Here is a 144,179-nt window from a genome sequence, read left to right as displayed (position 1 = left end):
TTTCATAATTGCATAACTGTACATTCATAACGGCATAACTATACATTCATAACGGCATAACTGTACATTCATAATCCAAAAAATAAATAACGCCGTTAACGGCAAAACGCGCGCGATTTTTTTTTTTTTTTTAAACTAAATGATGCGTTTTTTTTTTTTTTTTTTTTTTTTTTTTTTTTGAAAAACGACGTCGTTTTGGGCCCGTGTCCACAATTCACTGTGGACACGGGTCCAGGGCATAATTTGCCATTGTTTTACTTGCTGGCATGTTTCTTGTTTTAACGTATATAGATATATACCTCCTTTGTTATATTTATTATTCATTAGTCAAATAAATTATTCATTCGTTAATTTTTTTATAATATTTTTTTATTATTTTTAAATTTAATTTTTTGGTGTTTAATAGTATTTTTAATATAGTTTTTAAATATATAAATTTTATGTTTTAATTGTGAACTTAGTACTATGAAAAATCAAATTGTAATAACACCAGTTAAGTTGCATTAACTGAATTAAACATATAAAATAAAACGGATAAAGTATTATTTAATGAAAGTGTATCTGTAAATAAAATAACATTTGATGCACTGCTATTCTTTAATAGTTATATTTATTGATATAGCTAAATGGGCAATACTTTATTTCTAAAAGCTACTGACTCTATTACATTATAGTATCTGTTCATCTATACTTTCTCAATCTGTTGAAGCATAAAGAGTCAACACCGCATTCACTGATGCTCGATCTCATGACCTCCTATATGGGAGAGTCACTACATGCCATATATGCAATACTTTTAATAAAAATATAAATTTTTTAAGAATTAATAAAGATTACATTTTTACTATTTTTAATTATATCATATGGTCAAGTTTGCAAAAATCGCTAGGTGTTCGATCTTCAAGCTCCTAGCGCCTAGGCATCGATTTTTAAAAAATAATTTTTAATTTTTTTAAAAATTTTATAAAAATATTTGATAATTATAAATTATTTACTACTTTAATAGTTAATACTAAAATATTAAATATTAACCTAAAAAACCAACTAGAATTGTAACTTGTATAAAGAATTAAATATTTAAAGAATCAAAACACAATTCCACAAAGTCACAACTCACAAATTAAAGTATCAATAATAATAGAGTATTTGATTTTGATTTTTTTTATATATATACATTTTATGAGTTTGCGACTGATTTGAATGATTTAGGAATATTTTGTTAAACATGACGTCGTTTTGAGCAAAATAACTCATTTTAAAAAAAATAAAACAATAACTAATCGTCAGCTTTCTAGGCTACCTAGACAACCGCCTAGTCTGCCACGACCTAATCGCCTAAGCCGTCTAGGGTACCTAGGCGACCAACTACATAAATTACCGATTTCGGTGATTTTTTAAATAATCGGCCGCTGCCTTGTGCCTAATTAAAGTTTAGACATAATTTTTACAACATTGCATAGAAGAATAAAAAAATAGTAATTTCTTTTAAAATTGTCCACCTATTTTCAATTTCTCATGGTGGCAGTGCGGCACCAAATTTATTTAAAATAATACTCCGTATTTAATACTGTATCAAAAGCTGCGACGGGGAACATGGTACTATGTGATACATCGAATAATTCGTGCCGCACGCCTGATTCAAATTTGCTGGGTTTGAATCATAAAAATAATAAAATAGTCTCAAATACATACATATATATATATATATATATATATATATATATATATATATATATATATATATATATATCACATTAGATATGCATCGCAATAATACATCACAACATGTTCAGAAATGCATTTCACTTGATACATTTCTGAACACGTTGTGATACATTTATGCATACATAACGGTGGATGATCGAATGTCCTATTTTGTAGTGTGGATTTTACTACATTTTTAAACACGTTGTGATGCATTTATGTATATCTAATGGTGCAATTTGCATAGTCGTATGAGAAGGCATGTCCGTGTATATAAGTGAGTAAATTTATACGGTGCAGGCAGGGACATATTTCTACCATGCACACTACGGGATGCAACGGTCGGCGGGGCTGTACGGGTCGTTGATAGTTGAGGTGGCGAATGGAGAGAAAGAAGCATTCCAATATGACGAAGAGTTTAATTTGTTGCTGAGTGATTGGTGGCACGTGAGCTCTCACGAGCAGGAAGTTGATCTCAATTCTAAGCCATTTCGTTGGGTTGGTGAACCCCAGGTAATTATTTTTACATGCTAAAATTTATATCTTTGATCGTATAAAAGTGAATTACGTGGCGAAAATTGTCGTTTCGCCCACTTGGATCGAGATGGACCATAGACGTGGACCTTGAAGGACTGAGACTGGTTTTACGGCATCCTCAATAGTGTGAGGATTTTGAGGAGGTTTTACATGTGTGATTAGGAAAAAGAAAATGAGAGAGAATAGAAAAAGAAAAAAGACAGAAAAAAATTAAATTAAATTAAAAAAAAAGGCTTAACGCGCCCGCTGGGCGTGTGCATATTTTGCATAACGCGCAGTTTCTGCGTAAATAAAAAAGAAAGGGGACTCACATTTATGACAAAATTTCTATTCTTGCATGGACACTCTCTCCTCTCTCTTCTCTCCTCCACCTTACCATTTTTTTCTTAAAATTTGTGCACAAACCCTTATTGGGGTTGTTCTTATATAGGACAATTCGATCAGTTATGATTCTTTGAAATTCTATACTAGGGTACAAACGAGTTAAACTACCATGAACTATTGTCAATTTATTTGATCAGATCGGTCAAATTTTAATTCGAATCAACTTCAAGTTGACTCGTTAAGGAATCAAGTCTGGTTTAAATTTAAATTTTTTTTTAACTTGTGACTAGTCATATATATAAATTTTGAACTTGAATCTAAACTCACGATAGTCTAGGTTTGAGTCTGCTTTGCCGGCCTTTTTTTGACCTTTATTAGAAAGACCTTTATTGAAAAGTTATATTTTAATTAGTGTGAGTAATTATTTTAATCAGTTTATCAAAAAAATATATATATATATAGTTAACTTATCTTGATGAAGTTGACAAGATACCCACCTATTTGTGCCTCCTTATTTACATTATAAAGTATGATTCAATATAATGTAGCATTAGCTGCCAAAGGAATACAATATTATTCATTTTAAAATTAAAATTGAATATTTTATGTACTATATAAACTTTAATTTACTGCAATGCAAATTTTTTGTCTCATTTTTTCTTCCTTTATTTTTATTGCTATATATTACTCGGATCATGTCTTTTAAGTAAGAAATGCATTTTATGGCATACACATGCAATTGCAGAGCTTGTTAATGAATGGAAGAGGTCAATACAACTGTTCCCTAGCAGCGTCATTTAGCACATCACCATCCACTCCGTGCAGTTTAAGAGGGGGTGAACAGTATGCCCCTCAAATTCTAAAAGTGCGCCCCAACAAAACTTATAGGCTGCGCCTTGCCAGTACCACATCCTTGGCTTCTCTCAACTTGGCCATTGGGGTAACAAATCATTTCTTCTCCTTCTGTATCTCTCCCTATATAGCTATTATATTTCTTTTCTTTTTGGATCTCTCCCTATATATAGACATTACGTTCCTTACTTTTTGTAATTATACGTAGGAATGGTAACAAGGCGGTGTGGAAACAAGAAATATACTCCATATTTCTATTCCTGTGATCTTGCCTTGCTCTCAATTGAGAATTTTTTTTTTTTTTTTTTTTTTTTCATTCCGTCTCTGTGGGGAATTTTCAGGGACATTCCACCATAGTCAACTTTATAGTCAAATTATTAATTTAATATATATTTTTTTAATATTGAAGTAAAAAGATATAAATATTAAATCCTTTCCTTCTTGTTTTCAAAAAAAAAAAATCCTTAATTTCCTTCAAAAAAATATATATATAAATATTGAATCCTTATTTTAAACTACCAAATTCAAGGTCTTTTAATTTTTTTTTTTATATATAATTTCATCAAATATATATATATATATATATATATATATATATATATGTGTGTGTGTGTACTATGGATGGAGACCGGGTAAGGCGTGTAGGAGTACTCCTATCCTCAGCCTCCATTGCCGTTTCTTGAACTTTGATCCCGGTTTCCATCCTGGCAGGTCCAAAGTGAAATTACCATCCCTAACTATATAGAGTTAATACCCAAAATCGTCCTCGACTATAGTGGTTTTTCTCAATTTCGTCCTAAACGACTTTGGTGACCTAATATCGTCCCAGACTTTTGTGTTTCGCTCAATTTAGTCCTCCATTTGTTATTCCGTCAAATTGGTGTTAAATAAAGGGACAATTCAGTAATGTCAATATTGATCTCTCTTTACTTTCAACTTGTGAAGTGTGAAATTCCTCTTTCTTGTACGAATTACACCCAGAATTACTCCCGGACCTGCAAATCAAATTTTATATTCGCAGTTTTAAGAGTAATTCCGGGAGTAATTCGTAAAAAAAAAAAAAAAAAAAAAAGAGATTTCGCAGTTCACATGTCTATGAGTAAAGAGATGCCAATATTAAAATTACTGAATTGTCTATTTATTTAACACCAAATGGACAGAATAACAAATGAGGGACTAAATTGAGCAAAAACACAAAAGTCTGGGACTAAATTGAGTGAAACACAAAAGTCTGGGACGATATTAGGTCACCAAAGTCGTTTAGGACGAAATTGAGAAAAACCACTATAGTCGAGGACGATTTTGGGTATTAACTCTAACTATATATATCTTTTAAGTTGTAGGGTAAATCTTATTAAGATAAAACGTCTTGATTAGCTATTAATTAAACAATCAACCACAAAGAATTTGTCTTATTTTCTATTTTTTAAAAAAAAAAAAAATTTGAAATACTCATGATTCTTTACAAATTAGTATTTATTTTATACTTTTTCAAATATTTTTCCTTTTTAAAACAGTTAAGTGGAGCTATAGATGGATGATAGGTTTTAAACAATTATTAACAAAGTAGTTAGTGCATATGATAAAAAACATGGGGAATGGGGTTTCATCATATTGAATGAGAAGTTGTAGTGATGGAAATCAATTGGTCACCACTCACCATAAAAAAAGACAATATAATTATTAGTGCCATTATAGTGCCAACCACTTAGCACAATGGACTAATATTAATCCATTTGTCTGCATAATATTTGGGGGAACTTGAATGCTCCAATGATTCTCCATCCCCACCAATTAAGTATCCATATCTTTGCGTGTTATATTACCTTCCTCCCATCCCCCATTTTTTTTTCTTTTTAATTTCCAATAAACTAAAATACATGGCAAATTATGCATTGGAAACGTGTTCACCATGCGCATGGTGAATAAAGGGGTAGGTTCATAATTTCTATGCTGTAGATTTATAATTTTATTTTTCATTTGTTGTTAACGATGTTTCTCTCTTCACAATCGCATTATTTCGTCTTCGCAGTACAGATATTATGAATCTACAGTACAGAAATTATTAATCTACAGTATAAAATTATGAATCTATAGTATAGAAATTATGAATCTAGAAATTATGAATCTACAGTATAGAAATTATGAATCTAGAAATTATGAGTCTATAGTATAGATGTTATCAATCTACAGTATAGAAATTATGAATCTATAGCTTAGAAATTATGGATTATCCCGTGTTCACCATGCACATGGTGAACACGGTTCCATAGCATAACTATTGAAAATACATGTCCTAGGCCCGCCCGGTGAAGCATATAATATTTAAACAAAAATGTGTAATTCAACTATAAGTTTAAACATTTTAGTTGGAATGGAATATATATTTCAATTTGGTATTAAAGTTAATCTAATAATCGGTCACATAAAGTTGTAATTGAAATTGGGGTTTGATTGGTTACGTTGATTGTACTTGTACAGGGCCACAAGATGGTGGTAGTTGAAGCAGATGGAAATTACGTTGAGCCATTTTCAGTGAGTGATATGGACATATATTCCGGTGAGAGCTATTCAGTGCTGTTTACTACCGACCAAAATCCATCAAACAATTACTGGATTTCAGTTAGCGTACGAGGAAGACAACCTAAAACTCCCCAAGGCCTAACCATACTCAACTACCTTCCCAACTCAGCTTCAAAGCTCCCAACTTCACCGCCTCCGGTTTCACCACCGTGGAATGACTACAACCACAGCAAGGCATTCTCCGCCAGAATCCTCGCCCTGGGCGGCGGCGGCGCCACCCGGCCGCCGCGGGGACACGACCGCCGGCTGCACCTCCTCAACACCCAGAATCTCATCGACGGGTACACCAAATGGGCGATCAACAACGTCTCGCTGGCCCTGCCGCCCACCCCGTACTTAGGGTCGATCAAACTGGGGGTGAGAAACGCGTTTGATCGCCGGCCGCCGCCGGAGAAGTTCTCCGAGACGTACGACGTGATGCGGGCGGCGTTGAACCCCAACACCACCGCCGGCAACGGGGTTTACACGTTCCGGTTCAACTCCACCGTGGACGTCATTCTGCAGAACGCCAACGCGCTGGCGGCCAACGTGAGCGAGATCCACCCGTGGCACCTCCACGGCCACGATTTCTGGGTGCTGGGCTACGGAGAAGGGAGGTTCAGGGAGGAAGACGCCGGAAAGTTCAACCTGGAGAATCCGCCGCTGAGGAACACCGCCGTGGTTTTCCCTTATGGATGGACTGCGTTGAGGTTTGTGGCTGATAACCCTGGGGTTTGGGCATTCCATTGCCACATTGAACCGCACTTGCATATGGGCATGGGAGTGGTTTTTGCTGAAGGAGTTCACCTTGTCAACAATATTCCTACAAAGGCTCTCTCTTGTGGTTTGACTGCCAAAATGTTCATGAAAAACAAGCCTTAGCTTAGGTTAAATTAAAATACCAAGCATGGTATGATCGATATATATATAATTGAGAATTGGCCAAATGAGGCTCGAATTATTCGAGAACATTTTGTTAATGTATTCTCAAACTTAACTTGAAAATTAAAAGTTCTAAATTAACATCTAAATTTAAAGAATAATGCAATTAATGCTTTTAGCATGCCGGTGTAAAATAACTTGTTAAGTTGGTATTCAAGACTTCAATATCTTCTTCATTTAGAAAATAATTTTTAAAAGTTCTCCAAATTTTTAGAAAATTAAAAAATATTTTTAATTTTCAAAATAGAAAATTGTGTAAGTAAATATGTTTTATATTTTCTATTTTCAAATTCTCTCCTATTAGTAAATGGGCCCCAAATATCCCGGCCTCTCGTTTTATACAGTCTTTTGATTTTAGTAAAATCCTATTTACTTCTACATATACTCATATACCACTCACAAATTTTCCACTCCATAATGGGCAATTTAATAGGTTTGTTTTTCTAATTTTTTCTTTTTATTTTTTTGAAGCAAAAACCAGATGAATGAATTAACTTAAAACCGTCAAAAATTCTGGAACAACATCAGTCCACTATGAGTGAAAAAACTGAGCCCCATTCTCGTTGGCAAGGGCGTGAGCATCACAGTTACTATTTCGACTAGTATAATGGATCTCGCAGTCAACAATTAAAACAACAAGAGATAGACAATCTTGGATTATGGAACCCACGTATGAACGATCAATGCTGGAACTCGACATATTAGAACAAAGACTAAGAAAATCGGTTACCACTCTAACATGTGCTAAATTATGCTCTTTAGTCCATGTGAGTGCATCTCGAACTGCCATTGCTTTCGCAATTAAAGGATCTAGAATGCATCGAACGGACCATATTTTGCCACTTTGAAGACACCTTGGGTAGACCTCACAATAAAGTCGTATGTAGCTATATTCTCCTCTTGGCGAGATGCCTGCGTCCACCTTGCACAGCCATTGGATATCGTTGCGAAGCTGATAATCTTGCTGGCCTTCGATTGGATAACGGACAGAAGTGTTGCATTGGAGCGCATGAGAAGTCCATGCTAGCCACATGAAGCGACACGTTTTCTAGACCACTGCTGGCATTGGAACATAGCCATCCCACACTAAGGGTGTGTTTGGTTGGTGAGTTTTGCCCATAAGAATGAGTATGAAAGTGATTGTTGTTGTTTGGTTTATAGGTTTTTAAAATTTTACTGTGGGTTTCGAATACCCATCAATTGAAAAACTCATACCCAAATAAAATAAGGGTTTCATTCCTTTATTCATTCTCAAGTACTACTATTAGTATCCATTCTCATTCCACCCTACTACCAAACATGTCAAATATTTTCATAAAAATCCATTACCATTACCAAGTATTTGATACTCATTCCGATTCCGATTCCTATGTGCGAACCAAACACACTCTAAATGATTTCTGGCCAGCCATAAAGCGTGAAGAACTCATGCTTTCCTAGCTGTCATGGTATTATCTTCATCTATCAATAGTCGTTCAATCCGTGGCACAAGATCCTCACCTTCCACCTCTGGCATCGCAAGAGAAGGTAGTGCCCACAGTTGTTGAGCAAGAGGGCAATCACGCCATATATGTGTGGTAGTTTCCTCCCCTTCTCCACATACAGGGCAATTCACTGGTAGATCAACTCTTCTTTGTCTTAAAGTAATAATTGTAGGGAAGATTCCCCTAAAGGATCTACAAATAAGGTTTTTCCATTTGGGGGAGGTTTTTCCTTGAATTTTCCAAAGTTTATTCCATAGTGGTGAGCTTGATAATGGGGAGTTTAGGAGCCTTTGTAACCATCTTTAACCGTATAGTTGCCTCTAATATCCCCAAACCAATACCATGAATCCTCCATATTTGAATTTATAGGAGTTTGCATGATAAAGTCCATGTCTCTATCAACGAAGAGTTGAGGCACCAGTTCTGTGTTCCATTCCCCTATGTCTTGGTTCAAAAGGTATGCCACTTTATTCACAATAACTTGCGGTTCAGGGCTAGTTTGAATTAATGGGTTGTCATGTGCAAGGAGCCAGGGGTATTTCAAATGCATGTATTCATGTAATGCGCCTACATCCACTCCTGATAAGACTCTGAGCTGCCTACCCAGAAAATTTCTTGATTTATGGAAATTGAGTGCCTACCCAGAAAATTTCTCGTACTCTTGAAGGCATTTCTTAATCTCTGTTGCTTCCGGCAGATTAGCCTTAAAAATAGAAGACTGTCATTCGCAAACCTAGTTAACCATTCGAAAGGACTACTCGGGATATTCTTTGAGCTAAACAGTTTGAAACTTTAAATAATGAGTGAATGTGTCCAAGGCAAAGTGAGTTCTAGGAGCACATCCCAAGAAAGATATTTCCTTAAAAACCTTGACATTTTGTGCAGAACAAAAAGATATGTTCAGTGCAATTAAGTCTTTAACTTATGGAAAATCTAACACGCTCACCTACTCTCCAGATTACCCGCCGGTCTCTACAAGCTGGTCCATAGTCATTTGAAATTGGTTTTCCGTCCCACGAACCTTTTTCACTCGTTTATAAATACCCTCTTCCACAACTGAAGAATGTGCTGGTCACTTTGAAATTACCAAATGCTAAAAGCTTTCAAGTGTTCTTATCTAGCGACCAATGATTGAGAAAGAGAGACAAGCTACAACGACAATATCCAAATTACAAGAGACTTGAGCTGCTTTCACAAGAGACGATCAAGATCATCAAGCCAAGCTCTCTTTATGGAAGAAAGAAGAAATTATTTTCTTCCAACTATATTCTCTACGTGGTAGAAGTAGAAAGAGGCGGAATAAACTTATTGAGGAGTTGAAAAATCTGGTGGAGTTCACGGCTGGCTTTGTGTTCAAAGCGTAAACGTCCAATTTTTTGTACTAAGTGTTTAGTGCAATTCTCCTAAGTGCTGAAGGATAAGAGTGGAGTAGGTTGGGTTTAACCGAACCAATATAAAACTCTCTTTTTCTCTATCTTTAATTATTTCCTGCCTTCATTGCATATATCCATATATAACTAAACCTAAAATTGTATAACACTAAAATTATTGGGGCAAACCAACTTTAAAAAGGGTTAATTAATTTTCTGGTGTGCATACTCTCAAGACGTTAAAGTTTCCTCTCGAGTACTTTAACGATTCATAAAAGTTTTCAAAATCTATACAAGTCTATTCACCCCCTCTAGACTTGTACCCTAACCCTCACCGGGACCAACAAGTGGTATCAGAGCAATTACCTTGAACGGTAAACACTCTGTGTATACTATCTAGTGATCTCCTTTGAAAATTAAACCTATTTTCTCTTCCACGTATTATTTCCTAATAATATGGATCATTATATTTCCAAAAATCTTCTATTCAACTTAAATAAATTTGATGATTGGAAGGTGCGTATGCAGGCGCACCTCTTGGTACTTCACGATGAAATGTGAGAGGGCGTGACGGAATTTATGACGGTAAATGCTCACACAACAGCCTAAGGATTGGAATCACCCGAGTATGTGCCGAAGCCGAAACATGCATCGACGTAAGAAGACCGTACAAGGAGCAACTTGGACAACATTGCGAAGGATATTCTCTTTAAGACGGTCGACAAGACGTTATTTCCAAGAGTAAGGAAATGCAAATCTGTCAAGGAGATTTGGAACATTCTCGTGTAGATTAGAGATGGAGATGAACAGGAAAACGAGAACAAGCTCACCATAGTTATGAAGAAGTTTGAGGACTTCTGAATGGTTAATGGTGAAAGCATAACCGAGATGGAGACTCGGTTCATGAAACTTCTCAGTGAGGTTGCGGATCTAGGTAATGAGTTATCCTAGAAATATATCAGCCTCAAAATCCTCCAAGCACTACCCAAGTCATGGGAGATGAAGTTCATAGCCATGCGTAACCATCGCGATTTCAAGGCAATCCAAACTTCTCAAATCTTCAATGATTTAAAGGTCTATGAGTTCGAGAGGGAACCCAAGGAAGATGAAGCGGAACCAAGGACAGTAGCATTGGTTGCTGATCAACAACCATCCACATCATCCAGGTCAAATTCTATGTTTGTCAAGAAGTTCAAACGCTTCACTAGGAATAACAATATTCAAGGAACATCATCTACGCCATCTTTCTCAAATTGGAGACACTCTGAGAGGTCAAGTTCCTCGAAGAGTAAGGAAATCAAGGAGTTGCAAACACTTTGCTACAACTGCAAGATGCCGAGACATTACAAAGCAAAAAAGCCCTTATCCGGTTGTGAGAAAACATCAAGACTAACCGAGAAGTACCGACAACAACAACTCTAGAAGTGCTCTTAGAGAGACAAGTGGTAAAAGCTCACACAACTACTCGAATAGTCATTTGAAAGGTGACAGAAGGAGGAAAGCGCTCATAACCAAGTAGTCAACCGAGAAGGTGACTAACGAATCATGTTTCTCTAGTTCATGTTCAGAAAGAGAAAGCTTAGGAGATGTGAAGGGACTCAACTGCTTATTCAGTCAACAGGAATCAGACAAAGAACTGTGCTTAATGGCTAAGGATAAAGAGGTAAACTCTCAATCCTCTTCTACCCAATGTGAATATGATTCTAGCTAGTTGCGATGAAGATCCTACGGATTCAGTCTTTAAAATGATGAAGGACTTCAAAAATATTAATAGCACTCAATCTAAGCTGAAAGAATATAATGCTCGATAAAGTGAGGAAAATCTATGTTTTAGAGGTTCCCGTTAGGACTATGTATTTCCGGAAGAAAAGAGAAAGTAAGAAGTTTTGAGAAAAGAAAGAAACGGTCACAGATGACCGACAATTTATTCTAGAAGTAACTTGGTAGAATAATCCCGAGTTGCTAGGTTCGATACTACCCGCTAGGCTTGCAATCCTAGTTAGGGGGTGTGCACACTGAAGGTATGATACCTGATTCCACATAGATTAAGAACCACGAGCACTGGTTCTATGGGCGAGATGAGTATTAGGCTGGCCAGATTGCCAAGCCTGGATAGGTCTATTCACGATTCGTGAAGCTCCTACCTCCCCCATGAGTTCAGGAAGAAAGCAAGAAAGAAAGAAAGAAGAAAAAAGCGAGTCAAGTGACTCAACAGAGATCCTCCACAGAAAAGTATTTCTTTTTAAATAAAGAGCGAGAGTATAAGTATACATATAGCATCATATCCTTAATTATAGTTTATATCATGACATAGCATATGTCCTATCTTGATTATATGAGAAGTAAAGTGTCATTCACTGTTTGAGTATTAACATGAAAACATGATCTTATCTGATAGTATCAGTTCATTCTAATATCTATCTTTAAATTATCAGTATGATTGTAAGAAATGCATAGTAGCCTTATAGAAGATTTGTATCTATTTTCAGTACATGTATGTGCACAAGTATTTGTTATGAGTTAATACCTGTTGATATGAAAATATAGGTTGTTGAGCATATAGAAGTATATAAGTATATCTATTGAGATCTTTTGACTGAGTGTCTTGATTGCTTATGTTTATACTTGAGAATGTGTATGAGTGCAAAACGTTTTCCAACCTATATCTATAGTATGTTACAGGGTTGAGTAGCTTTATACTTAGCATTATATGCTAACAGGTTTATTTTCCTATGTGTTTTATAACCCCTTTCAGGTGGACCCAGTGCATGATGAGAGAGCGCATCGTATAGTAGTGTGTAGCTCTAGTGTTCATGTTTGAGGCTAGATTAGTTTCCCTATTATATTAGACAGTTCAGTAATTTTGGTTGTAGCTAGACTACAGTTATCTTTTGATGGTGCATAGACACTGGAGATTGCTTCCCCTTTTGATGTTTTATGAGCTTAGACTCCAGTATTCACTAGTACAAAAATAGCTTTCGGAGTCTCCCATAGAACACTTTCCAAGTCACCTGTACAGGTGACTCGGAATCCAGTGACTATGAAAGTCCTTTGCTTTCCGAGACACCCGTCCGGGGTGTCGCGGAAAGCAGAAAAATATTTTTTTATTTTGTTTTATATAGACTTTTCGAGTCACCTGCTCGGTTGCAGGTGTCCCCGAAAGTTTTTAATTTTTTTTATTAATTTATTTCCCACGACACCCACTCATAAGTGGGTGTCGCGGAAAATTATTTTATTTCTTTTTATAATTTCTTTCAGCCGGAAAGTTACCATTACACATATATATATATATATATATATATATATATATATATATATATATATATATATATATATCACACACACACACACACTCATATACGGAAGAAAAATACAAGTATACAATGTCTAACAATTTACACAAACTATATACACCAACAGTACATATAAGAAATTAAAAAAAAAAACACAATACACAAGAAATTAAAGAAAGAAACAAAATAATACAATACAAAAAAATGAAAAACAGTACACCAACAGTCTTCCAAACATGAAATATAGCCAGAAATACATATAGATTGAAATGTATACAAAAATGAAATATTTGACCAGAAATACATATTTTTTTTGAAAGCTGGCCAGAAATACATATAAAAATGAAATGCAACATCAGGAAATAAAATAAAAATCAATAAAATAAAATTATTACCGTGAAAATAAATAAAATGCAGATCTGTCTTCTTTGTAAGTCGGTCTCCTCCGTCTTCTTCGTAGGCCGGTCGCCACCATTGGAACCCAGCCATCTTCCGTCGTCTCTCTTCACAGCAGAACCAAGATCGTATCTCTCTGCCGCCAAATCTGAGCTCTCGGCCACCGTCGGAACCAGCCACCCTCCGTCGTCTCTCTTCACCGCAACACTAAGATCGGATCTCTCTGTCGCCAGATCTGAGCTTTCGATCACCGGATCTGAACTCTCGGCCACCGTCGGAACTAGGTCTCTCTTTACGTCTCCCTTTACCTTAGAAATAGGTTTTGAGCATAAAGCATCGAACTACCGCTGAGTCATTAAATATATAGAAGAGCGAAAGAAGAGAGAAAAAGAAGGGCGAAAGAAGAGAGAAAAAGAAGAGAGAAAGAGAAGAGAGAAAGAAGAAGAGAAAGAACTGGCGGATGAATAAAGAAGAGAGATAACTGGCGGAGGAAAAAAAAAAAGAAGTGGGGAGGAACTGGCGGAGGAAAATTAAAAAAGAAGGGGAGAGAATATAAGTTCCACCATTATATTATTATTATAAGTGGAAAGAAAATTATTATAATAATATATAAGTGGGACCCGCTAAAAGAAAATTGTTATTGGGGGTAATTGTTGAGTGGGAATCCGGGGCTCCGGTCTAAGCGGGTGCCTCGGATTCCAATATGATTATAATAATAATATTATATCCGCGGCTTCGGTCGAGGTGGGTGCCGCGGATTCAAATATTATTATTATAATAATATTATTTCCACGACACAGTTTCCCAGCGGGTGCCGCGGATTAACATATTATTATTATTATTATTATTATAATATTTCCGAGGCACTACTTTGTAATTGGTGCCTCGGAAAGTTCTCCCTTTTTCTATATAAGACACCTTCACCTTGAAGGTGTAGTGAAAAATACTACTTATATTTCCAATTCTGTAGTAGTGATTAGCAGTTTTTGTTAGCCTGTGCAGTTACTCATGAGTGGGTAGCTGTGGCGGTAACATTTCTGCTCAGTTTATGTTTTGGATTCTATCCTAGTTTATATAAATCCTTTGACTTTATTCTATTTAGAATGTTTAATTTATGGGCTCTAGAGTTTAGAAAAAGGCGGTGTTAGAGGAAGAGATTTGAGGTGAAAGATAAAGAAGAGATGAGAGAAATGAAGAGATTTGAGGATAAAGTGAAAATGGGGGTTGATGAGGAGGATATGGGTGTAGAATTTTCATTTTGCATAAGATATGTGTGTTTATTTGGTTTGAATTAAAAAATTTTGTTTCTTTCTGGTATTCTGATTTTTTTTTTTTCATTTTCCGGTAAAATTGAATTCTTAGTAAAATGAAACTCATAGATAATATGATACTGCATTTTTTATTTGTAATTGGGTTTTGCTGTGAGGTAAGATATTATGTTGCAGGGATTATCTGCTGTAATTTTGGGTGGCAGAAGGCATGGCTTCATTTTACTTTTGCATAATGCCATGTTTTCAACAAGATTTCAAGTGCAGTTGCTCTTTAACCAATGTCTTCAGTGGAACATGGATCATATTCTACAGATTGTGCATTTGTAAAAGTGGATAGGCGTTGTGTAGTAGTGAACATTCTAATCTGGAACTATGGAAGTGCTTTCCCACTCTGGTGTACATTATGTTGGAGAATCTGATTGCACTCAAGAGGATGTGGGAACGAGGCTCGTGCATGGTGAAGAGCCAAATTGTGTGAAACTCACAGCAGAAGTTCAAACCGCATATCTGAAAGTTGATGGGATGGTAATTAATGTAACACCCCGTGTTACGACCTCTAACCCGAACTAATTATTTAATTGCTTACCTTAAAAAGAGAATTAAAATCCATTAATTAACTAGGAAGGGTCCACCATAGACCATGGACCCTTATCCCTAAAACCAACCCCCTAATCCTATAAGAAATAGAACTAGCCAAACCCATACCATTCAAACCCTAATTAGGACTCTTAGATATATAAATAGGGACATAGGAGGCACCTAGAAGACACACCACAATAACTTTCACCACACAAGAACTCCCAAGAATTTCCATAGGAGAAATCAAGAAGAAGAGATCTTAAAGAAAGACCCTTTATAGCCAAGGGTTCTAATTAAGGCTAAGAGGTAACCCATGTCTCAACAAAACCTACTTTCTTTGCTATAATCTTCTTCTTTGGCTTCTTCTCTATTGCTTGAGTCTTGGTAAAAATCTTTTATGATGATGATATGATCTTGATAATTGATAAGATGATTTTATGTGTTGATCTTGATAATCTTGATGATTGTGTGATGTTCTTGATAAATCTTGATGCTCTTGATTTTAAAGATAAAACTATAATTTTGATGATTTGAATATAATTAGAGCCCTAGGTTAAAATTGGGGATTTCGTATTATACTATTCTTGGTATATTTGGGTGGAAATTCGCATGTTCGGGTGTTGATTCTGTTTAGAAGTCACGTTAGGATGTGTCCAATATGATTCTTGGTTTTGATCCGTTATTTGACTACGTGGTGTCGTCGTTTGCGTTTGAAAGTGTCTAAACATGGTTTCGGTTCCACAAAGGATCCCGGGACCCAAGTATTGAAAAAGAGTCAGTGGGGGGTAGGTGGTGGTAGGGGGACCCGCCACCTACCCGCTGCCCGAATTGGCCTCGCCGGCAGCGGGCAGATGTCCCGGAGATACGCCGCCGGCGGGTGGTCCTCCACTTTCCGGCCACTCGCTGGATTTTTCCCACCTTGGGATTTTGGCTTCCCCGTTTGATGTTCCCCGACCCTAGTTGTGTCCCGACGGACTCCGTTCATCGTGCCTAAGTCTAGTTTGATATTTCGGGTGCCGTTCGTAGGATAAAAGAGTCTTGTGTATTGCATGCTAGTTAAATTGGTACCCCGTTGAACTAGGCGAAAGATGCATGAACCCTTAAGATATTTCCTAGTACGTGGATGACTACACATAGGTTTCTTTATACGTTTTCTCCCCTTTCCCAATGTGTTAATGTGAATTGCATGTGCTTGCTACGTGATATGTGTGCATGACTCTTGGCTGCGGTCAAGTCGGTTCTCATAAGCTGCAGTCCACCGACTGAGCTCGTCAGCGGTGTGTAGGGCTGCAGTTCACCAAGTGGGCCTCGTGTGCGGTAGTCCACCGACTGAACGCGTCAGCGGTGTGTAGGGCTACAGGCCACGAGGAAGGCCATAGCCCACCGACTGAGCTCGTCAGTGGTGTGTAGGGCTATGGTCGGCTGCGATCCACCGACTGAGCTTGACAGTGGTGTGTAGGGTCGTAGTCCCCAAAGATCATAGTCCACTGACTGAATCCCTCAGCGGTGTGTAGGGCTATGATCGACTATGACCCACCGACTGAGCTCGCCAGTGGTGTGTAGGATCGTAGTCCCTAAAAGAGGATCACAGTCCACCGACTGAATGCGTCAGCGGTGTGTAGGACTTGGGTCCGCCGTTGAATTCATCAACGGTCTATACAATTGGCTGCGGTCAATTCCTTCATGCTGCGGTATGACGTAGGGTGCTGCGGGGCCGTGTTAGTGCTATATGCGCTAACCCTCATGTTTGGGGCATGCGATTGGTCCCGTGGCGCCACCGAAGTATGCTTGTGTGACAAAGATATGGATTGAATGATGATGTGAATGACATAAAAGTAAACTGTGACCTTAGATGCATATACGAATATGATGTTGTCTCTATATATTTGATTATCATTGTTGAATGTGCTTATCCCTATCTATCGAGTCTATTCCCGGTTTTAAAGCTAGAGTCTCCTAAGAATATATCTTCCTGCTTCAAAATGATTTTCCTATATCTATGTATATATATTTACCTATAATATATTTTAACGTGTTAGAGTGGGTTACCAGCATTATTCGCTGAACAGATTATTTGGCTTTTAGGGACAGATGAGTAGACTCCGGAGCGCGCTAGAGATCCGAAGCGTAGATAGTTAGTTTTTCTTTCGGCCTGCGTGCCATGATGATGTATTGACATTGCTATATTTAGTCAGTATAGCCTGTGCATCTGAGTTCTCCAACTCAGATGTGGCATAGCACCCCGAACACTCATGCTTAGTAATGCTCCGTTTTGGGATTTAATGAAGAATTACCTTTATTATATAAGTTTTAAAAGTTTTGAAAATCTGGGGTGTTACAATTAATGTGGAAGGGACTCAGAAGGAAACACAAGATGGAGTTTAATGGACCGTTGAGGTCATGCAGACTTCTGAAGAGCACTTTACTGCGAATGCATATCATGAATTTGAGGAGGATGGCCCAAAGTTGTCATCTGATTCCCATGATTCCGAAAATGAAAACACAGAGGTACATGCTCATGTTGTTGGTCCTGGGCTGGCCGTAGAAAGCTCTAAGAAGTGGACCATAGCACACGAGGCCCATGTGGACCGCAGCGTAAGAAGTGAATCACTGACCGCAGCCAAGAAAATGAACCGCAGCTCATAAGTAACCAATTTGACCGCAGCCAACTTCTGAACCGCAGCTCAGGAACACCCAATTTGATCGCAACCAAATTGGGGTATCATGCATCACATAACACATAGTAGCACGTATTATCACATTGGGAAGGGGGAGACGAATAAATAAAATTACGTGTGATCATTCATATACTAAGAATAGACCTAAGGGGTTCATGCATCTTCCACCTAGGCCAACGGGTTACCGATTCAACTAGCATGCAATTTCTAAGACTCTCATATCCTACGAATGGCACCCGAAACATCAAACTAGACTCATACACGACAAACGGGGTCCGTTGGGACACCACGGGGATTGGGAAACATCAAACGGGGAAGCCAAAGACCCGAAGTGGGCAACAAACCAGCGGGTAGCCGGTGGGTGGAGGCCCACCCACCGGCGACAACTCTCCGGGCAGGGGTGCCCGGCGGGCAGTCGCCTGCCCGCCGGCTGCCCGCTGCCGGCGGTGTTCTTTGGGGCAGCGGGTTCCCCTACCCCTACCTACCCCCACTGACTCATTATTAAAATAAACGTCCCAGGGTCCTCCGTGGAACTCGAAACCATACTTAGACACTTTTAAATGCAAATAACGACACCACGTAGGCAATTAATGGATCAAAAGAGAGAACCACATAAAACTCATCCTATTGTGACTTCTATCATAAACAACACCCGAACATGCGAATTCCCACCCAAATATATATTGATAACATCACAATACAAATTCCCAATCCAACCTAGGGCTCTAATCCCTTCCAAATCATCAAAATCATATTTTATCTTTATCATCAAGACACATCAAGATTTATCAAGAATCATCACATAAATATCAAGAACCTTTTTTTAACATCAAGATCATCAAGATCACACATAAAATCATCACATCAATCACCAAGATTATATCACGATTTAACATAAAGGAATTCATCAAGACACAAGCATATAGAGGGAGTCAAAGGAGGAGATTATAACAAGGAAAATAGGTTTTGTTGAGACATGGGTTACCTCTTAGCCTTAATTAATTTCCTTGGCTATGAAGGGTCTTTCTTTAAGATTTCTTCTTTCTCGATTTCTTCTATGGGAATTCTTGGGAATTCTTGTGTGGTGAAAGTTATTGTGGTGTGAGTTCTAGGTGCCTGTCCCTATTTATATATCTAAGAGTCCCAATTAGGGTCTAAGTGGTATGGATTTGCTAATTCTATTTCCTATAGGACTAAGGGATTGGGTTTAGGGATAAGGGCCCATGAACTATGGTGGACCCCCTTTTAGCTAATTAATGGATTTTAATTCCCTTTTTAGGGTGAGTAATTAATTAATTAATTAATTTGGTTTAGGGGTCGTAACACGGGGTGTTACACTCTCCCCCCCCCCCCCCCCCCTTACAAGAGGCTTCGTCCTCGAAGCCGGTGCGTGGATCCATTCTTTTACCCCTGGACGTCACGTACTTTGGCATCCTGATTAGGAAATGTGGCCCCACGTGTTGTCTTTGCTGGGGTAGATTGAATTTCTGGTGGAGTGGTGATTGGAAAGTTCGGGTCTACCTTGGTTTCCTGTTCCTGAGTTGGATGCCCCGCGAGTGCCCAATATGGTCTCGATTGCTGCCACCCTCTGATCTAAAGCGCGTGTTGCGTGGATTAGGGACGAGAACCCTTCATCCATGATTTGGTTCTGCCGGGTGAGCTGTGCGAGGATGCGCTCATTGATGGATTCTTCATTTTGGCCCCTTGGGTTTCCCCTTGCTTGTGCGGGCGCCGGTGGGTTAGGCTCGCTATCCTCCTCTTGTTCCTCATTTCCCTCAAGTCCCCCACATTCTTGCATTGCCCGTTTAAGCTTTTTGTTGGAGATATCCAGTTGATCAACCAATTCCCTTCGTTCTTCTTCGGGTTTAAGGCAAATCTCCTCGAGGGTGATGTATTGTCCCCCTTCGATGTAGTAGATGTCATTGCGGCGGAGGTTCTGGGCATTGAAAATCATGCCGCTTACGGGTTTGATTTCTGTGTAGCTCAGGTCCACTCCCTTTTCTCCATGATCCAACTTAGGATCATCCCGTAAGGTAGACTAAGTCGGTTGCTAGTCTTGCAAAACTCCATGTGTTTCAACATAAGGGCCGGTAGATTGAACTTGATTTTGTGCTTTTGGAAGTAGGCAAAAGTACACTCCAAACTTCCCACATCCTTGCTTTTGTTGTTCGTGGGCAACAAGTTATCAGCCACAATCATGACTAGTATCTCTTGTTTAGCTGTTAGCCATTTCCTGTTTGGCCGGGTGGCCGAGGTGAAGCCTTCTTCCTTTCCTAGTAGGTACCTGAGGTAGTCCATATACCCCGTGCCTTGGGTACCGATCCATCCCTTCCGGTCGTAATCCGACACACCTGTGGTGGTCAGTTTTAGGAGTTTGGCCAAGCGGCCTTCGGAGAGTACTATCTTCTTGCCCCGAACTTTAGCGGTGGTTTCCACTTTATCACCCCGTTTGACGGCCACTAAATGGTGATAGAACTCCTTCACTAATTCGGGGTACGTATCCCCTTTGATGGTGAGATACGTATCCAAGAGTCCTTGAAATTTAAGAATATCGACCAACTCTGGAGAGAATTGGTCGGGTTTGAGGGCTTTACCTCCGATTACCGTGTAATCGGCGTCGTTCCAATCCGGGGTTCGGATACCAACGGGCTTTTTCGGCATTGTGAGGTCTCCCTAGGCGGTGGCGTTTCTCCCTTTGGTGATGGCCCTTTTCCGGCGAGTTTCCGGCGAAGCTCTAGCGAGACTCAGGCGAGGTTCCGGCGGCACGGTTTTCTCGACAGCAACAAGGGGTGACGGTGTGGCTTGGCCTTGGCGATGGCTCGGTGAGGTAGCTATGGTCCTGGGAGGAGCTGGGGCTACAGCGATGTGCGTTGGCAGCGGGAGGCGTTCGGGCGAGCGACAGGCGGTGGTGGCGTTGCGGGCTGCTTCCGGGGCGGCGACGGTGGGGCGTCGCCTGGGTGGCCGTCGGTGGTGGCTGGCGGGATGGTTGTGGTGGTGTTGGGTGGTGTTGGTCGGCGAAGAGGCGAGAGGGAGAGGGAGAGAGTGTGTGTGGAAGAAGAAGAAGGGTTTTTGATTTGGGGATTTTGTGGGTTTTAGGGATTTGTAGGGATTAAGAAGGGAGTGTTCCCTTTCAATTTCAAGAAACACTCATAGCTTAGTGGTTAAGGACTTGGTCTTATAAATGGAAGGTTAAAGGTTTAATTCTCATTGGTAACATTAGTTTTCTTTATTGTGTACTCCTTGGCTTTTTTCCTTCTTTTGTCTTCTAGTGGTAGAAGATTTGGTTGGTCATTCTTGTTGTTGATGCGGGTTTTTGGGGTATTCTAGTCCCTTTTTCTTTATGCTAAATTATTCGGGGGAAAATCCATTGATTTTTCGTCGAACGATTCTGGTTTCACTGGGCGATTTCCTCTTGAAAACGAAATTGAGCAATGTAGATGATGTAAATTCAAGATAATGGCATAGATTGAACATATTACCATCTAATTTCATTTTCCACTCATCAATTTCATCTTTCAATGACAATTTTCACCAAACCAAAATGCATTTCACATTACATAACTAGGGTTTCTAGTCAAGAATCATTTCAACAAAGTATCATGTAATAATCAAAATCTCAACCATAGAAATGTTCCTTAGAACTCATAGAAGCATTTGATAACATGATAGATGCAAATAATCCAACAAAAATCATTGTATCATGAAAGATTTTTAGAGAGAGAAAGCTTGATAAAGATGATAACAATGGAGGTTGTAGAGAGTTACCTTTGTGATGAGCTGTCTTTGATGTTTTGTCCCGGATATTTCTCGTGGATCCCTATTCCATGTTAGTTCTCAGAAAAATTTATTCAAAATTTAAAAATTGCAGATTAATAAGAAAATGAATGAAAATAAAATAAAAGTTTGGCTTTGGACTTGCTTTTCGCTTTCACGGCTTTCTTCTTGGTATCTTCCTTTGTAGTCATACCAAATTTGGCTTCCTCATTATCAACGCGCAAGGTGAGCTTGCCCGTTCCAACGTTAATTATCATGCGATAGGTGGCAAAAAATGGTCTTCCAAAAATCAGTGGTACATCCTCACTGTCTTTGCCTACATCCAGTACTACAAAATCTACAGGAATCACAAAATTCTTAATCCTTACCAACACGTCATCTGCAATACCTTTAGGATACCGAATGGATCTATCGACAAGACGGACGGTCATGTGGGTCGGAGTCAGTGCAGGCATAATCAGCTTATCAAACACACAAGATGGCATTACATTGACAAAAGCTCCTAAATCAGCAAGTGCATTCTCGAAAATAAGATCTTTCACAGAGCAAGGCACTACGAATGCACCAGGGTCACTGTGACACCCCGTAAATTTAACCCCTAATTGTGATTAACTGAGGAATTAATTCTAGCTTTCCTTTGATAATTTCCTTCTAAATCCTGAAATTTAATAGTCGAGGGACTAGAATTTGACTAGCCTCCTTAGTGAACCAAGTGTACCTTTTGCCTTATGCTTTGTACCTCAACTCTTTTGTCTTCCTAACTTTAGTAAGGGTAAAGTTGACCTTTCACACATGTTTGATGCTCAAGTTTCCCTAGCAAGACATTTCATTCATTTCCCATGCTAGCTAAGTCTTAAACCCTCCACCTTCTCTCTAAAAGAAACCTTAGCTTTCTCTCCAAGCTAGAAGAAGGGTTCTCTATCCTTGCAAAGTTCCACCTAAAGATTCCACCTTTCTACCTCCCTAGCATAGGAAAGGGTAAGATCTTAAGTTGTTTAGTATTTTTAGTTAGCTTTAAGGTATCTTTATCTTATTTTGGTGTTTTCTATGTGGTTTAGTTGTGTAAGAAGTCTTGGGGTGAGAAAGAGCTTCAAGGAAAAGCTTAGGAGTGTAATAAGAAAGTGGTTTTTGATCTACAAAGGTAACCCATGCTCTACAAAACCTATTTTACACTTGCTATTGATGATTATTGGTTTTTATTTGATGATTTTTGATCTTGTGAGTCATTTGATGCATGATCTTGTGATAATGCATATTTAGAGCTTGTATTTAGGGTTCTTGAATGCCTTTCTTTGAGCTATTCTTGGGTTCAAGTCATATCTTTGTTGTGTGTGAGGTTTTGGGTGTTTTGGACTTGAACTTGGCTTGGTTGATGAATTTCCCCGAAGGGAAAAATCTGTGTACAGGTGGTACCCCGCGGGCGGAACGACGGGCAGTGGCCTACCCGCCGCCCCACCCGCGGGGAACGAGGTGAATTATGGGTGTACCCCGAAGGTAGGCCCATGGGCAGTGGCCTACCCGTGGCCCCAACCGCGGGGAACGTTGTGGTGGTTGCGGGGAATTGTTTCCCCGTGGTTCTTTCCTTTTGGTATTTGATGTTTTGACCTCCCGTTATTGGATTATTGAGCTTTTGTGAGTCTTCTTGATGTTTCGTATGTCTAGAACGACGTGTTAGGAATCCATGTTAGGATTTGGTGTCTTGAATCGTGCTAAGGGTCCAACCTTGTGATTCATTGGACTAATATGAGTCTTGAAGGTTCGCTGGAACCATTTTGGTTTACCCGTTTGATGAGCATGCTAGTTTGATGTTGTTATGCTAGTGTGTATGATTTGTTCCTTCTTGTTGAGGATTGGCAACTCGTGTTACCAATCATATTGGTTTTGGATTGTAGTCCATTGTTGTTGAGTATTGCTTCATGTCCTTATTGAAATCTCTTGGTTGATTCTTATGATGTGATCTTGTACAAATCGTTGTATCCTTTGTTGATACTTGATTGGGCTATTGATGAACCTTAATCCTCTTGATAAAGACTATGTGTGAATATGAATGAGATGGGTGGTTTTGTTACTTGAGCTTTGCTCACGAGATTGGTGGTTTGTTACTATGAATTTAATGGTACCCTCGTGTACTAAAAGATCGGTGGTATATTGCTTGGTGGTGTGATTGGTGGGGGACGACGGTCCCAGACCGGGAAAAGGTTAGACTCAGAAGTATAGGGTGACACTCGGAGGTAATGGTTAGAACTAGTTATAAGGTCGGGGGTAGCCATAAGGTTGAAACAGGGCATAATGTTGCAACTTGAAATGTGTGTCTTGTCATTATATGATTGTTGTATTCCTTGCTAATGGGCATGTCTATGATGAACTCTACCTCGTGAATGGTAGGTTGCATCTAGAGTTGTAGTTGTCGCTTGTTGTTTGTGGTCTCTATTGCTTTGATTGAAGTTGTTGCTCTTGATCTTTATTGAGAGGGTGATATGCTGATTGTTGTCTCATCTCTTGGTTTCAAATGCTATATACTGTATTCCTCAGTTCCAAATGGTTTTGCCTATATCTATGTATATATATTGATACTTAATGCGTATTGGTGGGTTACTAGCTTAATTCGCTGACCGGGTGTTATCCCTTGTCTTTACAGGTTTTGTTTAGACCGGAGAGCGCGCTAGTGGATCTAGTTAGCGTAGCCTTGCCTTTCTTTCTGTTTAGATGGTTGGCCTGTGAGCCTTAGCTAGATGTGGCCTATGTGCCTTAGACAATTGTTATGTTTTGTTGGAATTGTAGACTTAGCCTGTGCACCCGTAGTTTTATGGGTGTGGCATAGCACCTTTCCTGAATTATAATAGCTTCCGCTTTTCTTATGCTTGATGTTTAGACTGATAATCTTTTAAATTAAGTTTTAAATTGTTGGTAAATTAGGGGGTGTTACAGTCACCCTTCTTTTTGGGCACCCCTTTTCAAGAACTGATGAACACTCCACATTCAAGTGGGCACGAGATTCCTCACAAATATCTCTTTTGTGCTTAACAAGTTCTTTAAGCTGACAAGTTAATCTAGGTGACCAGATGCTTTATTGTTTACGGTTCTCATTTAGAAGCGTTGTCAAAAGATTCGTTGTGCATGGGTCGTGTATGGAAAGAGGTAGGAAGAGTTAAAACGGGGAGTGAGAACCACCCCGAGTGTCGTACTCAAGGATGGCAAGTCGGAGTAAAAAGAGTGCAAGACAATCACGTGGCACAGTGTATTAACGAGAGATAAACTAGGCGCTAAGAGTGTAAGTGAGAGCATGTGCGGAAGAGGATAAAGGAGTACATAACAAAGAAGATGAGGAAAGAAATAAAAGAAACTATAAAATAGAAAACATAGTAGATTGGAATTCTCATTCCTTTGTGAGTGTGAAGTGAATATGGGCTAGTGTTGATCTTGTCAGGCGAGATGACTTCCAATGACGTTCACCTCTCGGTTACTAGGTCTTTCATAGGTGTGGAACCACCGTACCATGACCACGTTCCTTATGAGAATTTCAACAAACACATTGTCTATATCTCATTCCGGTCTTTATCCTCTCGGATCTGAGGGTGGGAAATGCAAGTGGAAAGGCTTAGAGTGTATCGCAATCTCATGCTAATACACTTTTCTCAAGACCCATACATGTGGTACACAAACTCAAGCACAAGTTAAGACAAACACACTACCCGCTAGCAGGGCTAGAGTGTATCACAATCTCTTACCAATACACTCTTACGAACAAGGCTAGGATGTATCACAATCTCTTGCCAATACACACATCCTAAACCTTACGTAACAGCATGTACAACACATATACAAGGCAATACAAAATCCACTTCCAACAAGACATCAACACAAATCCAAACAAATAGATCAATGCATATTTAGCACAAATAAATGAGATCCAATCCACTACTAGAATTTTAGCCAACCATTATACGAACCAAGATCAAGCAAATATCAAAATGGGTAAAACAAAATAGAGTAAAAGACATTTTTGGTCCTAGACTTATAGTGGCACAAACAATTTTGGTCCTCCATACAAAAATCAAACAATTTGTGGACACTCTTATTGTGACGAGGACAATTTTGGTCCTCCGTCCCTTTTTCCGTTAAATGCTCCGTTTGAGAGGGGGTATTTGCGTCTTTTCATCATACCTCCTCCTTGCAGCTTCTCGGATTGAGCAATTAACTATGCGGATGGGTTCACTAGATGGGTTTGGAGGAAGAAAATGTAAGATCGAGAAAAAAGCTGATGAGAATGTAGTTAGAATTGTTTTAATAGTTGATATGGATGGGTTTTAATAAGCAGAAAAGAGAGAAGGGAAGAAGATGGTTGTTCAACCAGGTCACAGATGAAGATAGTGTTGGAGGAGTGGAGATCATCAGTCGTACACCGCCGCCGCTGCCGCCTTCTAGAAGGTTGCTCTGTGCGGCGACGGTCATCCAAACTGCTTTCAAATGCTATCTGGTAAGATATACCTAAAGAAGTTTTCGTTACTTTAATTTTTTGTTGAGTAAAATGGAAAAAGATGGAATAGATATGATGTTTTGCATGCAGGCGAAGAGGGCTTTGGTTGCTCTGAAGGGGATTGTGAAGCTTCAAGCTTTGGTAAGGGGACAGAATGTTCGACGACAAGCACGGATAACGTTAAAATGCATGCAGGTTTCGAGTTCAGGAAAGGATGAGGGAATAGTGTGCTCGGATTTCGCAGCATACCGCTCGAAAATTCATGTTTTCAGATTGAACTAACTCCTCCTAGGAATCTAAATATATCCGACAAAGAAACTCAATTGTAAGTCATATAATCTTCAATTCCCCATTTCTCGCAGGAAGAACAGAGCCCATTATATTGTCGTCTAATCAACAAGATCTTGAAATGTATGTTATAGTTCAAAGATCATTGCTCAGTTGGTGATGCGGCGATTCAGAGAAGAAATCCTGTAAAGTCAGGTGAAATCAACGTCAGAACTAGATCACTACAGCACAAGTCAGCTTTCCAGGCGAAACCCAAGCCAGTGCGAGAACGGCCAACAACGAGCCCGGCAAATCTGGGAAGAGCTACTCAACGGCGAACACTCCCTGCCTGCTTTGTCCAATGAATCGATCAACCAGTTTCGCGCCACGATACAGGCCGTACAGCATATCTGGAATCATCACCGGGATATATGGGCGCCACGGAGTCGGCAAAAGCCCGTCTCCGATCACAGATCGCACCTGGCAGAGGCTTTCCACGTCAACCAACTAGCCAAGAGATGATTATCTTACTCCATCTCCATCAAGAATGGTGAAGAAGGGATGGAGAAGCGATAGGACTACTAGTGCAATAATACAGAGAGCGTTGGTGGATAGTGTAACACCCCGTGTTACGGCCTTCAATCCTGGATTAATTATTTAATTAATCCCGCTAATAATAATTAAATATGATTTAATTATGTTAGGTTTCCCTTTAATTAATTAATAGGGTCCACCATGAACCGTGGACCCTTGCCTAAATTAGAGGTTTAAGCCTATTAGGAATAAAGAAAGTAAACCTTTTACTATTCAGATCCTAATTAGGAATCCTAGACCTAGTTATCTATTAGGAATAAAGGAAGTAGGCCTTTTACTATCCAGATTATGATTAGGATCCGCTTTAATTAATATGGTCCAATGTGGACCATGGACCCTTATCCCTAAAACAAGTCCCTAGTCCTATAAGGAATAGAATTAGTAAACCCATACCATCCAGGCCCTAATTAGGAGTCTTAAATATATAAATAGGGAACTTAGGAGGCACCTAGAATTCCCACCACAAAAATCTCTCACCATCCAAAGAGTTCCAAGAATTCCCCTAGGAGAAATCAAGAAAGCAAGAAAGCTTAAAGAAAGATCATTCATAGCCAAGGAATTAATTAAGGCTAAGAGGTAACCCATGTCTCAACAAAACCTATTTTCATAGTTATGATTCCCCCTTAGGATTTCCCCATATTATTGTATATTGCGGATTTGTGATGATATTATTGATGATTGATGTGATGATCCCATGGGGGATCTTGGTAATCTTGATATTGGGAGATTCTCGATAGTTATGGTGTTCTTGATGATTATATGGAGCTCTTGATGATTATATGATGTTCTTGATAGTTGTGTGTTATTCTTGATGCTTATTTGTTATTCTTACCGAATCTTGCAATTAGAAGACGAACCGTATTCTTGTTGATATAAAAGTGACTAGAACCCTAGGTTGTATCGTATGATATTATTCTTGGTTTATCGGGTGGGGAAATCACATGTTTGGGTGTTGATTATGTTTAGAAAAGCATGATAGGTTATGTGCCGTTCGTTTCTCGTATTTGATCCGTTAATTGTCTACGTGTTGTCGTTAATTGCGTTGTAAAGTGTCTAAGCATGGTTTCGGGTTCCACAATGGTTCCCGGGGCGAAATTGTGTGATAAGAGTCAGTGGGGGGTAGGGGACCCGCCACCTACCCACGGCCGGAAAACACATCTCCGGCAGCGGGCAGCTGCCTGCCGGCGACCCGCTGCCCAGAACAGTAATGCCCGGCAGGCAGCCGGCGGGTGGCCCCCCACCCACCGGCTACCCGCTGGAAAATTATCTCCCTCGGGATCTCGGCTTCCCCGTTTGATGTTTCCCCGTCCCCCGTGGTGTCCCAACGGACTCCGTTTATCGTGCCTATGTCTAGTTTGATATTTCGGGTACCGTTTGTAGGTTTATGAGTCTATTATATTGCATGCTAGTTGAATTGGTATCCCGTTGACCTAGGTGGAAGAAGTATGAACCCCTTAGGACTATCCTTAGTATGTGATGGATCACGCATAGGTTTTGTTATACGTTTTCTCCCCCTTCCCAATGTGTTAATGTGGGTTGCATGTACTTGCTATGTGTTATGTGTGCATGTAACCCCGAGTTGGTTAAGATCAATCGGGCTATACGGGCAGTCGGGTGGGCTGAGAACCATACCGGCTGTTAACCAGACTGGTAGAGACCAGTCAGGTATATAAATATTATATAGGACTAAGTTCCACTATACGGGCAGTCGGATGGGCTGAGAACCATACCGGCTGTTAACCAGGCTGGTAGAGACCGGTCAGGTATATAAATATTATATAGGACAAAGGTTCACTATACGGGCAGTTGAATGGGCTGAGAACCATCCCAACTGTTAACCAGGCTGGTAAAGACCGGTCAGGTATATAAATATTATGTAGGACAAAGGTCCATCAGTCGGTTGCGATCGGCTCCTCCGTAATGTGAGACGGGGCAGGGTGCTGCGGGGCCGTGTCAGAGCTATATGCGCTGACCCTCATGTATGGGCATGCGATTGGTCCTGTGGCGCCAACAAAGTATGCTATGTGATGAGATATGGAGGAGTTGTGTTTATGAGTATATTGGGGGATGCGACTATGGGGTTTATGTTGGGGATTGTTTATGTTGAGTTATGATTATTGTCTATGCCTTGCCTTATCTGCCTTATCTGTTGTGAACTACATATGCTAGTTATAACTGTTGATTGTGTCTAGCCTTATCTGTCGAGTCATTCCCGGTTTTAAAGCTAGAGTTCGTAGGATATATCTTCATGCTCAAAATGGTTTTCGTATATCTATATATACCTCTATATGTATTGTATTTCAACGCGTTGGAGTGGGTTACCAGCATCTCTCGCTGAACAGATATATTTGGCTTTCAGGCACAGAAGATTAAGTCACTGGAGCGCGCTAGAACTCGGAGTGTAGAAATAGATAGTTTCCCTTTCGGCCTGCGTGCCATGTTTATACATTTAGGCTTTTGAGGATATTAGTTAGTTAGCCTGTGCATCTGGGTTCTCTAGCCTAGGTGTGACATAGCACCCCGAACACTCGTACTCTGTTGGGATTTAATGAGATTGCACCCTTAATTTATAAGTTTTAAATACCTTAAAAAATCTGGGGTGTTACAGATAGATTTCGCCATGTTCAACGAACAAACTACTACGAACAAACTACTCCACTTTTGGTGGCCTCAACTCGCCTCTTCACTTTGCAGCTGCTAAGGCCTAAGGGTCACAATGAGTTCATACTCATATCCATTTTCTCTTTCACTCTGCCTCAACATTCCTTTTCAAATTTGCTTGAATCTACAATCAAAGAACAAAACACTCAGGGATAGAATAAAAAGAAGGAAATATCATGAAATGACACAAATACCCCCTCTCAAACAGCCAGCTAACGGGAATATAGACGGAGGACCAAAATTGTCCTCGTCACAATAAGCGTGTCCATAAATTGTCTGATTTTTTTATAAAGGACTAAAATTGTCCATGCCACTATAAGTCTAGGACCAAAAATGTCTTTTACTCAACAAAATATTATCAAATGAAGAACAAAAGTAATCTTTACGCAAATCCAAGCTAGATCCCTTCAAATGGCGGTGAGAAATGAGAGATCCAAGTTATAGAAACTCTAGATCTTCAATCTTCCTTCCCAAGTATCTAGATTTGAGGCTAAAACCCTAGAAAGAGAAAAGGTAAACTAGCCTAAATCTAAAGCTACCTCTATGAAACTTCTCTCTAGAATTGTTGAAAAATGAATTGAACTCCTCCTCCAATTGCTGATTTTTGCCTTAAATATCCCAAGCTGGTTCGTCACCCTATTCACGCACAGCCTCATGCCGTGAGGCCGGCGTGAATAAGGAATAATCCCTCCGTGTTGAGCTCTTTGTCCAGTTCCTTTAAATCCCATTCACAGGACCCTCACGCCATGAGGAGGGCGTGAATTGAAAATAATTCCCATTCCGTCCTTCTCTCGTGCGTTCCGTCCTCGTTCACGCTCTTTTTTTTTTTCCGGCTTTGCGCCTTTTGACCTTTTTACCACGTTTTCCGTCCAAAAGTACCTAAAAACAAGTAAAATATATTTAGGAAGGCATTTTCGTACTAAACCGTGCTTTTAGGTCATTTCACTCTAAAGCGTAAGACTTTCCTATCAAAACATGCACAGTACTCCTTAAAAAGGCTCCTAAAAACTAGCATATTATGAGGCTTATCACAAGTTTCCACACTTTAGTTTGCTTGTCCCCAAGCAATTTCACAATTAGGAACTGATAAGCTCAAAATATGCGTTTAAACAGAAACTTTTGGTGTACCATGTGTTTCTGTTAAAGAACAAGTGCTAGACTATTATCAGAATAGAATCCCTTGAATTATTTCAAAAATGTGTTAATCATGCACCTGTCAACAACTCTTGGAATATTTTAGAAAATTGTCCCCTTAAGAAGGTAAAAACATGTAATAAAAACAGGGTGGCTCACTCTATACACCACTAGTCAAGCATGCAATCTAAAATGGGGAATTCACCTCTTATTTTGCCAAGGCTTATAGCCGAGCCACACTAGTGGGAACGATGTGCACGACCCAACCGACATCCAACCTTATAGCGCCAAGGTCCTCTACAAAAAGTAAGTGAGAGGTTTGGTATGGACCGCTCACCAACCTTAAGCGAAAGTCCAGTCCCCTCCGGCACAGAGCAGGTGTTTTTACCCGGGGAGACTTTTCATGGTCCCGACTTAAGCGTTGGTTCTCACCTGCCTCCACCCTTAGCCGAAGATCGATTCCCCTCGGCATAGATCTCTATGTTTTAGCCCGGGGAAATCTTTTATGATCCTGACATAAGCAATGGCTTCCTCTTTTCACTCATATATTTTTCATTATTTTTTCGTTGGGCAACCATTTCCAGTCTTTACCTTTTTCTTTTGTAACCCCCTTCTTTTTCACTCATATTCTTTTCATTTGGGAATTTTGGAATTTTTTCATTTTTAACCACAAAGGCTCACCTTTTGCTCCATACCTAACCAAAAGATTATTCATTTCCGACCTTGCTTTATTATCTTTCTACGGTTGGAAAGTGCACACTCCCATTTCAAGAGATCGTTTACTAAGGTCTAAGCAAAATAGGAGGTGAACTATCAATCAAGCATGCAACAGAAGTAACCCTAGTTGGGTTCTATACAGTCCTAAGGGTGTAAGAGGAAAGAATTTTCAAAGATATTCCAAAAATCTAGCTGACTAAAGCATCATAAAACACATTTCCAAAATAATGTAACCAATTCTATTCTTTCCTAGTCATATGCACATTCTAATATACACAAATGGTACGCCAAAAATTTTCAACATAAAAGCACAAGAGTGCGCCCCTTTCTACACTTTAGAACAACATTGTCCTCGATGTTCTTTACTGTGGACACACGGGTGTGAACAAGAGCACGAAAGTGAAACACCGTTTCCCTTTCCACACTTTAGAAGTGTAGCGTGGGATGCTCCTGATTGTTCAACAACGCCCAAAAACTAAGCCTAAGGAGGTTGTCCTTTCCACACTTTAGGAATAGACAATGGGACTAAAGGGAAAACAAAGCATTCAAAAGATAAAGTCTAATCACGATTAAGCACAAGAAAGTACATTTCCACACTTTAAAAGCAAAAACTGGGGAAAGGTAAAGGATTAGAGAAAATAAAAACCCCCTTCATTGTAGGAGATTTCCTCAACCCTGTCATTGAGATTCCTTGCCCCAACCTGTTCTGTGGACATCACAGATATGCAATTAAAAGGTTAGTGGCAAAGGTTCAAAGCAACTAAATGAAATGTGTAAGGATGACGTAGCATCCTTACTGTTTCCTGATAAGCGCAAAAGCTGGACATACAGACAGATATTCTCAAAAGATAGATAAGGAAGAGTTCAAACACTTATTAAAATCATAAAACTAAAATAAAAGATGAAAATAAAAGTAAAAGTAAAAGCTTGGGTTGCCTCCCAAGAAGCGCTACGTTTAACGTCGCCAGCCGACGGGACATGGGTTACGCATCAAAACATACAAGTATTGGGACCGCACCATGCATCTCATCTACTTTACTTTTGAGATATACCCCTACGTGTCAGGCATTCTCAAATTCTCTCAAGGAGTGATGATGCACATACCCTTCTATGGTTTTGTCCAATGGTGGCTCAAGGGTTATGGCATCTAAGTTTTGCTTTTCCTCTATGTGGTTGTGCATTTTTCTCTCCTTTTCTAAGATTCCACTCCTTATTCCTTCCTCACTCTCAAAATTTTCTTTTTCAACTCCACCATTTTCAACAAAAGCATCGATTCCCCCTATACAAATATAGTTGCCAAAAGTGGCAACATTAATCATTTTCCACTCACCCTTATCAAAATAATCCATAAAATCCCCATCACCAAGACAAATAGAATTACCACTATCCTCATTATCAAGAAAATCATTGCAAGAATAAAAGGATTCAGTATCACAATCATTAAGAGAGTCATTATCAAAGGTATGAAAGGAGATATTTTCATAAGCACATATGGATCCAAAGGAATTAGCATCACGAGAATATAAGCAATTATCACGCAATTCAAGAGTAGTATTATCAAGAGATTGATCACACGTATTTTCACATGTAATAGTACAAGGGGGATCAAGAGATTTACCATTGATTGGTTCTTCGTCCTCCCACACGATCTCAATCTCCTCGTCACTTGAGTTTTTTTATTCTACCCCTATTTGATTTTCCAATTCATGACTTGGAACTTCTTCGAGCACCGGGGCTTCATCACTACTCCTTGAAGTGGCGGCTTGAGCTTCCAATTGGATTTGTCTTGAGATTTCTCCCGTCACCCATGCAAGCGTGGTTCTCATTCTCTCCAATGGTTTCAAAATCTCCTCTCAGTATGCAGCCAAATCTTCTTTGATTTCTCTCATGACTTCGGCTTTGAGAGTAGCCGAGTATTCCCTTGCTTCTCGAATGAGTTCTTGAAGTCTCCATTCGAGGTGTTCACGTTCTTCATCAAATGGGATTAAGGGTTGGCTAGCATAATCCGGGGTATTCCAAGGTAGAGGATTATAGGGGTAATGTGGTCATTTCTTTCATAATACATTGGTGTGGGTGGGTAGGGTGGATATTGAGGTGGGATATGTCTTTGGTAGGAATAACAAGGTCGGATAAGGATTGGTTCTTCATACCAATCGAAGGATGGAGATAACATATCTCAAAAATCACCTATTAGGCACAAGAGGAAAACAAGATCCTTGCAACTAAAAGTAGTTGCTTGTGAGCAAGGAGGATATTCAACAAGTTCGTGCTCACTTACAAATCAAGTAACCAAACAAAAATAAGAAAATATGAATAAAAACAAGAAAAACAACAAAAACAAGATGGATTCACAAGATAGCACAAATGATCGCAATGGATAACAAGTAACGAAACGGGCAACCTAGAAACTCTTATCAACACACTCCTAGTATGTCATAAAAAGCACACTCTACTTAGCACCTATTGCTATCCCCGGCAACGGAGCCATTTTGACCGGACGCTTTTTTGTTTACGGTTCTCATTTAGAAGCGTCGTCAAAAGATTCGATGTGCATGGGTCGTGTATGGAAAGAGGTAGGAAGAGTTAAAACGGGGAGTGAGAACCACCCCAGGTGTCGTACTCGAGGATGGCAAGTCGGAGTAAAAGGAGTGCAAGATAATCACGTGTCACAGTGCATTAATGAGAGATAAACTAGGCGCAAGGAGTGTAAGTGAGAGCATGTGTGAAAGAGGATAAGGGAAAACATAACAAAGAAGATGAGGAAAGAAATAAAAGAAACTATAAAATAGAAAATGGAGTGGATTGGAATTCTCATTCCTTTATGCGTGTGAAGTGAATCTGGGCAAGTGTTGATCTAGTCAGGCGAGATGACTTCCAATGTCGTTCACCTCTCGGTTACTAGGTCTTTCATAGGTGTGGAACCACCGTTCTGTGACCACGTTCCTTATGAGCATTTCAACAAACACATTGTCTACATCTCATTCTGGGCCTTATCCTCTCAGATCTGAGGGTGGGAAATGCAAGTGGAAAGGCTTAGAGTGTATCGCAATCTCTTGCCAATACACTCTTCTCAAGACTCATACATGTGGTACAAAAACTCAAACACAAGTCAAGACAAACACACTACCCGCTAGCAGGGCTAGAGTGTATCACAATCTCTTGCCAATACACTCTTACGAACAATGCTAGTGTAACACCCCTGAATTTTAAGATATTTAAAGCTTATAAAATAAGGCGAATCTAATATTTAAATTCCTAAATAGAGCATAAACTATCCATAAGAGTCGGGGTGCTATGTCACACCTAGGTTTGAGAACCTAGATGCACGGTTAAACTGACCAAGCATAGCTAATCCATAAATCAATATTCAAATACAATCCAAGGCACACAGGCCATCTACTACGCCAGAGCTAATTAAGCTAAGTCCAAGGTTCTGATTAGCGTGCTCTGTAGCTAATGCTCATCACCTGAAAAACATTCGGTGTAACAACCGTCAGCGAATAATGCTCGTAACCCACTCAAACGCGTTAAGTACAGTATAGGTAGATATAAGAAATCATTTTGAAACTGGAATACATATATACTTACGCGACTCTAATTTAAACTCAAGATCAAGACTCAAGGCACATTAACAGACTCAACATTATAGAATAATCATAAAGACTAACATGCATCTTAAGAACACGTTGCAAGACATAACAGGCAGATAAGCGTATAAATAGCGAATAGAGACAACAAAGGCATTCAAGACAATCAGTTAGTAAGTAATCATCAAAGCACACAATCCATCTTCCAACCTTATACCAAGTTCCAACATTGTAACTCCCCTCCGTCCTTATATCAGTTCCAACCTATACCTCCATGCCACCCTTATATCGCCTCCCTTATTCCTCCAAGCAACTACATGCCCCACCGACAAACCACCTTTCAACCACCAACATATCAAGATAGTGTCGTAGTGCCATTCACATGATCTGCATCTCTAGTGCCAATATCAAGGGGTCAGCCCATATAGCCCTGACATGACACCGCAGCACTTATAACTTGACACATGCTCAACGGCAAGCTAGTCAAAGGTGGGTTTGTGCCTTTAGCACAGTAACCGCTAGGCCTGTACCTTTAGTACAATGACCAGGCACAAGTGGTGCTAACAGCCAACAATTCATTTCCACCAATCACAATCTCATCATCATCATCAATCATACCGGCCATTGCGCAATGACCACGATACTCATCACCATTTAATCAAGCAAAACATAATCAATCAATAACAGTCAAGATATAACAACAATGACGCATACTACACATAAATTCCTAGAACGATACTCAAAACATCAAACGAGACTCATACATGACAAACGGGGTACAACGGGACACGGGGAAACATCAAACGGGGAAAAACATCACGAACCAGGGCAAGTTTCCAGCGGGTGGGTGGCGGGTGGAGGACCACCCGCCGGCCACCCGTTGGCGGCGACTCACTGTTCCAGCGGGTGCTCCGCGGGCAGTCGCCTACTCGCCGGCTGCCCGCTGGAATAGTACATATAGACCTGGCACCGTGTATACGGGTCCATTAACAGGTCGACACGATAACGACACGAACACGATAAGGCTAAACATGGACACGACACGTTATGGTTAACGGGTTCAATTTTTTAACACGGACACGAACACGATTTGTTAACGGGTTAAACGGGTTGACACGATAGACACGTTTTGTTAACAGGTTTCAAGTCGTGTCGACACGAAACCCGTTTAAACCCGCTATTTCTATTAATATATTTTAAAAACTAAAATTTAAAGTTAAGTTCTATAAAAAAAAAGAAATAAAACCTACCGTTCAATCCATCAAACAAACTAAAAAATATTTAATCCATAACATTCATAAAATGATAAAATAACAACCAAAAATCATAATTAAAGGAGTCCATACTAGTTTTTAGAATCAAATTGAACACAATAAAAATTCAAATTTCAAATTGTTGAATGGTGTAGGATCTTGGCCTAATGTAGTAAATTCATCATTAGTCATGTTCATAATATCTTTTGTAATCTCATTCATGACAATGGTTCTTAGCGGGTTATAAACAGGTTTGGTAAACGGGTTCGTGTTAACGGGTTAACACTATAATATTAACGGATTAAACGGGTTCTTAATAGGTTTAATGGGTTGACCCGTTAAGACACGAAACATAACGGGTCAACCCGTTAACAACCCGGGACACGTTAAGGTTAAACACTAACCCGTTATTTTCGTGTCCGATTTCGTGTCGTGTTAACGGGTCGTGTCCATAATTGTCAGGTCTAAGTACATACGGGCAGCGGGTAGGTGGTGGGTACCCATGCCCCCACCTACCCCCCACTGATACACATGCAACTTTTTGGCCCCGAGATCTCTCGTGGAACCCGAAACCATGTCCAGACACGTTCAAACACATAACGAGAACACCACAGATTCAATTAACGGAATTAAATCAAGAATCATTCCAAATATGTTCTAGCACAATTCCTAAACATGCCAAGACTTCACATCAATCATATAATGGTTCGGGAGCATCCGGAACCACAAAAACATCAAGAAATCTATATGCAAAGTCCTAAATACAAGTCCTAGGCTAGACTTAACACCCGATCATGCATAGACCCACCCAAGTAAACCAAGAATATCACAACAACGAAATTCACAATACAAACCCTAGGGACAAGCTCTAGACATAATTAAAATACAATATCATTCATATAATCAATCACAATATCAAGAATATCAAGATTATCAAATAAACACAATATAAACCCTAGGCAAGGCTCTATCAAGACTCAACCACAGAATTACACATACGATTATCAAAGGAGCCAATGAATAAGATATAGCAAGGAAAATAGGTTTTGTAAGACATGGGTTACCTCTTAGCCCTAATTAATATCCTTGGCTACTAAGGTTCTTCTCTAAGATTCTTCTAGGGATAACTTCATGTAATACAACTGTGGGTGGTAAGGCTTCTAATTACTTTCTAATCCGCTATTTATAGACTTGGAAATCCTAATCAGAGTCTGATAGTAAAGACCTATGTTCTACTCCTATTAGGTTTATAGGTCTAGGATTCCTAATTAGAGTCCAACTGGTAAAATGCATACTCTCTTCATTCCTGATAGGCTTAAGACTCCCGTTTAGGCAAGGGTCCACGATCCATGGTGGACCACATTAATTAATTAAAGGGGATCCTAATCAAATTAAATCCTTTCTGATTATTATTAATAGAATTAATTAAATAATTAATCTAGGATTAAAGGCTGTAACACGGGGTGTTACAGCTAGGATGTATCACAATCTCTTGCCAATACACCCATCCTAAACCTTACGCAAGAGCACGTACAACACATATACAAGGCAATACAAAATCCACATCCAACAAGACATCAACACAAAGCCAAACAAATAGATCAATGCATATTTAGTACAAATAAATAAGATCCAATCCACTACTAGAATTTTAGCCAACCATTATATGAACTAAGATCAAGCAAATAGCAAAATGGGTAAAACAAAATATTATTAAATGAAGAACAAAAGTAATCTTTACCCAAATCCAAGCTAGATCCCTTCAAATGGTTGTGAGAAATGAGAGATCCAAGCTATAGAAACTCTAGATCTTCAATCTTCCTTCCCAAGTATCTAGATTTGAGGCTAAAACCCTAGAAAGAGAAAAGGTAAACTAGCCTAAATCTAAGGCTACCTCTAAGAAACTTCTCTCTAGAATTGTTGAAAGATGAATTGAACTCCTCATCTAAATGATGAGTTTTGCCTTAAATATCCCAAGCTGGTTCGTCACCCTATTCACGCATGGGTGTGAATAGGGAATAATCCCTCCGTGTTGAGCTCTTTGTCCAGTGCCTTTAAACCCCATTCACGGGACCCTCACGCCGTGAGGAGGGGCGTGAATGGGAAATAATTCCCATTCGGTCCTTCTCTCGTGCACAGTCACGGTGTGTTCGGTCCTCGTTCGCGCTCTTTTTTTTCCGGCTTTGCTCCTTTTTGGCCTTTTTACCACGTTTTCCGTCCAAAAGTACCTAAAAACAAATAAAATATATTTAGGAAGGCATTTCCATACTAAACCGTGCTTTTAGGTCATTTCACTCTAAAGTGTAAGACTTTCCTATCAAAACATGCACAGAACTCCTTAAAAAGGCTCCTAAAAACTAGCATATTTTGAGGCTTATCACTAGGCATTTCCCCTGAGGTGTGCAGAAAAGGCATATTAATATGAAGTTTTCTCAATAAAGCATTAAATTTACCTTGTTGCTCCAGTTCGTCCATATTCACCAACCTTTTTGGGAATGAATTGGCGGTCGGTAACGAGGCGTTACTGATCTGGAGTTTGCCTTCTTCTTTTCTGCGTCTGTGTCCTGCAATACCTCCTTTCCTTTGCTAGATTTTTCTTCATTGTCCCTGTTGGCATCTTCTTTCTTTCCTCTATTGGAACTTTCAGTCCCTGGGATCAGTTGAATTGATATGGAATTTACTCTTTCTTTAGGATTGTTCTTTGTTGTGCTTAGCAATGATCCCCAAGGTCTCTCGGATACCAACTTGACTATTTGTTTTATATGTGTTTCCATGCTTTTCGTATGGCTCGAAGTAGCCACACTCGAGGGTAAAGAAAAACAAAAAGAAATGAAAAGAAATGGTTGAATGGAAACTTGAATCAAGATTCAAAGTGTTGAACTTCCTCACTTTCTCACGAACTCAAAACTACCGTTTACCATTCCCCGGCAACGGCGCCATTTTGACAGTCTATTATTTTAGCGGGGATGTGATGGAAAGAAGAGTAGGAATAAAGATTCTCGGGTTAATATACTCAAGGAATGATAACTTGGAAGTGTTGAGAAAGGGTCACGGTGAGGTTGGTCATACTTTGAGATTCTTGGTCAAGCGAGTGTATGGTTAAGTTGAGGGTTGACAAGAGAGGAATAGGAAAAGGATGCTTGAAATATATTGAAACTATAAGGGAAAAACGGATTAAGATCATGTGCCAATTGCATTGTGTGATTAGCTAACCCCGCAATATGGATGGTAGAGGTGATCAAGTGTTGTGTCACAAGTCAATTGGGAGGATCAGTCACCAGTCAGTCACCCGGCCGGCGAGCTACGGCCAGCGTACCCAGTAGCGTCGGGCATGGAGAAAATCGACCTCGCAGAGAGAAGATCGACGACCCACTGGCTAATCAAGAACATCAAAAAACCCCGACTCCTGGTCAACCAGGGGGTCGGTGGGGGCCGCCGACGGTAAGTTTCCCGCCGCCGCTGCCATGGAAGTAGTGGCAGGAGGGTTCGCAGTCCTCCCCTGATGGTCGCTGCGACGGAAAAATACGAAGATGAAGATGATGACGACATAAAGAAACAGCGGGAAGAAGAAAGAGAAAAGGGAAATAAGAGGAATATCGGAGGAGAAACTGACCTGAGAAAGAACGACGGCCGGAGGTGAACGGAATTGACTTGGTGGGCTAGGACGCCGGCCGCCGGAAAAGAAAGAGGCTTGAGTTTTAGGTGGGAAAAGAGCGCTGGAGGGTTTGAAGCTCAGAAGATGCGAAGAGGAGAATGGGAGGAAGAGTTGGGGTATTTATAGGCTTGGACGGCCGTCGAGATCGTGACACGTGTCCTCGATCGGACAGTGAGGAAGAGTGACGTAACATTTGACAAGACGGTTATGGAAAGGCGCGTCTCAAAACCCTAACTGACGAAATTCAGGGGTAGTCATAGTTGCATTACAGCGACCATACCACTTCACAGAACCAGTCAGGAAAAGTGGGGATTAGTCAGGAAAGCCACGAGACACCAACCAAACGCTCAAGGGACCAGTCAGTATTGGAAAACAAGGCAGCTAGGAAGTTTTGACGCTTCCTTGACTTTTTTCTACTTTTTAAAGTCATCGCGCGGCTAAACCTAAAAAAGTGAGGGACTGTGATAGATACCCCAAATCAGATAGCCGGTCGGGGGTGTAGAGCAAGGCAGCCAAATTCAAGCACGACCCAATATTTAGCAGATGGGCAACACCTATGATCTCAAATCGTCATGTAAGGCGCCTGGAGACCACCGTCAGCCATCTTCAAGCGACCAGGCCCGCTAGTCGGTGTGTCCCCGACTGAGATCTTATAGGAGACGCGGATGGGCGACCAACTTCGGTAGTCGGTGTGTCCCTAACTGAATGCCGTGCGGGATTCAGATGGGCGACCAGGCTCCGTGGGCGGTGTATCCCCGACCGGGTACCACTCAGGAACTCAATCGGGCAACCAAGTTTCGCGGTCGCGGTGTCCTCGCCCGAGCACTGTGGCTCGTCAGGACGTCTCTTTGGCACCCAAGGCGTCACCGACTGGGTACGCGTCCAGAGGCGGTTACAGGCAGATTTTGCGGAGACTTCCTTATTTATTTTAAGTAGCTTCCTTTGTTAGCTTAGACAGTTATGGTATGAGGTAGGCTGGATTTCATATCCGAATTGGCTCTACGTCAACCCTACTTCCCATATAGAATTGGCTCTACGTCAGCCCTACTTTCCTCGTAGGAATCTTGTACTCTAGTATAAATATCCCCCGGGATCACCGTGTAAAGGGACGACAATTCTGGCACTCTAGCGGCCGAAACTCTAAAGAAATAATACCTCATTATTCTCCTCACTCCAATCTTTGATTCATCTAAACTCTTGTTTAAGTATTTTACGGTGGTGTTGGCCCAGGCATCCAAAAGCCGTAAAACTAACAAGACTCAACACATGCCAAAGTGAAACGTGCAGATTTTCCCAATTGACACGCTGAGCATAAACTGGAATTACAACGAATAGTACGACTAGACCCACTAACCGAACAACACTAAAGAATTTGACTAAGGACACGCTGATGAGGATGACCCAAACGATCATGCCAAACCGAAGCGGAAGAACGAGCGGAGAGAAATGCGGAAGGAGATGAACGTAGAACAGACAAAGTGTATAGGCCACCTAAACTATTGCCCCATAGAAGGATTTCCTTGTGGTGATATCCTTCACAAGAAAAAAAGAAGGATGAAACTCAAAGAACACATTGTTATCTATAACAAAACGTTGAACAGATAATAAAGAGGTAAACAGACCAGGACCATGTAATATATCAAACATCGTAAAAGACCTAGAAGGGGTATCAAAAGTAGCATAGCCAACATTACTAATAGACAAACTCATACGATCACCGACACGTAAAGTGTCATTACTAGTGTACTTCTCCAATGTAGAAAGGGCAGCTATGTCTAGAGTTACATGATTTGTGGCTCCAGTGTCCGGAACCCAAGTATGAGAATTTGACAAGGTGTTAGCACTAAAACCATCCTGAAACACCAAATTAACCCAAAGCCCCTGAATAACGCCGAATACAAGTGGCTCCTATGTGATCAAAACCTTTACAAATTTAACACTGATCATCATAACACTGAAAACAATTGGCTCCTATGTGATCAGAACCATTACAAATTTGACATTGAATATTAAACCCACGTTTGTCACGTCGCTGGCGGGGCTGCTTCTCACATGGTGTACCCCCGGTTCAATGCCATCGGCTGCTGCTGCGAAGCGGATGTCCTTCGCTTCTAATTCTCTGTTGAAGAAGAGGAAGTATGTGGCGCTCCTCAAAAAACGACTTGTGCTATTGCATATAATAATTTCCCGACAAGTTGGGCTCTTCAAACTATTTGTGTTTGAATATTTGTTTTCATGGACTTCTACAGAAGTCACGTGACAATGGTAATGGCAGCATTAATGACAATAATTATCATAAACCCTAGCTAACTAATACCAGATGAGAACTGAATGAATTGTATTCAATGAAATTAATTACAAATTAAAGATACAAGATACTGGAATATTGCCATTAATGCTGCCATTACCATCCTCCTAATACTGGAATATAGAGAAGGAATCACAAGAGGATTATGATAGGGAGTCATAATCTAACTCAAATACATAGAGTCCTAATACTTGTAACCCAAATCCTTCGAGACCAACACAATTCATTCCAACTAAGCTCTAAAAACTTTTGGGGGCCGTTTACTAACTGGAAATTTCTGGAAACTGGAAAATAAAAAACAGAAAACATGTTTACTAGCACAGTTTTCCATTTTGAAAACTTTACATGATTTACCAGTTTTCTAGAAAATTGGAACACTCTTAAAAACTGTTTTCTAAATAGAAAACAGAATCATCTATCATCTATTTAGTTATATGTCACTATAACTACTTTACTTATTTAAACATAACTTATTTGCTTACACTTTAAAGTTAGACATTATTTACATTATCAAAAATAAGAATTAAATATATAATGTTTTAGATTTTGATTGAACTCAATAGATTATTAGTTCGAACATTTTTAATTATGTTACATCGTAATACAAGTTCGATCTAGATATCGGATATTGAAAAATCTCACATATATTAGAATTCAAAGTAAAAGTTATATATTCATATACATGTCATTCAAATGAATATATTCAAAAAATATTTTAGATATTAGATAAAAAAAAATATTAATATTATCTAAACTAAATTTTAGGTGAACTTTGTAGGTTAGTGGTTCAGATATATTTTTTAGTTATTATGTTGTATACAGATATAAATTTTGTTCAGTTACCAAATGTAAAAATCTTACATATATTATTAGACTTAAAAGTAAAAAAAATTAAATTTATTCCATTTAAACCAAACATATGTAAAAATATTTTAAATATAATATCTAAAAATTACTCGAAATTAAACTTGTGTTAATTTTATAACGTTAATCTAAAAAATAAATTTGAAAAAATAATTGTTAGTAGAGAAGTTGAAACAGAGAATGAAAATTAAGTGGAAAATAAATTGCAATTCTATCGCTATGAGACATGCCATTAGAATTTGGGAGGATCGGGTACCAGCCCGTAGCCATCTCTGTATGTTGGATTCCCAAAACTAGATAACCCGAACCGGAGCCGGGTTGATTTAAAGACCCCTTCAGTTCTGCTAATAACATTCAAAACGCAGTTGCGAAAGCTCGATACCCCACGCCCCACGGCACTGCAGAGCCCACTTCACACCTTTTCGCTTCGCTTCCCTCTGCTAATTCAATCCGACCATGGGTTCCGGTAAAACGCTCTCAATCTATTTACTTCATCTTATTTTTCTTGTGATTTTCTTCATCGATTTGCTTTGTTTTTGGATACTTTTTGGAATTGAATGTACAGTGTGTAAAATTTATCTATCTTCTGGTTAATGACTTAATGTTGTAGATGCGGATATGGAGGATTATGGCTTCGAGTACTCCGACGAGGAGCCCGAAGAGCAGGACGTTGAAATTGAAAACCAATATTACAATTCCAAAGGTTTACTTTTTTTTTTTCTTTGTTTTAAAATAGATTTTATATTTTCAGTGTTCAATGCTTGAATGTCTGAATTATATGATCAAGTTTTATTTTTGGGTGATTAGGTTTGCCTTGTGTAGCAGTGTTGTTATTGTTGTTGTTGCTGTTATTATTTTGTCTGGTGTTTTGTGTATACTTGTATATTCTTTTTAAAATTCTTTTAAGGTAATTTGTTTGCTTATCATACATTAGTGTGGTTAATACTATATGCCCATTATAGTGTGTACATAGAGGGCTTTATCTGAACATGTGTTTTCACGTGCATCTTAAGAGAAGATAGCAGGGGAGCACTGCACTTAGCATCTTAGCGTGCTCATTGTTATGTAAAAATTCATACATATATAGACTTAAAAGGAATTATGAGAGGATTTCTTAATACTTGAACTGACGTGACATGATGACATAGAGAAAAGAATAAAAATGGCAATACGGATGCAGGAAAGCAATGGCATAAAGCAATAACTCGGCATAGTAGCCCTCTTAGAATGGGTTTTACATCGCACCTCATGTCTCGAAAACAGTTGGAAGGATTCAATAGACGACTCCATTGGAAATTCTTTTCTTGAATGTGTAATGTGGATCATATGTTTTGAATATGCTAAAATGTCTAAATGCATGAGATACAAATCAATTGGAAAATTAAGAAGGAAACTTGGGAATGTCATTAACAAGTACCTTCAGATCTGAAATGTCACATACGGATGAATTTCCTGTTGAATGCAAATGGTGGCAGAGTACGCCGATTTTCACTACTGGTTTTCTTTGTGATTACTGATTATTAAGGAGATATTTTCACACTTATATTGGTGAAGAGACCTGGGTTGCAAACTCAGACTGACAATTGCTGTTAAAGTCTCCCCCCACCCCCACCCCACCCCCATCCACCCACCCACACACACAAATAAGTGTTTCCTATTTCAGTGCCTGAGAATTTTTGCCTTCTTTTTCTGTATTTAATGTCTCCCAATTGACATTCTTGTCTGTGTTGCTCACAGGACTGGTTGAAACAGACCCAGAAGCAGCACTTGAGGGTTTTGCTGAAGTAGTTCGGATGGAACCTGAGAAAGCTGAGTGGTGAGTAACTTGAAATTCTGAAAAAAAAATGTGAATGTCTGAATATGGTAAATCAAAAAATTAATTTATGGTAATGTAAAAGTATATTGAGGAATCTTAAGCAGGTTTGGTAACCTGAATTTACTCTGCAAGGTGACTGGTGTTGTCCCAATCATTATATTCCTTTCTTTTCTTAAAACAAAGCTGAATATAATTAGGTGCAATTTGATTCTTGCCCCTTATTAGAGACTGAAGTCAGTCTTTTGATTGGCATGTTGGCAATTGGTATATTCTTCAAGTATTTCCCTATCTCATTGATTTGGGATTGTTTACCTCAATACTGATCCTCCATTGTTCCATTGTATTTGGGTTTATTTTGTATTGGCATGTTGGCATTGTTTTGGAATTCCTTCCATTTCTTATGGACTAGGAGTGTTTGCCTTAAATTTGCATTAATTAGTTGATACTTATACTAACATTCATTTTCCATATTTTAGGGGATTTAAAGCCTTAAAGCAAACTGTAAAGCTGTACTATAAGTTAGGGAAATACAAAGAAATGATGGATGCTTACAGAGAAATGCTGACCTACATTAAATCAGCAGTGACGCGAAATTACAGTGAAAAGTGTATAAACAATATCATGGATTTTGTTTCTGGATCAGCTAATCAGAACTTTAGCCTCCTTCAAGAGTTTTACCAGACTACACTGAATGCCCTTGAAGAAGCAAAGAATGAGGTCATATTCTAGTTTCATCTGACATTGAAATAAACTTTCTCAAAGAAGTCACACTGCTTTTCTTTGTCTTGCAGAGGCTATGGTTCAAGACAAATTTAAAGCTGTGCAAAATTTGGTTTGATATGGGTGAATATGGGCGAATGAGCAAAGTATGCTTTGTCAGCTTACCTCTGGCTATTTTGTTACTTTCTAAGATGGAGAGTTAATCTAACTAGATATTTTATATTTTTATTTAGATTCTGAAGGAACTAAATAAATCATGTAAAAAAGAAGATGGTTCAGATGATCAGAAGAAAGGTACACAGTTATTGGAGGTATATGCAATTGAGATCCAGATGTACACTGAGACTAAGAATAACAAAAAGCTGAAGGTATGGTATATATATTTTTCTCCTCTTATATTTTTCAATAAATAGTATGCTTAAAGGGAAAGAAAGAGTACATTTTTACTCATTTTAAGCCTATAATTCCATGGACGGTACATTATTATGCTAGCCATTTTGCTGTTTTATGACTTTATCCATCATGTTTTCCTTTATTCATGCATTAGAGTTTTGAATTATGGTATTAATGTTCTCTCGTGACTTTATGATTATAGCATATTTTGTGGCATGTTTGCTACTTGTTCTCTTTGACTAAAGTGTAGTTCTCAATTTGGAATTGGATCAATAGGCTCTTGTCATTTGCTCCTTATGTAATTTCATCTAGAGAACTTATCTTTGATTCTTTAATAAGCTATCACTCTCCCACTCCCCTGTCCTCTCTTCTCTTTCTTTTTCACTCGTATTTTGTTTTATTATTTTATTTGTTGCCTCAATGGGTATGTTTGCTTGGTTGTTTCTGAATTGAGATTCTTATGCATAGTATGCGTTTGTGAATGGTAACATCATCAGTATATTAGGAACTTGTGCATATTGATGGGATTTGACAGAGTGTGAGATAGTTACCCACTGATAACCTAAATGTGTGCAAAAGTAATTTGAGAAGGTATAAAGATGGGAACTGGCAGAGGGTAAAATAGATAGCCTTTTATAATATAAATGCTTGCAAAAGTAAATTGAGAAGATAGAGATTTATATGAATATTTTGGTTCTTTAGGTATTTGAGCTTATAAAGTACTCCCTTTTTACACAAATAACCATCTTCTTGGAAAATAAACACAGATTTAGGAGAGCATATGGAGACTTAATGTACCTTGAATGAATTCCTTGAGCATATAGGAGAGCACGTGCTAGATGTGGTAAAACTCTTTTGAGTAAATAGAAATTAAAGCAAGCTTGCCAAAATATGCCTTTCATGCTTTATTCCCAAGCCTTGCAATGTCTTACAATTGTTAAGAATTGCCTTATCTTGTGCTTTGTTTTGTATTTCTTTCAATTGGTCTAATAGTTGGCAAGGGGTAAGCTCCCTCACAAAATGATAGGGAATTATTTAAAAAATAGAAACGATCAACACTAGGCAAACACAGATCTGTTAGAACATATTAAAAAGTAAAACAAGATAAGCATGTTAACTACTAAATATAGGCCCTGTGTGTGTTTTTTTAGAACCATTTCTTAACAGGTTTGAATGCCTTAGAATTTTTATGAAACTACCTTCCCACTGATGCCTACTTGCACTGATTCTGTGTTACTACACTCAAGGTTGTGCAATTTAAATTACTTATGAGGTGCAAAGTGATTTAAGAAAAACTTATCTAAGTAATTTAAGGCTTATTAACATTATATGTGCCTTCCAGTTTGAATCTTTAGTCATGATTTTTATCATACTTTGACAGTAAGCTCTTCACTTGGCTACTCAAGGTTTTATGTTGTAGCCAGGCAGCTAACATGTCTCGGTACTTAATTTCTCTGGTAACTGTGGATAGTGATAATTTTAAAATTTTAAAGTGAAATATAAACAAACCTAGCTACATGAATTCCTTAATTGGTATTAATTTTCCATCTTGCCGGCCAATGCCATTCTGCATTTGTGATCTTTTGTGCAATTTGAGGGCTGATTCTTCTAACAGCTTCAGGGTTATCTAGGCGTCGCCTAGGCGACGCCTAGTCGACGCCTAGGCGTCCGGTCGGTCAAGACCGAACGCCTAATGTGCTCGCCTCGCCTAAGTATAGAATACAACCCAAAACTCCACAAAACATACATGGGCAGAACCTACACACTAAGGCGAGTTGACCGGTGTAATTTTCAGCCGGAGAGGTCGCCGGAATCTGCCTCACGCGCCGGCGCGTGGTGTCGGAGCAGCGGCACCGCGGCGGCGCGTGGTGGCTCTTATGGCGGCGCGGTTCAAGCTCCGGCGTCGTCCTCCTGTTCCGAGCAAAACCTACTCCCTCACTCTGGCATGTTATCAATATATACTAGACTTCTCACCACCTTAGGAAAAACTATTCATCTTCTCAAGACAACTTTAAGTAAATAGGGTTGTGAAAAGGCTGCCCAAGACAAGATATTTTCAATATACAATAAATACTAGACTTTTCACTATTCTAGGAAAAACTATTCATCTACTTGAAGTAAATATGCCAGCTAAAAGGCTGCCCAAGACAAGATATTTTCAATATATATATACTTTTTATTTATTTAATATTCATCGCCTAGTCATCACCTAGGCGGTCACCTAGTCGACTAGTCGACTAGGCAGTCGGTGGCATCTCGCCTAGAAAGTCCGCCTTGATAACCTTGAACAGATTATACCTTTCTCAATTCCCATCCTTTACAAATACATCATAGGATTGACTTGTTAGTCACAGTTGTATATACAACTTTTTCCTTACTCTCTTATTTCACTGTTGATTTTTCTAATTTAAACTTCTAAGAGTGTTGGGTTAAGAGGCAGGTTGCTGTGTTTGGTGGACTCTGAATTTAATTGTTGCAACTGCTTATTATTCAATTAATGGGTTAAAATTTTAAATAGTTTGGGAGGGTTAGTACTTGTTAATGGTTTATTAACCAATTAGCAAAAGCCCACTATTTTCATTCTTTTCTTTTTCCCATTTGCTGGAATTGTGTGTGTGTGTGTGTACATAATTGGGTTTTAAATGCACTGATGGGTAATCTTCACTGCCTTCCTTTTGAAAGTCATAATTTCCATTTCAGGACATGAAAATAATGTCCAGTTTTTCCAAATTAAAAAAGTATATATTTTATGGTCTTGTACTCTTGTATACCTCAAGAATATGATGGGAGCCTTTTTCCTCCAATTTTTTTTTTTTTTTTAAACCAAGTTTTAGATGTGGTGCTCCATTCAGTTTTGCTTATAGTTGTCTTAGTGATACCATGCCATTACACTCGAAATGGATGGAATAGTCTTTTTATTTTTTATTTTTTATTTTTTTATTTTTTTTTTCTTTCTGAAAATGAAATGATATGTTTTCTCTGAATCTACAAATTACTACATTGAGATTCATATGAATATATTTTTATTTCAGGAATTATATCTCAAAGCATTGTCAGTCAAATCAGCGATTCCTCACCCACGTATCATGGGAATAATTCGTGAATGTGGAGGAAAAATGCATATGGCAGAGAGACAGTGGGCAGATGCTGCTACAGACTTCTTTGAAGCTTTTAAGAACTATGATGAGGCTGGAAACCAGAGGCGTATCCAGTGTTTAAAGTATGATCACAGTTCATTTTTGTTGGCTTTTACATGCATTTTTTGTTTTATCTTTCCTTCATTCAGTGGTTTCCACTTTTTGCATCTACCATCATTGATTTTAGTTCAATAAATAACACCATTAAAAAAAAAATTCCGTGAATGTTCTCCATTTCGGTTTTATCTTTTAAACATCTAGGAAGAACAGATGATATTTTCTTGATTTTATTTTTAGTTGGAAGTATCTGCACCCTCTCTTTGATCTAACACGTACTGGGGGATCCTTCCACTGAAGTGAACCACAGAAGCTTATTTGTAATGGACCAAAAACTTAAATGTATGCTAGAACAATGGGTGGTGTCATTTACTCAAAGATGAACTGGAAAATTTATGATTTTCCATTGGTTGAATTCTGAAAAGAAGTTGGAACCTGATGTAAATAATACAGAGCATGATTCTGAGATACTTTGAGGGGAACTGTGTGTGATGAATGCCTAGAAGACCAAATGGTGTATGGCTATATGCTTATATGTTATGTATCGTGTGAGAAAGAATCTAGATGATAAAGTAGTGGAATCTAAAATGTCAAAGCTGGTATCTCTGGATATTCTTATGGGACTTGCATTTTTTCAGTCAAGGGAATTGTGGTTATCCTGACCAATGTCATTGGGGTGGAGCTTGGTTTGAAGGATGCCAAGTTACTTTGGAAGGTAGCACATCATTAGTTTTTGAGTACCATGAGGAATGAGGGGGAAGCATCATGACTATTTTCCTTATAAGGATGGTGCTGCAGTTTGGTGTAGTGCTTCCCAGAGGCCAGAAGTCTAGAACTGGTTGCTTAAATATCAAATCTTTATTATATTTTGATTAATACTCTTCGGGATTGGTCCCTAAGATATGCCCATTTTAATCTGGCTGTAGATAATTCTACCTTTGAGTTTGTTCAATTTGATTTATGAGTGGTTCTGCCACTGTTACTTGCCTTTGTTACTTAGGCAAAAAAAATCCAGATTGAAGGGAAATTTCTCTTGGTAATAGCACTGCCATTTTTCGAGTTCCATTGTTAGGAAGCTTATTTTGAGCCTTAAGATATTTTTTCATATTCAATACTCATATCTTCATCTCTGGGGAACCCTTTGCATTACTGTTTCTCTGACATTTCTCAGAAATTTGTTGGATGACTTTTACTTAGTTATTGTCTGTCTTGTCTCTGATTGTTTCATCATAATATAGCACTATATATTTGACAATAAAAGCTGCAGTCGCACACAATTGATTTTTACCTGTCAGGATAGTTTTTTTTTTATTTTTTACCTGTCAGCATAATTTTATTACTTGTAGTTTAGGAATTCTAGAGATTTTTTATCTTATTTTCATTATTAGGTATAACCTTTGTATATATAATTTATTTTTTGGTAGATCTGATAGGGGATGGGGTGATGGGGTTCAAACTCATATCTACTACAGAGTACATGGGAAGGAGTGTAAATTATACTACCACCCTAAATCCCAATTTGTGCCTTAATAACTGTTAAAGCCAAAACATTACTACCAGCTGCATTTTTAGCCAAACCTTTAAATTTTTGCTATATATACAAACTTTTTTTTAAAAAAAAATTAATTTATTTTGTTATAATTTCATTCAATTCCCCATTTTGGCCGTAATTGACCCTATCTAGCTTTATAATAATTTTTTAAAAAACTACCCTTTTATTTCTAATTTTATTATAATAATTTTATTTTATTAGCTTCCAAAAACTAGCATGTTGAATCCCCTTGTCTTTTCCAAGAGCATTGTATAATTTCAAGGTATATGTATTAAAATAACTAGAGTTTTGGTGTTATAACAAGAGGATTCAACTTGCTTATTTTATGGAAAAAAATCTTTCAAAGGGAAATTTTTTGAATTATAAAGGTTGAAAATAATAATATGATCATTAAACCTGAAGGGTCAGTTTTGACCAAAATTAAGATAGGCTGATGTTGCAACCAAAAGAATAAAAATATATACTCTGTATGAATTGCAAAAATTAAAAGGCTTGGCTAAATATGCAATTGGTTGCAAAGTTTTGGTTTAGTCCCAAGAATCCAATTATTAAGCCTTTAGTTAATATATTGAAGTTTTATACAATACGAAGTATTTTTATTGCTTTATTCTCTCTTTTCCTGATTTAGTCCTTTAGAGCTTCCACCTTGCCAGGATGGTGCTATCTCTTTGCCAGCCATGATTCCTAACAATATCATTGACTTTTGTCTGAAGAGTATACATACTTTAATTAGGTGTAAATTAGCTTGTTGTATCTATATTTATGTTCTTAATGCACTGTTTTGCTTCCCTCCACTTGGCAGATACTTGGTTTTGGCAAATATGCTGATGGAGTCTGAGGTCAATCCTTTTGATGGCCAAGAGGCAAAGCCGTAAGTAGTTAACAGATTTACCTATCAGTATTTATCTAATTATCCAATTTGCAGTGAATATCTTCCCTCAATGACGCTGCACTTTCTCCCACTTGTGTTTACTCTTGTGCCTGATCTTTTTCTTATTGTTTCTTTTAGATATAAAAATGACCCTGAAATTTTGGCAATGACAAACCTAATAGCAGCGTATCAACGGAATGAGATAATAGAGTTTGAAAAAATCCTTAAGGTACATTTATGTTCCTTTCTTTGTTTTGGTACTATAACTTATTTATTTAATTTTATTTTTTGAAATAAACATAAATCAGACAGCTTAATCCCGATCTGATTTGATTGGCTGTGTATTTCTGTCTATCAATCTCATTCTTCTAAGTGCTAAATCTGTAGTAAATCACTAAATCCTTGAAGTCCTTGAATTAGCTCATCCTTAACATGGTTTTGATTACACTGCTCTTGTAAAATATTTCAGAGTAATAGAAGGACAATAATGGATGATCCATTCATACGGAATTACATTGAAGATCTTTTGAGAAATGTGAGGACTCAGGTGTTGCTCAAGCTCATCAAACCCTACACAAGGATTCGGATCCCCTTCATATCCAAGGTGATTATATAGGTGTCCAGTGTATCTTTGCAGCAAGGGAGCAAGCTGCAGAGACGCTTGTTTTGTTTTCAATTAATATTTTTATTTATTTATTGTTTTTTCACATTCCCTATTTACCTTCTATTCTATCTTTGCTTTTTGTTCACTAAAACTTGTTGATGTACAGGAGCTTAATGTACCAGAAAAGGATGTTGAGGAGTTGTTGGTCTCGTTAATATTGGATAATCGTATACAAGGTCACATTGATCAAGTGAACAGACTGCTAGAACGTGGTGACAGGTCTGAATTTTACTCCTTTTTGTCCTTTGGGTTTCTTTGCGTCGTTGAACTAGGGTGGAAAAATAGTTTAAAGTAGTTGCAGAAGGGAACTGGCAAGATCCCGTATATATTGTTCCGTTTTCTTGTTTCACATGATATATTTTTCTTATTTGTAATGTTGTGACCAGGTCAAAAGGAATGAAGAAATACACTGCTATAGATAAGTGGAACACACAGCTCAAGTCTCTCTATCAGACCATCGGCAATCGAGTGTGTTAAATATCGAGATTGTTCCATTTATACTTTGAACGCAAGCACTAAGTTATCCTCCATTCAGGCCCGCAGTGGGGATAAAAGCGAGTGGTTGGCATCAGGTTTTCCCAGGTTTTGACTTTTGATATATGCATGTTTTTAGTACTGAAACTGCATTCACAGAGTACATTGTAAATGTTGATTCTCAATGTTCTTATTGTCCAAGTGACTAGTTAAAATTGATTCTTTTGGGGGATTTTGTTGGAACCGAGCCAATCTAGGCAGATTTGTGAGGGGTGTAAACGAGTTAAATTTGGGATTAATTTTTGAACTACACTTGGTATACCAAGTTTATATAGATCTGTAGTTTAATGCAATAAAATCTTTGTGCTGTATATAGGATTAACTAAAGTATTTAATGCAAAGGAGAAAGGGCAATCATTATACCATGGACACCATGGTTCACAAGATGGACTATTGACATAAGGTTTGTTTTTAGTATACAAAATGTTCATTTTTAGTACATCAAATGTTTAAAATTTTAAAGTTTATCTTTAGGTATACTACTAAAGGAAACTTTTAATACATTAAAAATGAACATTTAGTATACTAAAAATGAACATTTATTTGTGGTTCACATTGCAATGTGTACCACCGTCAATAGTGTAATTTGCCGAGAAAAGACTGACCATGTTGGTCTGGCAAATTATGCCCTGGACCCGGGCCCAAAACGACATCGTTTTTAAAAAAAACGCGTCATTTAGTTAAAAAAAAAAAATCGCGCGCGTTTTGCCGTTAACGGCGTTTTTTTTTTTTTTGATTATGAATATGAATGTACAGTTATGCAATTATGAAATTATGAACACAGAGCTCTAACATTATGAACTTATAATTATGAACATATATAGTGATAAAATTATGACCATGGAGCTTTAAAATTGTGAATATAGAGCTTCGAAGATTATGAATGTACAGTTATAGAGTTATGAATCTACAGTTATGGAGTTATGAATCTACAGTTATGAGATTATGAATCTACAGTTATGGAATTATGAATGTACAGTTATTGATCGAATTATGAACAAAGAGCTCTAACATTATGAACTTACAATTATGAACATATAGTGATAAAATTATGAACATAGAGCTCTAAAATTGTGAACATAGAGCTTCGAAAATTATGAATGTACAATTATGGAGTTATGAATGTACAGTTATGACGTTATGAATGTACAGTTATAGAGTTATGAATGTACAGTTATAGAGTTATGAACGTACAGTTATGGAGTTATGAATATATAGTTATTAACATATAGTAATAAAATTATGAACATATACTTCTATAACAAAGTGATCTGAAATTAAAAAAAAAAAAAAAAAAAAAAAAAAAAAAGGAGATAACAGTGCCTAACGGCACTGTTACCCGTGTCCAGCAAGCATGCTGGACACGGGTCCAAGGCATAACGATTGTGTTGGTCTAAATTGGGTCATCATTTCATATTTTTATTGATGCCAGAAGCAATATACCCTGAGTTGGTAGATCAATACATAACAAGTTTGAGGGGTTTTGGTAGAAATGAGCATTTTTATTTAAATTTAAAGTTTGGATAAAAATAGGTAAATTTCGAAATCTAGATAAAAGTAGGCAAAATTAATTTTTTTCAAATGCGTTTATGTTTTTCTTAAAATGTATTTATCAAATGCGTTTGGACTAGTATTTAGTTTTCTTCATCATCGCCAAAAAGGTGCATTAGCACTTGATCAATACAATATTTTTTCAAGAAAAGAAAGGTCATACATAAAGTCAATATAAATTTAAAATGTCTTTTCAAGCTTAATAAGATGTCTTAGGTTGGAGTCCGAGAAACACAATTACGTTAAAATCCGTGGAGTATTTTGTCACCCTTTGGTGTTTAGTTTAAAGAATAAAAATAAAAGGAAAATATAATATAATGTACTCCTCCCACCCCCAAAAGGGGGAAATATAATAGAATTTTAACATCAATTAGAATAAGAATATTGTTTGGAGGAATTATATTTTTGTGTTTAGTTGGATAAGAGAATAGAAAATAAATATAGTTTAAATAACTAAAATACCTCTATTCAAAATAATATACATACAAATATATACATACTTATACACCATAAAATAACAAAATACTATTATATGCTTTCATTAGCAATTATAAATAAAAAAAAGATTAAAAGACAGAACAATATTGCCAAAAGAAGAAAGAACAAAATAATATATTGTACATTAAGGATGAAAATCACAAATTATGCCGTGCAATTGTGTGCACGATGCATGGTGCACACGGTTACAAAAACGATGTCGTTTTGATTAAAAAAGACGCGTTCGACTTAAAAAAAAAAACTTTTGATTGTCGTTAACGGCGTTATGCTGTGTTACATATCCAGAATTAATGAACTATATATCCAGAATTAGTGAACTATATATCCACACAGGTTACTGGTACTCTGTTTTGGCTTATGACAGTTCACTGCGTCTGTGTATTCAGAATGAATGAACTATATATTCAGAATGAATGAACTATAAGTTCAGAATTAGTGAACTATATATCCAGAATTAATGAATTATATATCCAGAATTAGTGAACTATGTATCCAGAATTAATGAACTATATATCCAGAATTAGTGAACTATGTATCCAGAATTAATGAATATATATCCAGAATTAGTGAACTATATATCCAGAATTAGTGAACTATATATCCACACTGAAAATGGTGAAAATCCTGTCGATTGGAGTTAAAAAAAATGATTGGTGGAGTTAAACAGTGCCACTAACGGCACCGTTACTCCACCATAGTAAAACGGCGTTGTTCGCAACCGTGTGCACCATAGGTTAGGTTGCTTCATAAGGGCCTATTGTTAGGCCTAGTTTGAGCCTAACTTGACCTGGCCTATTTAATAAAAAGGGCAGACATAGGTCTATTTTAAATCTTGTTTAGCTAAATAAGCGCGCGCGCGCGCACACACACACACACACAGAGGCTCAAATCAAGATTTTTTTTTTTTTTTTAAAAGGCGCATCCTGAGAAGAAAGAAGCGAAGTGTAAAAATGATGCACCTTAAGTGTAACAAAGACGCACCTTAAGTGTTAGAATGACGCACCTTAAGTGTTAGAATGATGCACCTTAACTGTTAAAATGGCGCACCTTCAATGTTAAAAATGATGCACTTTAAGTGTTACAAAGACGCACCTTAAGTGGTAAAATCACACACTAAGTGTTAAAATGGCACACTTTAAGTGTTAAAATGACGCACCTTAAATGAAGAACTACTGCATCTTAAATGTTTAAATAGCACATCTTAAGTGTTAAAAGGACGCACCTTAAGCTTTGAAAACACGCACCTTAAGCTTTAGAATGACGCACCTTAAGTTTCAACAATAACATTTTAAGGAAAAAGAATTTCCGCTCGACTCGTACTTACCAGTCTTCTTCATCTCCTTTCTTCTCCAGTTTTGGGATTATGCTTTCAAGCAGTAAATCCTTACTTCGCTTCCTTTTGGTTGGAATTATAATCTGAGGATTATAAATTTCATTTTGGTTGATATATATATATATATATATATATATATATATATATATATATATATATATATATATATATATATATATATATATATATATATATATATAGAGAGAGAGAGAGAGAGAGAGAGGGGGAAGGGATCAGGTGCATTTGTTGCTTTCCGTGCGGATGTGCGGTGGATTAATGTGCGTGAGGTTTATACTTAATGTGCATGAGATTTGTACTCAATGTGCCTGAGATTTGTATTTAATGTGCGTCATGTTAATATGTGTGAGTTTTGTACTTAATGTGCCTAAGTATTGTGTTTAATGTGCGTGACATTTGTGCTTAATGTGCGTGCGTATTTCAGAATTACGAGCTCAGAAGAAAGCAGAACAGAAACTCACACATATTAACGCCCAAGCTTCTTGTTACTTCTTCCTTCAATTTGGCCATGGATTCTGGATTATCAGCTACCTTCAGTGCAGTTGAATGTTTATATAAATGACGCACGCACAGTAACATTTGCACAGCAGCTAAGTGTGGATTTCTGTTGTATTATTCCCATAATTTTTAACCACCATAGCTCGCCTCCGCATCATCATCATCAAGGAGGGGGAAAAATGCTACTAGGGATGGGGAAGAAGCTGACATCAATATTTCTGCTGCATTTTACACATTCACGCACATTAAGTACAAATCTCAGGCATATTAAGCACAACACTCACGCACATTGAGTACAAATCTCACGCACATTAATCCACCGCACATCCGCACGGGAAGCATTCACCGCACGGGAACCTTTCACTATACATATACATATATACATATATATATATATATATATATATATATATATATATATATATATATATATATATATATATATATATATATATATATATATATTTCGGATATATATCAAATAATATTTTATATAGTTTCGTGTGTATATATAAATATTATTTTGCAATATTAAATCGACTTTGATTCATTATTTCCAACAATCTTAAAACCTTATTTATTTTTGATGAACAAGTCGATGGATTCCAAGAGTGTTGGAATCGTGAATGTTGCTCGTGGTGCACATTCAAATGGTTGGAACGGCAATGATGTTGCACATTCCGTGATGCCAGTTGACGGCAACAACGTTGGAAATGATATTTTCATGGGAGTTGCAAAAACACACGATGGTGCTCCGGAGAACTTTGGTTCACGAACCGGTAAACTAGTGGCTAACGGCACACAATTGGTACTACCTATTGTGATGCCTAGTGGATCGGCTAAAAGCCATGAAGGATCTAATGATGGTGTGATGGATTATTGTAGTGTGAATAACGACCTCAACCATAATCAAAGGAAAGGCAAACGGAAGTTTAGTCCTGAAGATGATTGTGAGGAGGAGGTGAGCAGCCACTATGAAGCAAACCGTCATCCTGGTGAAAAGGTTGCGGACAATTTCATTAGTGTTAAAGAATGTGGATGGTTGGACGAGTAAGGTCACAACCGAGGTACCCCTGATGTGTGTTACGAGACCACCCTTCGTGGAGTGAACAGGTTAAAAAATGGAACAAGGCACACGGGTTCGAAGGACTACTACGAGATAGGAATGAGAAATTTGTTTCCAATGTATTTTTTTATTTATTTATTTGTTAAATAAATGTTGTAGTATCCTTGTGATATATTTTTATTGTTGAAAAAAACGAATTGTTCCATTGAGTTATTGAATCATAGTACATACGAATTATTTGATGAAATAATGTTAAATGTATGAAATGATTCAATATGGATGCCTAGTGCATCAAGTAGCATTATTTGGAAAAATGCTAAAATGGCTTAAGGGCCGGAACGAAATGTAACAAGCGTGTTACATGTTTGAAATCTCGTAAGGACGTCGGTTCTAGTTAATGTTTGAAATCTTGTAAGGGCTTCAACTAAAATGACGCGTATGCCCTTCAAAATAACGGTGGATGGATGGAAATTCTAATGGAGGATCACATTGGGTACTGTTTTAAAAGTTAGAGGATTAAATTGAGTACGGTTAATACTTTAATTAGGACAAAATCGAGTATTAGCTAATAGTCGGAGGAACATTTTGAATATGAACTCAAAAAATTATATGACATTTAACTTGTTTACTAATGCGAAAAATAACTCAACATGACTTAATTGTATTTTTTTTTTGGGTAGTTTAAGTGTTTATTTGAAACTTGTTTCAATTTGAAAATAACATTAATTACAATTTTAAAATATGTACAACTGTTTATTAATTTGATGTTTATCTTTATTTGATATTGATGATGAAATTTTTAGTTTGTGAGACGTGAGTGCCTTTCCAATTATCATTCTTCCAAAAGGCTGAACCCCAACCACTCCGGCCCGACAGAGCGCTGCTCACTGCGCACAAGGAGCCCCCCTCACTTTGAGAGGTTGCTCCCACACTGCCGCTGGTGAGACTCGATCCCTGGTCATTCTTTCAAAGTTTCACTTCTATGACCAGTTGAGCTACCCATGCGGGCAACCTTTCCAATTAACATGCATATGTATTCCGACGACCAAAATAGCGTGCATAGTTTTGTAGTTTTGACGTGCAAAACTTTTCCATTTAAACATAAATACAGAGGCTGACTGGCTTTAAAAACATATAACGCCTAATTTGTTGGGACAATTTGTAGACTTTAGTCTAAAATTCTACCATGCATGCATGCCACGGTTACACAATTTCTCTTTCATTTTTATACAATCCAGTTATTTTAGCTACACGTTCGAATGCATCAATACCAACCATTCAACCCATTTGAATATTCCATAATAACTAGCATTTATCTGCAAATTTTCAAAAAAAAGAAATTACAAAATATATTTTAACGATAGTAATAATAAAGGCTTCAATGTATAAGTGTACTATTACTCTAAACTGATTAACCCACAAAAAATAAATAATTTTTTTTTGAATGCTATTGACTCTATTACAATGTTGTATCTATTCATAACTACTTTCTCAACCTACTGAAGCACAAAGAGCTACTCTATTACAATGTTGTATCTGTTCATAACTACTTTCTCAACCTACTGAAGCACAAAGAGCCAATAACGCCTCCACTGAGGTTCGAACTCACAACCTCCCATATGGGAGTCCAACCCGGTGCCACCTGTGCACAAGGTGCTTGGCAAAATAAATAAATTTGCCATATAAATAAATTTATTAAAAAAAATAAATTTTATCATATAATACTTTGATTTACGGGAAACTCTACAACTGTTACATAAATGTAAATATTGGGTGGAATCCGCCTTGTAACTCTAATTAATAAAGGATCACAAAAAAATAAATCAGTCTAAATTATTTGTAACGAACTGATTTAAATCGAAAAGGCTAATAAGCAACTCTCACAACTTAAATTTTATCATATAATACTTACCCCATATTGTGGACTCGTTATCCTTTACAAGGATTAGCGTAACCCTATGACATCTTAATTAGGGGCAAATCATTAAATTGCATTAACACCAATATCCTTCAACTCTTGAGTAAACTACTCCAACTTTCATACTTCTTTTTCAATGAATTTCCAAGGATGAACACCTCCTAACTTATTTATATTGCAGGTGAAGCTTTGGTCTATGGATAACAATGGCAGAATCGATTAGCTATGGAGATATATGGGCAATGGCAACATTAACATGTGAAGAAAAGGGTATAGCACTAAGGGTGAGGACTAGGATTGAGCCTTAGCAACTGCAGTGTGAGAGTTTCACCTAATGTGTTAGATTTCTCCAATCTAACATGCCGTTGAATCGTCGGGTTTACCCTCCACAATTTTGTGGGGCTCAGGGGATCGGATGAGGGACTTCGCTTTTTTAGAGTGGGGTGAGGTGAAGAAAAGGGTATAAAACTAAGGGTACGTCTCTTTTGAGGTGAGTCGGGTTAAGATGAAAATATAATACTTATGTTGGGAAATGTAATACTAATTAGGAATAAATTGTCCCTAACTTCTTAGGGAAAGTGTAAAGTGTAATATTTTTTAAATCAAAATGTAATATTTAGGGTTCAATAGTTACTTATGAGAAAAATGCAATACTAATCAAGATAAATTGATTAATTTGTAAGATTTCCATATGTGCCTTAATTATGTGGTGCAAGTGGACTAGGCCCATTAAGTAATTGGTTGGACTGGACATTAGGTTAAGTCTGTATTCCACCAATATGCCTATATATAAAGTCTATATTGATGGAATACAGGACATATTCATTATATAGCATAAAGTTATGGTACTCATACTGCTCAGAAAATATCAGTACACCATCTAGGGTTCTGAGTTATGAGACAAAACAGCTAACAGGATATCAACATGGCTAGAGATCTACAGTGCTTCCGCTTCCGCTACTACGAGTTAAGTTTCTCGTAGATTATTCTCTGTATAGTTAGATCATATTTAGATCTCACATAATTGTTACTTATGAAAAAAAGTGTAATACTTATATGAAAAAATGTGATATATTTATAAAAAATTAATATTATTTTTAAATTAAAATGTAATATTAGAGGTTGAAGAGTTACTTATGAAATATACGACACCGTTTCACACCGATCATAAGAGACTTTCCTTAAAACTAAAGGAAATGATATATCTAGTTCGATGGATCAACGACCCCAATATCAACGTTGAGGGTGGTGGCTCTTTGATAAACATTATCTACGAGTGTAGGAGCTGGATGAGGAAGAACTGGACTACGAAATGTTGCCACATTCTTCGAGAACAAAATCAAGTTACCTGATTAGCTTGCTAAGATATGCTCTTAAATTGCTTGATGCTGCATGTTTCATGGACTCCAAGCATGTTAACAATCCTATGGTTCCGTCTAGGGATGTTAATCGGGTCAGTCCACTCGATTTTGGACTAGCCCTGTCAAGCTTATTAGTTTGGGCTAATCGGTTATTTTATTTTCATGTTCGGGTTGGTCCTAATTCTAAACTTCGGGTTGTTGGACTTACCAGGCGAGCTGGACCATATGAACTAAAATTGAAAATTGAGAGTGAGTGTCCACATTTAAAGCTATAAAAACAGGTCCGATTCGCCGAGTTAAGCCCGTTTAGCCCTTGTTTAGGCAGGTTGGGCTGTATATTTCTCTGATTTGATCTGAACGAGCCGTCCCGTTTAGTCCCTAAGGTTGCCCATGTTATACAATCATTATTACATGGACCATGGTCTACACAATTGTGTGGACCATAAATAAAAAGTACATTTTTAATATACTAAGGGTACATTATTTATGTATCTAAGGTACATTTTTTGAAAGTACATTTTTAATATACTAAGGGTACATTATTTTATATAATGTACCTCCAGTACAAAAATAATGTATTTTTAATTAATATATTAAAAATGTACCCCTGATATTCATGGTCCATATAATAATCACCTTCACTAAGGCTCGAACATGCAACCTCCTATATGGGAGTTCAAGCTGAATGCCATATGTGCACAAGATGCTTAGCTTATTTAAATATTTATTAGTTTAAATATATTTGTAATTTTGTATTAGAATTTAAAAATCTATACTATTAATAAAAACAAAATACTCCATTTTAATTTTTCATCCAAAACAGTCCTATACTATTAAGGTTTGCCTAATATTGTAAAATAATAGTGTAATATAATTCCTAATATAATATATTCTTTCCTACTTTCCTACTACAATTCTACATTAAAATTCCTATTCGTAATGCTGTACAACAATATTAAAATTCCTATTCCTATTCAACAATATTATTGTGTCACTACTCCAATTCGTTTAAGATAGAATGAGTTTAATATTAAATAGATTGCAAAATATAATATTAAAACAACTAATATATTAAAATTAATGAGTTTAATTAAGAAATTAATTTCACGGATAATTATTATGTTTTTTAATAAAGATAATTATTATGTTAATTAAAATAATAATTATACAAATATTAATATAATAATCTACTATACTAATAAGAGCCCAAGAGAGTTAGGCCTATAATGGGTAGAAAAAATGACGGTCAAATTTTTTAACCAAATGAATGGCTCAGATGGATTAGATTTTAATTTTTTCTTAAGATTTCCTAATTTATCCTTAATGAATATGATTATCCGTTAACTTTTCTGTTAATTTCTGTTAGTTCACCGTTAACTTATTCATTGATTTCAATAAGAAAGATCTTAGGTTCGAACCCCATTCCAATCAAAGTTGGCATACTTAGTACTCTATTTTACTCTTATTAAATTATTAAAAATAATAATTTTGTAGCTACAACAAAAAAATAATACATATGCATTTCTTTAATTTAGAATTATGTGTCTACAATGTCTTTATTCAAAAAAAAAATATATTCATTATCAATAAATTAAATAAGAGAAATAATTTCATTAGTTATATTGTATTTATTTTTTCTTCGATATAAAAATTCTTTACATTCAAATTGACATAATTAGTACTCTATTTTACTCTTATTAAATTAAAAATAATAATTTTGTAGCTACAACAAAAAAAATAATACATATGCATTTCTTTAATTTAGAATTATGTGTATACAATGTCTTTATTCAAAAAAAAAAAATTATTCATTATCAATAAATTAAATAAGAGAAATAATTAAAATTAAAATTTCTCTCTAGGGTTTGCTAGAGTTTTCTCCTCCCCTAGGGTTTGCTAGGTTTCCGACGGTTTCCTACGTTTTTTCCGGTGATCATCACTGTTTGGCGACGCTAATGAGTACGCTGAGTTGGAACTGCCGTGGCTTGGGTAATCCACGGACAGTTCGAGAGGTGGTGGACATGGTGTCCAAAAAGCAACCCGACTTTGTATTTCTAATAGAAACTAAGGTAGCGCGAGATCATGCTGAGCGTCTTCGTGTTACGATCGGTTTCGAAGGCTTATTTTATGTTGACAATGATGGTTTGAGTGGTGGATTAGCGTTATTGTGGAAGAAGAATAATACGGCGAGACTCCTTAGTTACTCAAGAAACTACGTTGATATTGAGGTAACTATGACAGGTAATCCGGCCTGGAGAATGACGTGTTACTATGGTTATTCGGACCGTAATAGGCGTGCTGAATCATGGGATTTGTTGAGAATGTTGGCGGCAAAATCGAATCTCCCGTGGGTGGTGGTGGGGGATTTTAATGATTTGCTATACCAGTATGAGAAGAGAGGGGGAAATCCACATCCGAATAGCCTTCTTCGAGGTTTTGGGGAGACGGTTGAGGATTGTGGATTGGCCCAGTTGCCAATGATTGGATACCCATATACCTGGGAGAAGGGGAAAGGGACTGCAAACTGGATTGAGGAGAGACTTGATAAGGTCCTAGTAACGAACGAGTGGCGCAATATAATTCCCCATGTAAAGGTTATGAATTTGAGAACAGGAAGTCAGATCATTCAGCCATTTTTTTCACAGTTCAGGAGGAGGTAGGGAGGGATGGGGGTAGAAGAAGGGGTTTTAGGTTTGAGATGGCATGGTTATATGATGAGGGATGTAGGGGTGTGGTGGAGCATGCGTGGCAGGAAGGGAGAGGGCAGGGTTTACAGGGTTGTGTTCAATACTGTGGAAACCGGTTAACACGATGGGGTGGGGATCGGTTCCATAAGTATGGGAAACAGATTGTGCAGCTGAAACGGGATCAACAACGTCTGAGAGGATGCACTGACTCGGCCTCTCTTGTCGAGTTTCAGCGAATAGAGCAACTTCTGAGTCGCACTGAGGCCCAGGAGGATGCATACTGGAGGCAGAGAGCCAAGCAGCACTGGCTCAAGGAAGCTGACGCCAATACCAAATTCTTTCACAAGTATGCCTCTCACCGAAAGAAAAAGAATACTTTACTTAGATTAATGAATGACAATGGGGATTGGTTGGAGGGGGATCCCATGAGAGATATCATTCTGGACTATTTTAAGAATATTTTCAGCTCTGGGGGTCCGGGAACTGGAGATGATTTTTTTGGGGGATAGAACCCAGGGTATCACAGGCGCAGAATGACTCACTATTACGGCCATTTAATCTGGAGGAAGTAAAGGATGCATTGTTTGCAATGTATCCGGATAAAGCACCAGGACCGGATGGAATGAATCCGGGTTTTTATCAGCATTTCTGGGATGTGGTAGGAGGGGATGTTGCGAGTTTTGTGCTAAACTGTCTTGAATCAGGTGACCTCCCGTCTGGCTTGAATGAGACAGATATTGTGTTGATCCCTAAAAAGAGTAATCCAGAGTTAGTAACTGATTTGCGCCCTATAGCACTTAGCAATGTCATTTACAGAATAATAGCTAAAATGATGGCTAATAGAATGAAGCCTTTGATGGAAGGAATAATATCTGAGACACAGAGTGCTTTTATCCCAGATAGATTGATAACAGATAATATTCTATTAGCTGCAGAAGTGGGGCACTTTCTGAATCGAAAACAGTGTGGATTGAGGGGCTGGGGTGCACTTAAGCTGGATATGGCTAAGGCGTATGATCGAATGGAGTGGCCTTTTCTCCGTAATATGATGATGGCATTGGGTTTCGATGATAGATGGGTTGATTTGATTATGAAATGTGTGACCACAGTCTCCTATAGTATTCTGATAAATGGCTCAAGGAGTGACCCAATAATACCCACGCGTGGTTTGAGACAGGGAGACCCGCTATCCCCATATTTGTTTATTATCTGTGCAGAGGGACTCTCGTTGTTACTACAACAGGCTAACAGAGCGGGATTAATTCATGGATGTAGGGTAGCAAGAGGTGCCCCTCAGATTTCTCATTTGTTTTTTGCGGACGATAGCCTTTTATTCTTTAAGGCTAATGTGGAAGAGGCTAATGAGATAAAGAAATGCCTGACTGTATATGAGGATCTATCGGGACAGGTGGTTAACTACCACAAGTCGAGTATTTGTTATAGCAGGAATACGAGTAATGTGGATAGGGAAAGTGTGGCCCAAGTTTTGGGGGTGGAGCAGGCACCAAACTTTGGCAAGTATTTGGGTCTACCTTCGTTTGTGGGTAGGAATAAAAAGGCAGCTTTTGCATATATTGAGGATAAAATACGCCAAAGAATTGGGTCGTGGAATAAAAGGCTATTGTCTCAGGCAGGGAAAGAAATACTGTTGAAAAGTGTGGCACAATCTATGCCTACCTTCTCAATGAGTGTTTTTTTGCTACCTATATCAGTATGCACGGCTATAGAAAGAACGATGAATAGATATTGGTGGGGTTCTGGGACGGACAACCGAGTTCACTGGAAGGCTTGGGACAAGCTATGTGTTCCTAAGAAGTATGGTGGATTGGGTTTTAAGGACCTACGTGCATTTAATCTAGCTATGTTGGGGAAACAGGCATGGCGAATGCTCACTAAGCCTGATTCCTTAGTAGCTCGTGTTTACAAAAGCCGATATTTTCCCAGGGATACTTTCTTTGATGCGCAGGTAGGAAATAATCCCAGTTTTTGTTGGCGGAGTATAATGGCATCAAAGAGCATAATTTGTAGTGGGTTCAGACGAAGAATTGGGAATGGGGAAACTACATCTATATGGACCCATCCATGGTTACTGGATGACCAGGACCCTATGATACAAACAGAGATGCCTATACAGTTACGAGAGGCCAGAGTAGTGGGGCTAATAGATCAACAAACTGGTACATGGGATAATGAAATTTTATCAGATTTATTTCAACCTACGGATGTCGAGAGAATTATGAGAGTACCTGTATCCCGGGATTATAATGATGCATGGTATTGGTACGGGGACCCGAGAGGATTATATTCTGTGAAAAGCGGGTACAGACGATTGGTGGGAGATTATGAGAATAATCAAGGCCCCTTTTACTAATTGGTTAGCTTTATGGAGACTAAAAATTCCACCAAAGTGGAAAATGTTCCTCTGGAGAGCTATTTGTGATATTTTGCCTACAACTACGAACTTGCTTTTAAAGAGGGTGGAGGTGAACCCATATTGTGCTATGTGTGGGATATCACATGAGAATACAATGCATGCATTAGTCTTGTGTGATTTTGCAAGAAACATTTGGGATCAATCCAACCTTACAATCCCCAATATTGTCACGGATATTTTTCATGTTTGGTTTGGGGAACTTCTAAATATTTTAGATTCTGATGGAATGTTATATGCAGCATCAATTCTATACAATATTTGGAAAACTCGAAATGGTGCAGTTTGGGAGGCGTTTTTACCACGCCCGGGGTCCCTACTCAGAGCCGCAGCGGCAGCCAAGACCGCATGGACTCAGTCCCGCCCAGCCGTGGCTGCCACTGCCACTGCTACGCTGCCGACAGAAAACCGCCACGCTGCCCAGGCGAGTCCCACCGCCGGCCGCGGTGCTGCCGACGCCGCCGGATCCTCTGTGCCGCCAGTGAGAAGATGCAGGGTCGATGCGGGATATCTACACGAGACAGGGAATGCAACTGTAGGGGCCGTTTTATTAGATGGAGATGGAGCCTATATCTCGGCACTAACCGCGCCGCTACCGGCCTGTACGTCACCACTTATGGCTGAGGCTTTGGCGTGTAAGGAAGTTTTATCATGGCTAAAGGATCGAGGTGAACAGAATATTGAGATCTACACGGATTGTTTGACACTACAACGCTACCTTACATCATCAACCACTGCGTTTCGCTCTTACGTTGGCTATGCCATTGATAGCTGCAGGCAAATTGCCGTTTATTTTCACTCATGTTCTTTTAATTATATTTCTAGATCGGACAATTATTTAGCTCATGCTTTAGCCACTACGGCTTATCAGCAACCTGATACTATGTACTGGGATACTCACCCACCAGACATTATTTCAGCATTTTTCTAATGAAGCACCGCAGAAAATTTTCAAAAAAAAAAAATAAGAGAAATAATTTCATTAGTTATATTGTATTTATTTTTCTCCAATATAAAAATTCTTTACATTCAAATTCATCAATTGATTATATTTGCTACATTGTCCTTACAATGTCTTTATTAAAAAAAAATTTATTCATTATCAATAAATTAATTAAGAGAAATAATTTTATTAATTATATTGTCTTTATATTTCTCCAATGTAAAAATTCCTTACATTCAAATTCATCAATTGATTATATTCACTACATTGTCTATTATTTTTTTTTTGTGCACCATTTTTTAATTAAATATCAAAGTTGTAATACTAAATAATGCTATATATTTATTTACCAAATTATTTTATTAATACCATGAAAAAATTAAAAAATATATAATTAATAAAGCCAATAATATTAACTACTTGAGGGATTTGTTGACAAAGAGAATATTCAAATCACACAACAAATTGAAGTGAGAAACTACCTCGCAATTTCCTTATTTGACAATCAGCAGTTAGCAGTTAGCAGTTAGCGTTAGCGGATTATATTAGTGAATTTGACCAGCGAATTATATCAACAGTTAGTAAAAAGATATTTGAAAAAATTAGTTGTTTAGATTAACATGTAAATGATTTTCAAAAAAAAAAGATTAACATGTAAATGAACTAAGGGTATACATAATAATAATAATAATAATAATAATAATAATAATAATAATAATAATAATAATAATAATAATAATAATAATAATAATTTTAAAAAAATAAAAAATATATAATTAAGCCAATCATATTAACTAATTGGGGATTTATTGACAAAAAGAGTATTCAAATCACATACAAATTGAAGTGGGAAACTATCTCGCAATGTCCTTTTTTGGCAATCAGCACTTAGCTCTTCAATATTAGTATATATTTAATATTTTATGCCCTAATTTTTATTTGCTCTCCCTTATGTCCCATATTTGGTTTCAACCATACATATACAATTATTTTATTGACAATTGTAATCAATCTTGACTATATTATCTTGCATTTGTAAACTTAGAATTGCCTATTTAAATACGCAAATTTAACATTCAATTATCTATGCATGAATAATTCCAATATAATCTTGCATTGATATACTTTAAAGTACTTATATATATATATATATATATATATATATATATATATATATATATATATATATATATATATATATATATATATATATAAAACATTGGGCATTATCCCAATCGCGCAATGCGCGTAAAAAATTAGTAATTAAACATGTGTCGTTAAATTTTCTATAATTACAATTAATTTTGTGATTATACATATATAATTGTTGAATTCATATTATTATTATTATTATTATTATTATTATTATTATTATTATTATTACTAGTATTTGTCCCGTGCGATGCACGGAAAATATGTTATAAAAATATACTCTATATGAGGTTTATTTATATATAAAAATTTTGTTATTTAATAATTATTATGTGTGAATTCCTATGATAAAATTATGAACATATATATATTTACAATTAAAATAATATTTAAGGTGGCTGATTACTACAAATCTTAAACTATATTAAAAATTTAGTAGATAATATTTAATATTACAAATTTTTAAGAACTTAGTAAACTATAATAGTAATTGAATTACAATTTAGAGTCACCACGGATCACAATTTTTAGACCTTTGAGATTTCTAACTCTAGATATAGCAACATACAATTGATCTTTAAAGATCAAAATCACAATCTTAGTTCAAACATTTATTTTTTCTTCAAAATACTATCGAATTAAGTGTGTAATCAATAAAAGATGAGAACTAAAAATTTGAGAATATAATCTTAATGTTACTAAGCCTACTTCACGTCAATTAAGTTGGAGAGTGTTGTTGGATAGTATCCGATGAATCCACGAATAACGCATCTTTGTCTCTGTAGTCCTTAATATGCACATCAACAATCTTAAATATTAGGCCGCCTAGCTATGCCATATAGTAATTTCAAACTTATGAACTTTGAGGTTGCATGCAATAAAAAGTATATTTTAAATATACTAAGGGTACATTATATATGTATGTAAGGTACTTTCAATATAAAAATAATGTATTTTTAATATATTAACAATGTATTTGATATTCATGATCCATACAATTATGTGGACAATCGTTCACACAATAATTTGCTAGTAGAAATTGAAATATAAATAAATAAATAAATAAATATATATATATATATATATATATATATATATTATTGCAATTATTATCATTATTATCATTATTATTATGGCAATTATTATTATTATTATTATTATTATTATTATTATTATTGTTGTTGTTATTGTTATTATAATTAACAACAATATTATTATGGTCTTGTGAAAATTAAATGTTGATTATCACCATTTAATTTTCACAAGACCATATAGCTTTATTATATATAGGATTATATTCTTACTTCATTCTTACTTCATTAATATTAATATGAATTCAACAATTATATATATATATATATATATATATATATATATATATATATATATATATATATATATATATATATTAATATAATTAAGATTTTAACATTTTTTTTATTACAAAGAAAGGGGGATACCCATACAATCTATGGGTATACTGAGGTTCGAAACCTAGACGAGCAATCCAATACCAATGGACAAGGCACTTGGTTAACTAAGATTTTAACATTAAGTATTAATATTGGACATATATTTTTGCGCATCGCGCATATAAGATACTAGTATATTATATAATTGTCAAACACCTTATGCTCAGATGGTACCTCCAGTTCTCTTTGAGGGAAGGTCACAAGAGCAAATTTTAGAGGTGGGGTACTGACTCTTTGGACTGCAGTAGTTAGAGAAAGTGTAGACCAGATACTACATTTTAATAGAGTTAATAATATTTAAAAAGAAATAAAAATAAAAAATAAAAAACATGCATGGAGAACACCCTGTCGTATCCTGCTCTTCTTAGCTTCTGTCCCCCACAAAACTGGTGGACTGTATTCTCTCAAATCAATCCCAGTGACAGTCCAGCTAAATAATTACTCAACATTATTCATGACTATGTAGTATGTACAACCCACTTCATGCATTCCAACTCAACATGTGTAAATTAGCAGATTTCATTTCTATATCAAGTCTTCTCCGCAATTTATTCCAAATTGTTTCTAATTGGTTCAAAGGTACAACCCCCCGCCCCCCTCCACACACAGAGGGAAGAGATCGGGTCGAAGAGTCTCTTAGGTGAAATATGGGGTGAGATATGAGCTGTTGATCAAATTTAGATTAACGGTTCAAATCAATGAAAATTAAAAAAAAAAAATGCGTTTCTTGGGAATAAAAAAGCTAGTGTTAAAATGACGCACCTTAAATGTTAAATAGACGCATGTTAAGTATTAAATGGTGCACCTTCAATGTTAAAAATGGTGCACTAAGTGTTACAAAGACACACCTTAAATGTTAAAATAACGCATATTCAATATTAAAAATGACGCACCTTAAGTGTTAAAATGACACACTTTAAGTGTTAAAATGACGCGCCTTAAGCTTTACAATTAAGCACCTTAAAATTTTCTTGAAGGAAAACTGATGCACCTTAAGTGTTAAAATGACGCACCTTAATCTTTAAAATTACGCACATTAAGCTTTCAACAATACGTAAAATTATCATAATACCACCGTTTTTTTTTTTAAATTTATATTCATTTTGAACGGTTGATTTTTACAAGATCAATAACTATAATTAATTTGTATGTTTTATCTGGAGACCTCCTTCGCATTTGACACTCTTCCACAACTACACCACTATGTTTTTTGGGGTTGACATCAAAGAATTATTTATTCTGAAAATGGTTCTCTTTGACAGAATTTTTTGGGCTATGTGATGGCACATTGCCTTGCTCTGCCCTAGTTTGACTGCTGCGCCGACGATAGTCCATTGTGAATCCCACATACTTCTATTAGGAACAATAGGATTTATTGATCCTAAACATGATTATCTTATCCCTTTATAAGGAAACTCTTTATTTGATCGTACCAAAAACCCTTTTAGATTTACCCATTACAAGTGGGATCGTTATGCCATGCAACTGTGTTCACCATTCATGATGAATACGGTCCCAACAGTAACAGTGCACTGTTATCTTTTTTTTTTTTTTTTTAATTAATCGCGCGATTTTTCTTCTTCATTTTCACATTTTGCGGTTTCACTTTCTCTTCGCGCAAGCTTCTTCAACATAATCTCATAAAAAGAAAATTCATAATTTCATAACTGCACATTCATAAATTCATGCCTGCACATTCATAATTGTATGGATATATGAATGTGCAGTTATAGAATTATGAATTTTCTTTTATGAGATTATGAATTTTCTATTATGAGATTATGATTTTCGGTTATGAGATTATGAATTTTCTGTTATGAGATTATGAATTTACAGTAATTCATAATCTCATAACAAAAATTCATAATCTGACCAAACGCGCGCCGTTAACACCACATTAGCGATTTTTTTTTCGTAAAAGCGGCACCGTTTGAATCCGTGTTCACCATTCATAGTGAACACGTTTCCAGGGCATAATTTGCCTTACAAGTGACACTGATATTGATTAGCACCTTAAAGTTTTCTTAAAATTTTATACTATATACAGTAATTTATAAATTTATAAATATTACAAAATACAAAATTTTTATGACAACAAAAAATTTATTTGGGAATATGCATGGAATAAAGTCAACGCAAATTATACCGTGCATCAATGCGTATAATGCATTGTGCGCGACGTCGTTTTGTACCTTTTTTGCGTGTCTTAACTTCTTGAAAAAAATTTATGTTTTGAATGTACAGAATTGTATAATAGAATACACAGAATTTTATACTCCCTCCGTCCCATTTTAAATTTTTTACTTTCCTTTTTAGTTTGTCCCAAAATAGTGTCATCTTTTCAAAATTGAACATAAATATCACTCTACATTTCCCCATTTATCCCTTTGACTTTTCAAATTTCTAGAGATGTACAAATGTTCTTTATACAAATAACACCTACTTTTGATGGACAAAATTAAAAAGTTAGTAACATTTGTTATGTTGTATTAAAACCCGTGCAAAAAGCAAATGAGACGATCAATTAGGGATGGAGGGAGTACCCGAAAACACAGAATTTTATAACTGCAAAATTCCATGTTTCGAATGTACAGAATTATATAATAGAATACACAAAATTTTATACCTGAAAACACAGAATTTTATAATTGAAAATTTTCATGTTCTAAATGTATATGATTATATAATAGAATGCACGAAATTTTATACCTGAAAATACAAAATTTACCAAAATGATGTTGTTTTGAGAGGCGCGGAGCGGACATTGCTATGTACACCCTGGTGTACGGTATAACGATGGTAAAGTGAAGAATGAATCAATAAATTCAACATGCATGGAAAATGGCATTCTGGTCCCCAGTCCCCACCAGCCCACAAAACCGGTGGACTATATTCTCTCCAACGTCAGGCTAAATTGCCAACTTTTCTTTTTATTACAAAAAGAAAAAATGAAATAACAATAACAATTGTGTAATGCTAGTACACTGGCTTTTATAGACACAAAAAATTGTTACATTAATTACCTGAATTTCTCAACATACCAAGACCTCAAGAATAGCTAATCATTTAATTTTATTATTTATGCAAATTAAACTGTGAAAGAGATGAGAGTAAAGGCCGCGGCTGCGGCCTAGCCTTCCTTCATCATTCTCACCATATATCATCATCTCTATTGTATCTATTATCAATCCCAATTCCACCATTAAGGCTCTGCTCAACACCCCTCAAGTATATTTCTCTCTCTCTCTCTCTCTCTCTCTCTCTCTCTCTCTCTTTCTCTTTCTCTTTCTTTTTGAGTGTTTAATTTTACCTCAACAGTAAGAGTTTATTCTGCTGAGCTTTCTGGGGTTTTGATTTTTGTTTCACTTGGAATTCCTTTTCTATTTGGGGTTTCTTGGTTTTGCATCTTTGTCCTCAGCTCGGATTTTCTATCAAAAGATCCAAACCGTTTTAGGGATGGGTCATTTCTAGCTCTTTTCTTGATCTTGATTTGGAAGCTTCTTGCCCATTTTTACATTGTCAAATAACAACACTTTCTGTTTCTGGTTTTTGGGCTAATTCTTGATTGTGGTTTTGGCTGTTAAGTTGGGTTAATTGTGGGTTATACTACTTGGGGAAGTTGAGGTTGCTTTGCATGGATTTGAATTCTATGTTTGAGAATTTGAGGTGTGGCTCTCTCTCTCTCTCACACACACACACAGCAAATCATTATTTATAGATTATTCCTTATTCTTGTTTTGACTAATCTAAAATAGATCTTTTAATCATTCTCTCTTTTCTTTGAAGCAATGTAAAATATTTTATGTCATTTTTATTATATATTAGAAGACTATGATATCTTGATTCTCCCCTTCACACACACCCAGTTATAACAACAAACAAAAAAACTTATGATATAAAAATGTAGTTAAGCTTAGTTCCACAAAAAATATGAATCTGTCTTGAAAATTTCAGGGAATTGCTTGAATATTCATGAAATTATCAGGTTGCTTGGTTCCAGTTCACATATTCTATTTATTGATCTACCAAGACATTGGATGCCCATGACTTGCTCTAAGCTTGACATTTATTTTGATGATCTTAAACATAACAGATGTAGATATATGAAACAGTTTTCTGGAATCTGACATAATTTGTGTTATCTGATGATTGTCTGACAGAAAAGGGTCAAATGATTGTAATGCAAATATCGTCTAATTGTCAATAGAACTCCCATTTTGGTTTAGTAATCCCGGGATCTAACAATAAGTGTGATAAATTTGCAGTAGCACTTTTAGGGGGGAGTGTATTGCAGTTGTATAGAGTTAGTCAATCATGAGCCAGTCCAAAATCAAGCGAAGAGTTGGTAATTATGAAGTGGGAAGGACGATAGGCGAGGGAACATTTGCCAAAGTTAAGTTTGGAAGGAATTCCGAGACGGGAGATGCTGTTGCTCTCAAGATTCTTGACAAGGATAAGGTCCTTAAGCACAAAATGGCAGAACAGGTACATTGTAGACCAGTTTGTTTCTTTGTTTCCTTAAAAACAGTATTATGCAGAATTGAAGCATGTGCTCCATCTCAATTAAAAGCCTAAGTTGATAGTTGGATTGCACATTAATGGTTGCTCAACACGCCCCCTCACGTGTGCTGGGCTCAAGCAACACGTGGACCGTAGTCTCGACCTTTGGTCTGGCTTTGATACCAAATTAAAGCATGTGTTCCATCACAACTAAAAGCTTAAGCTGATAGTTGGATTGCACATTAATGGTTATATGCTCAACATGCAGGGCAATCCAGGATGCTCTTGTATTATCTGTCGATACCAATTTATCTGTGCATTCTTAATGTGGCAGCTTCTCTGGTTTAATTTTTGTTTTTTTCATGATCTTAGTTTTCTGATGTTATATGCTTGATTTGATAGATCAAGCGGGAAATTGCTATAATGAAGTTGATAAGACATCCAAATGTTGTTCGCTTGTACGAGGTTGTTTTCTCTCTCTCTCTCTTCTCTCTGTTGTACGAGGCAATGAAGAACTATAACCCTTAGCGTTATACATAATTTTTTAACACTTTTATTTCATCTGCCTTCAGGTGCTGGGAAGCAAGACCAAAATATACATTGTTTTGGAATTTGTTACTGGTGGAGAGCTTTTCGACAAAATTGTATGAAGATTCTTCCTTTTTTTCTTTCCTGTTATTTGACAATTGCAACTTGGCAGCTGTATAAAACCAGAATTTTTGTGGTAATCTAAAATTCGACTTACTCTTATACTTGCTTTCTTGGCTATGAAGGTAAATCATGGACGGATGAAGGAAGACGAGGCTAGGAAGTATTTTCAACAACTTATTAACGCAGTTGATTATTGCCATAGCCGAGGAGTCTACCACCGAGATCTAAAGGTGGATAATGTTGCTCTAATGCTACCTTTAATCAAGAACGTTTTCTATTACTTTTTCCCATTTTCTCATTTCGAACTATTTGCACTTTTCGTGTGTTTGGTTGCTGGTGCAGCCGGAAAATTTATTGTTGGATGCTTCTGGAAACCTCAAAGTTTCTGATTTTGGATTGAGCGCTCTGTCCCAGCAAGTCCGGGTATTTATTTTTTCTTCGAGTACAATGTTCTTTTTGGGTTTAGCCGAAAGCTCTATATCACTAGAATGCAATGCTCCATTTTACAGTTTAACTTGGCAGGATGACGGGTTACTTCACACAACATGTGGGACTCCGAACTATGTTGCTCCGGAGGTATAACAATCCACCCCAGCTTGAAACGATTGCCACTTTCTTAAAATGCTTAGTCCCACATATCTATCATATTCGTTTCTCAGGTTCTCAATGATCAAGGCTATGATGGTTCAACTGCCGATCTCTGGTCCTGTGGAGTTATTCTCTTTGTATTGCTCGCTGGGTACTTGCCTTTCGACGATTCTAATCTTGTGAACTTGTATAAAAAAGTGAGCATTTACCCAGTCTTACTCAAGACTCAAGAGTTAATCTTTCACTTTCGTCTCTTTCTGAGGTTTACACATTACGCCCTATGCAGATTTCTTCAGCTGAATTTACTTGCCCGCCATGGTTCTCTTTCGGTGCCATGAAGTTAATTACCAAAATCTTGGACCCGAACCCTGTAACCGTAAGCACACTACTCTTTCTTTTCCTCTCTAAAAGAGCTGCCACTCTAATTCTTGCTGAATTTGGAAGATGGAATGATCTGGCGGGTGGAGAATAACACCACCCGCCAGTTAGGCGGAAGCAATAATGAAGAATCAGAAATGAGAGAATGTATATAAAACTAAGATGTTATAATATATTCTATATTCTCTGTTTCTAGTACAGAAACACAGTACATATATATACACAAAGACATAACTGTAAATAACTATCAATAACTTACACCTATTCATAAACAGACACAACCCTATAGATAAACCTATCTATTTAGTTTTCAACATTCCCTTTTTGATCATTTTCTTATATGCAGCGTATAACAGTTCCCGAAATTCTGGAAGATGAATGGTTTAAGAAAGATTACAAACCGCCTGTTTTTGACGAGAAAGAAGATGCAAACCTCGACGATGTTGAAGCTGTTTTTCAGGATTCTGAAGTGAGTTTTCTGGTCATTTCAGAATCGAATAACATGATTATAGCTCATCGAGTGCACTTTTTCTTCTTTGTACTATAACAGGAGCATCATGTAACAGAGAAAAAGGAAGAGCAGCCAACTTCTATGAATGCATTCGAGTTAATTTCTATGTCTAAAGGACTCAACCTCGGGAATCTATTCGATGAGCAGGTCTCTTTCTTTCTGCATTGTGCACATAATGTTACCTGTAATCTTATCTTTATGTGACCGTATTGAATAAATAAAAGGAATAAGGTTCAAATTGGCCACTGAACATAACCTGAAAATGCAATTAGGCCACTGAACGAAAAAAAGGTGCAAATAGATCACTGACCACTCCAAATGTATGCAATTTCACCTGATAGCAGGTTACCATCAATTTTAGCAGGTTATCTGTTTACGTGGCAGCTGAGTTGGCTTTTTAATAATTTTTAATAATATTTAAAAAAAAAAAAATTTAAAAACAACGGAGTGGCCAGCCGTCGTTTTATTATATTTTTTTTATTTAATTTTTTTCAATTTTTTTATTTATTATTAAAAATTATTTAAAAATACCAACTCAGCTGCCACGTAAGCAGATAACCTGCTAGAATTGATGATAACCTGCTATCCGGTGAAATTGAATACATTTAGAGTGTTCAGTTGACTAATTACACGTTTTTGGAGTGTTCAGTGGCCTAATTGCACTTTTTTTTCGTTCAGTGGCCTAATTGCATTTTCAGGTTACGTTCGGTGGCCAATTTGAACCTTATTCCTAAATAAAAAGAAATGACTTCTTTCTGTCTCTGTCCTATTCTAAACACGAACGATAAATATGAGATGTTGAGATCAGAATTTGCATTTTTGGCATTCTACAAGGCACAGGGATTCAAGAGAGAAACAAGGTTCACGTCAAAACGCCCAGCCAACGAGATAATCAGCAAGATTGAAGAAGCTGCAAAGCCCCTCGGCTTTGATGTTCAGAAAAAGAACTACAAGGTTTTGGCTAATTTCACTTACAATAGGGAGCTATAGACAGTTTAATTTTCTGCAATAATATCATGTTCCTGTGACCTCAAAAAGATGGTAACGAGGTAACTTGTTTCTTACTTTCCCATCTCGATCAGATGCGGTTGGAAAACATAAAAGCGGGAAGAAAAGGAAACCTTAATGTTGCAACCGAGGTATTCCAAGTTGCTCCTTCTCTGCATATGGTTGAAGTGCGAAAAGCAAAAGGGGACACATTGGAATTCCACAAGGTACGCTAAAAAATATAATTGTGCAGTTCAACTATCAGCTTAAGCTTTTGGTTTAGACAGAACAAATCCTTCAATTTAGTATTAGAACCAGAGCAAAGGTCATGGTTCGACACATGAGGGAGCGTGCTTAAGCCACGTACACCCTTCAGTGCAACTCTCGATCCTTATCTTATTGTTTCGCCCCGCAGTTCTACAAAAATCTTTCAACCTGCCTCGATGATGTGGTATGGCGAACCGAAGAAGACATGCAAGAAACAAAGTAGAACCCCTCTACCAGTTTTGGTACATTGAATTGAATGGGAACAAGACAGATTGTATTTAATTGTGAAGAAGATTTGGTTTCCATTTAAGCCTGTTTGAGAATTGGCACCAAGGGAATCATCTGTATTTATTTGTGATGTAGATTGATGGGATATGATTGCTGTTGTAAACACAAATGTTATTGGCTCTTTGACACCATTTTTGCTGCTGTCAATGACAATATTTAGTCAATGTTGCAAAAAACACAAATCTTCTTTAAAAAAAAAAAACAAAAAACAAAAAACTAAGCGGGGGTGGGGGGTTGGTGACAGAAGGGATTGGATGAAAAAAGAAAATTGAATATGAAAGAACTGAATTTTTTTTTTATTTTTTATTTTTTGGATTTGCATATATGTACTTCATACCTATCAAAACTTGATGGGTGATTTACAATCATATGAAATGAAATGAATACTAAAGAAGAAGAATATTTAGACAAGTATGTGGAGTTTATGAGAACTGATCTTACTGCACTCTATTAACTTTTTGAGGATGAATGAGCTTATCATTTACATGGTTCTGTAACTTGGGTGGTGCATCCATGAAGACCACATCCTTTGGTGCTGGAAGCTGTTCCAGAGCAGCAAGAACATCTGGCATGCAAGGCCGAGCCCTCGGGTCGATGTGGAGACACTTCAATGCAAGAGCAGCGGCAGTTTGGGCGCCTTTCTTCGGATACTGCCCACCCAATCTCGAGTCCATGATTCTCATAACTTTCCGGCTATCGCTTAGGAATGGCAATGCCCAATCCACTAAAGTCTCTTGTGCGGCACCCCCCGCATTCTCATCGCCCATCGCTCTTCTCCCTGATAAGAGCTCCAACAACACAACCCCAAAGCTGTATACGTCGTTTTTTGTTGTCAAATGACCTGTTATGTTATGACTTACTTGTAAGTAAAAACGATGAAAGGTAGAGAAACCAAAGATGTATCTTCCTTCAACACATAAAAGCAGTGTTGCAAAAATCGCGCCTAGACGATAGGCGGTTGGCCTCCTAGGCGCCCTAGGCGGTCCCCAGGCTCCTAGAGGGCGCCTAGCGATTTTTTCAACATTGCATAAAAGAGAGAGCAAATTAAAGATACCTACCTGTTGCTACATATTCAGGTGCAGCATAGCCCTGTGTTCCTACCACCCTAGTCGAAACATGAGTTCTATCCCCGCTGGGACCATCTCTTGCAAGGCCAAAATCTGACAGCCTCGCGTTGAAGTCCTGCAGAAATTTCAGCAAAAACTGCTGAGTAACGTAACGTTTAAGGCTAAATGTCACGGACTGTTTTCCGTGACCGTGTTAAGACCCTAAAGAATGTGGAAACGGCCAACTGGTTAGCAAATGCCATGTGGGTGAAGGGCGCGTCAATAGCGTTAAGGTTGTTCTGCCTAGATGCTAAGGTCTGGTCGAGTTAGGCACGCCGACCCGATTAAGTTTGGGGAGTCTGTCGCTAGTCTTGGACTTACTATGAAGGGGACTGATGCGATTCAAAGGGCACAACTTGGTTGGGAGCTGTTGTCGGCTTCTCTGATGAGCCCATGGCAGGGCGAAACCAGTGTGGTGCGTATGTGGGTAAGGCTGGTCTGCGGGGCATGAGGGGCCTCGGGACGCAGCACGGGCGTTGTGCGCTGCGCCGGACTCTATGCCCGTGTCATAAAGGTGGCTAATTAAAGACAGGAATTCGGGTTGTAAATGCTAATCAAAGGAATCTGTTGGTGTACGTACCGAGTCCAGAAGAATGTTGGAAGCCTTAAGATCGCGGTAGATCACATTGGCATCCAAGCTGTGTAAGAAAGAAAGCCCCCGTGCAACATCAACTGCAATACGCATTCGGGTACTCCAAGTCATAAGTTGAACTCCTTCTGTATAGAGAATCGGAAATACAATATTATTGATATCAATTACAGAAACAAACAGTTAACCGAGCCATGCCAGAGAAGAAAATCTACTCACTTCGGAATAGATGATTTTCCAAGCTTCCTTTTGGCATGAATTCGTAAACCAGGAGTCTATTTTCAGATTCTGTGCAATACCCAATCAACTTCACAAGATTCTTGTGGTGTAGTTGGCCTAAGTAGTTAACCTCTGCCTGCAGGTTCAACAAGTAGAAGGTAACGAAAAGTAACCCAAAACTCATATATTATCAAAGGGTTTAAGGTACATACAACCCATTCTCGGTGACCTTGGAAGCTTTCTGACTTAAGTTTCTTTACAGCCACAACCATCCCAGTCCCAGGTTTGCAGGGCGCCAAAGTCTTCTCATCTATCCATCCTTTGAAAACAAAGCCAAATCCTCCCTCACCAAGAAGACTATCCGAACGGAAGTTCCTAGTGGCAGTTTTGAGGTCGTTGAAGGTAAAAGGATTGAGGTAGGTGGAGATCGAGAGATCAAGATCGGAAGTTGTAGTAGTACTGGTTGATCTTCCATTAAGTCTTTGCTCACCATAACGACCTGATCCCTTCTTCTCACTCTCAAGAGAAGTCTTAGAATCTGGAACAAAACCGATCGACATGATAACATTATATGAACTTCAGCAACAAATCTGCTTAAATTAGTAGGGGAGAAACAAAAGACTGATGAAACCAAAGGAAACCTAGTCCAATCAAATTAGAATATGCACTTTTTTACAACACAGAAGTTTCTTGAATCTATAGAAGTTTCAACAAGACACCAAATTCATTCTCTGTACCCTCAATGTACATCAGTATTCAGAAACCACAAGAGTGGAGAACAACATTTTGATACAGTTCCAAGTGCAAAAGCTTCCAACAGGTTTGCAAAAGTATATTATATATATACATACATTCAAGGCAAGCAATATAGCTAAACAATTATTGCATCACCAAATTCATCTGAACATTGAACAGAATAGAATAGAATCTGGCATTCTAATTGGCTATCTATGTTTAATCTGCAGTTTCTGCCGACTGAAGAAAAGTGCCACTCCCAAGAAATCACACTGCCAAAAACCCATCTAGACAAATACCCAAACACCATGTGTGCAAATCAAAATGTGGTTGCAACTTGCAAGTACAGAATTCAATCAAATAGTCAACTCAAAGGAATAAGGGAGGGAGTACCAGGGAATAGACTAGAAGAAGCATGAGCAAGCTTAGCAGATTTCCCCATGCAAATACCCATATCTAGAACAGGAAACTGCAACCTTTTCTTTGCCTTTTAGAAGCTGGGAATCTAATCGAAGGAGGAAAAAGGAGGAGGAGAAGGATGACAGAGAGCCAAGATTTGAATATCTGTGAACCCATTCCTATTTCCTACATATGAGATCATGTGTCAGAAGTTTTGACTAAATGATGCAAATTGCAATGCCTTGATGAAAAATTGGGTAGTTGCTAGTTAGGTTCAATTGTTCAAACGTTTGACCAACCTAAAGCCTTTCTGTTTCACCACTGAGTTAAAATTCTCATTTTATTTGTTCCTCAAACATCTTTCGTAATTTACATCTGAATCTGGACACAAATGTTTCTTTGCTCTTTGATGATGAAAATATTGTTATTATTCGATAAAGTATTAAAGTAAACTAGTTTAAGTTATTCAGTTCAAACCAATAATATCAAGAGGCTATTCTCATTAAAATCGAACTTGAAACATACATACTTTTTCTATTTATAAATAGTGTTATTATGTACGGAGTATTATATAATATAATATAATACTAATACTTTACGGTCAGAGTGTATTTTTACAAATCCAAATAACATTGTCAACTAAAAGACATGAAAATATGAAATAGTTTATAAATTTTTATAGAAATTCATATTATTCCTCATCTCAAAAGCGAATGCAACTTTTAACGATATATGTGAAACAAATGACATTACCTTCCTTGATTGTTATAATTATCTCGGAAAGAAAACTTGTTAGGTTTGTTTCTAATTTATACCCGTTTCAATTCTTTTGAGGACATGTTTATGTCCTCATCCATTGGTAATTGCAATAAATTTCTTTATTGAAAAATGATTAAACTAGTATATCCAGTAGTGATACAGACACGACATTTTACCTAAGTTGATAACAATTAATGGGGTAATTTTTTATTTTTTATTTTTAAACAATTAAGGGGGAAAACAATAATTGATCAAATCCTGAATTCTTTTCACCCAAGTGGCCAAATAATATAATGGTACAAGGAAACACAGAGTCGGATTTGACGATGATGACTTTAAGAACTTTAGAAGCAAAGAAAGGTAAAATCCAAGAAGGCGGCTGAGATGATGAGTTAAGATTTAAGAAACTAGTCTTCAAAAGAAGCATAAATAAAACATTGTAAATGAACGTTTAGATTTGAATGGCAATTGGCAATTTTGTTGTTTAAGGAAGATGGTCAAACCACGCAGTTTAATACAATGATCCCAAATTTCCAATTATTTATGCGCATGTTCTGCAACGGCTGCTTTTGGCTATTATTTTATTTATTTATTTTTTATTTTTTTAAGACAGGATAATTATAAACTATTTAATATTTTGATAGTTAATATTAAAATATTAACTTAAAAACATCTAGAGTTTGCATGATTTAAGATTATTTCGCTCAAAACGACGTCATTTTGAGTGAAATAGTCGCCAACAACTCTTCATGCTGCCTTTTTTACTTGGCTGCCTCCTCAGTGTCGGCGAGCTTATTGGCCCGCTGGATAACTTGAGCATAAGTCTGAGGGTTTTTGTCTCTCAGCTTGTTGTACTGCCCGTTAGCTCCAGGTCCTAACCGCGAACGAACGGAACGTGTCGATCTAGCACGTGCTGGCGTGCGCCCTTCTAAACGGACAGAGTGCCCAGGGGAACGAGTAGCGGTACGCTCCTCCTGCCCCGCACAAACCAATTGATTAGCTCGTTGTTGACCGAAAAGGGCAGGCAATCCTTCCCTTTCTCACTCGTACATGTCTAGCACGCAGTTCATAACTTCCGCTATAGTCAGCGCGCGCGACTGTTGACAACAGGGTTGGGAATTGCAGGTGACACTCCACTGGGCGGTGTGTCGAATTGTCTAGAGTTCGTTGTACGGGCTACCGATCACTCGTCGGAGTTTGAACGGCTCAAACGCTCTCGGAGATCTCCGGGAAACCACGGCTACGAGCATTGCTGGTGTTTCGCCGACTACGACAAGTGCATGCCATAATCAAAGTTTGAAGACGCTCATTTTGTAGCGGTCCCCATAATCGGTGCCAGTGTTGGTTTCACGGCCGAATGGTAGCCAGACGACGGGCCAACACAACCGTAAAACAATTTAAGGGAGAAAATGAGAAAAATAAATTGACAGAATTACTACAAGAGATTTGAATTCTGAACCCCTTTCAATGTGCCCCCATGGGGTATTTATACAAGATTTACATGCCTTGAAAAAAAAAAATTAACAAGTTTGATCTTAAGAAAGTTTTCTAAATTGTCAGATTTCTTTCCTAATGTCGAAAAGGAAAATCTCGCCCAAAACTTGGAGGAAGTCCTTGGAAAATCCTCTCTCATCCCTCTGGGTTTGGCACCTAGTCGGTTGCATCTCCCCCGATTGCATGTAAGGGGTTGAGCGGTTGGGCCTAAACTCGACACCCCAGCGAGGAACCTGGCTACTGGGTCCCCCCAATATTCTGGGCAAAATGGTCAAGCTGCGAGCCCCGAGTGCTGGGACATGCTTCTGACTGGGTATTGCACTCAGGGGTATCCATCAACATTGATTACAATTTGATGAGAGGATGAAAAAGGCAAGTTGAAGATAAATCATGACAACTAAATAAAAAATCAAACCCTAATAATAATACGGGGGCATCCCAATCAAGTTAATCAAGATATTAACTTGGTAATCTCAAAGTTTCATGTTTAATTCTCAATGGAACAGACTTTGGAAATATCAGAAGTAAGAATGCTGACATGAATAACGAAAAAAAATAAAAATGGCATGCACTCAGTCAATCTATGTAGAGTGAATCGGTCCTTAAGGAAGCCCCGAAAGGGTTACCATCCAATGGGTACACGAAAGTGACAAAATTGCTTTGACTACAAAATCATGCATATCTGTTGGAGCGAATTGGATGATCGAGGTGAGGGTTGCCCTCTCTTCACCTCTCTCTCATTTCCCACTCTCTTTTCCCTAATATGAACCTTGAGTTATTAAAGCCTTTCGAACTCGGCATAACCTTAAGCGAATGGCACTTGACCTTCTTGGTTTGAACTGGTCAACTAGTAACCTAGACTGGTTTATCAAAGTCTTTCTGACTCAACCTATCCCTACGCTACTAGCGCTTGACCTTCTTGATCTAAGCTGATCAACTAGCAACCTAAACTAGTTTACATCTTTGTTATCAGTGTGGCATTTCTACTCACCAAAGTATGCAGTCATCATACATTTAACTAAGGTACTAGAGGTAAACTCCAAGATCACAGTGGCTGCAATTCAAAGAAGAGTTAATTCCAGCATAGGTCCCTTGAAATTGGTCACATGTCAATTTCAAATTTAATCACAGACTATAATTTTTGTCATTTAACATCCTAGACTATTATATTTTGAACACTTTTGGTTATTCCGATGACTTTTTCAATGAAACCCTATTTTAAGCATGTGTATTTTCGTCTCTTCAATTTTTTTTATTACTTTTCCAATGAGCTAATTCCAACAGAAGTCCATTCTCTTTAGTGACAATTTCAAATTTAATCCCAAACAATTATTTTTGTCATTTAACAACCCAGACTATCATATTTTGGACACTTTTGGTCCTTCCGATGAAACCTTATTTTAGGCAAGGACATTTTCGTCTTTTCAATTTTTTTTTCTTTGGTTTTCTGCACCAATTTTTGTCTCTTCAATCGTGGATTGCACCATCTCCTTCACCCTCACCCGGCTCTTGTATTTATATCCTTCAACCTGACCGAAAATCATCCTTCATCAATGACGATACCAAGTACGTGAGGACCTCCAAGTGCAAGAGAATCATTTTGCAATGCAATTGGAAAGCTCAAGATGTCACCACCCGGCCAACTTCAGTTTAAATGATATTGTTTTAGTCCATGATCTATAAATCATCTAAAAAAAAAAAAAAACTCTCTTCTGGTCATCGAAAAATTTCATTTCCTAAATTATGATTTCACTGAAAAAAATCAAAATTGTCCAAAATATGATAATTGGAGTGTTAAATAGCAAAAGACCTCCATTGGAATTAATTTATTAACTTATTGAAAAAATAATAATTAAAAAATTGAAGAGATGAAAATACTCTTACCTAAAATAGAGTTTCACTAAAAAAGTTGTCAAAAGGACTACCAAAAAAAGACAAGGAACCTCCGCTGGATGAGAGTGAAAACGATTAGTTCATTCACTAACAGACTCCAGATACAATAATACAATCAGGAAATAGAACCTAACTAATAGGCCTAAGACTAGATCAAATAATCTAGGCCACATAATATTTGTCCAACAATATATAATAATAACTTATACTAACACTCCCCTTCAAGCACAAGGTTGGTGAGCCACAACATTTAGCTTGTCACGAAGAATACCGAAGCACGCAGCCGAAAGCGGTTTGATGAAGATATCTGCAAGCTGCTCCTTGGTAGACACAAAATTGACGCGGAGCTCACCGGATGACACCTTATCCCGGACAAAATGATAATCCACTTCGACATGTTTGGTGCTCGCGTGGAAAACGGGATTAGCACAAAGATAAGTGGCTCTCAGGTTGCCACACCACAAAGTTAGTGCAGTAGAAGAGCTCAGACCAAGTTCCCGAAGCAAAGACACGACCCAAGTAACTTCTGCACATACATCAGTGAGCCATTTATATTCCGCCTCAGTGGATGACCGAGCCACAGTGCGCTACTTGCGAGTGACCCAAGACACTAGATTTGAGCCTAAGAACACGACGTACCCACTAGTGGACTTCCGATCAATGGGGCAGTCGGCCCAGTCTGAGTCGGAATAGGCATGAATGTCAGAGGACGCCGAAGAGGAGAGCCGTAAGCCGTAGTCCAGCGTGCCCTTGATATAACGGTAGGAGTATGCATACACTGACAGAGCCGATTGACAATATAGGATAGATCTGGACGAGTAATAGTGAGGTACTGGAGCGCCCCAGCTATGCGACGGTACTGTGTGGGATTGTCAAAAGGATCAGTGGAGTGGCTGACAAGTTGCGTGACGGAAGCCGGGGTGGCGAGCGGTTTACAGTCCGTCATGCCTGCTCACTACAAAATATCACGCATATACCGGCGTTGTGTGAGCACCATGCCTCCTGGAACGGAGAGAGTTTCAATTCCGAGAAAGAATGTGGGTGTTCCCAGATCCCGGATCTTGAACGCAAACGCAAGACGTTGATCTCCATCTACGTGCCCGAGTAGGCCTTGCCCGCGAAGGAACGGGATGAGTTGTGTTCTCCAGAAAAGATAGTTGCGGTTGGTAAGCTTTAATGACACAAAGTGGTGCGCACTGTTGAGGGAATTTGGGTTGGTGTTTGGGGAAGAAACGGTGGTAGAGGTGAGAGTACTAATAGGCCTAAGACTAGATCAAATAATTTAAACCACATAATATTTGCACAAGAATATATAATAATAACTTATACTAACACGGGAGTTAACTCATTCAAAGAAACAGGGAAGGTGATGGATATGGCAATATAATGCCAGAGTCGCTAAACAACATCTGTAAATCTATAATATAACAGCTGCCAGGAACATCAATTTAACATTAATGTGAAATGGGAATTGACAGACAACAAATATGATTTAATTTCAGTAGAATGATGAACACTATTTTTGTTCAAACATTAGATTTCAAATGGAATGCACAAGGTATCTAAAATGAGAAAGGCAATAATTACTATTTTTGCATTCTCTAAGGGTGTGTGCCTCTAGAGAACTTCCTAAAATTGATGAAAGAGGAAGTACATGAAACATTGTCTTGCTTGAGAATTGCTTTTTAGAATTATGGTAACACAAAGAAAAATTACATTTTAAGCTCCTACTGGTTCAGCGGTCTCAGCAATTGGCTCATCAACCGGCCTGTCCACCTCCACACCAACATCTTCTGAATAGTCACCATGGACCTACATCCAACCAAAATAGAGGAATGGAATTAAAACCTTTAAATAGTCCGTTCCTTGATAACTCAACTGTCATCTCAATTATACAAACAAGTTGGAAAACATGGCTACCTCCATCAACTTGCCAAGGTCAAACTTGGGAGATTTCAAGATCTTGACTTTGCGAATGAACACATTCTGTAGAGGATAGATGCTAGAAGTGGCTTTCTCAATGTCCCTGCCAATTGATTCAGGAATGAACTTTTGGACCAAGTCCTTAAGATCACATGATTGTGCTAGGTTAACCATGATTCCACGCATCTTGCGACGAATCTAACCATCAAAAGAAGACAGTAATAAATATCTATTGACTATAGTATCAAGACATCTTTGGATTCAATCTTCATAATGATCTCATTAAACCAAGAAACGGATATCAAAGAGAAACATAATGTCATAACTCATAATACTAGACTAAATGAATGGATGCATCCAAATTTCAAGTAGTAGAAATTTACCTGACGGATCTAGCTGGACTGAGCATAGCACGTCCTCTTTTGCTGGTTAACACGCTTCTTGGTAAAGCCAATGCAGAACGTTCTCAATGTATAACTGTCGGTAGTTTTAACATCAACATGAGCCTCAATCAATGATTGCCACTTCCTCACTAGTGACCTCATTTTATCAGTTGTGAAGTCCATACCCTGTTATTTTTAAAGAAAAATCTTGGCATCAATAATAAACTGGAAGGGTAAGACAGGATGAAATTACAAAATACGATATCATACCCAGAAGTTTGTAAGGACATTCCTTCCTTGAACATCCTCAGCTCTCAAACGGATCTTCCTGAAGGCATGATCCTCATCACCCTGAAGATCAGCCAATGATACCTCAAAGACACGGTGCTTCAGACCTTCTGAGGCAATCTGGTTAAAATAATAGAGATCATTAGCTTGTAGCTCTTTTAAGCTAGAAAGAAAATGACAAGAATACACAAAAGTGATTGTAATATAAACAAGAAAAACACTTCCACAAAGTAATTGTTTAATAACAATGAAAATGAGCATTGCATGTATGCACATAAAGCATTAATACACAAACATCGATGAAAGCTTCCACCAAAAAATTGTTAAGGGAGCATTGCGAGTAAACAGAAAAGCATCCATTGTATGGTCTTAAATTTTTTTTTTGTTATAATCTAAATCCTCTTTTGGTTCAAAGGGCTAAACTGCTATGAGAATATTTGAATACAATAGTGTACAAGTTATTGGAGGCATCTATTGAAGCTAATCTTTGCTAATATTTATAAAGTATATGATCAAACAAAAATGTGGTGGCATATGAACTCCACTTAGCTGTCCAAATAGCACATAATAATGTAAAACTAATACCTCCATCTGATATGGCAGTTAATGAAAACATTAAACATACTCTACAATACGTCAATACACAACCGTGTCAGATAACCACAAAAATATTAACATAACCAATCAAACACCAAAACCAACTGGCAGTCTGGCATTAGTGCAGTACCACCAAAAGAAATCATAATTACAAATCTTGAAATGGAAATGAAACTGAACTAAGTGCACTAGTACAATCAAAGGTCTATTCTCAGGGCATTTGGCACATATGGCAATTAATAAACACATTATAGACACACAGAATTTAATTAGTAGATTACCCATGTTTTCAAAGCACGCTACTTCCTGAATAGTTCTTTCTTGGAGGCAGGTCCTGGGTCAAATCCTTCGTTCGTGTGGACTAGCATTAGGGAATCTCAGGGGTTGTTGCGTGAGGGAGCTCGGAGGAGAGTTGGGGATGGGACAACTGTGACAACCCAAAAATATTTTTCCTAAATTCTATTTTATAAAATTTCAAAATATTTATTTTCACTCTTCCAAATTTTTTTTCCAAAAATGGTGTATTAATTAAATATTTTAAATCAAGTTTTTAAATAAATTCAACACCAAGAATTTTTATATTTTGAAAATCCTAAGTTTCGGGTACATTTATGTACCAAGTTTTGACCCAAAAAGTCAATATGAGTGAAACCTGAGAGGAACCTGTGAAACCTGAACCAAGTCTTTTAATTAGAAACTATCTTTTAAAAATCTATTTTTGACCCCAAATTGTCTAAAATCATTTTTAAGACCATGGTTTATGTTGTATGATGGACACTGATGATGTCTTCAAGCTAAACAAATATCTAATCTTTTGGAGCAAGAAAATTACCCCTTTCACCCTTCAACCAATCATTTGTAACCTAGGGTTTTGGACCCTATTTAAACTTCACTATTCCATTGATTTTGCTGATCCTCTCTTTTGCCTCTCTACTCCCAAGCTTTGAGCTCTGTAGAAAGAAGAAGAACAATACTGTAATTTTATTGGATTTCATCTCATCCATCCATTTTCGTATTCTTTCCTAGGTTATCCATCTTTGCCTTCAATCTCTGAGCTCTTTCCCTTAAGCTTGTGTGTATCTTTGTTGTTTGAGGAGAATAGGTGGTGAAGGAGGTAGTAACTGAGTTAGGGAAGAAAGGGGGATCCACACAAGAGGAGGCAACACACAAGGTATAAACCATGGACTCCCAAACTAAGATTTTCTTGCTCTGTAAATGCTAGAAATGTGAGATAGATGTTTGAAAATGCTAGATAATGCATGCTGATGAGTTGGTTATGTGTTATTGATGATCTATAATTAATTTATTGAGGTTTGGAGGTGTTTATTGTTGATCTGTGTTGTTTTGTGGTGAAGAAGAAGACACTAGTGCACACTGTCTGTGCACTAGATAGTCTCACGAACCTAACCAACAAACCTAGGCAAGGTCCGTTGGCTAGCTCCGTGGAGGGACGGGCCGTGGGAACGGATCCTAGGAGGATCCGTTGCACAGTGCCGCCGCTTGGCGGAGCCAAGTGGCAGGGCTTCACAAGCCCCATCACCAAGCTCCGCCCGGCCAAAGTTTGTACTGGTCGGGCCCTCTATGGCTCAGCTATGTGTCGTTCGGACCGGGACTCGTGGGCCCTTGAGGTTCAGACACTCGGGATTGTTACAACGTGCTAGTAGAAGTTGATTTCATTTGATTTGAAGTTAGAAAGAATGTTTAATAGATAGAAGTTTTTTCTACCCAAAAAAAAAAAAAAAAAAAAAAAAAAAAAAGATAGAAATTTTGAGGAATGAATGCTTTGTGTTGTTCTGTGAACTTGAGGCAGTGAAGGAAAATGTTACCATTTGAGCTTATAAATTATAGAGAATCATGTTTAATACTTGAAAGTATTTATTGAGAAGATTTGCTAAGTTGTTGAGATGTTGGCATGAAACAGGTCATTGGAAGCCCGACAGAGATTGCTAAGTATATATATATATGCTATCTATTGTGAAGAAAATGGTGTTTTGGAGGCCCGTTAGGACTTGGTCCTTTCAGAAGAAAAGAGAAAGAAAGAAGTTTGAGAAAGGAAAGAAATGGTCACAGAGGACCGACAGAGATTTATGAAGTAACTTAGTAGATATTCCCGAGTTTCTAGATTGGATACTACTCGCCGCGTTTGGAAACCTAGTTAGGGGGTGTGCACACTGATAAGTACGATACCTAATTCCACAGAGATTATATAAGAACCAAGAGAGTGGTTCTGTGGGCGAGATGAGTATTAGGCCGGCCAGACACCGAGTACGATACCTGATTCTACAGAGATTATATAAGAACCAAGAGAGTGGTTCTGTGGACGAGATGAGTATTAGGCCGGCTAGACGCCGAGCCCGGATAGGTTTGTTCACGATTCGTGAAGTTCCTACCTCGCCCGCGAGTACAGAAAGAAAGCAAGAAAGAAGAAATAAGAGAAAAGTGAGTCAAGTGATTCAACAGAAACCTCCACAGAAAATGTTCTTTTTTTATATAAAGAGCGAGAGTATATCTATATTTAAAGCATCATGTCATATCTTATTGCATGACTTAGCACGAGTTGCATTTAGAGCATTTTGAGAAGTAAAGTTTTGTTGTTGTTTAAGAATTGGCATGATAGCATGATCTTGCTTGTTGAATTTCAGTTATCTCTTTATCTATCAATTTGAATATTGGATAATGAGCTATGTTTAGAGATATCTGTTTGAAGCATGAGAATGTGTTAAAGTTAAGTATTTGAGGAAAGCATGATTATATGAAGGATATGTTGCAAGTATATAGAAGTGTTTATGAGTATCTATTGAGGTTGGTGACTAAGTGTTGTAATTGATTATATTCATACTTGAGATTACGTGTGAATGCCAAATGTTTTCCAAATCTATATCTATAGTACTTTACAGGGTTGAGTGGTTTTATACTTAGCATTAATTTGCTAACGAGTTTCTTTTCCTACTTGTTTTATAACCCCTTTCAGGTAGGCCAGTGTTTGAGAGAGCACGTGGTAGTTAGTGCGTAGTTATGAGGTGGTAGTTACTAGACTAGTCTCTACCCTTAGTTGAACTGATGTTAGATGTTGCTTAAACTGATCTTTTGTGGTGCGTGGACACCGGGTTTGTTCCCCAAGTTTTTGATGTTTGTAGAGTTTGACTCTAGTTGGTTAACTGTTTTGTAGCTTGTGCAGTCACCGTGAGTGGTGGCTGTGGCGGTAGCATCCTTAGTGATCTTTTGAATGATTTTAGTTATTTAAAAACCTTGCTTTTTCATCTTGTTTAAGTTTAATTATTTGGGATTAAGATTTTTGAAAAAGGAGGTGTTACAAGTTGGTATCAGAGCGGTACGAACCGCCGGGACATAGGCAATCTGAGCCTTAAAATTGAATTTAGGAGCCCTAATTTGAAGTAATAGGATGGTCAAGTTAAGGAAAGAAACCCTAAGTGGTGAGATCTAAGAAGAGAAAGACTTTAAGTTATGTGTTTAAGTGTAAGAATTCCAAGGTTAAGAAGTGCTTTAAGGATATCAGTTAGGAGCGCGGTGAGATTGTGAGTTTCTTACGCTAAGTTTGAAAATTGAAAGTTCAAGTTTGAAAGTTGAAAGTTATGTGAAAGTTGTTAATGTGAAAAGTATAAGAGTTATACTTGTATCTTGTTTATGTGCTTTACTTGTTGTAAGCTTTACTTTTGAGAAAAAGGAAAGTAAGAAGTAGTAAGATCTTAGAGGTTCTAACTAAGGTGATCTCTTCTGATCGTGTAAAGGGCTAACGAAATGCCACCAAGAAGAGTTAGGGATGGGACTCCTCGTTCCACGGGAGCTGGAGCTTCGTCTACCACAGATTTGACTGAGAGTCTGCGTCAGCTGGCCCAATTGACTCAGACCATTGGCACTGCCGTACTGAATGGAAACAACGGACAAGGAAGATTACTGGGCGTAATCCGCCGAGTTACTTGAGACAAGAGGACCACGAGATTCTAGAGAGTTGGATCCGGACCTTTGACAAGCTGTTTGATGTTGTCAATTGCCCGCAAGACCAGCGTGTGGAGACAGCTGTGTATTACTTACAAGAGGAGGCGGACCATTGGTGGATGATAGAGGGTCCCGACACTTCGGGAGAAGGAGGACTTTGACTGGGAGATGTTCAAGGTTGCTTTGAGAGAGAGGTTCTATCCTAGCACGTGAAGGCTGCCAAGTATGAAGAATTCTTGCACTTGGAGCAAGGAAGTATGACTGTGCAGGAGTATCATGCCCGCTTTGTGGCATTGGCGCGCTTTGCTCCCACTATCACACCTGACGAGGTCAGCAAGGCTAGGAAGTTTGTCCGTGGACTCCGTTAAGGTCCGTGACCAAACCCCATTGAGGGTGTTTTGGTCTTTTCTTCCCTTTTCCCCAAATTAAAGCTTTAGAAACCCTTTCTTCTTCTTCTCCTTCTTCGCTGCTTACCGCCTCACCCAACTCAAAACCCAATCTTCATCAAATCTTCATCTTTTCTCCTAGAAACTTCAAAATACCATTCCTCAACATCCACTAAGTGCTAGAAAAATTCCATTTGGTTCATCTACTCATCTTCAAACCACTTTATAGTTCAAGAAGCTTTTGGTATCAATGGCTAAAGGAAAGCAACCAATGGAGGAGAGTAGCCATGAAAGCTCAACTTATTCGGTCATTGGAAGTAAGACTTACTTCCTCGAGTATTTTTTCCGAAGAGCTGAATCATATGTTAGAAAGTCAAGGATTTTTGGGCAAATTTATTAGAATTCAAGAAGAAATATATACAGATTTGGTTGTAGAGTTTTATGAAAATTTGTCTACCAAGATGAAAAAGGGGATTACAATAATCACTTCTACGATGAGGGGAACTAAAATAGAATTGACTCCACAGAAGCTAGCTAATTGGTTTGACTTACCTATGAATGGTGTAGACTCGTACGATAGGGAAAATTGGATTATTCACCACAATTTAAGTCATATAGATTACTTGAAATATATGACAGGAAAACGGGATGGATTTACAAAAGATACTGGGCCGGAGAAATCTTCGTTGAATGGTGAAAAGAAAATTCTAGTGTTGTTGATAGAAGAATGTTTGTTTCCCTATAAGAACAATTCAAATGAGGTTGGTAGTTTTATGGCTTACTTCATCACGTTTCGGATTAAGATAAATTTGCATGTTTTGATGTTGAAACACATAGCCTACTCCAAGACCAGAAATCGGAAGTATTTACTATATGGTATGGTTTTGAGTTGGATATTCATCAAAATGAATTTGCCTGAGAGAGGAGAGAGAATAAAAACGACTATCAGGACTGCTTTTAATGCTACAAACATGAGATACTATGATTTGTATCAGGTTGCCGACAAGAAGTATCTTACGTTATGGGAGATTGGTAGGTTGCCTTTGGAAGAGAAAATGACACTTATTAGTAATTTGAGTATACCACGCGAGAAGTGGCAAAGTTTAGGCATTGAGGCCGGTAATGCGGATGAGGAAGGTGGTGAAGGGGATACCACGGGAAATGAGCAAGATGTGAAAACTGGAGTTGAGGGTGAGAACACTGCGGCACCTCAAAGAAGGACACAAGGATGAATTGAAGGAGGAACGGGATGACACACTTATGAGGGGCTTTATGAGTTGGTAAACCGCAAATTTGATGACCTGAGTGCTCAAGTGAATTACGGATTTGTCAATTTTGATCAAAGGGCTGCAGTTCTCGAAGAAAGACTTGGAATAGAAAATGTCCAGAGGTGGAACCAGTACGGATGAGATCCCAACTACTTACCACAAGGTGGTGCTCCAGGAAGCTTTAATCAAGGTAATCGTTAGTCTTTGGAACAGTTAGTAGATTCTATCTAGTAGTTAGATTTTATTATTGTCGTAGATATTTGAATGCTTGCTTGTTTACTCAGAGATTCCTTTATTACGGATATTCCAAGAAAAATCCCTAAACCAAATCTTGCAACTCTTGTATCTCTTCGAGTTACCTTTTCTAGAAAGCTTCCGTTTTAAGAAAACCTGTTCGTTTAACTTTAGTTTCGAAGACGAAACTTCTTTTAAGGAGGGTAGAATGTGACAACCCAAAAATATTTTTCCTAATTCTATTTTAAAAAATTCCAAAATATTTATTTTCACTCTTCCAAATTTTTTTCCAAAAATGGTGTATGAATTAAATATTTTAAATCAAGTTTTTAAATAAATTCAATACTAAGAATTATTCTATATTGAAAATCCTAAGTTTCGGGTACATTTATGTACCAAGTTTTGACCCAAAAAGTCAATCTGAGTGAAACCAGAGAGGAACATGTGAAACCTGAACCAAGTGTTTTAATTAGAAACTATCTTTAAAAACAATCTATTTTTGACCCCAAGTTGTCTAAAATCATGTTTACGACCATAGTCTATGTTGTATGATGGACCTTGATGATGTCTTCAAGACAAACAAATATCTGATCTTTTGGAGCAAGTAAATTACCCCTTTTACCCTTCAGCCAATCATTTGTAACCTAGGGTTTTGGACCCTATTAAAACTTCACTATTCCATTGATTTCTCTGATCCTCTCTTTTTCCTCTCCACTCCCAAGCTTTGAGCTATGTAGAAAGAAGAAGAACAATACTGTAAGTTTATTTGCTTTCATCTCACCCATCCATTTTCATCTTCTCTCCTAGGTTATCCATCTTTGCCTTCAATTTCTGAGTTCTTTCCCTTAGGCTTGTGTGTATCTTTGTTGTTTGAGGAGAATAGGTGGTGAAGGAGGTAGTAACTGTGTTAGAGAGGAAAGGGGGATCCACACAAGAGGAGGTAACACACAAGGTATAAACCATGGACTCCCAAACTAAGATTTTATTGCTCTGTAAATGTTAGAAATGTGAGATAGATGTTTGGAAATGCTAGATAATGCTTGTTGATGAGTTGCTTATGTGTTGTTGATGATCTATGATTGATTTATTGAGGTTTGGAGGTGTTTATTGTTGATCTGTGTTGTTTTGTGGTGAAGAAGAAGACACTGGTGCAAACTGTCTGTGCACTAGACAGTCTCACGGACCTAACCAACAGACCTAGGCAAGGTCTGTTGGCTAGCTCCGTGGAGGGACGAACTGTGGGAACGGATCCCAGGAGGATCCGATGCCCAGTGCCGCTGCTTGGCGGAGCCAAGTGGCGAGGCTTCACAAACCCCGTCACCAAGCTCCGCCAGGCCAAAGTTTGTACTGGTCAGGCCCTATGTGGCTCAGCTATGTGTCGTTCGGGCCGGGACTCGTGGGCCCTTGAGGCTCGGACACCCAGGCTCGTTACGACGCGCTAGTAGAAGTTGATTTCGTTTGATTTGGAGTTAGAAAACATGTTTAACAGATAGAAGTTTGAAGAATGAATGCTCTGTGTTGTTCTGTGAACTTGAGGCAGTGAAGGAAAAATGTTAGCATTTGAGCTTATAAATTGTTAAGAAGCATGTTTAATACTTGATAGTATTTATTGAGAAGATTTGCTAAGTTGTTGAGATGTTGGCATGAAACAGTGCATTGGTTCCATTTCACAGTAAATGAGCATGTTGGCATATTTCAATGATTAAAGTGCATAAATGGCTCTAGGTAAAGCCTAAGTTCTATTTCAAAAACCTATATCTATTTTGGAAAATCTCTACCTATTTGCATTGAGAAGATTGCATGATAATTTGATTTCCAAAATGTGTGAAAGAGAAGTTGTTGAGATTTATGTGCATTGCAAAGCTTGCATATTATAGAGTTTATTGCATGAGAAAAGAAGTTGCATGATATATATATATATATATATATATATATATATATATATATATATATATATATATATATATATATATATATGCTATCTATTGTGAGGAAAATAGTATTTAGGAGGCCCATTAGGACTTGGTCCTTTCGGAAGAAAAGAGAAAGAAAGAAGTTTTAGAAAAGAAATAAACGATCATAGAGGACCGACATAGATTTATGAAGTAACTTGATCGATATTCCCGAGTTGCTAGGTTGGATACTACCCGCCGGCCTTGGAATCCTGGTTAGGGGGTGTGCACATTGACAAGTACGATACCTAATTCCACAGAGATTATATAAGAACCAAGAGAGTGGTTCTGTGGGCGAGATGAGTATTTGGCCGGCTAGACGCCGAGCTCGGATAGGTACGTTCACGATTCGTGAAGTTCCTACCTCGCCCGCGAGTACAGAAAGAGAGCAAGATAAAAGAAAGAAGAGAAAAGTGATTCATGTGACTCAACAGAAACCTCCACAGAAAATGTTCTTTTTTATATAAAGAGTGAGAATATCTCTATACTTAAAGCATCATGTCATATCTTATTACATGACTTAGCATGAGTTGCATTTAGAGCATTTTGAGAAGTAAAGTTTTGTTGTTGTTTAGGAATTGGCATGATGGCATGATCTTGCTTGTTGAGTTTCAGTTATCTCTTTATCTATCAGTTTGAGTATTGCAATGTGTAAAAGTTGAGTATATGAGGAAAGCATGATTATAGGAAGTATAGGTTGCAAGTATATAGAAGTGTTTATGAGTATATATTGAGGTTGTTGACTAAGTGTTGTAATTGATTATATTCATACTTGAGATTACGTGTGAATGTCAAATATTTTTCAAATCTATATCTATAGTACTTTGCAGGGTTGAGTGGTTTTATACTTAGCATTAATTTGCTAACGGGTTTATTTTCCTACTTGTTTTATAACCCCTTTCAGGTGGGTCCAGTGTTTGAGAGCGCACGTGGTAGTTAGTGCGTAGGTATGAGGTGGTAGTTACTAGACTAGTCTCTACCCTTAGTTGAACTGGTGTTAGATGTTGCTTAAACTGATCTTTTATGGTGCGTGGACACTGGGGTTTGTTACCCAAGTTTTTGGTGTTTGTAGAGCTTGACTCTAGTTGGTTAACTGTTTTTGTAGCCTGCGCAGTCACCGTGAGTGGTGGCTGTGGCGGTAGCACCCTTAGTGATCTTTTGAATGGTTTTAGCTATTTAAACCTTGATTTTCATCTTGTTTAAGTTTAATTATTTGGGATTTAAATTTTAGATAAAGGGGGTGTTACGACAACGGTGAGAGTTTGGGGCGATCCGTGGCTTCCGGATTCTCATAATCCTTATGTGGTCACACCGTATCCTATATATTTAAATAACCCCATGGTCTGCGCTCTTTTTCACCCGGGGGCCACTACTTGGGATAAGGATTAGTTCATGATATTTTCAATGAGAGAGATGCTCAACTAGTGTTGAATGTACCCACACCATCTAGTCAAATTCCCGACTCGTGGTTTTGGGAGGGGGAGGTGAGTGGGGGGTATTCCGTTAAGAGTGCATATAGGTGCATATAGGACAATCTCTAATAATTGGGAGGGAGATAATAGTAAGAGTTGGGTAGGGGTTTGGAATTTGATCATCCCTCCAACGGTCAAGTGTTTTTTCTGGACTTTATGTACGTTACATTTACCCACTAAGAATGTTTTGGCTATTAAACAGGTAACATGTGATTATGTACGTCACATTTACCCACTAAGGATGTTTTGGCTATTAAACATGTAACATGTGATCCTTTTTGTCCTTTGTGTGGCGAGGATTGGGAATCGGTGGTGCATTTATTTGCAGATTGCAAGTTTGCTCATGCTAGTTGGGGAGAGATTGATGCAGGGTGGAGACGGGGTCTGGTAGCATCGGCGATGTGGTGTGTGTTATAAAAGGAGATGCTAGAAAAGGTTATTATGGTATGTTGGGTAGGTGAGTTTAAATTTTGTCAAGCGAGATGCAAATATGCCTGCTCTCTGTCTTGCTAAACAGTCGTTAAATACTTAGATAACCCGGAAGAAGGCTTAGTCGAATACTTTGATTTTATTCCTCAATTTATTTCTATGCTACTTGTAACGACTTTTTAAAGTATTAACATATGCGTTTTCGTCTTGATTCTCAATAATAATAAAAAAAAAAAAAAAATTTATCGTGATTCACAAATTCACAACCATAACCTTGTTCCATCACACTTTTTATATTGAATTGACCATCATTGACAAATTCATTCAATTATACACAAGAAAAAGAAAAAATAAAAAATAATCATTGTTTTTCAATTCCCATGTGTTCGGATCAACTAACGACTTGCTTCAACTTTTAACGATTCAATTTTTCATAAAATTTACATAAAGATGCTCTCTTTATGAATGTTGTTCTGCAGCTCTCCTTATGCAATAATGAAGAAATAGAGAAATGTAAATTATCAAAAACAAAAATTTCACCCAACATTAACTGCAGATAAATTCCAAAGATAACTGAATATATATCAAAACAACAGGTGCATGCATGCATAACAGTAATGATCCCAAAAAAAACAAAACTCACAAAGTACATCTTATATTAAGTTTCAAAATCTTGGTCAGAGGAACTAGAAAACTAACTAATGTGCTAGGCAGATACTTTGAAATTAAGAGGTTTAAGCAGCTGCATCTATAAATGCATTCCCAGGTTTGCGATTTGCAAGACGCCCATGGCATCCCAAAAGCTAGGGGAAAAAGAAAGGAAAAAGGCGTCTCAGATACAGATAACATGAAAGCAACACTAGAAGGTGTGAATTTATAATGATAGAAGAATCTAACCTTGGCATTGACACCATCAGGTACAATACGGCCTTCCTTCTTGAAGTTGACATAGTCTGTGCGACTGAACTTCGTGAAGCCCCTACACACATAACATGGGAGAAAATTTTCATTTCAGGATAAGGGAACAAAAGCATGCTAGACAAAAAGATAATCAAATCACTAGTTACTAATTCTGAACCATAGCTCTAGATTTGGAAACCCAAGCTTAGGACTAAGAGATTTCTAACAGAAATCTATGTAAGTTGTATACTCAAGTCAACAATTAAAAGCGACACATGAAACCAGAGGTACAAGGACAGTTCAAAGAATTGTTTAAGAACAATTGTTAAGGGCCTTAAGGCAATTCATGTGTGTGTATTTTATCCTATATAGTGCAATGCTTCAAGATTATAAAAAGATCAATGCAGAATAAATACCATTTCCTGCTAACAATGATCTTTTGACGGCCAGGGAACTTGAATTTGGCACGGCGCAAGGCCTCCTGTGCATTGTTGCTGTTTGAATCCTTGCAGCGGACCGATAGAAGAACCTGACCAATGGCAACACGGGCACACGTACCCTGTGGCTTGCCAAAAGCTCCACGCATTCCAGTTTGGAGCCTATCAGCTCCAGCACACGACAACATCTTGTTAATACGAAGAACATGGAATGGGTGAACCCTCACCCTTAGGTGGAAGGCATCCTTCCCTGCAAATTTTGTCATATACTTATTGCAAGCAATACGAGCAGCTTCAAGAGCCTCGCTTGAGACATTCTCCTTCTCCCAACTGACCAAATGCACACAGAATGGGAATTCATCAACCCCCTTCTTCTTCATTCCGACATCATAGATCCTAATCTTTGAGTCGGGCACACCACGGCAGTACCTTGACTTTGGGTACGGCTTATTCTTAATCTGCCGGTAACACCGTGCTGGCCCTGATTGCAGTGTAGAAATCACAGTATTAAATTGTGAACATTTAATATAGAAGGTATTGGAGAGTACAAACCATGTTAACTACCCTACAAGATGTAGGGGGGTGGTGTCAAATACAATAACTTCAAGGCAGAAAAAAGTATTGCCAAATCCAACTACCACAATCAACAAAAGTTCTAGCATAAAAACAGAAGCACCAAACAAATTCTCTCCATGCCAGACAGGGTATCAAGGATATCATCCTTCATTTCTTTCAAGAAAACCAGACTATATAATTCCAACTCATTTCATACTTTTTATAGAGCACATTCTTTAACTTGAAATATCAACAGCATTTCTTATCTAATTAACTCAATCCCCATCATCAGTCTAAGAAATATTGGAAACTTGTATATTAGCACCAGCTCAAGCAATTAGAAAGCAAATACTGCATTGCATTCTTACTAGAAAGAATCGGATGCACAAAAGCTCAGAAAATTACGAGTAACAAAACATAGACCCATAGTTACAATAACAAATTTTAGCTCTAAAACTAACGAAAACACACATTCCCAATAACTCGCATGAAAACCATAGCTCAGAAAAACCGAATAAAATCAAAACTACAATCTATTAAAAAAAAAAAAAAGTTACACGACAGCATTCAAACTCAATTAACATACGTAAGGAAATTGAAGAAATACACAAACAAATCTACTTTCATATGTTTCAAATTTTACTATCAAAACTATTTCTATCATTTCAAGTAACGATAACAACAGTATATATCTTAATGTGCGTGCATTTGTGAATAATTGATGGACATATGCTTAATGAAAGAGGAGGGTATCTCACTTCTCCCCATGGCAACGGCCGAGGTTTCTTCTTCTCCTAATCTGTCGCCGGCGACTCCCAGCCCGCCTAGGGTTTCAGCTGAAAATAGTTAAATAGGGAGCTGAGACAACTATAGAAAGCCCTAAGGTGATGAAATTATAGTGGGCAGTATGGGCTTGCATTGGGTCGGCTTAAGAAATGGATTAAACCTCACTAGGTCAGTTTGTTGCAATCGTTATACCCTACACCACGGCACACATAGCACTGTGCGCCGCGCGTCTCCCAAAATGACGTCGTTTTGAGATCGTTTTGTGAGGCGCGGTAGGAAGTTGCTGGGATTATGTGTATTTGTTTACACAGTTATGTGTATTTTTTCATACAGTTATGTGTATTGGTTCATACAGTTATGTACATTTTTTATACAATTATGTACATTCTTTTTATACAATTATGTACATCCGAATCAGAAAATTTGTGTGTATTATGTTAATAGTTGATGTGTATTATGTTAAAAGTTTATGTTTATTATGTATTATGTTAGATTATGTGTATTATCTTTTAAAAAGAGTATGTATATTTTGTTATATAATTATGTACATTCATGTATACAATTATGTGTATTCTAGTATAACAATTATGTACATTCTTGAACAGCGGGTTTTTTTTTTAAGAAAAAACTACTGCCATTCACTGGGGCGGGAAATTTCAAAAAAAAAAAAAATTAAAACGACGTCGTTTTGCATCTGGGCGCATATTGCAACGCGCGCCGTGGTGTACGATATAAATTGCCAGTTTGTTGATGGCAAATTATTATGTGGACCATGGTTCACATAGTGCAATTTATATTCTGCACCAGGGTGCGCATTGCATTGTGCGTTCTAATGCAAAACGACGTCGTTTCAGTTTTTTTTTTTTTTTTTTTTTTTTTTTTTTAATTTTGCTCCCCTGTGTTGGCGGTTAATTTTCTTTTTAAAAAAATCTCATGTTCAAAAATGTATATAATTGTATACATGAATGTACATAATCCTTCTATATATTAAAACCATATAGCCATGGCCAATCAAATTGTCACATTTTCCAGCCCAAATAAACCTACGGCGTTTTGGGTCTTCTCTTAAACTTTTATTTTTTTTTTCCGGTCAAATTTCTCTTTAGACAATTCTTTTCTACAAGAAAACTTTTCGTATACCGATACATCTGCTAGTAGTATTCTACATAATGTATAATACTTAATTAACTATCTTGGTTGGCTCCTTGGAATTTGATCCAGATCAGAGCCTTAATATAAGCAGTCGAACAGTTTTTGAAAGAGTTAATTCCTTTTTTGGTCCTAGACTTGTGGTGGCAAAGACAATTTTAGTCCTTCATAAAAAATTTGGACAATTTATTGACACACTTATTGTGACGAGGACAATTTTGGTCATCCGTCTGCATTCCCGTTAAATGGCTGTTTGAGAGGAATGTATTTGCGTCATTTCATGCTATATGCTTCTCTTTATTCCCTATCTTATGTATTTATTCCGTCAACCAATGCCTAATCAATGGCGGCCACGATATCAGAGAGCTGAGCGCCTTGTACATAGCAAGTTAGCAACCTCGAGCCTTGGGAGCTATACTGATGGCGTAGCCGAAAAACGCAAGAAGTATCCTGAACTATCCCTCTTCTTTTTTGACTCTGTTTTGCTGTAGAAGCTCCCCCATCGAGTTTGGGTCGCAGAAGCGCCGGCCTACCGGAACGGGGAGACGTGTCCTGAGCACTCCGATCGCCAATCTGAACAGAGGGGATTGATCTGGACACCGTGTCAACACCAGCCACGACCTCCGATCACCCATGCAGAGGCTCCATTGACGACAGAGTGACCAAACATTGGAAGACGCAGCGGACCTCCGATCGATCCCCCCCCCCCCCCCGCCCCCCCCCCCCCCCCGCCGATTATTGGTGATCGATCTAAGCCCTTCCCTGACTTCAATCCCATCACCCAATTGATGATCCGCCAGTGTGATTGCCATCCGGGAGGCGAGAGACGAAGAACTAGGGTTTTCACGATTCGTCGCACTCATCTGAATTTCAGAGGGTCGCTTGCAATTATCATCTGATGGCAAAACGAGTATCTCTGAGGCTCTCAAAAGTTCGTCACCACTCTGAAGACGCTTAATCACCGATCGTGACAGAGTGTATCCCTTCTGATGCAACTCTGATAGAATATTCCCAATACCGCGAACGGCGTCTTCCACCGGGGCTGGAGGGGTTGGAGTCAATTGACCCCTCTCCATGATCGCCTCAATGTGGCGCAGAAAATGGCCAAATCAGATTGCCAAGACGATTGACGTCGATGCTGGAATTTTGCGGTCAAAATTGCTAGTTTTCTCGCAAATCGCCAGAGCGTGCGTGAATTTGGAGGAAGGTGAAATTGATGCATCGAAATCTTTGATTGAAAGAATTTGGGTGGGAATTTTGGGTGAGGAGGTGAATTTGGAGGGTTTTAGTAGCAAATTGAGTTTGAGAAACTGTCATTGTATTGTGTTCATTGTGGTAGGGTTGGACATTCTTTGAATGGTTGTTGGAGAAGGGATTCGCCTGAGACTGGAAAGGGCCGAAGGGGGGGGGTGGTGAGAATGAGGGGTTTCCGGCGATGGAGTTTGCTGGCATTGTTTCCTTTTGATCCAGAGATGAACACTGCTGAGATATTTCCGGCGTCGATGAGCTTCTACAGCAAATATGTATTGTTTATGTCACATTTTGCAAACCAACGTCGTTTATGCTATAGGATCAAAAGAATAATCCGAATTGACACAAATACCCCTCATTTAGACGGTCAACTAACGAGATAATAGACAGAGAATCAAAATTGTCCTCGTCACAAGAAGTGTGTCTATAAAGACATAAATTGTCCAAATTTTTAATGGAAGACTAAAATTGTCTTTGCCACCATAAGTTTAGGACCAAAAAAGGAATTAAATCTTTTTGAAATTATTAAAATTCTTAATTCTTAATATAAACAAACAGAATACTTAATAGCTTTTCTAAAGAAAAATATATACTTAATATAATAGAATCAAATTTGAACTCTACCTAGCAACCTAATCAGAAGACGTTTCAATCTTCGGTGCAACATAATCATTCAGCTTCATTAATGTTTCCTCCTTCGAGAAGTCCCCTTGCAGAAGCATCCTTCTATAAATACTATACTCTAGCATACTACAATTGAAATATACCGTAGGAAAGAGTTTGCTAAGTGTATGTTTAGGCTTAACAGTTTTGATGAAATTCTAGCTAGGTCTAATTACTCCTGAGAAGTTATTAATCGGTTAGTAAACAATACTTTTTATTTACACTCTAAATTCTTCAATCTTTGGCTTTTTATTTACACTCTAAAGTCAATTTTTTTTTGTCAAATATGTTCTTCTAGATGTCATTGACAGGGTTGTTGAGTTTTATCCTCTACAGAAAAAGAATTTAGGAGGTTACCCTTCAAAACTTGTGGATTTTATTATTGAAGACTCCAAGTAAGTTCAGAAATTTGTAATTCTTGAATGAATACATTTACTAACAATATAAATTTTTTTTAATATGATAATATACACTATTTTAAGAACAATAGGATTAAATTCACACTATGGGATTCACATGTACATGATGTCCTGCCCTATTTTACTGAAAATGTTTATGGCCCTATAATTATCCTGTTGCAAATGTGTAGAGCAAAGCACTTAGACAGTAAGTTTCACCTTCCTTTTATAATTATTTTATACCCATTGCCTACCTAACATAAACATCTAACAACTTATCTCTTAATCTCAGCTGAAGTCAGAATATCAAGTTCATATAATGCAACCAAGGTTTGGATAAATCATGATTGTCAAGAGTTTGAAGTATTCAAGGCTAGGCAAATTTTTATTTTCCATCAATGGCTATTTTTTTTATTAACTATCTGACCATTGAAATTTATTCCAGTTTGAAGGATAATCAGACTCCTATTAGGAGCATGACCAATATTTCGACATTTTCATACCCTAATAGTTAGGAATATTCTAGCAAGAAACCTATGATTGTCAGCACCACAGCTGAAATTTATAATAGGGCTGAGGTAATACTCATTACAATCTCTTAGTTGTATCCAAATAATATTATTAGCTTCCTTTTTTGATCATTCAAATCTCTGTTCTATTTTACTATAATACAACAGCCAGACTATTACCATGTTCCTGCAAAAATCAATGGATTGGAGAGTGCCAAACAATGGTACTACTATTCTTGCAAGTCAGCAGGCTGCTTTAGAAAACTTGACAAGAAAAAGTCCTTACTGTGGCCTGACACTTGCAAAATTAGTTGGCAACTAGGAATTCCAAGGTACAGGTCAGGTGTTAGAGTTTCTAACAAGTCTGGGGATGCACCTTTTCTGCTATGGGATGATGAATGTGTTGAGTCATTAGGATTGAGTGCTTATGATCTCAGAAACAAATACTTGGAGGTATACACTTTTTTATCTACCTATATATTGTATTCTGGGCTTTAACATTTCACACATTAAAAATTTTGAAAAATTTGACTATGATTATAATTTGCATGATTTTACTCAGATTCAAAGAGAATTTGATTCTCTCAGGAACAAAGCTATGGTTTTTAAAGTCTCAGTGAAGAATGAGCACATTAAAAACCCTTTATTAGTTATTCCTGTATTGAACATAACGCAGGATGAAGATTTGGTGGTAACACAGTGTACCCTTACAGATGAGAATGATGAGCTATCAAAACTAATTGCTCAAGAAGAAGAAGGTGATGACCTAATGTACGTAATTGACCTATTATACAGTTTGTTTTCTGTTTGGTTTTTTTTTTTTGAAAGTTGTTTTCTGTTTGGTTTGATTGTTTTTATAAATCAATTTTTTTTAAAATCAGGATTATGAATCTGGAGATAGTTCTGATGAGGCCAGTAGTCCTGCTGTTCAGCAAATTCAAAAACCTATGAGGGCAGAGACTGATGAATAGATATCTCCAGGTTCAACCAAGAGAAATTTGATGAACTAATTCTCATCTACTCAGGATGCAAAAAAATATAAAGCTATAGTTATCAAGCCGGAGAAAAATTGAATAGAACGACTGTGTTGTTCTAATGTGGTATATTTTTATATTTTAATATTTAGAATTTTATGACTGTGCATCGTACGGGTGAAATACTAGTTGTATAACAAAATACACATACTTTAAAAAAAAAAAAAGATAATACATATAATCTAACATAATACATAATATACATAAACTTTTAACATAATAAACATCAACTCTTAACATAATACACATAAATTTCCTGTTTCGGATGTACATAATTGTATAAAAAAAGATGTACATGATTGTATAAAAAATGTACATAATTGTATAAACAAATACACATAATTGTATAAACAAATACACATAATTATATAAAAATACACATAATCACGACAACTCCCTACATAACTTACCAAAACGACATCGTTTTGGGAGGCACGGGGCGCACAGTGCTACGCGCCCCGTAGTGCAGGGTATAACAGTTGCCACATAGTGTTGCATGGACCATAAAAGAAAGTACACTTTTAATGTACTAAAAATATATTATTTGTGTATTGAATATACATTATATAAAATAATGTACTTTTAGCATTCAAATAATGTACTTTTCCTAAAAACAAAGTATATTTTTAATATACTGAAAGTACATTATTTGTATACTAAATGTATATTATTTTTATAGTATACAAAATATGTTCCACACAATAATGCTTGTTTTTTGACAACTATAAAAAGCCCGAAATCCTATGTTAAGTTTACTCCGGTATGGATTCTGCAAATAATCTGAGTGGGGTTGGAAATTAAATGACATTAGAAATGTCAATGACAAAATATCAAACAGTCAAAGGTTAAAATACAAAATATATTATAAATTACAATAGAATTTTTTTTTTTTTTATAGATTACATGATAGTTAGGGTCGGAACCAAAAATATACTTGAGTGGGTGAAAATGTAAAAATATTGTTAGATATTGGTGAATAAATCGATACACAAGATATATATAAAATATATATTTATACTGAAAATTAGAATTTAATTTATAGAAAATTAATTCCAACCAATTTTGGTACAAAACCAAAATTACATATATATATATATATATATATATATATATATATATATATATATATATATATATATATATATATATATATATATATATATATATATATATACTACTACTACTACTACTACTACTACTACTACGTATATATATTAACAAAATAGGGATTTATTTTATCAAAAATAATCCCACCACAACTAGTACAAGGGATTTAATCCGTACGAGATTAATCCCACCACTTGGTACGAAACTAAGAACACAATATATAAAACAAGAAAGTGTTTCTAACCTAAGGTTTTAACCCAACGCGAAGAAAAAGAAGAAGAAGAAATTTGAGTCGTGTGTACACACACTCTCCTTAAAACCGCCTTAAAACCGATTCGCCACCTCCCGGGGGTGCTAGGAGCGTTGTGGCGTCAGTCTCTCAGGATAAAACGGACTACGACTTTGGTGTTCGAGCACTCCAACCCAAAGGCCGGTGAATAAGAACACAAGTTGAGCACTCCGATATTTTATGGAAGATGTTGGCAGAAATTTTCTCTTTGTAAAAAAATTGAGAGTTGGGAGAAAACAAAGAAAGATTTTGAGAATTTCAAATGGCGTGTAAATCATTCTGCCAACATCTTAGCTTTTTGTAGGAGAAGAGGAATAAAAAGTATCATAATGGCCCCTGGTTTACTCTATATTACTATTTACTCTCTCCGTCTTATTTTATATATTTTGATTCAATTAACGTGACTTGATGTTGCGAACTACTATCTAGTGTGATGACACCTCTGTTACCATTCCAAATGGGTGGTCAAAAGAATTATCGGTGTTTCAAAAAAAAAAGTGACTTGATGTTATTTATAAATTAAATTTTTTATAATATTAGGATCAATATTAGTATATGAATTTTATATATTTAAAAATTATAAGAGAATACTAAAAAAATAAGCAAATGAAAAAATGGTAGTTTGACAAATGAATAATAAATATGAGCAATAAATTGGGACATATGGAGTATTTTTTTGTCAATCTTACCTTCTTTTTTTAACCTGAGGGTATGCATTAGTAATCTCGTCTTGTGACCTTAGCCGGCAAAGGATCACAATGAGGCCAATAAACTACTCCCACTAAGAGTTGAATTTTTAATACTATGATTACCAAGTCAACCGTCTCACCAGGTTAAAGCACCAAAATTTGGTTACATTATATGGATGCTCATCAAGGCATAACCGTGAATTCATCCTTGTATATGAATATATCCCGAATGGAACACTTGCAGATCACCTGCATGACAAAAGAGCAGCAGATCGACTGCTCACGTGGCCAATCCGCATGAAGATTGCAGTGGAAACTGCTGCAGCATTGGTTTATCTCCACGCTTCAGACATAATACACCGTGATGTGAAGACTAGTAACATACTTCTCGACAACAATTTCTGTGTTAAAGTTGCATATTTTGGGATCTCAAGACTCTTCCCTCCTAATATCACTCATTACACCACAACACCTCAAGGAACACCTAGATACGTTGATCCAGATTATCATGAGTGTTATCAGCTCACTTATAAGAGTGATGCTTATAGCTTTGGTGTTGTTCTTATAGAACTCTTATCATCAATGCCTGCTCTGGACATGCGTAGGCATACAGACGAGATCCATTTGGCAAAACTAGCAATGAGCAAGATTCTTACAGGACCATTTGATGAACTCATTGATTCCTCTCTAGGATATGAGAAGGATACTGAAAATAATAGAATGACGACTTCAGTGGCAGCGCTAGCTTTTCAATGCTTGCAACCTGACAAGGATATTAGGCCTACAGTGGAACATGTTTTGGAGTCACTAAAGGAGATTCAAGGCAATCAGTTGAGCAACGATGGTGAAAGATGTATAAATGAAGCTACTGCTCACATGCTAGCAAGAGAAGCTATTTCTTTGTCTGATTGTATGGAATGGGCTAATTATTGCCCTTTGTTTCTATGTAATGTTTTGTCTTCGGACTTTAGTTGAATGCATCCTTCGTTTTTTTTTTTTTAAAGAATTTCTTGCTCAACATAGACAAATTAAAGATAAAGAAACTCATTATGCACTCCATAATGCATTGATTGAGCATTTGTGGGAACGTTATAGTAATTCTGACAATTAAATGTAATAGATATTTTAAGCTATATTATTATTGTGGAATAAAATGAATTTTACAAAATAATGTTAAATTAGTTTTTAAAAAAATTAATGTTAAATTGTAGTAAAATATTATTATTTACCGCACAAATTATATTTTATATCAAATTATTTAAGTTTGAACTAATAAAGTTTTAAATGTTGAGAAATCAAATTATTCTAATGTAGAATAAAATTTGGTGTAATGGTTAGAGAAGAATAAAATTTAGTGTGAGAATATGTTGAGAATATTAAACCGTTTTCTGTTTTCTAATTTTTAAGTTTTCATTATCTGTTTTCCATTCTTTATTTTCTGTTTAGAAAAATTGTTTTTTTTTTTTTAAAGCAAAAACCGCAAGCATATAATATTAATTCAAAAGAGCAAGAACAAAGTAAGGCGGGACAGAGTCCCAGTACAAAGAACTATCCTGGCCAGAGGCTTGCGAAGCTAAAGTATGAGCAATCAAATTTAGATGTCTAAGAATAAAAAACAAAGAGCATGAATTAAACAAAGCCATAAACCGTAAACACTCATCAATCACAACTCCAGCACAGGATCTTGGCTTAGTAGCTGCAGTAGTAACATAGCGGTGAAGAACCGAGCAATCAGTATGTAAGGCTACCTCGGCAACCCCATGATCTCGTAGCCACGAGAGGGCCTCCTTGCATGTTAACGACTCTGCTGTAAGAGGGTTTGCACAATGCGAGAGCACACAATTCGTGGCTGCCATGAAATTGCCACTAGCTGAGAAGAGGACCGCGTCGTACGAAGTCGAACCTGTGGTCGGCGTGAAGCTAGCATCGAAATGGCAAAGATGGGCAGTGGGCATCAGCAACGGCTGCTGTGGCGATGCATCAGCATGTCGACTTCCAACAACGGATTCCGAAGCCGAGAGGGCAGTGGCAGCAGCTCTCCAAACACGCACCATATAGCAGCATTTCTCTCCTTCCAAATATAATAGAGAGCAGCATCAAACTTAACAATAACAACATGAGTTAACATAGTCATCGCATACTGGAACCATTTTGTAAAATTTTCCCTAACAAGAAAAGAAACCAGGAGTTGGGACTCATGCCAAACAAGTTTGGCAAACTCACACTCCACAAGTGAGTGCATTGTATCTTCATGATAGGTGGCACACATAGGACATGAGGGACTCACATCCACCCTCCTTATAAGAAGGCTAGTTGTAGTAGTGAGAATTCCATTGATAACTCTCCAAAGAAAAATTGCTTACTAACACTTATTTGTTGGGTAATTAGGTGGAAAATCCCAAAATAATAATAATCCTAAGGAAAGATTAATATTATAAGGGAAAACAGAAAAATTGGAAGGAAAATGTTGAGTGTTTGGGTAGGTTTAGCACGAGTTCGAACACGAAGTTCTTTTCCTTAAAACCTTATTTGCTACCTCCCACAAGTGCTAGGAGCGTTGTAGCCTAGGTTTCCCAGGATAAAACGTGCTACGATTCCTTGTTTAAGCACCTAAACAAGGAACCCGACAAACAAAGCAAAGCTTAGAACACTGGTTGGCTAAAAGAAGAGAGTAGAAGCAGAGTTTTGAGATGAAAAGCTACTGGAATTCCTTTTTGTTTCTCACTGTGTAAAATGCTACTGCTTCTACCTCTCTTTATATAGGGATGTTGGAGTGATAACATTCAACATGGCCATTAAATTGGTGTTAAAATCAATTGTGTAACACCTGTAACGGTCACCACTAAGTAGGATTTAAGCTCAGAATTTAAAAATTGGAATTAAAACAGTATTAATTCCGTAACAGATGAGTTTAATCTTCTGCACTTTTGGGTTTCAGACTGTTGGGGTGCACGAGAGTACACACTCTCGTGCTGTGGTATACCACGAGAGTACACCTCTCGTGCTATGGTGCAACACGAGAGTACACCTCTCGTGTTCACCGTTGCACGAGAGTCTTGCTCTCGGTGCACCACAACCTCTCGTGCTCTCTGTAGCACGAGAGTGGTGTTCTCGGTTTCGGCCGAGCCAAGTGACTATAACAGATGGAAAACGATACCAAAGTTTGGCATAACTTAGCCCGCAAGGCCAGCCAATTTCCGGACGACATTCGTGCCCGCAGGTGCCAGCGCACGCGAGCTCGGGCTTGAATCAAGCCTTTTTGATGTCCTCTAGTTGGATTTTGATTTGCACCCCCCCCCCCCCCCCCCCCGCGCGAGAGAGCCTCTATGCTATACAATTCTACAAGCTTGAAAAGAGCTCATGTATATAAGGGGGGCAAATCAATGTGGGACAAAGTCCTACATTTTCCCTTCATTTCCCAACTTAAATGGGTCTACTTTGAGAATCAATATCTCATTCACCCATTATCCGTTTTGAGCGTACAATATATCAATATCTTCGTCTTACTACGAAGAACCCGAATCCACTTTGACCCGACCCAAATCGGAAGTGGACCTCACTGATAATTGTACCACAAAATAGCCACTTAACATGCCATTTTAAGCTATTTTTCCAACAATCCCCCACATGAATGAAAATTTGATTTTTCGGGGTATTTTGAAACGGAAAAAACTATGTTCAACGGTTGATCCCTGCATAGGATAGGTAGGGTCACACCCTTTGAACCTTCCCTCGTGAAGATACATTTACTTTACTGGCGGTACGGTAGAACGCGATGTCTTTGAACCGACTGCCGTTTGTGTAGACGATGACATATCTCACACAGGAACCTCCCAACCATGCTTTGTTCTCATGATTGTGCCCATTTTGGCCGTGGGTCACCATTCCTGGTTCTGCAAGAGTTTGTGAAGAATTGTGCTCGTCAATTCTCCTTTGAAGCGACCCTCACTTCTCTCTCACATAGGTGATTCTTTCCCGAGTATCCCGCATACTCACATATGTCAACCGACATTTGAATCACTAAAGCATTTAGCATGCTAACCTTGTGCGGGAGCCACTGTTTCTAACGAGGAGTGGCAGGGAATCCGAGACCCCCACAGTGACACGCTCCATTCCATAATTGAGTTGTCCCATTGAACCTAGGTGCCAGCTAGGTTAGGTGTCCACTATAGAACTTATACCAAGGGCTTTAGACCCATTCCTCGTCTCAACTTCTCCACAGCTACTCTACATAACCCTTTGGTTAGCGGATCCGCTATATTGTCTTCTGACTTTACGTAGTCAATCGAGACAACACCAGTTGTGAGAAGTTGTTTAATGGTATTATGTCTACGACGCACATGTCTAGACTTACCATTATACATATGATTCTGTACTCGTCCAATTGCAGCTTGACTATCACAATGCACACACATTGGAGGTACAGGTCTTTCCCAATTAGGAATATCCTCTAAAAAATGGCGTAGCCATTCAGCCTCTTCACAACATTTGTCCAAGGCTATCAGCTCAGATTCCATCGTGGATCTAGCTATCACGGTCTGTTTAGAGGATTTCCATGCAACGGCTGCACCGGCTAGTGTAAACACGTAGCCACTCGTGGACTTGGAGTCCTTAATATCGGATATCCAGCTAGCGTCGCTATACCCTTCAAGTACATCAGGATATCTCCCATAGTGCAGTCCAAGGTCTCGAGTATACCTTAAGTATCTCAGAACCTTCAGTATTGCCGTCCAGTGCATGGCACCGGGGTTACTCGTATATCTACTGAGTTTACTAACCGCAAAGGCAATATCCGACCTAGTACAGCTCATTAGATACATCAAACTACCAATAACCCGAGCATATTCTACTTGAGAAATACACTCCCCGTGGTTCTTGGTTAGATGAACGCTTCGATCTAATGGCGTCCTAGTCCCTTGATGATTATCCTTGTTAAATTTTTCAAGGATTTTATCAATATAATGTGATTGGCTTAACACCAGACCATCAGGTCTTCTAATGATTCTAATCCCGAGGATTAAATCAGCCAAACCCATATCCTTCATGTCAAATCTTGCATTTAACATCCTTTTGGTAGACTTGATCATCCGATCGTTACTACCAACGATGAGCATGTCATCTACGTACAAACAAAGAATGACATAGCCGTCTATCGTTTCCATAACGTAGACACATTTGTCACTTTCGTTTATTTTAAATCCATTGGTCAACATCGCATGGTCAAACTTCTCGTGCCATTGCTTAGGCGCTTGTTTTAAACCATATAGCGATTTAACCAACTTACCCACTTTCCTTTCTTGGCCCGGAACCACGAACCCTTCGGGTTGTTCCATATAGATTTCCTCATCTAACTCGCCATTTAGGAAAGCGGTTTTAACGTCCATTTGATGAACTTCCAAATTCCGCAGCGCGGCTATAGCAAGTATCATTCTAATGGAGTTTATTCTCGTCACGGGAGAATACGTGTCGAAGTAATCAAGGCCCTCGCGTTGCCTGTAACCCTTGATTACAAGCCTAGCCTTATACTTCTCGATGGAACCATCGGGTTTCATCTTCCTTTTAAAGACCCACTTGGATCCTAAGGGTTTACTACCCGGAGGAAGATCAACAAGTTCCCAAGTGTGATTCTGTAAAATAGAATCCACTTCACTTTTAATAGCCTCTTTCCACATTGGTCCTTCTGTAGAAGTCACGGCTTCTCCGTACGTTCGAGGCTCGTTTTCTATCAAACAAGATAGAAAATCGGGTTCATTTTCTAATAAACAAGTTAGAGTACTCGAATCGTACTCCAACAAGTAAGTTAGAAAATCAGGACCAAATGATTTTCCAACTCTCGCCCGCTTACTGCGTCTCGGCTCGAGCTCGGGTTCTCTCTCGGATTCCCCACTATCATTATCCATAGCTTCATCAAACGTTCGTTTTGACAAACTTGGTCCCTCGTTGGACCTACAAGGAAATACATTTTCAAAGAAAGATGCATTCCTTGATTCTATTATCGTGTTCTCGTGTACGTCCGGATTGTGGGACTCGTGTACTAAGAACCGATAAGCACTACTATTATGTGCATAGCCAATAAAGATACAGTCCACCGTCTTGGGACCTATCTTTACTTTCTTAGGTGTTGGCACCAGAACTTTGGCAAGACACCCCCACACTTTCAGGTACTGGTAGGAAGGTTTCCTACCGTTCCACAGCTCATAAGGAGTCTTATCAAGCTTCTTGTGGGGTACCTTATTTAAAAGATAATTACTTGTCAAAATAGCCTCACCCCACGCGTCTTGAGGTAGGCCCGAACTTATAAGCATCGCATTCATCATATCTTTCAATGTACGATTCTTTCGTTCGGCAACACCGTTCGATTGAGGTGAGTAAGGTGCAGTACGCTTGTGTATTATACCTACACTCGCACAGAAATCACCAATAGGTGCTTCGTACTCACCACCTCGATCGCTTCTAACTTTCTTAATCTTACGATTAAGTTGGTTTTCAACTTCATTCTTATAAAGAATGAATTTTTCCAAGGCTTCGTCTTTGCTTTTAAGCAAATACACATAGCAATAACGTGTGCTATCGTCGATAAATGTGATAAAATATTTATTACCACCTCTCGTTTGTATCGATCTAAAATCGCACAAATCACTATGGATTAATTCTAGTGGTTCAGTTTCCCTTTCAACCGATTTGAAAGGTACTTTCGTTAATTTTGCCTCAACACAAATTTCACATTTGTTATTTGTGTTAATTTGAAAATTAGGAATATGGTCCATGTTAATTAATCTACGTATAGAATTATAATTAACGTGACCTAGTCTACCATGCCACAAATTGGAAGACTCAAGCAAGTAAACGGAAGTAACTTTGCTCTTATTCATGATAATAGGCATTACATTGAGCTTAAAAAGCCCATCAGTTACATAACCTTTGCCTACAAACATTCCTAACTTAGACAAAACAACCTTGTCTGACTCGAACACCATGCGAAAGCCATGCTTGTTCAACAGTGAGCCAGACACCAGATTCTTCCTCAGCTCTGGAACATACAGCATGTTGTTCAACGTCAGTTCCTTCCCGGAGGTCATCTTCAGAACCACCTTGCCCACGCCTTCCACAGCAGACTGAGCAGAGTTTCCCATCCAAACCTTCTCGCCCTCAACGGTCTCAAAGGTATTGAACATCTCTCGGTTGCAACACAAATGCCTTGTTGCACCAGTATCGATGAACCACTCTCGTGGGTTAGAGTCCACGAGGTTCACCTCGATCACCATAGCCGAAAGGCTAATCTCGAACTCCTTCTGATTGCTTTCCTCAACCATGTTGGCTTCAGAACTCTTGTTCTTCTTCTTTGGAACTTTGCACTCAGAGGACTTGTGGCCAGTCTTGCCACAATTGAAGCATTTCCCATGAAATTTCTTCTTGGTAATGCCTCCTTTCGGACCTAGCTTTTGCTTGTCCTTCTTGTTCTTCTTGGAGTTTTTAGCATGCTCCACAACATTGGCTTTAGCACCAATAGTGACAGAATTTCTTCCATCATTCGTCATGTTCCCCTCCTCAATTCGGAGTCGCTGGATCAGGTCCTCCAGGTTCATTTCCTTTCGCTTATGCTTAAGGTAATTCTTGAAGTCCTTCCACCCTGGAGGCAGCAAGTGGATAACAGATCCCACTAGGAAGGCTTCACTCAACGTCATGCCTTCATCACGGATTTCATCAAAGATTAGTTGTAAATCTTCAACCTGACTTAGCACGGTTTTGGAATCAACCATTTTGAAGTCAAGGAATCGGTCAACCACAAATTTCTTTGCGCCGGCATCCTCACTTCGATATTTATGATCCAAGGCTTCCCACAGCGCTTTCGCTGTGCCAATCTTGCGATATACATCGTATAACGCATCACATAATCTGTTCAGGATGTAGTTTCGGCATAGGAAGTCCGAATCCTTCCAATAGCCAACTGCCATCATGGATTGGGCATCCTGTTCCCTTAATTCGGGAACCTTCTCGGCCAAAAATCTCGCCAAGCCGAGAGTTGCCAGGTAGAACAACATCTTTTGCTGCCACCTTTTGAAATTCGATCCAATACCGGTGAATTTCTCCGGTCTTTCGGCCGAACCACTCGGTACCGTAGGTACCCGAGTCATGGGAATATATCCCTCGGTGCTCCCACCATCTTGTGAACCAACGTTCACTGGTGTAGCTTGGGAATTAGCAACATTATTGCCATTCCCACCACTGTTGTTCTCAACAACATTCTCCTCCCCGAGAGCTGGCAAAACTGGATTCTCCATTTCTTCTAGGAAATTAGAGATTAACAACCAACGGGAAACGGATATAAGGTTTTAAGATTGTTGGGTAATTAGGTGGAAAATCCCAAAATAATAATAATCCTACGGAAAGATTAATATTATATGGGAAAACAGAAAAATGGGAAGGAAAATGTTGAGTGTTTGGGTATAGGTTTAGCACGAGTTCGAACACGAAGTTCTTTTCCTTAAAACCTTATTTGCTACCTCCCACAAGTGCTAGGAGCGTTGTAGCCTAGGTTTCCCAGGATAAAACGTGCTACGATTCCTTGTTTAAGCACCTAAACAAGGAACCCGGCAAACAAAGCAAAGCTTAGAACACTGGTTGGCTAAAAGAAGAGAGTAGAAGCAGAGTTTTGAGATGAAAAGCTACTGGAATTCCTTTTTGTTTCTCACTGTGTAAAATGCTACTGCTTCTACCTCTCTTTATATAGGGATGTTGGAGTGATAGCATTCAACATGGCCATTAAATTGGTGTTAAAACCAATTGTGTAACACCTGTAACGGTCACCACTAAGTAGGATTTAAACTCAGAATTTAAAAATTGGAATTAAAAACAGTATTAATTCCGTAATAGATGAGTTTAATCTTCTGCACTTTCGGGTTTCAGACCGTTGGGGTGCACGAGAGTACACACTCTCGTGCTGTGGTACACCACGAGAGTACACCTCTCGTGCTATGGTGCAACACGAGAGTACACCTCTTGTGTTCACTGTTGCACGAGAGTCTTGCTCTCGGTGCACCACAACCTCTCGTGCTCTCTGTAGCACGAGAGTGGTGTTCTCGGTTTCGGCCGAGCCAAGTGACTATAACAGATGGAAAACGATACCAAAGTTTGGCATAACTTAGCCCGCAAGGCCAGTCAATTTCCGGACGACATTCGTGCCCGCGCACGCGAGCTCGGGCTTGAATCAAGCCTTTTTGATGTCCTCTAGTTGGATTTTGATTTGCACCCCCCCCCCCCCCCCCCCCGCGCGAGAGAGCCTCTATGCTATACAATTCTACAAGCTTGAAAAGAGCTCATGTATATAAGGGGGGCAAATCAATGTGGGACAAAGTCCTACATTTTCCCTTCATTTCCCAACTTAAATGGGTCTACTTTGAGAATCAATATCTCATTCACCCATTATCCGTTTTGAGCGTACAATATATCAATCTCTTCGTCTTACTACGAAGAACCCGAATCCACTTTGACCCGACCCAAATCGGAAGTGGACCCCACTGATAATTGTACCACAAAATAGCCACTTAACATGCCATTTTATGCCATTTTAAGCTATTTTTCCAACATTATTTTGTTCAAATTTATTTTTTAGATTAATTAACGTTATAAAATTAACACAAGTTTAATTTCAAGTGATTTTTAGACCTTATATTTAAAACATTTTAAAATATATTTGGTTTAAATAGAATAAATATAATTTTTACTTTTAAGTCTAATATAAGTAAGATTTTTATATTTGATATCCGAACGAAATTTATATATGTATATAGCATAACTAAAAAATATATCCGAACCAGTAACCTATTAAGTTCACATAAAATTTAGTTTAGATAATATTAATATTTTTTGAGCTAATATTTAAAATAATTTTGGATATATTCATTTGAATGACATGTACATAAATATATAATTTTAACTTCGAATTCTAATATAGTAATATATGTGAAAGTTCAATATTTGATTTCTAGACCAAACTTGTATTACGATATAGCATGACTAAAAATATCCGAACCAAAAATAAATTGAGTTCAATCAAAATATAAAACTTGGTATAAATTTCAATTTTTAATTTTGATAATGTGAACAATGTCTAACTTTGAGCATAAGCAAATAAGTTATGCTTAAATAAGTAATGAAAGTAGAAAAGATAGGAGATAGTGATAAGCGACGCCTAGGCGTCTGGGCGGGCACGACCTTTCGCTTAGTCTGCTCACCTCGCCAATTTTTGGTGAGGCGATCCTAGGCGTCGCCTAGGTGACGCCTAGTCGTCGAGGCGACGCCCTGGGACGCCTATGCCGGCTTTGACCCGATTTTGAACCGGGTCAAACCGGGTTTATGTTAAAAAAAAAAAAAGATGCGCTGGAATTAAAACCCTAGGCAGTAAGACTTAGTCTCACCTTTGCATTTCTCTTTCGCAACTTCAACGAGACTGAGCTAGTGAGCTTCGCGACTTCAAACTTCAAACCGGCAACCTCTGACTGACTGCTACCTCCTGTTGCGACCTCACAGGTAAAGTTTCTTCCTTTTTCTTTTTTCTCTTCTTTTATTCTTTTGTTTCCTACTAGCTGTAGTTGTGTGTGTATATATATTAAATATATGGGTGTACATTGTTGGTGTACACCTGGCAGTGTGGCAATGTGGGTGTGTGATAGTGTGACACTTGTTTTTTTTGTTTTTTGTTTTTGTTTTTTTCATATTGGTATGCTTGGCAGTGTACTGTGTTTCATATAGTATGTTTGGCAGTTGCACTTTGGCAGTGTGGGTGTGTGAGACGTAGCTCTTTTTTTTCATATGGTATGCTTGGCAGTGTGTTCATGCTCTGTTTCATATAGGTTGTTTATTTTTTATTTGTCAGGTTATGGAGGACGAAAGTACTTATGATCCATCAAAGGATCCTAAAAGAAAAGCCAAGTCTAAAGACCTCGGTTGGAAGTATGGATTTTGGCCAGATTTAAGTAGAAAAGAATTGATCCAATGTACGTTGTGTGGAAGACAAATTAGCCAAGGCATTAAAAGATTGAAACAACACTTGGCTAAGGGGTATGGAGATGTTGTTGCATGCCTGAATACAACAACAAAGATTATGAAAGAAATGCGAGAGTATATCTTAAAAAATTCAAGGAACAAGCAAGTAAATTTCGATGACGATGATGGGGATGATGGTTCACAAGAAGTGTCAATGGAACCAACACAACCAAAACAACCATCATCTCACAACTCAATTATTCATCCCAGTTCGGGGACTAGTTGCAAAAGGAGGCAGTCAGCTTTGAGGTTTGCACAACCGGCACAAAAAATAATTGCTGCAATGGTTAAGAAAACCCCAGAAGAAGTAGTGGAAGAAAGGCGTAGCAAGGGTTATCAAAGAACACTTGAATATTGTACAAGAACTAAAGAAGAGAAAGAGAGAACAATAATGCATGTTGCAAACAGTTTCTATGAGTGTGACATTCCCTTTAATGCTTGGAGTTTTGAGGTAATGTTAGAGTCCGTTGCACAATTATGACTCGGGTGGAAACCTCCTAGCTAGATTTGCGGGTCACACTCTTAGAGAAAGCAAAAAAAGAAATAGATTTGTTGAAAGACAAACATAAGGTTGCTTGGATGAGGTATGTGTGTACTTTGATGTCAGATGGATGGACTGAAAGAAGAAATAGGCATTTGATAAACTTCCTTGTCAACAATCCGAAGGGGACCTTTTTCTTGGAGTCTACTGATGCATCAAGCGAATCTCATGATGCCAACATGTTGGCTATGTTACTTGAGACCAAGATTCAAGAAATAGGCACAAAAAATGTTGTCCAAATTGTGACAGACAATGGGGTTACAAGCGAGTAGGTTGTTGGAAGAAAAGATACCTACACTGTTTTGGACTCCCTGCACAGCACATTGCTTGGACCTCATGTTGGAAGATATTGGCAAGTTAGTAGAGTTTAAGCAAAAGATTGAAAGTGCTAGGCGCATCACTACTTTCATATATAGGCATGGAAGGATCTTCAATGCTATGAGGGAGTTCACATGTGGTAAGGATCTTGTGAGACCTGGAGTTACTAGATTTGCCACAACTTTCCTTACCTTGAAGAGTTTGTACAAGCACCAGAAAGCTTTAAAAAGTTTGTTTGTTAGTGGCCATTGGAATACTTCTAAACTATCAAACACACAAGCTGTAAAGAAGATATATGACTCTGTGTTTTCTACTCGATTCTGTACTAGGGTGGAAGATTGCATTAAGGCTTCTCAACCGATTCTTATTGTATTGAGAATCGTTTATGGTAATGAGATCCCAGCTATGCCCGAGATTGCCATGGATATGGCTACTGCAAGGAAGAAATTGAATGAAGCATTTGCAAGTCCACCGAGGCTGCTGTCAAGGTTGATGGATATTGTGGAGGGACGCTGGCAAGATTAGATGGGAGTTGACTTATATGGAGCAACATTGTTTTTAAACCCTTCCCACTATTTTGATTTGAAAGAAAGTGATAGTGCATATGTTTCTAAGCAACATGTCATGTTTAATGATGTGCTTGAGAAGATGGTTCTAGATCAAGAAACACAACTCAAAATAATCAATCAAGTTGATGACTATGATTATTTGCGAGGAAGTTTTGGGAAGCAATTAGCCATCAAACAACACAAAAACAAAACTCCTCGTAAGTATTATTTAAACTACAACAAGTATAAACTTTAAACAATTTCTAGTTTTATACTTTTGATAAACTACTTACTAGGTATGATGTGTATTCATATTTTAGTTGATTGGTGGATGGCTTTTGGAGGCAATCAGTTTGAGCTCCAAAAATTAGCAATGCGCATTATTTCCCTCTGTTGTTCATCTGCCGGCTGTGAACATAACTGGAGCACATTTCAGTTCGTAAGTACTTAGTACGAAGTAATAGACTAATACTGTTATTTTTTTCTAAGTTACTAAAGTAGTAATTATTTTTTATTTTCTATGATTTAGATTCACACAAAGAGGAGAAACCGATTAGAACATAAACGGTTCAATGATTTGGTTTATGTGAAGTATAACCGGAAGATTGTTAGTGTGAAAACTCAAAATTTAATTTTATAAATTCGATTTTAAGAAATTCCAAAATAACCATTTTTCATCCTTCCAAATTTTTTATGAGAAAAACGGTGGTTGAATAAACTATTTTGAATTATATTTTAAATAAATTCAACACCGGGACATATTTTAATTCTAAAATCCTAAATTCTCGGGTACATTGCGTACCAAGTTTTGATCCAAAAGTCAATCTGAGTGAAATCGGGAGAAATCTGAGAAACCTAAACTAAGTGGTTCTTTAGAAAGTATTTTTGGAAAAATGTATTTTGACCCCCCAAACTATTTAAAACCATAATTCTAGACATTGGTCCATGATGCTTGGTGAACCACATGACTCCACCCTTTGTCTGCTACTTTTAGAACACCAACCAATTTACCAATTTGCCCTCCGCCAATCATTGTTGTTTCTCCAAGGGTTTTGCACCCTATAAAACCACACATTTCCCCTCCTTGAATCCCTGATCTCATTCCCTTGCCTCTCCCAATCTTGTCTACTAGAAGAAGAGAAAGCACACAGTAAGTTCCATCCTTCACCATTCATCTTCTCTCTTTTGTTTTAGTGTATTCTTTGCCTTCATTCTTTGGGTTCTCTTAGGCTTAGATTGTTGTGGTTGTTTGGAGTGTTTATGTGGTGAAGGAAGTGGTGGAAGTTGAGTGGAGAGGAGGCTGAGATCCACACAAGAAAAAGAGATAACAAATGTATAACCCATGGACTCCCACCTCTTTATTTATGACTCTATGAAGTCAAAATGTTAGGGAAAATGCTTAGAAATGCTAGATTATTAATGTTGTTGAGCTATTAGTGATCTATTGTTGATCTATGATATGATTGTGTTGTTGAGGATTTGGAAGTGTTGGATTGATCAAAAATGGTTGCAGGTGGAGAAGAAGTCCCTTTGGTGCACACTGTCTGTGCACCAGACTAGTTCACGGCGCTAGCCAACGGCCCTAGGCAGAGACCGTTGACTAGTCCTGTGGAGGAACGACCCTAGGGCACGGTTCTCAGCTAGAACCATGGCCCTAGGCCGCTGCTTGAAGGGGCTCCTCATGCCCCGCCGCAAGCACCGCCAGGCAAATCCAGTGTAGTGGCGGACCCTCTGTGGCTCAGCTACATGTCGTTCGGTCTGGGACTCGCGGGCCCTTGAGGTTCGGACACTCGGGTTCGTTACAACACACTAGTAGAATTTGACTTCATTGAATTTGGAGTTGAAATGAGTAAATTACAGTAGAATTATTGTTGATTAATGCTATTGAAGTAATCTGTGTATTACTTATAGAGAAGGAAAATGTGAAGTATTTGGGCTTAGCTATTTGAATGAGAAGCATGATCATTATTTGATTGTTGGATTACATGATCATTATTTGCTAAGTTTGCCTAATTAGCATGTTTAAATAACCATTGTGAGTTATTGAGAATTTTGTCAAGAATATGAATATTTGGTTTGTACAGTACATGGGCTTATTTGAGTACAGTGAAGTGAATTACTAAAGCAGGAAATATATGTTGAGTTTAAGAAGGGTATTTCAAGTCTAAAGAGCATGATTAATATTTGCTAAGTGTTTGCTAAGAAGATTACTGAGAATGGAATTATGAGCATGAGTAACACATTGTTTGCTTGACTTATAGTCGAAGAGAATTTGAGAAATAACTTATAGTAAAAGAGCATGTTTAGTATATCATGAACTAAAGTGCATTAGTGGTTCTAAGTAAGCCTAAGTATTCTTTCAAAAGCCTATATCTATTTTGGAAAATCATTATCTAGTTGCATTGAGAAGTTGCATGATACTTGATTTCTAATTTGTGAGAAAAGAGAAGTCGGTGAGAAGCTATGTGCATAAGTAAAGTTGTTGCATGAGAATGAATTGCATGAGTTATATCTATATGTATCTAGTGTGAGTAATCCGAGGTTTTGGAGGCCCGTTAGGACTATGTCCTTTCAGAAGAAAAGAGAAAGTAAAGAAAGGAATAGACATTGCGATTCGATGTGAAGTAACGAGGTCGATATTCCCAAGTTACTAGGTAGGATACTACCCGCCGGGCTTGGAATCCCGGTTAGTGGGTGTGCACACTGACAAGTACGATATTTGATTCCACAGAGTTTGAGAAAAAAAATCAAGAGAGTGGTTCTGTGGGCGAGATGAGTATTAGGCCGGCTAGATGCCGAGCCCAGATAAGTCCGTTCACATTATGGTGAAGTTCCTACCTCGCCCACGAGTAAAAGTAAAGAGAGAAAGCGAGTCATTGTGACTCTAAAGAAAGAAAGAAAGCGAGTCAACGTGACTCTAGAGAAAGAAGAGAAAAGCGAGTCATTGTGACTCTAAGAAACCTCATTCGAATAAGCATCATGTTCATTTTATTGCATGATTACATGACTCGCACATGTTGCATGAAAGTATGATAGGAAACATGACTTTATATTGTCATTAATTGATTATCTTGACAGCATGAGATTACTTGTTAAAATTTAAGTATATTCTTACCTATGAGCTTGGGCATGATTAGTGTATTTCGCCATGATAAGTTATATATGTGATGAGATTTTAGATGAGTTAAATGATTGAGAAAGTATGCCTATTTGATAATTAGATTGCAAGGATATAGAAATACTGTGGAGTATGTTTGAATGTTGTTTAAAGTGATTGAGAATATTTGATCTAAGTGTGTGAAACAAATATTTTTCAAAAGTATATGCTATAGTATTTTACAGGGTTGAGTGGCGTTATACTTAGCTTCGTGCTAACAGGTTGTTTTCTACTTGTTTGTTTGTTAACCTCTTTCAGGTGGGCCTAGTTCTTGAGAGCGATCGAGTTAGACTAGCTTAGCTTAGAGTGCTAGTTGTAGTCTAAACTCTTATCAATTATGTTTATTTTGAGACTTGGTTGTAGACCTATTTAGATGTTTTTGTTGGTGTTGGACACCGGGGTTATTCCCCAAGTTTGTTTAAAGTTAGTAAGCTTGACTTTGTTTAGATCTTTTCCTTGCCTGTGCAATCTCCGTGTGTGGTGATTTTAGCTGTGACACCTCTTAAAGTTTGATTAGTAAGTTTATTATGCTTGTTTAGTATCCCTTTCTATGTTAAGTTTTATTAATAAGGTCTAAGAAAAGTGGGGTGTTACAGTTAGTCAGTTTCAAAAGCGGCTTGAAGAAGGAACCAACTTCAACCCATTAGTTCTTAAAGAATTTCAATGGCAAAATGAATGGGTGGATGGTAATCATAATGATAATGTTCATATCGGTGATGACCTTACTTGGAGTCTTGTTGATGAAGTGCTTGGTGCTTCAGTCAATTTGGAGAGAATAAATCTTCCTACAAGAGCTCATGCAGGTGAAGGCACAAGCGCACCTATACAATATTCCTGGCGTCGCAATACTTCATCATTGGGAGGCGGTTTGAGCGATGAAGTAGATGATGAAGATTCTTTGATGAGACCCAAAGACAACAAGCAAATGATCCCATCAAAGTCTAGTGGCCCGACAACAAGATCCAAGTCAAAAAAGATTCAAGAGGCTTTTAACACTTTTGTGCAAGCAAATTGGAGTACAACCGCTATTTATGAAGAATGAGATCAATCTGGAGAAACAATTCCATTCAATTGCCTTCACATCAAGACTTTTGAAGAGAGCTACTAGCTTAAGGAGTGTGCTTCACCTACTAGCTTGATGAATCACCTGCTTGCTTAGTGATTCACCTACTAGTTTGTGCAACTTCATCACTACCTAGCTGCTCACTCACCTCCTTGCTTGTCATCAACCAAGTAGCTCAAGCAAGCACCTCAAGCAACTAGCTTACTCAAGGAGACAAATCATTAAATGCTTATGACAAACCCATGTGAAAGATATCAAGCTTTGGAAGAAAATTCAGCCTACAAAATTCTGATTTCATACGCAAAAAGGGAGGAGAGGAGGTTTATTTTGCAACTTGTAATTTTTAATTATTTACTTCATAGCTAAGGAATGAAACCTAGAATATTTTATATTTTTGCAATCCCTGATTTTTCCCTATAAAAACCCCATTACCCAATGGTTCAAATGAGCTTGTAATATTTGGAATGAAATGAGAATTTATCTCTTTTTCTTTTCATGAGAATTGCATTGAGTGTTTAGGTTGTTTGTGAGATGCATTCAATCTAAGTAAGCTAGTGAGAAGCTAGTTTACAAGCTGAGAAGGCATATCCTACTATCTTGTTCTTTACATTCATACACATATCCGAAAAATCCAAAAAAAAAAATAAAAATAGAACTACTACTTATATTACATAGTTAAGTTTGTTCTTATTTCTTATCTCAAGTGCTAGATTCCTAAGTCTAGTTCTTAGCCTTGTTTAATCATCCGAGGGTTGAGAAGATCATTGGAAGTTTGGCGAGGCAATTGTAGAGTTCGGGATCTCAAAATCCAAGAGTCTACAAGGTAAGATCCTTTATAGGACACGAAAGGTTCTGGAGTGATTCCTTGGGTGTGCACTTGTTGTGAGAAGCAACCCGTGTACGCGTCATTCTTTCCCAAATGATGATGAAGATATTGATGATGATGATGATGATGATGAGGGAATTGAGAGTGATGACCATAATGATGGTGGTGAAGGGCAAGGATTTAATTAATGGATGTTTAAGATTTGGGAGTTTGAGAATTGAGACATTGGATATTTAGTATTATAGTATTCTGTGATGTTGGTTCTTAACTTTGATTTGAATGTTTATATATATATATATATATATATATATATATATATATATATATATATATATATATATATATATTACTCATCGCCTAGTTGTCGCCTAGGCGGCCGCCTAGTCGACTAGTCAACTAGACGGTCGGCGGCTTATCGCCTAGAAAGTCCGCCTTGATAACCTTGGTGATAAGTAAAAGAAGATATAATGAATATAATCATGAATAAATATATAAATAGATAATAGTGAGAATGTGGTTGTAAATAATAATAAAGAATTTGTCGTGAAAGTTGTAGATAAAGGAAAGTAAAAGGGTTTTTAATTGAGAATGGTAAATGATGTTATTTCTTTAAAATAATAAGGATAAAAATGGAAAAAAAGTTAGGAAGCTACTAGCTTATTTTGAAACGCTACTTTGGCTCTGTTTGGCAACGCTAAGCTAGGAGCTTATAGCTTATTTTAAGCTACTAATAAGCTATAAGCTCTGTTTGGTAATGTTCCCAAAATAAGCTTCTAGCTTAAAATAAGAGCTTATTTTGGAACGCTATATTAGGTAGCGTTTCAAAATAAGCTACCAGCTTCCTAACTTTTTTTCCATCTTTACCCTTATTATTTTAAAGTAATGACATGTTTTAACCTTATGAATTAAAACCCTTTCTCTTCCCCTATCACAACTTTCACGTCAATCCCTTCCTTAGTCTTGTTTCCTGCTAAACAATTATGTTGAAACTTCTTCTTCTTCTTCTTCTTCTTCTTCTTCTTCTTCTTCTTCTTCTTCTTCTTCTTCTTCTTCTTCTTCTTCTTCTTCTTCTTCTTCTTCTTCTTCTTCTTCTATTATTATTATTATTACTATTATTACTATTATTACTATTATTATTATTATTATTATTATTATTATTATTATTATTATGGCTTCAATCTCAATTTGAACAAGAGCCGCCAACTAATGCTCAAGAAGCATTCAATCGTGCATATTCTTCTCTTCGAAGTTGTATTGAGAGATCGTTTGGAGTATTGAATAAGAGAGGGAAGATACTTGCTAAAATGCCGCAGTTTAGTGAGGAGACCCAAAGTATGCTAGATCATAATCATGCTAATAGTTTTATTTTAAAAAGTGTTTACTTTTTTTGGAAGACGAAATGTTAAATTTTAATATGTAAACAAACTAATTTAAATTTTATGAAGATGTCCTTTTTAGTCTTTTTACATTTATCAGCTTATCAAAAAGCTAATTTTACCAAACACTTTCAATCATAACAGCTAGTTTAACAGCTCTTCAATTTTCAACTCCGAGCTTATAGCTTTTTAGCTTTCAGCTCCTTTTCAGCTATCAGCTCCTACCTTATAGCTTTTCAGCTAGGTTTGCCAAACAGAGCCTTTGGCTCTATTTGGCAGAACTTATTTTCACCGCAAATATTATTATTATTATTATTATTATTATTATTATTATTATTATTATTATTATTATTATTATTATATTGAATTCCATTTTTGGTCCTACTGTTATAGGGGGCATTCCAATTTTAGTCCACCATAATTATTTTTGTCACATTGCGTCCACTATTATTAAAAGTGTTCCAATTTTAGTCCACAGAAAATCTTAAAGTAGGCTAAAATTGGAACACTTTTAATAATAGTGGACGCAATGTGGCAAAAATAATTATGATGGACTAAAATTAGAAAAGCCCTATAACAATAGGACCAAAAATGGAATTCACTCCTATTATTATTATGAGATTTGCAACAATATTGCTACTAATGTTAAATTTTTTTTTTTTTTTTTTGAAAACACTAATGTTAATTTTTTTTTTTAAAAGACTAAATGTTAAATTTTAATATGCGAACAAACTAATTTAAATGTTATGAAGATATCCTTTTTAGTCTTTTTACATTTATCAGCTTATCAAAAAACTAATTTTACCAAACACTTTCAATCATAACAACTCTTTAGTTTTCAGCTCCGAGAGCCAAATAAGCTCTTATTTTAAGCTAGGAACTTATTTGGAAACATTAGCAAACAGAGCTTAACTTATTAGTAACTTAAAATAAATAAACTATAAGCAGTGGCGGACCGAGAAAGTACCTACTGAAAAGCAAGAGCCAATAACGCCTGAACTCACAACCTTCCAAATGGAAGTCCAACCCGGGTACCATTAGACCACATAGTCCTAGGTAGATTATAGTTTAAAAAACAATAAAACACTTCTGGGCAGATTTTCTAGAAAACAGGAAAATTGTTTCCAGTTATCCAATTTTTCAAAAAATTGAAAAATTTGTTCAGTTAATAAACAGGATTTTGGTGTTTTGGTGTAAAATCGGGCGCAATCATCCTTGTAGCATCCCGCACATGCCGAGTTTGGACACTTCTGGGCAGATTTTCGAAGATCCAAAACATATACTTCAGCTGCTTGTTCTTCGATGTTTTTTTTTCTTGCGTTTTTAGTTTGATTTCATTTTGATTCTCTTGAATCTTGATGTAAAATTCTATTTAAAAAGAAAGAGAGAGAGAGAGAGAGAGACAAAAATCGGCACTATTCAGTAGTTGTATTGACTGCTTCACTTGGCATCGATCTTGATATAGTAATAGTATCTGCAGAGCAGATCTGTGGCATGGCGCAACCGAAGAAGAACCTCAAGAATCTGATCCCACTCTTCATCCTCCTCTCTCTCTCCGCCCTCTTCCTCTTCTCCTTCTCCCCCGCCACCCCAATCCCCGCCGCCGTTCCCACTCACCCCACCTCTCATCCTCAGCCCTCGCACCTCCAAACCCCAATCACCACCACCGCCGACAACAAGAGCTTCACCTTCATCATCAAACTCCTCGCCTACAACCGCCTCTCCTCCCTCTCCCGCTGCCTCAACTCTCTCGCCGCCGCCCACTACGACCACCACGCCGTCCACCTCCACATCTTCATCGACCACTTCCCCGTCCCCGCCAACGCCTCCCTCGATGTCGACCGGAACCTCAATTCCTCCAGGCGCATTCTCGATTTCGTTGATGCCTTTGGCTGGAAATTCGGCGCTAAGGTCGTGCATTACCGCACTTCCAACGCTGGCCTGCAGGCGCAGTGGCTGGAGGCCTGGTGGCCTAGCTCCGACGACGAGTTCGCCTTCGTCGTCGAGGATGATCTCGAGGTTTCGCCTTTGTACTTCCGGTTTCTCAAGAATCTGATTGTGAATTATTACTACAATGCTTCCAATTTCAGTCCGATGATCTACGGGGCATCCCTGCAGCGTCCGAGGTTTGTGCCAGGTACTATGCATTTCTCAGATTTTTTTGAGTCCCGTATCACCAGCTATTTGTAAATTTGGGGGTTTTTGTTTTTTCTTAGAATCCTGGCTTGTGTTAGGGTTTTCATCTGTTGATCTAGGATTTAGATAGATTAAGGACAATAAACAAGTGCAATAATTTATCATATAATGATATGTACCTGATGATGAATTCATTTATTGTCATGAAATTATGAGCTGGGCCATTATTGATCAACATTGTTGTGTTGTAAGTTTAACACTTGTTGCAATCTTAATCACATAAACAGAATTCATGGTGTTTTGGGGGTTTTATTTATGTGCATATTAAGATGATAGATACCAGGCTGTGCATGAGTCACTTAGTCGGAAAATAAACTTCTTGTGCATTTTATGTTTGGCTATTGGAACTTTTTTCAAACGACACTTGAAGCAGTTGCCACTGCATTTGATTTTTTGCTTATATTTAGTGGTCTGAATTGGTTGTGACCAACAGGTAAGCATGGAAACAAAATGAAAATAGATAGTAGAACTCGAGTCTTTTTGTACCAGTTAGTTGGCACTTGGGGTCAACTTCTGTTTCCAAGACCTTGGAAAGAATTCCGTTTGTGGTATGACACACACAAGTCTAAGGGCATGAAGCCTGTTCTTGACGGGATGGTAATGTATGCTGCACCCTCTCTTCCTTCTTTCTCTGGTCTTAAGTGGACGTGAATGCACTTTGGCATCACAACTGTGTACTTTTGCAGGTTACAACAGGATGGTACAAAAAAATGGGCGAAAGAATTTGGACTCCTTGGTTTATCAAATTTATTCATGCTCGTGGTTACTTCAATATCTATACCAACCTTCTGTATGAAAGAGCGCTTAGTATCTCACATCGTGATGCTGGTGTTAACTATGGGAAGTCAGTTGGACCAGATTCAAATTTAGTTGGTGAGAATTCTATTGATATCAACCACTTGGAATTTCACCCTTTGCATAGCATGAAGTGGTATGATTTCTGCTTCAAACAAGTTTTTCCAGATAGAATTGTACAGCATTTCAATGAACTTGGGTCTGTTATCCCCTCTCTGCAGAAAATGAGTAATGTTATACTTGTGAGCCTACATCAGGAGTCAGAGTCGGTTGTTAGGAACTTGCTCTGCCATTTCGAGAGGTTGTATATTCGGAATTACATCTTAATGGGCCCAAAATCTGATCTCCTACTTGATCTTGCGATAAGAGGGCACCCTGTGATTGATACAGACAGACTTTATGACAATATAAGAGTCTATGACAAATCGAACTTCAATGAATCTGCTGTGAAACTGACTAAGGAGATTTTTGTCAAGGCCTATGTGGTCAAGAAAACCTTGGAACTTGGATTTGGTATTCTGGTGGCTGATTGCAACAGGGTTCCTCTGAACAGTGATTCCTTTCTCAATTTCATTGATACTGATGCAGTTAATGACTTCTTTGTGGGGAAGAACTTAGAACTAGTTTTTGCCAGGAGCTCATCTTCTGCTGCGAAGACTTGGGGTGAAAGTATCTCGAGCCAATTAGGTGCTGAATTGATCACAACCACATCAAGCGATTCAGATCCAACAGGAAAGAATTTCGTGTATGTGGTTAAAAAGTTATTTGAGCAGAAGGGAGTTAAATTCACTACCTTTGATGAAAACAAATCTAGTTTAAATATCAGTTCCTTAGATGCTAGCCGAACGTTGTCTATACAGGAACAATTTGTGTTTTGGTCTTCAGAGACGAGCACAAATTTGATTCAGCAACAGCTTGTACAATTAGGTCTGTGGATTGTGGATAGTGATATGTCATGTACTGCTGTCATTTGCTACCCTTCATAGCTTTTGGTGGCATTAAATTATAATCCTGATGGACCAAAAGTGTTGCAAAGAAGTGTGTTTTGGAGAATTGGCAACTCCAAATTTGTAACCTTATTTTGATCGAGAGATGCATGCTGGGATTACGGGTATGGGTTATCTGTTTATACAATTTCGGTGATCATGCAAGAAACCTTTTGCGTGCTACTCGAGAGAAGGACAAGATGGGAGCTAGCTAATGCAAATGAGGCAGAGATTAGGTGAGAATTGCAGTCTTTTTTTTTTTGCAATTGTTTACATTATTAGTTCATTGTCTACTGAAGAAGAATCGTCACCTGTTCGTTCCTTGATGCTTTACCCCATTTTGAAATGCTGCCTGCCACAGGTCATAGATAAATGTGCTTCAAATCTTCTTGGTTTCTTATTATAATTCATGTTTTCTGTGGTATGACCTTGTGCTTCATTGCTTCTTTGTTTATCAGTCATCAAAATACCTTCCTTCATTTGAACTGGGATCCTGAAAATTTTTCATGCAATGCCTGTTTCACTAATGTTTATCATACAAAAAATTATTGCAGTTGGATTAGAATTTAGAAGGACATTAGGTGCTGGCTTGTTTAATATGTTCTGTTTTCATGCTTTTATATATATGATGAACAAACATGTTTTCTAACTTTATTAACAAAGTTGCAATTTTCAAAATTTTGGATTATCCATTTCTAATGTTATTCTTAGATTTCATGGTTAAAGATTAATTTATCAAACTTTTGGTTTCAAAGTTTTAACGATGCCCAATTTTTTGGCAAATTATACCGTGCACCAAACGACGTCGTTTTGTACCTTTTTCGCGTGTCTGCTGTTAATCCCTCATGTTTTGAATGTACAGAATTGTATAATAGAGAATGTACAGAATTGTATAATAGAAAACACAGAATTTATACTTGAAAACACGGAATTTTTATAACTAAAAATCCTCATATTTTGAATGTACATAATTATATAATAGAAAACACAGAATTTTATACTTAAAAATACAAAATTTTATACTTAAATATAGAATTTTATAACTGAAAATTTTCATGTTTCGAATGTACAGAATTATATAATAGAAAACACATAATAAAATTTCATGTTTCGAATGTACAAAATTTTATATCTGAAAACACAGAATTTTATAACAGAATATAAAACGACATCGTTTTGAGAGGCGCGGGACGCACATTGTTATGTGTGCCCTGGTGCACAGTATACCGATTGCAATTTGCCTACTCAAATTTGATTAAGAGGGGGTGTTTGGGTATAGCTGGTTTGACCAACTTGGTCAATTAACCAAATTTGATATTTGGGAGTTTCAAAACATTGTATTTAGCATGCATTTGAGGTTGAAATTTTTAATTTTTTTTCCAAAAGGCAAAAGCTCTCAACATTATTATTAGAATATAAATTGTGTTTTAAGTCAAAACACAGAGAATTTATGAATAAAATATAAAATTATTAAATCCTAATATGTTAATATTATTTGAAAAGAATTTGCGAATACAAAACAAGATAATCAATTACATATATTAACATTATGGACATTTAGGAGGCGTTTGGTTCACGGAATGTTAGATTACCTTAGGGAATGTTAGATTGTTGGGAATGTTAGATTCCTATGTTTGGTTTAAAACTGAGATATGTAAATAAGAAAACGATAATAAGATAAATTAATTAAAACGTCCAAAGCCCAACATTAGTAATAAGACAAGAGAATGTGAGATTACCTAAGAAATTGGAGAATGTCTCACATTCCCTTCCAATAGCTAAAAACTTAATGCGGAGGTTATCTGACATTCCCTGGGAAAGTTACATAACCTGAACCAAACGCCCCCTTAATATGTAAATTGTAAACATTTGAACCCCTAGCAATTATACTGTGGACCATGGCCCAAAACGGCAAGCACTATAGCAATTATAATCTGGACCATGGTCCAAAATGGCAGGCACTATAGTGTATCTAAATTGACACTGTCTCGAGTATTATTTTCTGCATTTGAATAGAAATGAAATTGTAGTTGTGTTAAAATAAAACTGCAGTGTATACAAAATAAAACTAAATAATAATTTCACATATTTGAGTGTATATTGTCCAACGAAATTATATACTGTAATTGTGTTGAAATAAAATTGCAATGCATATTTAATGTATGGATCACAATGCATTATGGACCATGTTCCACAGTATAATTTGCCCGAATTCACCATGCAAAATGGATCTAAGTCCACAGAATAATTTGCTTTGAATTGGATGTTGGGTCGTGATAGGGGTATAGGTTGTGGGCCGGTTTGATGGGTCTATCTTGGTCAAGTGGTCAACTGATATGGTGGGAAAGAAGGTGGGCTGAGGAGTTGGGTTGGGTCGGCCCAGTTGGAAAGGAAGCGAGGGTTGTGGGGGGGGGGGGGGGGGGGGGGCGAAGGGCCGCGGAGGCTCGCGACCGGGCAATGAAGGGGTCGGCGCCTACGCCACATGTGACGGCGTGGCTAGGGCGAGGGGGGAGGGATAGTTTGGTTGGTGAATATTCCTTCGTCACTTTGCTTGACTTGCAATTCCAAAAAGTAGTTAAGTTCTCCCATCATGGTCATCTCAAACTTGCTCTTCATTAGTTTGGAGAACTTTCACATAACAAAGGGTTAGTAATTTCAGAAATGATGTCATCTACATAGATTTGTATCAATAGAATATGATTACCATCTTTGATTCGGAATAGGATTTTGTCAACTTTACATTTCATGAATCCACAATTGATTAGAAAACACAAGAGGGTGTCATACCAATATCTTGGCGCTTGTTTCAATCCATACAATGCCTTTTTCAACATATAGATTTTTTATTCACCCATTGATACATGTGTAATGTAGCGGTGGATGGAAAGAAGGTTGGGAAAGGTGGAACTTCCTCGGGATGTCGTTCTCAAGAGGATGACAAACTTGGATGTAATCAATGTGTGGTGAGTCACAAGAGAGCCAAGAACCCTTTAAGAACTAGAGCCAAGTACGTGCAAGCATTGTGTGCAAAATTCAAGGTAGAAGGTGTGCAAATAGAGAAACAAGCTAACAACTCAAGTAAGAGAATCAAATAAGATGGAAGGGGCATGGATTAGACTTTCCTTGCAGTGGTGCTTTCAAGAGTCTAAAATAGAAAATGCATGATTGTGCTAATTGGAGTTCAAGTGAGGTGATTGCCAATGACAAAGCCATTTTAGGTCTTGTTGGCCTATCATGGTGTAACAAAGCACCCAAGTGACAATGTTACAACCATGAGACATTTTATCGAACACCTTGCCTACTCCTCATTCCGGACTTTGCCCTCTTAGATCTAAGGCGAAAAATGCAAGTGGAATCAAGGCTCTTAGTATGTTTGCAATCTCTTGTCAAACATACTAAGTCCTAGATCATCCATAGAGTTGGTCCTAACACCATAGAATCAAAAAACCCTCCCACTTCTATCAAGAAATCAAGCAATCAATACAAATACATTTCCAATTAGCAATTAACAATCACACTACACCATGCAAGTAAATGCTAATCCAATCCCTAAAAAGATTTAGCCACTCATGTTCTAGACTGAAGAGAAATTGAAATAGAAGCAATCAATGGAGATGAAAGAGGAATTAAATGGAGAAAATGCAGGAGTTACTTAGTTTCAATTCACAATAAAATCAATCCAACAAGAAATCAAAATCAAGCAAGAAGAAAAAACTCCAAGATTGAAGCAAGTTGTCAATTCACTTTGAACCCTAGAACCACTTTCTCTCTCTAGATTGGGAGAGTTTTTGAGCTAACTAAAAGATGTAAAACTAAAGTATAAGATTGGTTGTCAAAAAGTCAACTTCTTCAAGCCTTTTATAGTCTTTGTGCCTCCACCCACGAACATGCGCATGATCGTGGCCATGCTCGTGTAACTCCCAGAATCATGCTCACGATCATGGCCAGTGCAGGACAACTTGCTGAAGTTTCACCACGCCATCTCCATGCTCGTGAACCCATTCTTGACCCTTGATGTTGTAGAGTTTTCTCCAAATATGCTCCAAATTAAGTCCAAATGCTTACACTTTAGCTAAAAATCCTTCAAAACACTAAAATGCACCGTCGTAAAAATAGCTAGTTCCAAGACCTTCGCACCAAAATGTCATTGGGACGAAGTGGGTCTTCAAGAACAAATTGGACGAACGAGGAGTCATTGTTAGGAACAAGGGCTGTCTCATTGCTAAAGGCTACTGTTAGGAAGAAGGCAATGACTGATGAAACATTCGCACCCGTGGCCAGACTAGAGGCGATTCGTATCTTTCTAGCTTATGCCGTGTACAAAGACTTTAAGCTATTCCAAATGGACGCCAAAAGTGTTTTTCTCAATGGGTTACTGGAAGAAGAAGTGTACGTCAAGCAACCTCCAGGGTTCCAAATGGATTTGTGTATGTATAGAGGCTACAAGCTGAAAATGCCTTGTATGGATTGAAACAAGCGCCAAGAGCTTGGTACGACACCCTCTCGTGTTTCTTATCAATTGTGGATTCATGAAAGGACAAGTTGACAAAACTCTCTTCCGAATCAAGGATGAAGAACACATTTTGTTGGTGCAAATCTACGTCGACGACATCATCTTTAGAAGCAAATCCATTCATATGCGAGAAGTTCTCTAAGCTCATGCAAGGCAAGTTCGAGATGAGTATGATGGGAGAACTCAACTACTTCCTAGGTCTACAAGTCAAACAAGGCAAAGAAGGAATCTTCATCAATCAAGCCAAGTTCACTAAGGAACTCATCTAAAAGTTTGGTGTTGATGGCAAGTCATGTGTCAAGATTCCAATGAACACCTCGTTGCGAATAGACATCGACAACGAAGGCAATGAAGTAAACCAAGCCAAATACCGAGAGATTATTGGCTCTCTATTGTACTTAACATCGAGTCGGCCTGACATCTCGTTTCCAGTTGGTGTTTGTGGCCGATTTCAAGTAAACCCAAAGGAGAGTCACCTCGTTGCTGCCAAGAAGATCCTAAGATACCTCAAAGGAACGCAAAATGTTGGGCTTTGGTACCCGAGAGGGGGATCCTTCGAGCTAGTGGGCTATTCATATGCAGATTTTGCCGATTGTAAGATAGACCAAAAGAGCACCCCCAAGACTTACCAATTCTTAGGGGGAAGACTCGTTTCGTGGTTCAGTAAGAAGCAAAATTCGATAGCCACGATTATTGCAGATGCGGAGTACATCGTGGCAGGAAGTTGTTGTGCGCATATTATTTGGGTGATGCAACAACTTAAGTATTATGGCGTTATAGCTAAAGAAGTTAGCATCAAGTGTGACAACACTAGTGCGATTGTCATCACCCATAATCTAGTGCTACACTCCAGGACAAAGCACATTGATATCAAGTATCACTTCATCTGAGACCATGTCAAGAAGAAGGACATTGTTTTGGAGTATGCTCATACATATAAACAGCTGTCAAATATTCTCACCAAGCCATTGAGTGATAGTCGTTTCTCAACCCTAAGGCTCGAGTTGGGAATAATAGAGATGAAAATTAAGGACAAATTCATCCTATTGACCGGATATTGGAAAGTCTTATCAAAGTCAGCAAGAAGCTTTCTTGTGATTGCACAACTTTTAATGTTGGGAGTTCCAATGCATTTGGATTTAAGGAAACGGACAAGCATTGAATGGTCTCTTCAATGTCATTCAAAATCAATGCATGTGAATCAGGTACAACTCCTATGCCTATAAATTGGGAGATTTGCTAACCAATTTGTGTGGAGTTTCTTTGAGTTTTTCTTACAAGTAACATGGACTCGAAGAAGAAAGGTGGAAAGTGCTCAGAAAAACGCTCTTCCAAGCGTTTGGCAGAGCAGGCGAGGCAAGAAAAGCTAAAGCAAAGGCGTGCTGCTCAGGGAGGTATGAGGTAGGGGACTCTTCCAATGACCCCCTCGTGCTCTCATCCGAAGAAGGAGAGGTGGAGATGCCACCTCAAGTAGTGGAACCAACTGAAGAACAGCTGAGAAGAAGTTTAGAATACTTGAGGGTGTCGCAATATCTTCCACCGGATCCGGACTACATGCTTTTTCTGGGCGAGCTCTACTTGCTGTGTAAGTAGTTTTCACCTCCACCGCCGGAAGTTCTTGCTTCCCTATCTTCATCATATGAGATGCCCGCTCCACCGTCGCCTAAAAGTGTCTCAATTCCTCCCCATGCCAGGACTCCAGCAAGCAAGCACATCACTCGCTCTAGCAAGAAGAATTGAAAGATGTTAAAGAATTGAAGCACAATTAATTTGTACCGACCTTAATGACATGTTTCAAAACACCTGAGTGGCCGAGAAGTCCGTACGTCTGAATGGTTAAATTACCCATTCGAAATTAACCGAATCGTCAAAGGCTGCACAACCGAATGGTTGCACCATTCGGTGCTTACTGAAAATGAAGCACCATTCGGTGCTTTCAAAGCACCCAAACAAATTAAACTTTAAAATGCATCATTCGTAATTAAGCTTAATTATATGAAATTAAAGCTTAATCACAAATGTAATTAGTTACTGCCACTACCATTCGTATAGTGCTAATCTTAATTAGCACCTAAACTTAGGAATAAATTTTAACTTCTCAAATGGGTTTACTTTGAGATTCAATTTTTCAGTCACCTATTACCATTTTGAGCGTACAATATATCAATTTCTTCGTCTCACTACGAAGAATCTGAATTTATTTTGACCTGACACAAATAGGAAGCAGACCCACATATATTTATACCACAAAATAGCCCCTTAAAAAAGCCATTTTAGCTAAAATTTTCAACAGATATAATCATAGAATCTACTTTGAATACATTGATAAATTTCAAATATGTTAATATGATCATATTATATTTGCAATCCATTCATTTTACTCGTAAAATACAATTGAAAAGTGACCGTAAGCTTTTGTTACAAACTTACAAGCCACTTGCATTTTAGTATTTTACAAACAAAAAAAATGTTATGTCAAAATGAAAATTTCCATCCTTTTGAGATAACTAGTAGGTGCACCCGCGCGATGCGCGGCTATATATATATTATGATATATATACAGTATAATATAATTAGATGAACCAATATATAGTTTGAATGCCTAATAGTATGATATATATACAGTATAGAATATAGTTATTATCTGAATACAGTGTGAAATGAAAAGTTGTGATTTTATTAGACATTGATGAAAATAGTAATTTTATTATACATTAAGGGACTCTACGTATATAGTACATAACAGTATGAGGTATAATATAATAAGAATAAGAAACATAATAAGAAACGTATTATTGAAAGAAATTGTTAATTGTTATTATACATTATTGAAAACTTCTTTGTACACAACATTTTTAGTCGTACTAAGACATGGTACACTTTCACCGCAAATCAAAATTTTCAAACCCCTGGGGTTACTAACTCTTGAAACAGCTACGTATAGTTGTCCATGGTTAAAGACCGGTTTTTTCAACAACAACCCAACTTTAGCAAGCGTTTGTCCTTGACTTTTGTTGATTGTCATAGCATAGGATAGCATCAAGGGAAATTGCTTTCGTTGAAATTTGAAAGGCAATCTGGTATCTGACGGTGTAAGAGACATTCTAGGAATCAATACTCTAGTTCCTGCATTTGTACCGCACATGATTTGGCCTTCCAACACATGGTCACCCAACCTTGTAACAATCAACCTTGTACCGTTGCATAATCCTAATGTGTGATCAATATTTCGCAACAGCATAACAGGTGATCCAACTTTCAATGTCAAAGCATGATTTGGTACTCCAGAACATCTCAAGGCATTCAAGAATTCCGGAGTGTGCAAATCCGCTAACATGTCCACATTGGCATCTGACTTACACACAGAATCACAACTCAGGTATGTCTTACCCTCAGAAGGATTATGGTCATTCATGTATTGGTTAACGGCATCCACCACATCCAATGTTGGAGCTAAAATTGCACTATGATTGAGATATGACAAATCGGCAATTCCCATTCGCAAATTGGGGAAAGTGCTATCAACGATTGTAGCAATAGGGTCATCTTCGCACTTTAACAACAAATCTTCTGGAATAGTAATCTCTGAGTCCCCCTCAAGTTGACACCCAATAATTCCGTCACCTATATTAGCTATCCATTTTGCAAATTCCTCAATCTCCTTGCACTCGGATTCATATTCAACAGTTTTCAAGCGTAGATTCTTAGTTAGCCTCAGGACTTTACAGGATTGCCATAGATAGGATGAGCTAATGCTCGCTCGAACTATATCCGGTCTAGTACCCTTTGGAATTACTGGTAGAATTTGCCTGAAATCGCCACCCAGAACAACTGTCTTACCACCGAATGTCATATCAGAACTCCTTGGATTTACCAACCGCATCAAATCCCGCAAAGTTCGATCCAATGCTTCAAAGCAGAATTTATGCATCATTGGGGCTTCGTCCCATATTATCATCTTTGTTTGCACAAGAAGTTCCGCCAGTTCACTGCCGTTCCGTATGTTGCATGTGGAATCTTCATTAACAGATATCGGTATAGCAAACCGGGAATGTGCCGTACGGCCACCAGGTAATAACAGCGAAGCTATGCCGCTAGAAGCAACATTTAAAACTATTTGACTCTTAGACCTTAATGCGGAAGAAAGTGCTCGCCACAAGAAAGTCTTACCTGTCCCTCCATAACCAGAAACGAAGAATAACCCACCTTCCTGGCGATCCACGTCAGTTAAAACTTCATTGTATATTGCATTTTGTTCGTCTGTTAACTGCCTTACCAATTCTTGGTTCTCTTTCTCCTGTTCGCCACGATCGTATGCTAATTCTTCTTGAATCAACCTATTTGCAATAATATGTAACGCACCAAAATTGGCCGTTGGCATCTCAGGATAGTCCTTCAAACTCTTACCATGATTAGATAATAAGTTCTCAATCTGAACTAAAGCAAAGTTCATTTTGTGGGAATCGGTCAACACAAAATCTGCATAAATATATATAAAAATTTGTTGTTATAACCAAAATACTTTAAACTGGACTTAATAGTCTTAAAAAAAATGTACGATTACCTCTGTTCTGCAGTTGTGAACGGATTTTGTATTGGGCATCGTCTGATAGATGTTGCCAAACGGCATGCCAAACTATTTCCGGTTTCCCCATGCAACTGCTCATTAGTAATGTCACGAACAATCTCCTCAATTGATCTGCTGACGCCCAACTACTGGCTTCATCTATTGCATCAACATATTCGTTGTCATCATCAACTAAACCCCTTGCATAACACGCATCTCTAAATGAGTCATATTGGACTCCATTTACAGTCCTAATATCTTCGTAACTTTTAGGGCCGCGTACTTTGTTCAACAAACACCTCAAATAGAAGATTTCACCAGTAGCTGGAGGGACATAGAATATACGTCCTATGGAGAACCCTTTCTTTCGTGGCTGCCATTTTCTAAGGTCTTTCTTCCAAACGAATCTTGTTGGCATCTCAACATAAGTAAGCTCTCTGGCATTGGGGTATGTTTTATTAGCTTCGAACCATTCTAAGAACATGCTCTGTGCTATCGTAGGTCTATTCACAATGTTCTCAACTGCATCATCATCTGCAAATATCACACTCTGTTGATTAGGAAGGTGAAAGCTTAACCTCTCTACCGAAGGCGCACGAAGTTGTATATCAAACCCAAACAGACGCCAGACCGCTTCACACGGGGATATGTACCTACAGTCATAGTACATATTTATCTCATCTACTGCTTTGCCATTCTCGTCATCATTGCCTGTTTTGTAAAATTCTGCTGTTACTCGATCATGACCCTTGTTAACATACTTGAACAGGTACTTTATTGACCTTGATTGGTTGCACCACTCGACATTTATATGAGCCTTGTACTTGAGCAATAAATATCTATTGTGCGGTACCACATACCTGTTGTCCAAGGCGATCCCGTTCTTTGTAACTACACTGCCATTGTCTCTCCTTCTATATACCGGGTAACCATCGTCATCAAACGTAGAACTATCAACAAATCTCTTAGGAAAATGTTTAGAGCATCGTGCATTTACCATGCATGGAGAATTTGTCCTGGCTTTTCCACATGGACCATGCATGATAAATTCCTCTACCGCCTGGTAATACTCAGCATCTTTCTTTTCATCGGGAATCTCTGCTGAAATTATGTTGTCTAGAGTGAGAACTTGCCTAACTTCTTTACTTTTCTCCAGAAAAAGCAATATATGAGCATGCGGAAGACCTCGCTTTTGAAACTCAATTGTATATATGACTGTAACAACATACAAATAAACATAATAAGGTTAAGCAATTACATAAAATTTATTTAGATTAATTGATTTAAAATACAATAACAAAATATTACCTCCGGCAACAGGGCCAAATAGTTGATTCTTTCGACAATCAGCTATCAAAGCATCCAACTTAATCTTAAATAAGCGGCAAATTATGTCCGACCGGTCTTCTGGCTTCAACCTTTGATCTTTTAAAAACCGTTGCACCTCAGGCCACTTCGGATTGCATGTAAAGGTTATAAATAAATCTGGGTATCCAATCCATCTACATATTGCCATTGCATCTTGGTAGTTTTGTATCATATATCTAGCACCACCCGTAAAACTCGAAGGTAGTATTATTCTACGACCTTGGGCTGCAGGGCTTAAATCACCCCTCGTCAAAGCATCAGTCAGTCCACTGTAACTCTCACACCTTAGGCTTTTTTGGTGTGTCCTTATATAAATTAGTCTTCCAGACTCAACCATTGTGTAGCCATCTACAACGAATTGTTGGAACAACCACTTTGCAAATAATATGGTACTTGGAGCTGACTGTCTAGATTGTATGCGGTAGCAAAAAAACTCCCTGGGGCTAATCCTTTGTCTACCACCAGAAGAGCGCTTGCCGACTACGTCGGCGAATGCAATGTCCTCCCGATAACCATCTTCGCCATATGGAAACAGAATAGGGTATTGCAGTGGTAAGTATGAAGGATTTAATTCAGTAATCCTCTGTAGTTGGCCACCCTTCGATTGAACAATAATATCACGCTCTTCAATACTGGTATCCAGATCGCCAACGATTAAAGCTGCTACTTCAGACACTTGAGGCAGATTATATGTCCTAGCATCTCTAGTTCGTTTTCCCAACAACTTTATTTTTACTTCGGCGCATGGATTAATATCCAACTCAGACATAGCCATGCGAAAAGACTTAACCAAGACATTATTTTCATCCAGGTCTTTCTGAATGACATTCACTATTTCTACATGAATGTCATCTTGGTCACCAATACCCCTACAACAACATATACTTGGAATTGATATTTATTTAGATAAAAAATAGTATTCAAATGTGTAATTACGGAAACTTCTTTACCTCACAGCATTTATACGGTTGTTCCTTTCATTTGCCGTGTCGTATATGTATAACTGGGCAAAATGAGGTTCTTTGCCTTGTTCTGGAAGTAAAGTGCCCATTAGGTGGTAGTTTTGACCACTTAATCGAAAAATTGGAGGTGCTCCACCCTTGTTCACGTTCTTGTCAATTTTTCCACCCATGGATGTGAAGCAGAACATGTTGTTGTAGGTCCTAATGTTGTGTAAAAATTCTTTTGATAATTCGTCATTGCCGAAAAAGAGATCAAATATACCTTTTGGTGGCAACTTATTATCCGGCAATTTGATCTTCCCATTGTTGCAACACAACATAAACAGTGGCGATGCTTTTGTTGACAATTTTTCTTCCTTTCTTCAAACCAAAACATAGCCCCACAATGTACGCACTGATTTGTTGCATCACCAAAATCGCAGTATTGACCTGAAACCAAATATATACAAATTTAAATACTGATTTATATTTGCTGTATATATAAAACAAACAAACATACATACCATTTTGTGGACCAAATGATGTCCCAATTCCCGAGGTCTGCCTTACAGCGTCACCCGATAAATTTGCATATGAAATTAAAAAACATTTAAAAATTATTTTTAATATTGAAAGACTGACCATATGTACTTTACTTATATTTGTTTGAAACACCACAGGGTAGTATTTTAGTACCAGCTATGTTCTGATTTGGGACATCGCTCACCGCATTGTTACTTTCATCTTCAAAGGCAGGTAGCAAGTCTCTGGTTGTTACCTGGTCTTCGACAATTGCATATTTATCTAATGGTTTACGAATTGCAAATTCATCTCCTATTTGTGTATTGGATTGCTGTACTGTACACATACATAATATTAGACAAATTTAAAGAATAACAATATTTAAAGTGACAAATAATTGAAACCACTACATTTTATGGTACTGTAAAAAAAAAATAATTTGGTAGCACGTAGTAACATAAAAAGGATAGAATTCTTAATACTATAAATTAAATACACCTAACATTATAACTTATGGTAACCTAGAATATGAAATAGTAATTTAACTGTATAAGTATTATTATATTTTAGTGGAAAAATCACATGGTAGACCATGGTCCACAATAATATGTTCACCATTAATAGAAATAAAAGAGAAAAAAGTGTATTTCACTAAGTAGAATCTATGGAATTAATTACACATATCAAAACAAATGAAACTATTTTAACAAAAAATTAGAAATTGAGATTCCAAAATAAATCATATATCAGCCAAAAATCCACACATACTTATATGTACCATGAGTTAGATTATAATTAAATTCACAATGAGTCTATAGCAATTCAGCTTAGGGCATTTACCGGTAGTGATGTTACTCAATGGTGTGATATATTCAGAGAAACATCCTCGCTGGGATTTGTGTAAGGATTAGCTGTCGTACGTTGGTCTTGATCTTGAGCATATTATTCGTACAAGATGAGCCACCGAAATGATTTGCTGTGATTTAAAATATACCATCAAATTAAGAACTAATTCCAATAATTATAACTCGAAACAATTCAGTACACATAACAAAAAAAAAAAAAAAAAATCACTTTGCACAACTTTAATACGTAATGGAATATAATTATGTAGACGATGGTCCACATTCTAACTTAAATACAATTCAAGTACGACAAAAACTATATATGATTAAGTACAATGTAATCAATTAATTACATCTAATCAATTAATTACAAATTGATATTAAACATGAATTACATTATAATTATACCATTTAATTTTACAAAAAGCTTCGAACAAATAACAGTATAACGATATTTAAATTAACAATGAATATATAAAAAGGATAGAATTCTTACTATTATAAATTAAATACACGTAACATTATAATTTATGCTAACTAGAATATGAAATAGTAATGTAATTGTAAAATATTATTATATTTTAGTGGAAAAATCA

The 144,179-nt window shown here is 37.6% G+C and overlaps 11 protein-coding genes, 2 long non-coding RNA genes and 1 pseudogene across 16 annotated transcripts in view; 5 read left to right on the top strand and 9 right to left on the bottom strand.

Moving 5' to 3' along the window:
- The window catches only part of LOC109159750 (L-ascorbate oxidase-like), a 9,910-nt gene extending 2,909 nt beyond the window's left edge, over window positions 1-7,001 (top strand). The window contains exons 3-5 of the mRNA XM_019307866.1: window positions 2,005-2,217; window positions 3,311-3,505; window positions 5,899-7,001. Of these exons, the coding sequence (XP_019163411.1) occupies window positions 2,005-2,217; window positions 3,311-3,505; window positions 5,899-6,861 (1,371 nt within the window). The 3' untranslated portion in view covers window positions 6,862-7,001. The remainder of the gene's footprint in view (window positions 1-2,004; window positions 2,218-3,310; window positions 3,506-5,898) is intronic.
- A 32,246-nt stretch (window positions 7,002-39,247) lies between these two features.
- Window positions 39,248-42,859, bottom strand: LOC109160044. Its single transcript, XR_002050678.1, has 3 exons — window positions 42,774-42,859; window positions 40,519-40,524; window positions 39,248-39,258 (listed from the first exon to the last, which is right to left on the bottom strand). It is a non-coding gene; the product is annotated as an uncharacterized LOC109160044 (long non-coding RNA).
- Window positions 42,860-43,626: 767 nt separating this feature from the next.
- On the top strand, window positions 43,627-53,338 carry LOC109160318 (COP9 signalosome complex subunit 2-like). The gene is made up of 12 exons (XM_019308638.1): window positions 43,627-43,749; window positions 43,894-43,986; window positions 45,021-45,099; window positions 45,576-45,816; window positions 45,891-45,965; window positions 46,053-46,187; window positions 49,245-49,432; window positions 51,761-51,829; window positions 51,968-52,058; window positions 52,299-52,433; window positions 52,600-52,712; window positions 52,880-53,338. The coding sequence occupies exons 1-12, from the start codon at window positions 43,740-43,742 to the stop codon at window positions 52,968-52,970; spliced, it is 1,320 nt and encodes a 439-aa protein (XP_019164183.1). The 5' UTR covers window positions 43,627-43,739; the 3' UTR covers window positions 52,971-53,338.
- On the bottom strand, window positions 49,722-51,752 carry LOC109160319. Its single transcript, XR_002050733.1, has 4 exons — window positions 51,355-51,752; window positions 50,726-51,191; window positions 50,129-50,694; window positions 49,722-49,841 (listed from the first exon to the last, which is right to left on the bottom strand). It is a non-coding gene; the product is annotated as an uncharacterized LOC109160319 (long non-coding RNA).
- A 19,703-nt stretch (window positions 53,339-73,041) lies between the features above and the next one.
- Window positions 73,042-78,272, top strand: LOC109160225 (CBL-interacting serine/threonine-protein kinase 3-like). Of its 2 annotated transcripts, none has more exons than XM_019308466.1 (14): window positions 73,042-73,183; window positions 74,221-74,440; window positions 74,858-74,920; window positions 75,028-75,099; window positions 75,229-75,336; window positions 75,449-75,529; window positions 75,629-75,682; window positions 75,766-75,891; window positions 75,981-76,070; window positions 76,419-76,541; window positions 76,623-76,730; window positions 77,424-77,537; window positions 77,666-77,797; window positions 77,986-78,272. In XM_019308466.1, exons 2-14 carry the CDS (start codon window positions 74,270-74,272, stop codon window positions 78,058-78,060), a joined length of 1,317 nt encoding a protein of 438 aa, XP_019164011.1. In that variant the 5' UTR covers window positions 73,042-73,183; window positions 74,221-74,269; the 3' UTR covers window positions 78,061-78,272. The 2 variants fall into 2 exon arrangements, with proteins under 2 accessions (XP_019164011.1, XP_019164010.1); XM_019308465.1 differs by having other exon boundaries at window positions 77,418-77,537.
- Window positions 78,273-78,405: 133 nt separating this feature from the next.
- Window positions 78,406-81,399, bottom strand: LOC109160226 (protein kinase 2B, chloroplastic-like). The gene is made up of 6 exons (XM_019308467.1): window positions 81,168-81,399; window positions 80,252-80,577; window positions 80,040-80,175; window positions 79,812-79,948; window positions 79,184-79,307; window positions 78,406-78,966 (listed from the first exon to the last, which is right to left on the bottom strand). The coding sequence occupies exons 1-6, from the start codon at window positions 81,226-81,228 to the stop codon at window positions 78,563-78,565; spliced, it is 1,188 nt and encodes a 395-aa protein (XP_019164012.1). The 5' UTR covers window positions 81,229-81,399; the 3' UTR covers window positions 78,406-78,562.
- A 4,141-nt stretch (window positions 81,400-85,540) lies between these two features.
- LOC109159794 lies at window positions 85,541-86,265 on the bottom strand. Its single transcript, XM_019307906.1, has 2 exons — window positions 85,959-86,265; window positions 85,541-85,845 (listed from the first exon to the last, which is right to left on the bottom strand). The coding sequence occupies exons 1-2, from the start codon at window positions 86,263-86,265 to the stop codon at window positions 85,541-85,543; spliced, it is 612 nt and encodes a 203-aa protein (XP_019163451.1).
- Window positions 86,266-86,943: 678 nt separating this feature from the next.
- Window positions 86,944-88,189, bottom strand: LOC109160227 (annotated as a pseudogene).
- A 10,553-nt stretch (window positions 88,190-98,742) lies between these two features.
- Window positions 98,743-100,965, bottom strand: LOC109160349 (60S ribosomal protein L10). Its single transcript, XM_019308680.1, has 4 exons — window positions 100,859-100,965; window positions 99,525-100,026; window positions 99,106-99,187; window positions 98,743-99,011 (listed from the first exon to the last, which is right to left on the bottom strand). Exons 1-4 carry the CDS (start codon window positions 100,866-100,868, stop codon window positions 98,943-98,945), a joined length of 663 nt encoding a protein of 220 aa, XP_019164225.1. The 5' UTR covers window positions 100,869-100,965; the 3' UTR covers window positions 98,743-98,942.
- Window positions 100,966-107,615: 6,650 nt separating this feature from the next.
- LOC109159793 (LEAF RUST 10 DISEASE-RESISTANCE LOCUS RECEPTOR-LIKE PROTEIN KINASE-like 1.1) lies at window positions 107,616-108,950 on the top strand. Its single transcript, XM_019307905.1, has 2 exons — window positions 107,616-107,625; window positions 108,103-108,950. Exons 1-2 carry the CDS (start codon window positions 107,616-107,618, stop codon window positions 108,948-108,950), a joined length of 858 nt encoding a protein of 285 aa, XP_019163450.1.
- A 518-nt stretch (window positions 108,951-109,468) lies between these two features.
- Window positions 109,469-110,029, bottom strand: LOC109159792. Its single transcript, XM_019307903.1, has one exon. The coding sequence runs from the start codon at window positions 110,027-110,029 to the stop codon at window positions 109,469-109,471; it is 561 nt and encodes a 186-aa protein (XP_019163448.1).
- A 2,710-nt stretch (window positions 110,030-112,739) lies between these two features.
- Window positions 112,740-131,395, top strand: LOC109160287. Of its 3 annotated transcripts, none has more exons than XM_019308588.1 (4): window positions 112,740-112,743; window positions 128,322-128,987; window positions 129,480-129,643; window positions 129,733-131,395. In XM_019308588.1, the coding sequence occupies exons 2-4, from the start codon at window positions 128,345-128,347 to the stop codon at window positions 130,825-130,827; spliced, it is 1,902 nt and encodes a 633-aa protein (XP_019164133.1). In that variant the 5' UTR covers window positions 112,740-112,743; window positions 128,322-128,344; the 3' UTR covers window positions 130,828-131,395. The 3 variants fall into 3 exon arrangements, with proteins under 3 accessions (XP_019164133.1, XP_019164132.1, XP_019164131.1); XM_019308587.1 differs by lacking the exon at window positions 112,740-112,743 and adding an exon at window positions 119,424-119,428; XM_019308586.1 differs by lacking the exon at window positions 112,740-112,743 and having other exon boundaries at window positions 128,058-128,987.
- A 5,519-nt stretch (window positions 131,396-136,914) lies between these two features.
- On the bottom strand, window positions 136,915-142,407 carry LOC109159791. Its single transcript, XM_019307902.1, has 5 exons — window positions 142,226-142,407; window positions 141,216-142,144; window positions 139,905-141,122; window positions 138,248-139,819; window positions 136,915-137,063 (listed from the first exon to the last, which is right to left on the bottom strand). Exons 1-5 carry the CDS (start codon window positions 142,405-142,407, stop codon window positions 136,915-136,917), a joined length of 4,050 nt encoding a protein of 1,349 aa, XP_019163447.1.
- Window positions 142,408-142,516: 109 nt separating this feature from the next.
- Window positions 142,517-144,179, bottom strand: part of LOC109159790 — a 4,679-nt gene continuing 3,016 nt past the window's right edge. The window contains exons 8-9 of the mRNA XM_019307901.1: window positions 142,944-143,074; window positions 142,517-142,666 (exon numbers count right to left, since the gene is read on the bottom strand). Of these exons, the coding sequence (XP_019163446.1) occupies window positions 142,517-142,666; window positions 142,944-143,074 (281 nt within the window). The remainder of the gene's footprint in view (window positions 142,667-142,943; window positions 143,075-144,179) is intronic.

This window comes from Ipomoea nil, unplaced genomic scaffold (assembly GCF_001879475.1).
Source record: "Ipomoea nil cultivar Tokyo-kokei standard unplaced genomic scaffold, Asagao_1.1 scaffold2845, whole genome shotgun sequence".
NCBI classification, from domain to species: Eukaryota; Viridiplantae; Streptophyta; class Magnoliopsida; order Solanales; family Convolvulaceae; genus Ipomoea; species Ipomoea nil.
This window is presented reverse-complemented; position numbering and strand designations above follow the sequence as displayed.

What these genes read in the sequence shown, in the direction of transcription:
- LOC109160318 (XM_019308638.1), top strand. An exon ending in AGGCGTATCCAGTGTTTAAA is followed by an intron (nt 49,433 to 51,760) that starts GTATGATCACAG and finishes TCCACTTGGCAG; the next exon opens with ATACTTGGTTTTGGCAAATA. An exon ending in AGTTTGAAAAAATCCTTAAG is followed by an intron (nt 52,059 to 52,298) that starts GTACATTTATGT and finishes AAAATATTTCAG; the next exon opens with AGTAATAGAAGGACAATAAT.
- LOC109160225 (XM_019308465.1), top strand. Translation starts at nt 74,270, where the DNA reads ATGAGCCAGTCCAAAATCAAGCGAAGAGTTGGTAATTATGAAGTGGGA. An exon ending in TCTACCACCGAGATCTAAAG is followed by an intron (nt 75,337 to 75,448) that starts GTGGATAATGTT and finishes TTGCTGGTGCAG; the next exon opens with CCGGAAAATTTATTGTTGGA. An exon ending in ACACATTGGAATTCCACAAG is followed by an intron (nt 77,798 to 77,985) that starts GTACGCTAAAAA and finishes TTCGCCCCGCAG; the next exon opens with TTCTACAAAAATCTTTCAAC.
- LOC109160226 (XM_019308467.1), bottom strand. Translation starts at nt 81,228, where the DNA reads ATGGGTATTTGCATGGGGAAATCTGCTAAGCTTGCTCATGCTTCTTCT. An exon ending in TTCTTCTAGTCTATTCCCTG is followed by an intron (nt 80,578 to 81,167) that starts GTACTCCCTCCC and finishes GTTTTGTTCCAG; the next exon opens with ATTCTAAGACTTCTCTTGAG. An exon ending in CCAACATTCTTCTGGACTCG is followed by an intron (nt 79,308 to 79,811) that starts GTACGTACACCA and finishes AAATTTCTGCAG; the next exon opens with GACTTCAACGCGAGGCTGTC.
- LOC109159794 (XM_019307906.1), bottom strand. Translation starts at nt 86,265, where the DNA reads ATGACGGACTGTAAACCGCTCGCCACCCCGGCTTCCGTCACGCAACTT. An exon ending in GATCGGAAGTCCACTAGTGG is followed by an intron (nt 85,846 to 85,958) that starts GTACGTCGTGTT and finishes ATGTATGTGCAG; the next exon opens with AAGTTACTTGGGTCGTGTCT.
- LOC109160349 (XM_019308680.1), bottom strand. An exon ending in ATCATTGTTAGCAGGAAATG is followed by an intron (nt 99,188 to 99,524) that starts GTATTTATTCTG and finishes TTATGTGTGTAG; the next exon opens with GGGCTTCACGAAGTTCAGTC. An exon ending in CTGATGGTGTCAATGCCAAG is followed by an intron (nt 99,012 to 99,105) that starts GTTAGATTCTTC and finishes TTTTTCCCCTAG; the next exon opens with CTTTTGGGATGCCATGGGCG.
- LOC109159792 (XM_019307903.1), bottom strand. Translation starts at nt 110,029, where the DNA reads ATGGTGCGTGTTTGGAGAGCTGCTGCCACTGCCCTCTCGGCTTCGGAA.
- LOC109160287 (XM_019308588.1), top strand. Translation starts at nt 128,345, where the DNA reads ATGGCGCAACCGAAGAAGAACCTCAAGAATCTGATCCCACTCTTCATC. An exon ending in GCGTCCGAGGTTTGTGCCAG is followed by an intron (nt 128,988 to 129,479) that starts GTACTATGCATT and finishes TGTGACCAACAG; the next exon opens with GTAAGCATGGAAACAAAATG. An exon ending in AGCCTGTTCTTGACGGGATG is followed by an intron (nt 129,644 to 129,732) that starts GTAATGTATGCT and finishes GTACTTTTGCAG; the next exon opens with GTTACAACAGGATGGTACAA.
- LOC109159791 (XM_019307902.1), bottom strand. Translation starts at nt 142,407, where the DNA reads ATGGGTGGAAAAATTGACAAGAACGTGAACAAGGGTGGAGCACCTCCA. An exon ending in AACCGTATAAATGCTGTGAG is followed by an intron (nt 142,145 to 142,225) that starts GTAAAGAAGTTT and finishes ATGTTGTTGTAG; the next exon opens with GGGTATTGGTGACCAAGATG. An exon ending in TTCACAACTGCAGAACAGAG is followed by an intron (nt 139,820 to 139,904) that starts GTAATCGTACAT and finishes ATATTTATGCAG; the next exon opens with ATTTTGTGTTGACCGATTCC.